Source organism: Scleropages formosus, chromosome 15 (assembly GCF_900964775.1).
Source record: "Scleropages formosus chromosome 15, fSclFor1.1, whole genome shotgun sequence".
Classification (NCBI taxonomy): Eukaryota; Metazoa; Chordata; class Actinopteri; order Osteoglossiformes; family Osteoglossidae; genus Scleropages; species Scleropages formosus.
In genome coordinates this window covers 8,086,064-8,230,242 of record NC_041820.1, presented here as the reverse complement: position 1 = coordinate 8,230,242, position 144,179 = coordinate 8,086,064, and the positions used below count along the sequence as shown (strand labels likewise).

Here is a 144,179-nt window from a genome sequence, read left to right as displayed (position 1 = left end):
GGAAAAGGACAGGGAAAAAAAGAGAGGGAAAGAGTAAGAGCGTGTTACACAAAAAGCTTACACTTACCCAATCCTTGAGCAACATTTTGTTTTCTTTCTTAATGTCCTTGTTTCAGACTTTCCTTTTGGGCGCTGCTGAAATTAGTCAGAGGGAATTTCTGAGGCCAATGGTACTGAATCCATTTGGATGGGGACTCAAGAGTCCGGGGACAGCTGGGAGTACAGGGGACAGCCGGTAGTGTAGTGACTAGCGCTGCTGCCTTTGGATTTAAAGGTCGTAGGTTTGATCCCCACCTCTGGCTGTAGTACGCTTGAGCAAGGTCCTTATCCTAAATTGTTCCAGTAGAAAGTTACCCAGCTGTATGAATAGGTAAATAATTGTAAGTTTGTGATGATTATAACCTTAACATTGTAAGTCACTTTGGAGAATAGCATCAGCTAAATCAATTAAAGTAAGAGTTTGGGCATGAGAAATAGCATGGTCTCTGTCAGTTACATGACATATTATAGGTGCAATCAATATATCTTTAAGCCTGAGATGTTTCTCACATAAGCTATCTGAAAGCACATGTACCCCTTGGGTCCTCAGTCCATAAAGCCTGAAATCGGAGACTTCCAGTGAACCAAAATAGAGGAATATAAATTAAGCTATTTTGTCACTTGTGCGTACCCCATATTGTTTTCCTTCGTTATAATATTTTGCGCAATCCGTACATAAGCCATTTTCCCTCCAAGGTCTGCTAACTGAACTTCATATTATGTCACAATTATCTGTAAATCTCAAAGTTTTACGAGAGCATGTACATGAAATTTAGGGGGTCGTGAACCGTAAAATTAATACTGTAAAAACTAATTATGTCACCACAAAATAGCAATTAGTCTCATCCTTCAGGTCTGGATTCTGTTCATTCTGGCAGGCTTGTGAAATGAAGACAATCATGACAGAAGAGATAAAAAAAAAATTAAGTGGCTGAGCCAGGAGGATATTTTTTCCTGGCTAATTATCAGTGTTAATGCATGTATCTGGATGAGTGGGTTCTGGATGGGCAGTGGGAGACACCGAAACATCTAAAGCTTCAGTAGACAAGGGATCGTTGTCAGAGAAGCTCTCGAGGGCAGTATTTTTGTGTTCTGAAACCCTGACTAACGCTTTTTCGGTCTTGAATGGCACATGTCACTTACAGTTAGTGTGTGTTTCAGGGAGCTGCCACATTGACTGAAAAAGATCTGTTCCTGAGAAACTGCAGGTTTTATAACATCTGTGTTGAGCTGTAAAATGGATACGAGAGCTTTGGCTGCTGTGTGTGACCTGGAAGCTGTGTTCTGCTGGATCCTGCCCATTCTGGCCACTGTAATAGTGCTAAACACGCCAAATGTAACTCAGATGGGGCTGACATCCAAATTTTCATTTATCAAGTGCTGTATTAATCACATTATCCTGTCTGTTGGCTTTCAGATGTCTTTCTAAGCAAACATCAGCTTTCAAACTACACGCACACATATACACACATAAGTGTGATGCAACGGAACAAAGAAGCCTGAAATAATATTTCTTCTCCAGATCATTCTAGAGCACTGTAGCAGCACAGGGTCTTGCAGATAAAATAACAGAGTCAATAGCGCAGCTGCACTAACCTCCATCTTGAAGGACATCCATTGTGGGGTTTGATTTGAAGGCTTGCCCATTCTTACAAGATTCTTTTGTCATAGTCAGGTGCTAATTTACATCATGTCAATAATGCACTACTGTGGGCTCACTCATTGTTACCCTATATCTATCTGTGTTGGAAACCTTGAGAAGCTGAAGTGGACACTGAAACACTGCCTTTGTCTGACCTTGAGAGAACGTGTGGTCAAGCCTCATGTCTGTGTGTTTCGCTTTCATCGGTGTTCATTAATATAACGCGTGCCTTAAAGGGGCAGACAGACACTTTGGGTCATGTAAATTTATGAACACTCTCCATGATACAGGATCCTAAAAACCTCAGAGATCTCCAGGGGCATTGAAAAGCAAATGGAATTTGACATGTCTGCCAGACACTCTTGGGGGATTTGCCTTTACAGTGGCATTTGTATTACATGTTATTGAACCTCACAGTTCCTCCAATCAGACTCCAACGTTGCAGAATCCTAATAGCATCCCCCTCCCAATCTCAACATTTGATCGATAGCTTTTTGTTTGTTTGATCAAAGAAAGACTTGGAGAAACTGGATGTTTCAGTCTTGCTGATATGGTCATCACAGTCCTGATTACAGCTTTCTGGCAAGGTGGGGACAATAGCGGAGGCTGTATCCTGAGGTCGCCGTAGCAACAGGAGGGCTTGTTCCTTTAATCACCTTTATGAGTTCCGGGACCTTGGGCTTGAGGAAAGGCAGCCTCATTGGATTTCATATGAAACATCCCAGACTAACACCAAGAGATACGACAGGTGTTATTTATATAGAGAGCTGAGCAATATGTCAGTATAGATTAATTAAGAAAACCACCAACTATGTAGTTCCAGCTGTGCAAATTTCAGCATTATTTCACAATCAGTCACTTTTCTTGTCTAATGCAACTGCAACAGGATTCTTTCAGGCATGTCAGGGATGGAGCATGTTGCACTGCCGTCACAGCCTGTGGTGTGTGGCGATCTACCCCTTCTTGCAGAAATTTACTCCACGATCCTACCAAAGCTTCCCAACATGGTTTGCTGATCTGGCTCTGCTTAAGATGCAATAGGCATCATTGCCATCCTGTTCTACACTTCCTGAAATATTTATTTTTCCCTGGGCTGGGCTGATGGTTCACACTCCTTTCTGCACAAATCCCTCAAGAGAGTCTGACATTATTGAAACTGACAGCAACCCTTTTGGTGACGTCAACCTGGGAAATCAGTTTCCATGTTTAACAACTAATATATGAGATTCCTGTGCAGTGTTTAAAAAGAAAGGATAAGAAACAACTTGTAAAGACTTGGAATCTGAACGATGGGCATGTTAATCATTCGGAATTATTTATGCAATTATCTTTTCTTCTATAACTATGTTTTGCACAAAATCAACTTACCCTGAGAGCAACATTTCTCTGTTCATTAAGAATCCCACTGAACCTGCTCTGTGGCATTTTATAAGGTCACTATAGTTTTTCAGACTGAGCAACCTGCGATGGGCATTGCAGGCACCATTGAAGTCAAGGGATTGCGTGATACCTGACCCGAAAGGTCCCACTTTAGTCAGTTATCCTGAGGTGAGATACCACACAGATATTTACAAGGTCCCTTAAGTAAATTGTGTTCATAACCTCTCTTACCAGGCGTACCTGTGTTCCCCTGCTGCAGGCCTACGAGTTACATATTTATATCTTGCACACAATATGCTATAATGAATAAAGCTGTGAATATACAAAAATTTGTCAGCTGAAACCTAAACTATCTAGCGTAGTAACTTTTTTAGTGCATAAAGGAAAATATTTTGTCTTATGGGAAAAGATGAAAGGGAAAAATATTAAAACACATAACAGACAATATTCCACTTCTTTCAATCCATTCTCTCCATTGAATGTTTGAAAGATTAAAAATAACTTTTATTTTAAAAAATGTAATAATTTTTAAAATAAGGTGGATAAATGCAAGAAAGGATTTAAGAACTGCTAAATTCAAAAAATAATCAGGTATTTGTCTTCAGTGCATCTGGAAGCAGATTCTAGTAGCCTTAAGAAGGCTTTCAGTTTTTTATAACTTCATAGGACAGCTGGTAGCATAGTAGTTAGAACTACTGCCTTTGGATTGAAAGGGTGCAGGTCTGATCCCCACCTCTGGCTGTAATATCCTTAAGTAAGGTATTTACCCTAAATATCACATTATCTGAAACCGCCTGTCCACGGGGGGGGGGTTGCGGGGAGCCAGAGCCTAACCCGGCAACACAGGGCGTAAGGCTGGAGAGGAAAGGGACACACCTAGGACAGGACACCAGTCTGCTGCAAGGCACCCCAAGCGGGACTCAAATCCCAGACCCACTGGAGAGCAGGACCTGGTCAAACCCACTGTGCCACCGCGCCCCCCTTATTTACCCTAAATTGCTTCTGTAAAAAAAAAAAAACAAATTACCCAGCTGCATAAATGGATGAATAACCTTAACACTATAGGGTGCTTTGGAGAAAAGCATCAGGTAAATGTAATAGATTTATTTTAACCCATTACTTATATAACCTGTAAATTAATAAATCTGGAAACAGTGAAGGATCTAAAAGGAGAGGTTCTACGATCAATCCAGTCTAGGTCTTACTGGCATGCTGGATGAGAAGCTGCATGCACAGGAGATGTTTGTGTCTTTGTAACCTGAAGTTAAACACCCCTCCATCAGAAAACCTTGAGCAAGCATCCGGAGTTGTTCTTCTGTCTCCAACAGTAGTGGGATTTCAGAGCGTGGGAACACAATAAATGCACAGCCCATGGTTGCTGCATGATCTTTTGTTTTCAAGGCAGATATCAGTTGAGCACTGACCTACACACTGTATTAACTAGTCCCACTTCAGCTTCACGCAGAATGAATGCTGTCACATGGTCTCAAACCGACAGCAGTTAACGGCTACACTTCCATTGTTCTTCACTCTAATATGATTCACAGCTCGTTTCAATGCGCAAAACGTGGCCCTTTTGACATAACAACTGAATTTAAGTGCAGAGTCAAACACAATAATGTCAGGTAATTAGATTTCGCATAATCTTTCCAGACGAACTGGAAATAAAAAGATCCACTTTACCGAGAAGTATTGAGTCCTGAAACTTCATTTAAAGAGCGGCTTTATGACCCCTACACACTGAAAAGGGGTTAGCAAGTCTCACATTTTCTGCATGTAATGTAAATGGTACCTTTTCTTCCAAACTGTCAAACACCCAACCAGTAGCTTAAAAAAAGAAAAACTAGCTTTTACTGCATATATTAAACAGCTTGATCCCTTAAGGAGTTCAGTAACTGACAAGCGGTATACATGATTTGAGGTTGCATAGGGACCTGTTCTGCTTTAAGTCTGAAAGGAAGAATTTGAAATGTAAAACAATAGATTTTTTTCCTTTTTTTTCTTGGGCCAAGGGAATGGGGTTGTACATCCATGCATTTTTTCCAGTCAGTCAAGCAGCTGAATATGGTCAAAGCTGAACACTTTAGTAGGGTTCATCCAGTGGGATGTTTGCAAATCCAGGTGTCAGTAGACATGTTAAGGTCATTTGGACCTTTCAGACATGCATTTCTGTAGGATTCATGTCTAAGGAAACAGATTCAGCCATACCCCATTCAATGGATTACTAAAACCTATGAAAAACATCTGTGCTGATGAGGACAGGTTTTACAATTGCAGGACTGAAAATATGAAGCAAATCAGACTCGAGGTTACGTTTCTTTAGTGCATATGTGAAAGCACATAGTACACATGCATTTTTCAGATTTGAATGAAGAATTTCTAAGAGCAAGACACAAAGCAAAAAGGCCTTCACAAGGTTGAGAGAGATGAAAGCGCTGTTGGGCAGTCGAGAAATTGCTATTAAATAAATAAATATCTATCATTCCAGCACTGTAGAGTTGACAGGTCAACAGAACAGCATGACCAAGTTCTTGGATATGTCAACAATAACAAGATTCTGATTTTGAACAAGAACCTATTTCATGTGCCAATGTTTTAAATAGAAGGGGAAATCATTTATTGACTGAGGCAATACAATGGGAAAAGAAATGACAACTTGAAACCTCATGACAAGATGTAAAAGCATTAGATGGATAAGGCTGCTTGGATCACAAACTCAGAATAGTGTGAATATGAGAAATGAGTGTATGCATTACTTGAAAGTTTTCAGCTTACCTAACCAATGACCAGGGCTACATTCTGTACCTTGAGATATATAATTTACAAATTCCCTTAAGGGTAATTACATAAATTGCAGAGACTTAGATACTAGGTGGTACCAGAAATACAATTTAATAATGTTCAAATTTCATATACATTAAAACAGTCATCATGAAGTCAAAGTGTATTTCCAGCTGACAAAACAGTTGTTCGGAATACAGCAGCACCCTAAGAACACCAAAGCATGCTCTGGTCCAGTGATCAGAGGGGGAAGATTCTGAATTTTGACAGTAATTGACACATGAAAGGCATTTTTTAATGGAGTCCAGGGCTCGGTTGCAGTTCAGTGTCTGAAAGCTGTCTGAAAATGTTCTGTGCCGACCTGAAACAATATGAAACTGTGCATGGCGATCTCCATCAAAAGCTAATCGTAAGCAATAACACCTGTTTCCAGGCTGTAATCTGTTGTGGTTCCAAAGCAAAGCGCACATGAATCCTAAGCGCTCACACCTGTCTTTGCCTCATAATCATTTGTTACAATAATAACAGAAAATGGGACTGAAGAAAACCTTCACAGATCTCTGCAGTCAAAGGAAAGAGGGTTATAAGGTTTAAAGTCCATCCTGCAACAAAGATGCTATGAGTGCAGTTCAGTACATCACAGAACAAAATGGTTGGGGGTGGAGGAGTTGGAGAGGATATGGGGGAGGGGGAGGGGGTGAAGTTGCGCTTTGGGATCTCCTTGATTATGTTTCATGCAATATGCAGCAACATGATGACACCAAACACAAAACCCAACGAAAGGAGCGATGCCCAATCCATGGGGAGCTACCACTTGTAAAGCAGCCCAGCAGCTGCACCTCCTAACTCTGACACGGACCCCAATTAACCCCTGAAAAACCCAGATGCCCCTCACCACCTTCATCCGACTCTTTCAATCAGGCCATAATGACAGCTGTAGCATTCTTCCATTATTAATTCACAACTAATTGAGCTTCTCCCACTGAGACGCATTGTATCTGCTTTTGTGTGAGTAATGCTTCAGGTTTTCACAGCTTTGTCTATTATAGTTGTATTCCTTGTACTGTTTCCTCCAAAGAAGGAAAAAACATGGTGAAAACGTAAGGTGACAATGAAACAACACTATCTTCAACTCTGTTTTGCTTCTGGAACATATGCACGCATACTGACAGCCAGAAATACTCCAAGGTCTTAGATAAGTAAAATTCATCTCCCATATTAAGCTCCTGAGTGCCATCTAGTGTTTTATATGTTTCATAAACACAGTTTTGAGGCCAACAAAATGATTTGGATTAATTTATATTTTTATGCACAGCTGAGAACAACATGCATGCACCAGAGCAGATATTTGACTACTCCTGATGAACAAATCAGTTTCACAAATGGTTCAAACTAAAACTAACATCCACTGTTAGCTTTACATTTGACAGTGCGGATCTGTTACATTGCTACAGGTTTTTATTACAATTTATACAACAGAGAAGGGAAAAAAAAAAAAAAACTTTCAGTGCAATATCTTCTTTATACAGCAACTGATTAGATGCAAACTACAGTAATCAGTCATTGTGTCTGCTGTCCAAGAAGAATGCATAAATAAAAAGAAACACAGTAATCCATTGCAAAAGAAGGGGAACAAAAGCCAGAGGTGTGTCTCTCTAGTTAAAAAGGCTGATTTCAAGGCAGTTTAATGTGGAAATCCACCTGACAGCTGCATTATCCACCAAAGACTGTGTTCTGAGCACCCCTCAAGATCTTGTACACCCATCAGCTGGTAAGTCTGCAGCTTGTACCCATTTTAATTGCTGGGAAAGATAGTTGGACATACTGTACACATAAAAATAAATTCTTACATAAATGTCTCAAAGTGATACTCTGTGCACTGAAAATAGCAATCTTCCAGTAACCTGTAAAATAGAAAAAGGCATATAACTGAATTATATAGTGGCAAGAGTCTGCCTAAAGGTTTTGGCCTCTATAACTTCGCATGCATGCCATTTGGACTATGCGATGTTCCAGTTACCATTTAACACATGACACAAGGGAATCAAATGGTTGCTCATTGTCTTACTTCTACAGTTAACATGTAGAAGTAAGATATAGTGTATGAAAAATTGCTGACTATAAACTCAGCACAATTGCCTGTGTAGCTTTTCACATCCCCCAGTGCATAATATCAAAGAAATTGAAACATGCCAAAAACAATCATCTTAATGCCACTTTACTTATAAAGGAAGTATTGCATTAGTCCTGGAAAGTGCTGATTTAAAAATGGTATACTATATAATCTCTAAGACTAATAACAGTATTACCTAAAATACTGGAGTACTAATAAAACTACAATTTGTATGGCAATCAGTTTGTTCCCATTGTTCAAACATGCACAAAATACATCATAAGCAGTATTTATGGAATAGCAAGGACCTAGAATCACATGTGATGCATTGTTTTGAAGTTATAAAACATTTACGTATATGAGAATAGCGATGATGCCATATACCAAATAGAAGTCCATATTTCACAAACATACAGTACCAGTCAAAATTCTGAACACATATCTACTTGTTGAGTTTTTTTTATTTTCTACATTTCAGAAAAATAGTGAGGGTGTCAAAACTATAAAATAATTACTGTATGCAGTGATCAAAAAAATCTTGAGGAAGTTCCCATATACAATGAGTACTATCCTGAGCACTATCGTCACTCTAAGTCCAACTGATCCCAAACCATCTAAAATGGATTTAGGTCAGGTGGCATGAATACTACTTGTTGATGGAGGGGTTGCCTTTTTCAATTAAAATTTTTGTCTGGGGAAGAAACACATACATAGGTACCAACTTCACTGCTTGAAACGTTTACATAATTATATTTAGTAAACACTTTTCTCCAAAGCATCTTCCAATGAACTCTATGCAGTATTACCAGCTCACACACCTCATTCACCAAGGTGAAATTACACTGCTAGATACACTACTTACAGTGGGTCACTCATTCATACATCAGTGGAACACACTCTCTCTATCATTCACACACACTATGGGGGAACCTGAACAGCATGTCTTTGGACTTTGAAAGGAAACTCAAACAGACATGGGGAGAACATGCAAACTCCACAGAGACTTAGCAGGGATTGAACCCATTTCCCTTCACACCACCCAAGCAGTGTGAGACAGCAGCACTACTTGCTGTGCCACCATAGCAAGCACTTAAGCATCACTCTTTAAACAAAAATGTCTTTAAGATTCTGAAAAACACGTTAAATCAAGTGTGTCCAAACTTTTGACTGGCACTGAATATATTGTTGAATTACATTTTTAGTCATAGGAATTATTTGACAAACACTTATCTGCAGTATGTGTATGGCACACTTATTTTTATTTGACACAAATGTTGCCTTACACCCTGTTCATTTTTCACCCTTTTTAGCATAATTTTTGCTTTTGTAAACAACTTTGCACAACACAAAAGTTCTTCTTAACCCTGCCTCAGAGATCACAGTCAGTGTGGTCCTTTACTGCTCCAGGGTGACAGTACAAAGAGAGGGTCTGTACCCTGCGTGATGCTGGCATTAGGAGTAGATGGACCAATAAATGATGTTGAAGAGGGTGTAGGCACCAGGAAAGATGACTCTTGAGTACTTGTCAATGGCATGGGTATCAATCCACATGCTCATATAACCCCAAGAGGTTTTCATAGGTCCACGGCCCTGACCATCCCCAAACACCAGCTGTGCCAAGGTCCTCTCCTGTTTGTTTCGAGTCTCTGGCATGCTGTAGTTCCCGGTGGCATTGACATCTATGTCGCTGTAGCTTGCATTCATTATCATGGGATCGGGGTGGGAAATGCCACATGTGCACGGGAGCTGAAGTGAGATAAACAGAATCAAAGGAAGGTTTATTGTAGACAAAGTATTAAAAAAAAAAAAAACTTACAGACTTATTTTGAAATGACACTTAAAGTTTCCAAGTTCCACTAAAGCCAAAGATGACAGGTGAAATTTCATTGTATGTTTATCTTACAACTGTCTTTAGTTAGTTGACCAGTAATACTATCCAAACAACAGATATGAAAATTGCAAGAAAGGGTGCGATGTGACATGTGTCTTTCTCTTAAACATCTTACCTGATCTCGCAGCTTCCTCTCTTTGCGTTCCTGCACCGTGGTCAGATAGTTGACCGCGGCGTACTCTATCACAGAGAGGAAGACAAATACAAAACTAACCCAGAGGTACACATCCACAGCTTTAATGTAGGAGACCCTGGGCATGGAGGCATTCACCCCAGTGATGATGGTGGACATGGTAAGCACCGTGGTGATACCTGGGCACAATAAACATACATTACTTTTCAGTAGGTAGTCCCTGAGGAAACAAGTAAAATTTCAGTTTTCTACAGTCAAGATGTTGAAATGATGCTGAAATGATGGTAATGTGCTTTTGTAAAAGTAATATTCTAAATCAGAATTTCAATAGCAAAGAAACCGGACGGCATGGCGGCACAGCGACCTCGGTGGTGCAAGAGGATGTGCGTTTGATCCCTGCTCAGTCTGTGTGGAATTTGCATGTTCTCCCTGTGTGGGTTTCCTCCAGGTGCTCTGTTTCCTCCCACAGTCCAAAGACATGCTGTTCAGGTTCACCCATAGTGTGTGAGTGACACAGAGAGTGTGTGTTCCACTGATGTATGGATGAGTGACCCAGTGTAAGTAGTGTATCTAGCAGTGTAAGTCACCTTGGTGACTAAGGTGTGTCAGCTGTTAACATAACATAGAGTTCATTGGAAGCTGCTTTGGAGAAAACCATCTGCCAAACACACACACACATTTTCTGAACCGCTTGCCCCATACGGGGTCACGGGGAACCGGAGCCTAACCCGGCAACACAGGGCATAAGCTGGAGGGGGAGGGGACACACCCAGGACGGGACATCAGTCCGCCGCAAGGCACCCCAAGCGGGACTCAAACCCCAGACCCACTGGAGAGCAGGACCCAGTCCAATCCACTGCACCACCGCACCCCCCACGTCTGCTAAATAAATAAATGTAAATATAAACTGCTAACCTAGAGGAACCCTAGCAGGAACTGCTCGCCGGTCAATCCAGAAAGATACCCAGGAGAGCATGACCATCAGTGTGGCTGGAAAGTAGGTCTGCAGCAGAAAGAAGAAGATGTGTCGCCGCAGTGTAAAGTGGATATACAGACGATTGTACCAGCCTGGGTGGAAGGAAAAGGCATAAAAACAATTTCAGTACATAACCTTGGGTCTGGTCAACACCGATTGCCTCTAGAATAACATCAACCTCTGCTAGAAGATACCTGTACTGCTATAAAATGCTAGCTTTGTGGTTGTGTGGAACTTCTGGATGAGAAACTGAGACAGCGATATCCTGTCATCAGTCTTCAGGGAGTCATTGCCCTTCTTCCAATAGAGCATGAGGTCATCATCTGTATATGCATCTGTAGAAACAAAGTGGTTAGAACATACTTCATTGGAAATGAATAAAGACAGAGTGAGAAAATATCGGTAATGAGGGGTTACAATGAAAAGAGAGAAGGTGAAGGCCATCAGAGACTCACAGCTCTCGATCTCGAGGGAGCAAGTCTGAGTGTCCAGAGGGAATCGACTCAGATCCATGTTGCACATGGAGGTAACTGTAATCCTTCAAATGCAGTGATAATAATAGTAAAGTTTCAGGCTTAAGTAAAAGAATGCGATGGACATGATTCAACTGTTCCCATTTTCCCTCAATGCATGGTCCTGCTCTTCCATTTCTGAGTAATGTAAACATTTCATATAGTATATTAGATACTTTTCCTGCCTAGTTTCACAAAAGTTCAAGCTTTTCATCTTTGATCACATATGTAGATTTCAAAATCCTTTGGTTATTCAGTGTAATTTACAGTGTAAAGTTAAAAAAACCACACATTTCTGACTAGCAAATTCTCTGAATATTAATACATTACTTATAAGATGGTTTTAATGGAGTTTTATCTAAAGCAATCTTTTACCCGTTTATGTTATAAATTACATTTATTTGGGTCCTTTTAGTACAGAAATTAAATGTAAATTTCTTGATCTTGATTTCTTGATTGAATTAATAACTTTCAGGTTAAAAGTCTGTCATCTGTTGCTGCCTGCTGGACCATAAATAAATGCACTGTTTTATGTTGTGTTAATATTCATTCACATGGAATTATGAATACATATCAACAAGCATTACATATCAAAAATGTTATGTTTGTTTGTTCTCTCATTTACCTTAAACTGTAGAGCACGTTGCCATCAGGATACACGCGCAGCATTACATTGTCCGTCGTGGTGTCATGGATGAAGGACCTTTTTGAATGCACAAAGAACATGTCGGGGACCCAGATCTTTCTCACCAGGCGACTGTCGAAGGTCATGCTCTGGTTGTTCGTGCTGGGGAAAGACAGGCGCTCATCCTTCCAGTAGTGTCTCAGGTACAGGGTCATAGTGAAGTCCTGAAAACACAGTGTTACTGCATAGCTACACTCTGATGGCCACCAAGAGGTTAAACTCTCATTTTGAAAAGTTCATGTAAACATGTCCAGTAGTGTTGAAGGATATTGTAAGACTTGAAGTCATGTGCAACCATTATAAATCTCTTTGGGTCAAAAAAAAAATTTAGAAAGCTGTTTGTATAATTAATTACAACACAATATATGGGTCTAACAATTTATTTTTATCTTGATGTATTCATTAAAAAGCAAATAATCTGAAATACTTATAAAACAGTAACTCTGCTGTTTAGGATTTGTCTATCTGACCTAAGTTTTGCTTATCATTATTGAGTTATCAGTGATAAGCTTATATGTCATACTTAACGCATTTATTGCGAACTGATTCTCTTTGAATAATGAATGAAAACACAATTTATACCACGAAAAGTTCACACTAGTTGAAAGTGCACTAATTAACATTAGTGTAGTACTATAAATTTGATATAAATCTTACACATAAATGAGATAAATGAGATACATACCATATCAACTTCAGAAATTGTGTCAAGGCTTTCGACCTGAACATCCACCCCAACAGGAATCGCAGGCCCTTAAATGGGAGAACAATGTATTCAGAATCATGAAAAAGGGGGAAAATATTGTCATTTTCAAGTAACAGCTAGAATAATTATAATAATCATATAATCAACTATATAATTAAAATAAAGGACAGGTAACAAATGTCCAGTTTTCAGTTTCGCTTTTCTAAATTCGGGTAATCGAATACATATTTTTTCAAAGAGCACTGCAACACAGTATTCCAAAATTAAAATATGGTGTCTGGTTCAACTGAAAGTCAGAGAAAAAAATCATTACATTTAAATAACAGTAAACACCCCACACTGAGCAATTTACTGCCACTTTCCCCAACGCTGCAATATAACCATCCCTCTACTTGAAAAAGCTTGTTATACATTTTGCTTTTTAAGGCCTTGTCAGGGAACATTTAAAAAGTATGGTTCAGTGAGTAGAGTGGATTTTATCTGAATGAGTCTGTTTTTTTCTCTCTCGTTTGCTCTCCATTATCCTCTGTGGAGAACACATGCAACTAGGTCATAATGGATCAAACTTGTCACAGCTGCCAATAGCTGGATAATATCCAGCTTTGTGCTTTTTTTTCCCCCTCACTTTCAGCAGATTTTTAAGCTGAAGAGAGTAGATGTTTTAAAAGACAGACTGATAAAAGCAGTTATAATGGTTGTCTGAGTGCAGTTTCTCAGCAAAAAGTCCAGAATTAAAGGTCCTGCTTGAGTTTTTTTTTTTTTAACTTCAAGCTAGATTTGATGAGAAATTTCTCCTTCAGTTTTGATATTCTTTGTATGACAACTGGTTCTGGTAAAGGAGAAACAGCTCGTCAGAAATTGCCGATTTCCAAATTGTTTCTGCTTTTTGGTCAATGTAATTCACAACACCAAAAAGTCATTCAATTAAACTAAACACTGTGTACCACACGGAAAGTTCAATAAAAACTCAGTTTTATTAAGTCTAATTTAACAGTTAGTAGCCACTTCCTGCACACACAGACTCACAATGAGAAGTATGATTTTTAACATGACCACAGGCAATTTTCTAAAGTCTTAGAAATAAAAGAAATAAATAAAGAATAAGAGGAAGTGCATAAACACATGTGCAGGAAACATGAGACCAGATCACATTTCCTCCTCCCAGACCGATAGCTGCACGAACGAGAGTTTGTTACGAGGAAACAAGTACCAGGTGCGGTCATTAACCTCAATATAGACTCTATTAAATGACACTGGAAATTGATTGGCTGATTGACTGAGTGAGTTTGAGTGGAGATGTTTGCAATGATGCTGCACGGTTTGGGAGTTATTAATTCATGCAGAGTGTGTTTTGGGTGTATTTGCCTGGAATTTTGAGTTTCCAGTTAAATATTTTGCAGTGTTCTGTTTTGCTACTTTTGCTTTTTTCTTCCTTCCATACTTATTCTGGAGCTGACAGGTCATCGTGATCCATATGGCAAGGATTTTGTCTTGGCTTTTTGAATATGAGCCAAAAATAAAACAATAAAAAAAAAAAACCATAAATACAGTTTTCTACCCCATGATTTTCCACTTGCTAGTCCGGAAAGACCTCAGTATGACAAAACCCACACCTCAGCGGGAGCCACACAGCCTCTACAGCTTATCATCAGCTGTGCACCTCTGTTTTATTTTCATCATGATTTTTGTTGGCCAGCAACAGCTTCTCCAAAGAGACCAAATTTCACCCAGGTATACTCTTCTTTTAAATGTCTGTCTTACTCAAGGTTTCTTGCACAGGCGTTTTCTTGCACTTAGACAAATAAATTCCAGGTGACAAGTTTGTCTCCTGACCCACTAGGCAACCTATTGTCTGACAGTAGCTACCACACACACACACACACACACACACACACATCTGTGTGAGCCACACAAAATAAAGCAGTCCAGTTTCCTTCACAAAGTACCTCCCTTGGTGACACAAACATCAACCCTGCAACCCTAACCAGTGCACGAGGAATTTTAATCCCTTCAAAAGAAGCACATGCAGATGGGGTACAAGACTATGGCTTGTTTCTGTTCGAGGTCGCCAGGAAACTACCAGGCCGGACCACTCGTACTCTTACTGGACCATAGGAGATAAGCAATAGCAAAGATGGGTAGCTCCTCTCCACCATCCCATGATGATAGTAGCCAGTAATTAATCACTAAACCATAACACTTTAATCCATTCTTCATTATGTCAGTGTAAAAAATTGAGATATTATACCAGATGTCCCTGTGAATCCAGCAGAGACATTTTTGAATGCAAAGTTCGACTAGAACAGACTTGAAAAATGTATCCAATAGGCTTTCCCAGTAAAGTAAAGGCTATTGCTTTCAACAGATTAAAACCAAGTCACTTCTAAAACTAATAAAAGTGAATCACCAAACAGGGAGCGCTTCCACCTATAATAAAAGTTTAATTTAGTTGAAAACTTACCTCCAAACCCAGGCCTCATTGTAAAGTCATGGTCATCTATTCTTAAGAGCTGCTCGGATTTTGTCACGGGGGACTTTGTCATGTCTGGACTCCTTCGCAGGACAGGACTGCAAGGAAGTGATAAAGCACTCTTCCTTACATGAAGCTCAGCAGTTCATTTTTTTTGCATATGGATGATTATCCGTTGCCTTTTCTGAACTATGTCACACTCCCACAGAAAATGAAGCAACTGCACAAAAATCAGGACATGCAGAACAGACAGTAATTTCACACACAATCTAAACATTTTCCGCTTTCTGGATTTTCCATTCACCAGTTTAGATGTATGTTATTTACAAAGGAAGAACTGTGGTGGTAAAATGTCCCATCTGAGTGGGAGCACTTGGTTATGTGTGGAACCCAATGTCTTCTGCAGAAATGCAGAAATAAATCTTACCGATTTAACTGCATTCAGGCTTCTCAGAAAAAAATGCATTTTGGCAGTTATACAAAAGTGCATAGTATTTTCAAATTGTGCAATTGCTGAATGCATCATGTATGTACTGCATGTTACAGTACACAAAGAACTGATTCCCCAGTTTTTGCAGCGTCTGTCATCTTGACAGAGATCTTACATTTATCTATATAAACCTCATTCACTGAGGAAGAAATGATGCATGTAATCCCAATTTAGCTAGTATACATTCACTTACATCCATCTCAAGCAGATCCCTTCAGAAATCTGGGGAACGTAATCCCATATGTTCACCCCTGTCAAAATGTTTGATTGACCAACCTGCCAGACTTATGACTTCCAGTCTGCACTCTGGATGTTTCTCTCCTTGATCTGCAAAGGAAAGTCAGTATATAAATAATAAATAAAATAATAAATTTAAGCCTAACAAAGCATTTTCCCATTTAAAAAAAAAATGTCTATGTTGTAAAAGTTTTCTCACATACCCAAAAAGCAACAAATAAACTGAGGTTATCCAACAGATATGCCACTTGACAAACTGAAGCACAGACCAGGGCAACAGGTCAGTGGTGTCTTGTTTACAAGCTTATATTTCATATTCACTTCAGAGAAAGCATGTAGGTTATTCAGTTCTCAATGCAATGCAATCTCACATCACACTTGCATTGTAAAACTTATTATTATTATTGTATACTGTAAATATATTTGTGTTGAAACAGCTGTTTGTAACATTTAAATAACTGAATTAATGTTTACATATTTGTAATTTATTCCTAAAACTCTACAGTCTATTCACTGGGTTGTAATTTAGATGTACCTTAATTGATTATTGGGATTGATTGGTACTCAGCATGTGATTGGACTTAAGAAGTGCACCGTTAATTAGTTTTTCATAAACAATTTTTAAGAACTATCCTTCTCCATCCAGTGCTGGTATTAAAAAGAGAGGGATCCAGCCACCACCTTTCCAAACCCTATGTATCCAAAATTAATAATAATGACTGAAAGACTAAATGAAATATGTGTTTGGAATGTCACAAACAATAAACGAGGCTCGAAGGATTCTGCTGACTCTTGCCAGGAAAGCAACCTTATTAAACATTTACATTAATAGCTATAAATGAAAGGAATATTTAAAACGTTGGAACACATTAAATATGCATTCAGAGGGTATATTCATCTTGCCAGGGAAAATAGAAAAGGCTTTTATCCTTCTCTGTTTGGATCCATTTCAGAGCACATTTAGGCCGATTAGCTTTTAGCCCTTATTTTGGTGTTTTGTTTTGTAAACAAACAAGAAAGAACCTTTAAAGGAAAAAAAAAGGCATTTTTTGTCTTTGAAGAACCCACATGTATTAAGGAAAAACACTCCAGAGGCCTAGAAAAAAGAAACTGTCAACGGTATATTTACCAAATTCTTTAGGTATATAATATTTACACTGGCAATTTCCAAATAAACTGTCTTTTTCTGACTACTTTTTATAACAGGTTGGACACTCTCAGATGCAATAACTGACTCCAGTTGATCCTATATATTTTTGCTCCAGAAACCCCTGGAATATGGGACCAGGAAATAAGAAAGACTTTGATGTGGTGGGGTGTTTTGTAATTTTTAGAGCGACAGGTCACAAGAAACATCATGATAAGTGCTGATAAAGAGCGGATGGCGGTAAATTTCACTCTTTCATCAGCCGAAGCAGCTGGCCACTAATCCTCTTGGCAGGAAAGTCTCTTCCGTCATGTCTGTTCCCTGGAAAACAGTCACGCTGTCTGTCCAAATCACAGCTCCTCTATCAACCACTAACTGCATGACTAGGGACAGTGAAATTCCCATCCTGCATATGACAAGGCCCATAAACTGGCTGTGATCACCTTAAAGAAAAAAAAAAAAAAAAAACACTATAAAGCAACAAAACTTCAGCTCTGTTTCTTATACTGATACTAAAAATGCTGCCTGGCCACATTTACTTTAGCTGGGAACTTCTGATTCATGATCTTGAAAAGTTTAACTGATTTTCTTTCATGCAGAACTATAGCAAGAGCAAGGGCATAACAGTAAAACATTAAGGAAAAAGACCACTGAAGTAAACAAAAAGATAAAATGAGGTTTGTTTGCACTACTTTTTATCCTCATATGACCACTGGCATAGAGATGCCTTCCAAATTTAATCTTAATCCTCAGAATAAAACCCTTAAAAATAGCATATAATTATAATTATAATTAATATGGTTGCCTTAGCACATCAGATGGGTCCAAATGAGTGTAGGATGAATAGGTGTGTTAGAAATAATGTTGCTGTGTATGTTTCCTATAGGTACAGCAAGAAAGGCAGTGGCAGAATTTTAAAGAAAAAAAAAAAGATCAAATGTGGGCCAAAACACTCAGAACGGGAAAGAGTGGTTTTAATTTATGATTAATTGCTAACAATATAAATATTTTCGAAAAATTAGTCACGTTAGCAGAATTCCTTTCCATCATGCTAAAAAGTGAAAGTTGTACTGGAGGAACACAGCAGACCAAGCATCTGCCAGCAAGGTGCCTCTCGGTGCCCCCCAAAGCCTCCAGCTCTGAGATATCTGCTAACGGATGAAATTACATACTTGGGTACAATTCCTCAACTGTCATGGTCACATAATAATCTTAAATGTATTATATACATTAATCCAGCATTTTTGCATATGCTCTACATGACTTTGCAGGAAAACAAATGGAAAATGAATAAATTAAATCTGAATATCTGCAAGAGGAATCTGATATTTATGTTGCTCCACTCTAACAGGTTTTAACAGTAAGGAAACACTTTTTTATATTCATTCACAGCCTGTAAGGAAGGTATATAGGGTTGACCAGCAACAGTTCTTCATTTTTATGATCATACTGATTCTACAAACCAACATAGCATGAATATGGGAATAACCTCAGTTCCCAAGATTCCTTTGCTCCTGTTCTGTATCAGACTCAATACAGAAGAAATGCAGGAGCAGTTCACTTTTGGTGAGGGATCCCGCCCTTTAAAAATGAGAAGTTGATGGGTGGAATTAAAGTGCAACATGAATTATATGTCAAATGTCAAGCTCTCCCTGCTGGTGAATAATGGCTTGCAGACCCTTGATGGATTGATTTCTCCCCATAATCTGGCGCGCACGTGCGACGGCGCCGCAAATCTCAGGGTCGGCGTCACGAGAACGTGCAAAAATAAAGGCCATACACGTTTTGCCTTCTTTGGTTGACATGATGCCTTTCTAATATGTCACTATTCCCATATTTAATAATGTACAGCCGCGACGCGTACAGTCGGCCGCCGCACACGCATTTCGCGTTTACGCACAAAACATTTCTCCTCTCCATCAGTTAGGTAATTGGAACAGCACACACAGACAGAACCGACGTAACAAGTTAAACAGGATGGATTATTAAGGAAGCAGTGATAATGGTATAAAAATTTTCATGCAAGTGGGTCATGATCAGGGGTTAAGAGACGCTCGCCAATGCGCCTTTACGCATCTGGGACGAATAACGCAGTGCGTTCCAGATGTTTTCCCGTCCACCTGCTCTGATCATTTCCACTCGTTTTCCAGTGAATTACAGCTCTCCGGTGTGCATTGTCGTAACAGCAGCCCCCGACCGCTCTTACCTTGTCTGTCGGTACGTTTCGAACGGGTGTCCCCGGTGCCGCACGGACCTTCCAGCAGCTGCCACGGAACACAGGCACATCAGGAGTAAGACATCCCTCCACATGGTGCACCCCACTGGATACGATCGGGACCCCCCCTGAGGAACGTTTAGATTTCGGGTTCCTCCTGCTGCTTCCCTGATGCGTGGGGCATTATTGTGCGCGCTCGGGTGGAGGGGACACGCGGGGACGCGCACCACGCACGGAACGCTGCTTAATCTTCAATGTGAGGGGGAGGGAGGGGGAAGCAATTTCCCCCTAAACCCTTAAATCCTTCAGCGTCAGATGGCACAGATTTGATCTCTCCTCTATAGCTGGATGCACCCAGAGCTCTTCTTATGATGACGCACTGCTGGTTCGTGTGGTTACGGGTAAAAACAGACCTGAGAGGCTCTCATTTATAGGTCTAATTATTCATCTATCCACCTCTGCCAGTAGACACATTTCTCCTTGACCAGTGAGGTGACCACTAAGAGTAAGAAGTTATTTGTCTGGAAGATGTATTCAACTGCATATATATTATATTATATTATATTATATATATACACAGAGTATATATTTATAAATGTTGACATTTATGGATGCAGTCAACAATCCCCTCTGTGACTGTGATTTATTTTTGTTTCTTTCATTGTTTAAACTAAGGAAAACAAGGCTTGACAGCAAAGAAACTACCTGGTTTATGCTGTCACACCTAAGATGTCAGCAGCAGCTTACATCAGCTCTGTCTCTGGGGTTATAAGAGACAGTGCCAGATGGGTATTGTTCCATCCAGCAGGCACTAAACAAAACCAAAATAACCAAACCCATATTACTTTCAATGGTGGAGGAAGCAGCAGCCTGATGTGGGTGAGTGGTTAGTGCTGCCTTTGGATCTGAAGTTTGCAGGTGTGAGCTTCACCTCCAGCTGTAGTACCCTTGAGCAAGGTACTTACTCTGAATTGCTCCAGTAAAACTACCCAGCTGCACTTATGCGTAAATAATTGCAAGTCACTTTGGAGAAAAGTGTCAGGTAAATGTACTGTAACCCTGTAATATTCATCTATTGCAGAAAGTGTCAGAATAATGAAACAACCTGATTGAAAAGTGTACCCCCAGTACTTACTCTGCTTCCATGGATATAGGTCTTCAGTATAATACTTGTGGTCTGAATCCATATGGTTATACTACAGATATTCATCCTATGCTTTGGGTATGACTTTTTATACAACTGGTCAAGGATTGCTGTTCAGCTGAGTTTACAAAAATAATTTAATTGTACTCTAATACAGTACTCTTCTCACCAGAATGACACAGAGTGCTGAGCAAAGTTGGTGTAAATAATGCGGAATAACATATTTAAAACATATAATTAACAACAGAGTAAGCAAGCTAGTAACACACACACACACACACACACACACACACACACACATTTTCTGAACCACTTGTCCCATATGGGGTCGCAGGGAACCGGAGCCTAACCCGGCAACTCAGGGAATAAGGCTGGAGGGGGAGGGGACATACCCAGGACAGGACGCCAGTCCACCGCAGGGCACCCCAAGCAGGACTCAAACCCCAGACCCACTGGAGAAGAGGACCTGGTCCAACTCACTGCGCCACTGCACCACCACGCCCCCCAAGCTAGTAACAGTGGTGAGGAAAACAAAACAAGTCCCAATCAAAACTAAAAGGGAGAAAAATAAACTTCTGGGGTCCAAATAGCAGCGGCTGCCCACCTCTTCTGGGCATTTTCATGTATTTAAAGAAACTACACTTTAGATTTTGGTTAAATGGACTGTTTATTTGCAACCATCGCCACCACCAAAAAAAGAAATTGTTTCTGAAAAACACATCTGTCCGACAAGACTGCTAATATGTAGAGGTATGTTCTGAGGTTGGAAAGCATCTGTGATGACTGTTATTGTGTGTGGCCTCTTTTTTCCAGCCACTCCAAACAGTTGGATTATAAGATCACGAATTTGGGTTAGTACCATGAAAGTCAATTTAAAAAATGGTGCAAGCAACATAGGGTATGTTTACATTGGATATTTTTGGCTGATGCATGGGGATTTGTGTTCTTTGTGACCTATTTGAGAAAAGTCTGAGAGTGATAGTTACCTCGGGCACTCAGTCCATTTAAGTGTGGGTACACACACATATGCCTAGGCAGACACACACATATACGTATACAAAGCAGATTCCATTGATACTGCTAGTCAAAGGACCATACAAATAACAACTAGCTGCCCTTTGGCATGTTTGTAAAAGAAGCCTTAGCTTTTTCTTACTGTGATCTGTGGCCATAACAAGTCTACAGGCAATTTAAATTGCGTAAAATAATTGCATAATAACTTCAGATTAAACTAGCATATCTAACCCTGAGAAAATCCCAAAACTTCACATCTTGGATCAATACTGTAATTTAGGATTTTTTAAAGTTCATTGATGAACCTTCTATTTTTACAGCCAGACCAGTATCTTTGCTTACAGTTATTACACAAGTCCTACAAGAGATATAAAAAATTAAATGGACATTAAATTGAGCACCCTATGTACAATTAAATCTCAATTTGATTATGAATGGTAAATGTATTACATTACATAAATGTTTTACTGTTCACCGGTGATTAATATGCATTTTTTAAATACTAGGAATGTTAGAAACGTATGACACACCTGTATTTCATCTCTCATTCTACCATTGGTGCATGTCCATGTTAAAATCATGAGGAAATGGATAAGAATGGACGGCTAATCCCTTTCACAGGGGATTAAGCTCCAGTCGCCTGAGCGCCTGACAATCTTGCTGTTTGAGAGCTGAAATTCCAGGCCTCCACAGGGCTTCCAGAGGGACGAAGCAGGGCCACAGCAGGCGGAAGATGAAAACAAAGTCCCCTGCGCTGATTTACCATCCACAAGCCTGTAACACGTGACAGGAACTCAGTTCAGGCTAAAAATCACAGTTTGGCTTGTAAAACTCAGTTCAACGGTGCTGAGAAGAACTGTCTCCCGGTCACAAAGAACCAGCTGCGGAAGCCATAATTTGAAGGACGTTATGTGGGGTAATTCACTTATGATGACACAAACATTGGAAATATGCATAATTTTTAATTTGCATTTTTAAAAATACTTGTCAAGAGTATTAAATACTGCCCCCCGCCCTCCACCCAAAGTAACTAAAATAAAACGGAAGCCACAGAGGTGCCTGTCTACCAGAATTTGGATGCAAAGCTGACAACATTCAACACGCATCTACATGTGTAACATACAAATGTCCAGTCCTACCTGCAAATGACTTGTTAGAATACAGCACAATAACACCAGTATTTCATAAGCTGTGGAAAACTTCTTGTTCCGGATGACCGTGGGCCAGAAGCATGGAACTGGGGGTGGACCGGCTCAGACTAAATTGCTTCCAGTGTTTCCAGAGTCATGCTGTTGTTTACCAGATGAAAAAGCACAATGTTTTCACAGCCCAAAACCACTGGTAATCAACTACAGAAATTAGTGCGGTCTAACCTGGATGCTCCCAAAGTCCTGTATCACATCCTTTATTACACCTGACATGAATAAATCAAAGAATTCCTCCTTTCTCCGTGTCAGAGGTCCTCCTGTAAATACTTGTTTTCACACAAGTGTTTTGGCACTTGTTTTCACAGGACTTGCCCCTTTTTTTTTTTATCCAGACCAGTCCAAATTTATCTCTTTCCACATAGGGCTCCAAAGACCGCTGTGGAGTTCAGCAGTAAACGGACCAGTAGATGAGGTTGAAGATGATGTAGGAGCCCGGAAAGATCATGCGAGAGTAAGTGTCAATAGCATGCGTGTTTGGGATGATCCGCAAGCCCCGGAGTCCCTTCTTCTTGGCGGTAGTGGTGGAGACGCTGCTCACGGAGAGGGTTCCCGCCATGTGTCCCGGCTTCTCCCGCTCCTCAGGCACCATGGGCGCTGTGGTGTATCCTGCCAGGCTGTCAGTGTCTGCTTCACTATACATCCCATCCAGCATCATGGTGCGGGTGTGGGACATGCCACAAGTACAGGGTAAAGACTGCAGAGAGATAGAGAGAGATGGACAGGTATGGTCAAAGACAAAGAGACAAGTACATGTGCAGACGGTGAAGAAATTAGATGGAGGGATATGGAATATGAAGAATAAATAAAGAAAGACATAGATAGATAGATAGATAGATAGATAGATAGATAGATAGATAGATAGATATGATGACTCTGCTGTTGAGTTTACCCTAAACTGCGTTGCAAAGTACCCATGGGTTTTACCTTACTCCAGGCCACATTTTACATTTTCTGCTTGAATAAATTAGAAACATGTGGGTTGTTGTTCTGTTTTGGAAGAACTCAGCTGTGTCAGGTGTGCTTTTCTTCCAAAAATATGTTTATGTGCGTTATGAAATTGTATTCATTAATTAATAAACAGCGATATAGATTTTTGATGGGTACTTTTGTGGACATGAGCACAATAGATGAGTAAAACAAGCAGTACTTAAATATAACCAGATTAAGAATGAACAGTAACCTGAAGTGCTATGAAATACATTAGAAAAAATGCCTACAGACCCAAGATATGGGAGCCAGTAGTGACTTACTTAATTTTGTTCATGTTTCCATGTCCAGTTTTGAAGTACTCTTGTCCTGAAATGAACAAAGTGAACAAATGTGTGTCTACCTGCTCCCTAAGCCTTTCTCTGACCTTGCGATCTCTGCGCTCCTGCACCGTGGTCAGGTAGTTGACGGCAGCGTACTCCAGCACGGACAGAAAGACAAACACGAAGCTGACCCAGAGGTAGATGTCCACGGCTTTGATGTAGGACACCCTGGGCATGGAGGCGTTCACCCCAGTGATGATGGTGGACATGGTGAGTACCGTGGTGATACCTGGGCAGAATCATCATAAAGTCACCATAAGCCAATAACTGGGATGGAGGGATGTGTGCTGTAGATTTAACACTGAAGGCATAACAAATAACATAAATGTAACCCTTTTTTCTCCATTTCCTTAAACATACAGACATACAGATATTTTAATTTAATTCATAGTGAAACAATTTCTTGTGATCTTTTGTTCACATCAGGTAGAATCTACTGAAAGGCTGATAACCGTGTGTTATGAATCTTGTAATCTGAAGGTTCCCAGTTTGAATCCCACTCCCGCAGGGCACTTACCCTGAATGATACAGTGAGAATACCTTGCTGTATAAATATAGGATACATCAATGGTTGTGTGACACTGTAAGTTACCTTGGCCAAAATATTAACGTTACCTAGGGACACCCTAGCAGGAACTGCCCGCCGGTCAATCCAGAAGGACACCCAGGAGAGCATGACCATGAGCGTGGCTGGGAAGTAGGTCTGCAGCAGGAAGAAGAAGATGTGTCTCCGCAGAGTGAAGTTAATGTAGAGACGATTGTACCACCCTGTGAAAAAGAACAGCAGAATGCGCAAAGATGCTCAATACTGGCAACATCTGCTTCCCAGATCACATGGAGAAAACCTTTTGAGATTTCTTAAACTACTTCCTTCATACCGAAAAAGAACACTTTTATTAACATAAATCTAACAACTAGTTTAATCATAAAAACATATTTTACTAAATCATCGCAATTAGCGATCTTGTAAGCAAGGTAAATGTATATGTATTTTACATTGCATGTTGATGCCTCACTGAGTCCCCGTGTCCCTGGTGGCCTTCAGATGAGCAGATATGTCCCAGCTGTGTGTGGATCCATGTTTTATGTTTTTAGTGTGAGTGTACCTGTGCTGCTATAGAAAGCCAGCCTCGAGGTCGTATGGAACTTCTGGATGAGGAACTGGGACAGGGAGATGCGGTCATCCGTGCTTAGAGACTCATCTCCATTCTTCCAGTACAGCATGAGGTCCTCATCGGTGTAGGCATCTGCAAAGCGTCAGTGGCATGAGGCTGGGTGTGACCATCTCACTGCATAACCATGCTCACCTCATCTCACACCCCAAATGACCTGTAGAGCGGGAACTCACAGCTTTCAAGCTCCAAGGAGCAGGTCTGTGAGTCCAGAGGGAAGCGGCTGAAGTCCATGTTGCAGGCAGCAGTGACTGTGACCCTGGAAATTCAAACAGTAGACACATGGATTAATTACCACTGTCCACATGCATTATTACTGAACCAGAGACAAAACCCGCATTCAAATAAGTCAGAACAACAGTAAATGGGATTATATTCTATATAAGTAGGGTTCGAAGGGTTGTTCTACATTATTTTCCCTGCTGCTTTTTCTACAGAAATGTAGTATGTTATACACTAAGCTACTTACAATTATATACCCATTTATATAACTGTTTAATTTTTATCAGTTCAGGGTAAACACCTTGATCAGGTGCTAGAGAGTGGGGATTTTAAATGACTTCTTCAATTGAAAAATTACAGTTCTGACCACCATACTACCTGCTGCCCCTGTATATACACACCACTGATTGACTTCTAGATTCCAAAATGTTCATTTATAACAGCACAGGTTTTTCTGAACATCAAAATGTTTCTGTTATAATTTAGGAGCAAACGTGAGTAATAATACGACAGCTTTTAACAGAGTTGTTGGAGCTGTTGATTTTGGACCCAAATGTCGCAGGTTCAAATCCCACCTCCTGTACCCTTAAGGCACTTACACTTAATTCTTCTAGTAAAATTACCCAGTTGTAAAAATGGGTAAATAATTTTACATACCTTAACACTGTAAGTCGCTTTGGAGTAAAGCGTCAGTTAAATTAATGAATGTAAATTAAAAAGATCATAGTCCCAAATCAACATTGTGGTTCCTATCCATTTATGCATACACATAAAAAAGGGCTCAAAGGTCAAACTAAAATGAAATATTTTGTCATATCCATTTTTTTTAGATAACCACGAATATGAAACCATTGACACGAAGACTCTATTTGCAACAACTCTCCAGCTTTCAGCTTATCATTCTGACTCTATGAAAAGCTATTGGAGTGGACATATTTTTCATGTAATAGAAAATCTTCCATATTTCGCAGCTAGCGAGCCCTAGAAAACTTTGGCCATAAGTTGCTTTCGCATAGCATTTAAAAATATTGGCTCTCTTCACCTCAGGCTGTAGAGCACATGCCCATCAGGGAACACGCGAAGCATAATGTTGTCTGTCGTGGTGTCGTGGATGAAGGACCTCTTGGAGTGCACAAAGAAAACATCAGGCACCCAGATCTTCTTGACCAGGCGGCCGTCGAAGGTCATGCTCTTGTTGGTGCTGCTGGGAAAGGCCAAGCGTTCGTCCTTCCAGTAGTGTCTCAGGTACAGAGTGACCGTGAAGTCCTGTCACCAAGTGAACAAGTGAAGGTTTTCTTCCCCCTTAAAAATTACTCAGAATGCTAAGATACTTACAATTATTCACCCATTTATACAGCTGAGTAATTCAGAATTAAGTACCGTACAACAGCAGTGTCTACAGTAACTGGGCTCACCTCAAAGTTCACCACCACGTTGGGATTTATATCTGGACCTTATCAATTAATGTTCTAAATGTACTTTTTTCTTTTTTAATTGTTCAACGTATAAAAAATCTATAATAAACTGCATTCTTAGGATAATGAGAAATGTGTTCACTTTTTTGGCATATCTAGTGAAAAATCACAAGCTTTGGGGGTGGTTCTCTCTCTTAAATACAAAAACAAACGTGTTTCCGAAGAGTTTGATAAAACATCCTACAATACTGGTAGCAAACAATAAACAGCTCCAGATTCCATGGGGCCTCCTGGTGGTTAGAACTTTCGCCCCCTAGTGGCTCAAGACAATTGGTCAGATCTGCACGTTTAATAATATGATTTAAAAACACTGTGTTGTATAAAGGCATTGTGTGAAAGCCCTGTCCTGCCCTTAGGAATGCAGCAGCCCACTCACAATGAAGGTCACTATTAAAATTATGTTATTTCTGGACTCGCTGGAATTTGCATTCATTATGAAATGTCTAATGATGTAAAGGTAAGTTATTTTATTTTTTTCCCCTTAGACAGGCCCTACAATATCCATGATCTAATTTAATCGCCAATTACAATAGGCCCTCACTCCACTGCTCTCTGATCAGTTACATAATGTAGATTAATCATCCTTTAATTTTGACACTAACTAGTCTAAAAGAATTATTATGGCTTAATTAGTGCTATTTAAGATTCACAAATCAAGTAAAAACAGCATTTTGGCACGTGCACCGCTCTTCTAGTACATTAATTATAGAAGCTATTCCTCAATACCAGTTCCAGTTAACATAACTAAGAATTACTAACTCCTCCACTAACCATTTACTCTGACTTAAATTATTTTATTTATTAATCAAAAAGCTCATTCAACAGAAATTATCTCAGATGGAACAAAAAAACCACCGTACACCAGGAATTGTCAGGACCAGGGCTAAGAAGCACTGTTCAATACTGGAAATTGCAGAAAGGTAACACCCAAGGCTACTTGTAACCGCAGAAGGAAAATGACCTTTTTTCCCCTTTGTCTGTAAAAACAAATTTTCTATATATATTTTAAATTTTTATTTTTCCTCCTTCTTTTTTTCTCTGACCACCAAGCAGCAAGCAGACTCTCACACTTTTCACTGGTACTGTACAAATAAATGTTTCAAATTAGAAATAGTTTTTCCAAAAAGTCATTTACCTTGGTCATTTTAGTTCCATGAAATCATTTCCCCGTTTCAGAAAAGTAAAGTTGTTATCCTACCATGTCGACTTCAGAAATACTATCCAAGCTTTCCACTTGAACGTCCACGCCAACAGGAATAGCAGGCCCTGGAACACAGAATAGCACCCCAGAGCTTAAATTCCAAACCACCATTATCATACAAAAAGCTCTTTGGGTTTAAAACATTACTGCAGTCTCATGTAATGTCTGTAGCTTGGTGGCCTTCCTGGCTGTGCGGCTGCCTTGACGCAGAGGGAGCAGCCTGCTGAGGGAGATCAGTCGAACCCAACGCGATCCAGCTTTAAAGCAGCCAGTTTCACCCATGGTTGCCACAGCATTCTTGGGCACATGGATGTAACATCTCTGTGAAAAACATCTCTTTTATGTAAAGTAGCTTTGATTCCTAAATCTGGTTGAATCCTGGAGCTTTTAATGTGTTTCAAGTTCGTTAGTAGAGATCCACATTGCTCTGAGCAAATACTACAACAACCACGCTGAACAACCATTTGCTACGGATATTTTGAACGTAGGGGTGGCACAGTGGGTAGGAACATCTCACTCACTCTCATTCGCAGTTTATTCAGACATGAGTTTGAATCCAGCTCAGTGTGTGTGGACTTCGCATATTTGTGATGGGTAGTTCTGGGTGCTCTGGTTTCCTCTCACAGTCCAAAGACATGTGGTTAATTTATTTCAAACATGTATGAACTGGTGTGTGTGTGTGAGAGAGAGAGAAAGAGAGAGAGATTAGAGTGACAGGTTGTACCCTACCAAACACCCTGTGCTTCTAAGATAGGGTCGTGGTGATCCAGAGCCTGTCTTGGACAAGTGGTTATCAATAATTAATGGATGGATAGAATTTGGACTTTTTTTGAATGATGATAGCCTACTTTTACTTATGCCTGTCATTATGCATTCATCGCACGCATATAACGCAAATGTTATATGCAGAACTGGTACACTTTAGCTTATGGAATATGCCTTTGGGTTCCGGATTTCCCACCTGCCGCGTAACCCATCAACCATGAGTTCTTAGAAAGTCACCAGTGACAGATGAGTTTTCTACTGCAATTTCATGTCCCCTGGGCAAATATGAATCCCTGTCGTGCATGTCAGCTATCTAATGCTGTTACCCATGAGTCCCCTTAACTGCCAAAGACCCCTGCAGTGCTAGTTAATTCTGCTGTCACCTGCATTGATGCCTGTTTGAAATCTGATTGAGCATGTTCAATATGAGGACTGCTCTAAGGGTGTAGTCAATGAATGACAATTGATCCTGGAAAACAGGGTCAGTACTATGTTCCACTTCTGGCACGGGCCTGGCAGCTGACCTTGCTGTTATTGTCATTTTTGAGTCTAAGTACAACTTCAGCACCACATCACAAACATTAGGTTTGATTCTGTGTGAAGAAGGAAAGAAGTTGTGAACAATTTGTCAAATTCTGCCAAAATATTTCCTGCAGCGTCATCCTGTGGTCAATAGAGAGAGCAGAATCTGCCAGGATGGAATACTTTAATCCTCTGATGATGCAGTGCTATTCTCACTTTATGCTCCGGATTGATGTTCTGTTTTATGGTAATCTCACATTTTAAATATTAGATGCTCTATCAATCATACTGATCTCATATACATTCATTTCTCAGCTCATGGACACTACCGGGACTGAGCTCGTAACTCAGTTGGAACTTCAAAGTTATTATTACCACAAAGTTAAGCTCCACTGAGTAAAAGGTTAAAAAAAAAAAGATGTTTCTTGACTTATTCACAAGCTATAGCTGCTGTAAACACAGAAGCAGTGAGGTGTATTGGAATCTTTCTCTCATATTCTGTTTGGGTGCATTTTACTGCCAACTAATGGCTGTACATGGAAATGCAGGTAACTTTCACTCTGCAAAAACTTTGACAGTAAAATGATGAAGAAAATACAATTACATTTACACGTATTCATTTAGTAGATGTTTTTCTGCAAAGGAATGCACACCTCATAGAAAATGCAATGTGTGCATGAAAAATAAACAAACTAGAAAATGTTTGCACCTTTGCAAACTCATAACTTAAACATTTGTAACACAAGGAGCCAGTGTACTGAAAATACTGTTCTTACCGATATGATTTTTATAAATGGTACGGACACTAAATATTGTCTTTTTTTATGAGTTCAAGGAGAAGAGAAAAGAGTTAGACCTGCTATAAATTTCTTCGTAGAGAGTTCATTACACCGAACAAATCCTTTGCAGCTCATTGCAAATCTTCATATTTATGCTTTGATAGAGCAGAAATCAAATATTAAAATAATGCCCGACACATTACACATAAAAAGTGTCAAAAAATGGTGAAAATGGCATTCTCATATGCGTTGTGAATTCATAAGCACTGACCAGCAGCTTAATTTCTGTTGGAAGCTATCAGTTAATCACCATCAATCATTTAATGGAGCCTTAACCACTGCTTCCAGTTCGCATGTGTTGTCATCCCTTGCCAAACATCTGCGGAGGTGAACATCTCGAGGTTTTGCAGTGTATGCGTGTTCACATAAAAAGCAGGAACCGTTGTTAGCTTAATCTCCTTATCACAGAGTCGCGTCACAGACAGCCCCAGCAACCCTCCAGATGGTTACAATCAAACTGCTCAGCAGTCATGGTTCAGACCTTACGAAGAAAACCTAACTTAAAATGATCTTTTTCTACAACAGGCCCATAGGGTTCCCACCTGTGGCGTTGAGAGCGCTTCAGATAATGTACGTGAAATTCTTTGCAGCTCTGCGGGAGATGGCTTTAATTATCGGAATAAGAATTTTAGTGGTTGCCTACACCAGTTTTCAGGAATAATTCATCTTCATGTAAAGAAAGTAAAGTGCTGTTACTCAATTTAAAAGAGCCAAAATAAAACCGAGGTAAAAGAAAAAACACAGCTTTTAGTCCATTTAGAAACTTTCAGATTCCACCTGGATGTCTTTTGCAATAGACTTTAGTCCTTGAAAATTAATGCTAAATTCTTAGCATCATTAGTTTGGGCAAGAATACATTATTTTGGTAACCTTAAAGCAAGGTATAAGGCCTTACAGCTTGGCTTTCTATAACATCAAATATCATGATACATGGCATTCTCGTATTAAATTATATGCTGTTTCAATAGGCCAGCATTACTGGATTTGACCTAAGATCTTCAAAGCCTTTCTTCCGACATTGTTTCATATGTTTTGGGGATGATGTAACTTGTGAGCATATGGTGACCACACACAGTTAACAAATGGCAAAATCAGCATAACGATGTATGCAAAATGCAAATTTATCCTAAAAATGTCTGTGCTTTTCTAATCTGTATTGGAATAGATACTGATTTTTTTTTTTAATAAAATACTTGCATAGCTAAGTTCAAACACTCGTTGCCTTGCTTATATTATGTAAATTTACAAATTCAACTTACATAAATATCAGCATGCCTTGTCAATTCCTAAAGATGAGTGGATGTATGGGAGACACTTATGCAGAAGGAATTTTTTTTTTTTTCAAATATGGATATAACTCCACTTTGAAGTGGAACTAATCCATCATGTGTCCGTAAAGTACGTTCACATAGCATTCGTAGGGCAACTCAACGGTGCCTATGGCTCGTGCATTATACTAAACCCACAGTTTCTACGTATGCGGATTAGCAATGGAGTAAACCCACCACCGGTTATCTCTGAGATTAAGGCTATACCCTTGCATCAGACATTGCTGCTCATTCCTAAAAGAAATCCTATTGATGGGCCTGGCTTTGCAAGATATTCTTGGAAATCAAGAGTAATATGGCAGCTTTTGTAGAAACGCATGTGATTAAGTCAAGATGCAGTCATAATTTAGGCTAAACTTGGCTGATTTTGGAAGGACAGTTTGGGTAGAAATTTATGTTATGAATAGAGGAAAACATAATACTTCCAACATTTTGTGCAATAAACTATGTCTGTATATTTTCATCAAAAACAATAGCTCTTTCAAAAAAGTAATTAAGCTTGGGAAACCAAATGTGACTATGCCAGCAAATTCTTGTATACCAGTAGCCCCCAGACAATGTACCACAGCTCACAGCATTTTTCTGGAGGAATTAATTATGTAGGAAGACGTGCCCCATGTTTTATGACTGTAATGAGGTTACTGTACTGAAAAAATAAGTGCCTTATGGCCAGATTCAATCAAAAAGCCACAGTATTTGTCTTTCATGTTCCTTAATTCGTTCACTTTCTAACTCACCCAGCATTTGTCAATCATCTTAGTTTCCGGCAAAATTCTTTCTTTGTGACCAAAACAAAAATTTGTGAAATTTATGAGGTCTAGATGAAAGAAAAGGTCAGCCAAGCCCAGAAAACATTGTCTGCTGTTTTGAAAAATATTTACTGTATCACCATTTAATTAACTTTCTCAGTAGAGTCACAAATGTTATTTATATTATTATTTTTATTTTTTGTGGTAAGGAAGATAAGTTGCAAAGTACTTGCAGACAGATATGAACTATGTATAACTCATCTGGTGGGATTTACATGATTGCATTCAGGCTATTTTCCATCCTATTATCAAGGCCCCCTGGTGAACATAGTACTATTATCTACTGGAACATTTTTTTTATTGCAGGCAAAGAATGTCAAAATAAATAGCTTTAATCAGTTATGCTACATGTCCACTTCACAGAGAAAACAATTCCAGAAAATAACATCAAAAAAATCTGCGTTGTTTTTTCTTACCAATAATTAATTCATACTTTTTTCAAAAAACACATTGTATGTATAGAAACAAGCCTTTGAAAATGTAAGAATCATGCATACTAATGACATTTCAACAGTTTTCTATTCCCAGATACAATCCCATTCTCCCACATATGATTCAAGTACAAAGGAGATACCCTGAGGAAGTCCTCATTTGATATTTTAAATAGCATCGCAATCCACCCACACCTCGACCTGCATCCAAATGTCTCTATAAATACACGTTAGGGTTGTTTCAGCGCAAACACCCATGTGATTCACGAGGGATGTCATCCTCTGGACTGCTGAGCTTATCCACGCCACTGACTCCAGCAGATAGGTAGGACAACAGGGTCTGATCCCTGGAACGTGCCAGCAAGTTTTAATCTTACAGTGGGCGCCTTCATTTCACGGCTACCGTACGTCTTATGGACTCATTTGAGGATGGAAGGGCTCACAGAATGCAGTCACATGGAGCAGCAGCGGTGCCAGGTGCTATGAAATTTCACAAGTGTTTCCTTTGGGTGAGCTATTCTTCGCGCTCCATGCTGCAATGTGTAATACCACCACCTACGTTGCATCATGTTTATCTACATCCAGTGTGGAAATAACAGAATCTTATACTTATGTGTAGTGAAATTATGACAATTAAATACAAACAAATACATTATCATATACTGTTTCCAGTGATATAAGCCTAGCTTTAGTAGCTGCAGAAAAGGTTTTCCTTGTAAGAGGGTCATTATGTGTGGGACACATGAGCAAAGAAAGCTGAGGCAAACTCTAGATGGAGTTACTGATACCTTTTCAAACACCAGTAAAGACCTGGAACATTTTACCATGAAGTTGTGATGCTTCTGAATCCAAAATGGTGAGAGGAAATCTCTCCATCACCTGTGCCACCATAAACTATGTTCATCATAAATTCCAAAGTGTAATACTATTTTATTGTCAGAAATGTATTTGGAGCTTGGTTTTCAGACAACAAAATTAAAAATGGCTGAGATGTACGTCACTTTGGAGAAAAGTGTCTGCTAAATGAATAAATATAACTGTAAATGTAAAAAAGGACTATCACCAAGTAAGTCAATAACTAATGTCAAATCTTTTTTTTTTGCACAAGTGATCATTTTCCCAGTTTTCATTTTGCCATTACGTTATTTACATTTTCGCAGAAAGTCTCAGAAAATTACACTGTCTGGAGCCATTCTCCGTCACTCAGTTAAAGTAAATTCATTAAAATGCAAAGAACTTGCTCATTTTTACCCTGACTTGAACGTTTGCTGTGTCACCTTGGGGTTCTTCCCCTTTGTATGACCCTTATACAACCATGATACTTCTGGAAAGTTGTTCACCTGTCAAAGCATGACCCGTACAATTTTGTGGTTGATATACCAATTTAAAGTCTATATAATGTACCTATATATGGTCTTTTGCCCTGAAAAGATATTGAAGGATGAAAGAAACTAATAAAATGCAGGGGAAAAGTTCTATTTAACTCCGTACGATTTCACTCCCTTTTTCGATCATGGTGCTTGAAGAGCGCCTCACCTCCAAAAGACGGTCTCATGGTAAAATCATGATCGTCAACCTGCAGCAGATGTTCCGTCTTCAGCTTCCGTGACTTTGTTACGTCTTGTGCCTTTGCTGACAGAGAACTGTAAGAGAAGACAACACCTTTTGTGATCAGATGAGCATCAATCCTCCATAGCAGACTTGATGCAATCAGCTGGCAGAATATGAAAAACACACACACAAAGAACTGTGATTTTAAATTTATCATTAAACTTGGCTGCATTCTTTGAATGAGGTATATAATGGCTATCAAGAGAGCCATAACTCTTGAGTGCTGTCAAAACACTTCATTTTAATAGAAGCTGGTTTCTCCTTTCTTTCTTCTTGTTGATGACACGTGTTGAAAGACTTGGTAGTCCATCAATGTTAAAACATCATTTTCAACAGCAGCATATTTTGTTCTGGATGGATTCTCAAATGAATAGGGAATCGATGATGAACATCTCCACTGGTGACAAGAAATAAAGTATAATGGCAAATCAACTGCAGTCACCCTTTACTATCACTATCACTTGTCGTGAGAAGGGAAGAACATAGTGGAAATACATTTTAAAATTTTTTATAAAAGTGATAATTTAAGTGATAGTGTAGTGGTTAGAGCTGTTGCCTTGGGATCTAAAGGTTGCAGGCTCAGTCAGTTTCTCCTTTGGCTGTAGTAGCCTTGAGCAAGGTACATACTCTAAATTGCTCCAGTAAAAAAAAAAAAAATCCCCAGTTGTATAAATGGGTAAATAATCATAACCTTAACATTGTAAGTTGCTTTGGAGAAAAGTGTCAGGAAAATGAAAAAATGTGAGTCTCTTCAGATGCACAATTAATTTGTATGTCTTCTGACTGTCATCCAAACATAATATCAAGTATACAGGGCAGCAAAAAACAAACCACTTTCAACGGGATTATTTAAAAATCTGAATACCTGATAAGTATGTGCAGCACATTCTTATTTTATTCATCCATATGGCCAAAAATAATAATAAATTATAATTGTAATGATTACAATTACTGTATAACAAATTATCCTGACTTAATTTTATAACAATTCAAAACGTTGAGAGGCCCACACTTTAAGGCACCTGGCTGATGGGTGACATTAGCGATCCGCACGTGGAACACGAGCGTTGTGGGGGTGACGTGCTCCCGGACAGGTGACGTGCACGTGACACGGTGAATCTTTCTTTGTCGTGATCAAACAAACAGCACTAAAAAGAGCAATAAACTATAAAGCGGACCAATAAGACTATGTATGTGCTGTGGGCTATGCGGAAAAAGAAGGCTGAAGGGTCATATATAATAGAATAATATATGAAATAAAATACTAGTACTGTGCAGTTCCTGACTCGTGAGGGAATGTGTTACATGAGCGGAGTTAAGGCTCCACACGTGGTCTAAACACAAACAGAGCTTCTTATGTACATATAGCCGAGAAGTGCGTCCTGCCTCTGGTGGTTAGGGCTCTCATTGTGAAGGTTATTCGTTCGAATCGTCAGACGGTTAGGTTCAAATCCCACCCCCACTGTATTATCCTTGATGAAGCCACGTAGTGACTGTTACACCAATACTGGTGTATTATATATAATAGAAAGTCGCATTAATAAAGCTCATTTACCTGTCGTTGTGGAATGCGGCGTCAGAATAAAGTGGTGTTGTTCATATTGTCCGAAAGGTGTTAACTAATTCATTGTAACTGAATGATATTAAATGATAATGACTGAAAAGATGCGTATTCATGTCTCGTCATACTTAACACGTTTTGACTCAGAGAGCAACTTGGTGAATGAATTTAGTGCTGGGTGGTTCACTGGAAAACAACCTGCATGGTCCTTGTTTTTTATATGAAATCATGTCACGCACAAAAAAAGAGCAAATTAGTGCATTTCCGCGCCTAAATCCTACATCTCGGCAATAACTGAAAAAAGAAAGAGAAAACGCGGCGCACAGCCAAAGTGCCTCATTCGGGAACTGGGCACGTTCTGCGCTCGCGGACAGATTCGGCGCCCGCTGGGAACGGGAATATTATACAGCGATAAGGAAAAGGGCGCGCGCGGGCTGACACTCACGTGCCGTGCTTCTGCGTCTCCACGGCTCCCGTCCATCTCCGTCTTCGGATGCGGCTCCTGCGCGACTCCGCAAGAAGCACGAGGCACAGGAGGAGCAGCAGCGTCGAGAAGCGGAGCATCATTATGCGCCAGAAGTGAGGAGCCCCTGAACGAAGCTGTCCATCGCGCGGTCCGGTTGGGCTCGGGTTCGAGTTCAGGCACGGAGGCGGTTCCGGGTCTACAGCAGCAGTGGCATGGCACGCAGGATCACTCACTGGAGCTTCACTGGAGCGTCTGCGGGCTCCGCTCTCCTCTCCATCGCATATCAGCTGTCTGAGAAGTTTCGATTCGAAGCGCGATCTCTGCTGTTTGCCATCCTATTGGCTGGAATTTAACAGATAGAGGTCGTGCTGTTCCCTTAACCACTTTTTTGGGTCGACGGGAAAGGGAAGTCCTGACGTAATGGACATGGGTTTTACCACGATCTGTTCCAGCATGTGATTGTTAAGAACTGGAGACAGCCTGTCGCATCTGAAAGGGCTTCTCATGGTCCCTGCGTATCATTATTTCATTAAGGTTATTGCTTTTAACCTTTGTTTATTACATGTCTTTGTCCAAGGTGACTCACGGTGTTGATCAACTTTGCAATGATTTACCCATTCATGCAGCAGGATATTCTTACTGGAGTAATTCAATGTAAACTTCTTGATCAAGAGTACAGCTGCCAGCAGGAGATGGGATTTAAACCAGGACCCATCAGATGACAAGGTTCAAATGAACACTATCTACAGCTTCTGATAATACTACTACTACTACTACTACTACTAATAATAATAATGTCATCATCATAATTTCTACTCTTTAGACTTACACACTGCAAACATGTTCATCACTAAGAAGTTCCCTGTCACTGAAATTATTCTGTACACAGATGAAACAATGCTGGTGAAACCCATTTCGGCGCTTCCATGTTACATGTGTTAAACACATAAAGAATGTTTTTATGAGCATTTGAAAAATATGGAAGTATTTAGTCTGCTCTCAGTTACTACAGTATAAACTTGGTGGAATTTGATTTTCTTCTGTGTTGAATCTGAATATGACAGGGAAAACATGGGCGATTATGGGTAATTGTTTCCTTTGTATGCTGGGCCCTCATGTCAATAAAAAGTATGTGTATAATGTGAAGAGCCGTCTCTCTGTCTGTCGGTCTGTCTGTCTGTCTTCCTGTGGGGCGGGAAGAGTGAAGGAAACACAGCATCTGGATGCAGACAATGTGAGATTAAGGAATAATCCGTTAAGTGTGCTCTAATTGCGGACTGTCTGCTAACATCTGGGAGTTTCTGTGAACCGGAGCACTGAGGTTAGTGGGGCTGACTTTTTACCATGGGATTTACCTTCCTTGAAACTAGCGATTAGTAACATGGGGTTTGACTGTCACTGATGGAAAGAAATTATTCAGTTGGTGCAGCAGTCTTTGCATTTTTAAATTTAAACTCAAATTTATTTTCTGCTAAATGAATTTAAGGGATAATGACATTCATATTCTCTGTAAAACAGCAACACCGGCATATTTTTTTTAAAATTTAAATGTGCAACTGAGCGGAGATTAAACATGTAGGTGCCGACAATACTGAGCTCAGGGTAAAAACTGAACCCTGAGCCTGAACCCTGAACGAACCCTGTAATATAAACATTATATATACGTACTGTATATATAATGTTAATATTAATATGAATGACTATATATATATATATTATATATAGAGTATATATAAATTATAGAGTATGTGAATGACAATATAAGCTTTGTAACCTAATAAACCATATATTTCTTCCTTCTGCAGGCTCCCTGTATTTTTCTCCCTATACTTTGTAAAAGAAAAATGGCACAGTAGGCATTTCACCGTGTGCCGATGTCAGCATTGTTCAGTTGTTCTTTGGTCTCTATGATTGATGGGTATTTTACACTACAGTAAAGTATATAATCATTTGTCTGTTTACTCCAAGCCAGCTGTGACATACTTGAGATGTGCTCAGGAGTCTGCTTGGTCCTGTTTCAGAGCACACCCTCCCTCCCTCCTCCATGGGGTGCTTTGCCCTAAGCACACACTTAAGTGTTGGGTTGCAAATTTTTTGAGGATTTCTATTCTGACTCAACACCCCTGAGAGCAAGGTGCCAACTCTCCTGCAGCACTGCGACTCTTATTTAGTCATGAATTTGCCTTTACATTTTGTCTGCCCAGAAACATTGAGCATTGCACTCAAAGCCTGGGAGGGGGGTGGGGGGTGTGGTGAGGGAGGCAGCAGCAGATGGTGCAATGCTGTTTTTGGCAATTCTCCTGCAGCTCTCATCGTCCCACACCTGTACACATTGCGGGCTCACACGGGACTTACCCGCGATGTGTCGTTCCAGAGCTATGTGATTGTCAGAGGCCGGCGAAGGATCCGTGGCTCCATCAGCATCCTTGAAAGATTGCTTAAAAGTCGAACAGCCGTTGCGCTATTTAAAGGATAAATCCAACAGTTTACTTAGAAGTCTTTCATTCCTTTAGGCTAGCGAGGAGAAAACTTTAAATAGTATACCTTTGAATTGTCTGAAGCAACATAGCATGTATTTCATAAGAGGTTTATTCAGTAGAGTGCATGTGTAGTACGTTGACCTCCCTTATCAACGAGGTTGTGTGAACTATACAAGCACAAGAACCCACGGGCCAAGCGTGACCAAAAGTTGTATTCAAACATTAATATTTTATAAATGGTAGAGAAGATTGGGCTCGGGTTCTTGATTCACATGTTCAGGTGTTCGCCGAGCTTTAAGCTTTAAGCATTAAGCACTGATGATGTCACCTCGACTGGTGATGAAACGTTTGCAGTCTGAATGTTAAGCTCGGCAAACACCTGAACATCTGAATTTATATATATATATATTTTTTTTTTCTCTTTTTGCAGCACACGAAAGGTGTTATTAGTTAACAAACATCTCAAGCTTTGAACACGGTAACACGGCTGGCTGGATGCTTCCGCGGTTGAACAACTAAGAACATTTTTAAATCCCAAGCATATACACGGCAATGCCAGAGTAACATTACGTAAAGCACTACTTCTAAAGGGTGCTTTAAGGATAACAACAGTTCCATATGATCCCCTTTGACCTTCCCTCCTGTAGGGATGTCCCATTGTTGAGTTCACTTTCTCTCCCAGGAAAGAAGTTTCTATTTTGACGGGACCATAAGAGCATTAGCAGAACAGCAGACCTCTGGGTGTTGAGTTGGAAAGAGCGGATCCACACGGGCACATTTGCCACGGCAACTGACAGACACACAACTTTGTTTACATCTGCGGAGCACGATGTGCGTAGTGAATGGGTGCACAACTGGGAGCTCAGAGTCTGGATCAGATGAAACAGACACGGAGGGGCCCGGAGATGCGGAGGCGGGGTGCGTTTGTGCAGACAGGTTTCTCGGCGGACAACTGGCAGCGTCGTTCTCTCCGCTCCAACGTTTCACTCCTCCATGTCATCGCCCTTCGTCAAAGTGACAGAAAAAGGAACCTTATCTCCACGCATGTGCTGCAGATGCTGAAAGTTGTCTCCTGTGTTCCCCTGGAGTTGCCGAGTGTCAAAGAGCTGGTGTTTTAGACACTGGATTGAAGTTAAACAAAAAAAGTAGGCTACACATTATACCCAATACAAATTGGTGGTGATGGTATCATCAAAGCTTCATCTCCAACTAAAGCTGACCCATTTTTTTTTTTTTTTTAAATGTTGATGATGTAACAGAAAATGGAAAAACCAATGTAATTATATCAAAAGCTATGAGGAGTGATTATTAGTTTGGCCACTTTCCATTTTGCATCGTGTTATCAAGACAAATTCACCTGCTTTACTGCTACTGTTGTTTTTTTTTTTTTTTTTTTTAATGTGATACATTAATTGTTTTGATCCACAATAACTCGGTGCTTCAGTAATAGTGAAGCCACAGCTGAGTGCGTTTGATAAGCAGAGAAGAACGTTCACGGGGATGAAAGATGACAAAATGTTTCTTACACTGTACACAAGCTCTACAAACCTGTATTTTTAGACATAAAATCTGCATTTATTATGAATGAATCATCCAGCTGCACATAGATTTTTGACATGCATATGTGATGTCCTCAACTATGGTATAAAAAGAATTACCCCTAAACTAAGGGCATGGTTAAGGTGATTGTAAAGTGACGAGTCATAAATGCAAGCATCTGTCCATGCATCCATATTCCACTTTTCTTATACATTCTTCTACAGTAGAAATTAACACGATTATCAAAAATATAATTATTCTGTCTGTAGCAAACTGTCAGAAATATCATGTAACCACTTCACTCAATATAGTATTAATGAGGCAGTGCTCATTTAGTCAACTTTGAGCACATTTGATACTTGTTAAGCTATTAGGTTTTCCTCCATTTATGAAAGAAGATCAAGTATGTTTTGGATCTTTTAGTCATCATCATTGCCCCAACCACAACTTGTAGCGTAGTTCTTTATTTTTTTTTTTTTAACATTAAACATCAAACATTTCCACTCTCAAAGCACTTCTCCTTTCAAAGTATTCCCATGTCTCGGCTTACTGAACAAACAGTAAATGTGCTAAAGCACAAGAAGCCCTGAAGGGGTTTCATCACATTAATTTTGTTTTGGCAAGTGTTTTCTCTTGCCTTGGGGTGCAGTCAAAGCCTCTGTCTCATCATTGCTTCTCTTTTTGGATGGCTTCAATTTAACTACAGCTCTCACAGGGGTCCTAATGAGACAAAAAATAATAATAAATCAACCAGTTATGCGGCATTAAATCAAATGAATGTACAAATCACATGAAAGACAGCAATCTGTCAAGTTAAACTCCCACATTATGTAATCAGGGGTAACGTTTTTTTGCTGTCTTTTTTCCCTATAAGCCTGGATTTACTGATTCTCTGCAGGGAGTAGCTCACGTTGTTATTCCATTTCAAAACCGTTTCTGACACAAGACACCACTGTTGTCTTCCACATGTTCCAGCTCCTCCTCCCAATCCCCTTGCAAACTGCAAAACAATATAGATGCTTAAAATAGTACAATAATAACAAATAATACAAAGAAACAATTGCACTGTTATATATACCTTAAGATCAGTGATCTGGACCACAGTTATATATTATTTATGGAAATGAACTGCTCCAATCATGCAAAATGAGCCTTGTGGGTTCACAATTTACATTAAACTCTCATGCTATTTCCTACATTCACATGCTTGCCCAGATAACTAAAAAGTGACAAACTGTATTAACTGTCATCTTACAGGGTACTTTTTTCATCCACCATTAGACTAAATTTCAGCTGGTGCAGTGTCACTTAAAACAATTCTTCAGCTCATTTTTCCCCACTGCTCGACCAGAGAAAAATTATTTGTTTTGAACTTTTTTTTTTTTCATTTATTTATTGTTTGATGTTTTTATCTTTCAACTAAAGTGATTTATGGTGTTCAACTAATTGCGTTCATTTACCTAGCCCAGTCAATTTTAACTGGAGTAATTTGGGGTAAATACCTTGCTGAGGGGTATTGTAACAGGAGGCTGGCTTTGAACCTTGGTCCTTAAAGGGGGAAGTGGCAGCTCTAACTACTATGCTACCTGCTGTGCTAAGGTAAGTCCCTCATAACATCCCACCCATCCAGTGTCAAAAACCGCTTGTCCTGAGCAGGGTCGCAGTGATCCAGAACCTATCCCAGAAGCCTTGGGTGCAAGACTTAGCAGGGGATACAGCCTGGACAGGATGCCAGTCCATTGCATGGTAGCACCACACACACACACACACACACACACACACACACACACACACACACACATATAGGGCAAAATAGAATCATCACTTCACCTGAACTGTGGGAGGAAACCCACACAGACACTGGGAGAACATCCAAACACCACACACACTGAGCAAGGGTTGAACACATGTTCTCTCATACCAGCCATGCACTGTGAAGTGGCAGCGCTACTCTTTGCACCACCGTACCACCTCCCCATAGCAATCAAAGTGATGTACAAGGCTTCTGGTCTGAGAAAGAGAAGTGGGAACACTTTACGTGTGACTCTAACTCATGGGCCTTCCCGGGGCTGTGTGCTCAGTCCATTGCTGTTCACTCTGCCGACTCACGACTGTGTAGCAATGCACAGCTCGACCCACGCTATCAAGTTCACCGATGACATGACTGTGGTGAGCCTCATCAGCAAGAATGATGAGTCAGCTTACAGAGAGGAGGTGCAGCAGCTAACGAACTGGTACAGAGCCAACAACCTGTCCCTGAACGTGAACAAAACAAAAGAGATGGTTATTGACTTCAGTAGGGCACGGAGTGACCACTCTTTGCTGAACATCGACGGCTCCTCTATGGAGATCGTCAAGAGCACTAAATTCCTTGGTGTTCACCTGGTTGAGAACCTCGTCTTGTCCCTCAACACCAGCTCCATAGCCAAGAAAACACAGTAGTGTCTCTACTTTCTGCGAAGGTTGAGAAAGGCCCATCTCTCATTCCCCATCCTCACCACATTCTACAGAGGGACTATAATAGCATCCTATGCAGCTACATCACTGCCTGGCCTTTGGCAAGACCTTGCAGCAGACAGTGAGGACAGCTGAGAAGATCATCGGGGTCTCCCTTCCCTCCATCATGGACGTTTACACCACACACTGCACCTGAAAAGCCACCAGCACTGCGGACGACCCCACGCACCCCTCACACAAACTCTTCGCCCTCCTACCATCTGGCAAAAGGTACCGAAGCATTCGGGCCCTCACCACCAGACTGTGTAACAGTTTCTTCCCCCAAGTCATCAGACTCCTCAATACTCAGGGACTGGACTGACACTGGAACTATTGTCCATTTTTAGTAATTGTTGTAATGTCTAGCACTGTTTGCGCAAGTCTTGCACACGTACACTTTATGTGATCTGTGTCAGTACCACTGTGTTCTTTTACGTAGCACCATGGTCCTGGAGGAATGTTGTTTAGTTTGACTGTGACCTGTACCAGTTATATATGGTTGAAATGACAATAAAGTCTCTCTTGACTCTTGACTTGATATGCAATACATTTTCTATGGTTATTTTGTGGTTAATTTGGCACTGTTGATTCCCTCAAAGCGGTCCACCCCAAGCTTGAGTTATTTTGTAGTGGGTTTGTACAAACCCTAGCTGTATGTTAGAACCCTTCTCTCCTGCACATTTATCCTATCTATGTGATGTACTCTGCCATACACACAGACAATAATACATCATGTGGTAAGACTGTGTCAGTGTTTGAGCCTGCAGGGCCAGTGACTCATAGTACATAGTTCAGATACACAAGGTACACACGCTGATGCAGAGGGAACAGTGTAGCTCATGTGCAAAGGTGTTTTGCAGCAGCTTTGATAGCTACAGAACCACAGATGAGACCAACCCAAAGAGATCTCAATGCAAAGTCATTACACCTAACGTAAGTTATACCATGCAGCCATATGCAACACCAGTATTCTTCTTCGCGAGGGATTGCACTGGGTCTCAGGTCATACAGGAGGACCACATGCAATCTTTGCTCAAGAAGCAATGGGGCTCGTATATTGCAATGGGATATCTTACACACAAAGGCTGCAAATAATTCTGGATGAGCATATTGACCAGAACAGCAGGTCAATTTTACAAAGAAGGGCAGGGGAAATCATTTTCTAATTTCTGCATTTCTTGACATTTATTGATTTGGTTGCTCTATTCGCTTAGCATGTAAAATCAAAAACTAAAAGCACTGAAGAGTAAGCAATAATGTAATTTCAATATGTGAGAGGTAGGGTGGCACATTGGCTCAGTGAGTAGAGCTGCCACCTTACAGCACCTGGGTGGGTTCAGTCCCCACTCACTGTGTGTGGAGTTTGTACAATCTCTGTGCGTCTCTGTGGGTTTTTTCCGAGTGCTCTTGTTTCCTCACACAGACCAAAGACATACAGTTCAGGTGGACTAGTGATGCTAAATTGTCTGCAGTGTGCGAATGGGTGAGTGAGTATGTACATATGTAGCTACCCTGCAATGATCTGGCATCCCATCCAGGACTACACCACCTCTCAGCATTGTGCCCAATGATTCTGGGATAGGCTTTACATCGCCGTGACCCTGCTCAGGCCAAAACAGTTATTGAAACTGGATGGGTGAAAGGTACAGAGAACTTTACCACATCCCTAAAGACATCATGCAGCCAAAACGGAGGTGGCAAGAAGTCTGGTCAGCGCTTACATTGCATGTATTGCTAGATTAGTAAAAGGTCTGCAGTTTGGCTTGTCCATCAAAGTGACATTTAACATATCGAGCGACATTGTGACATGAAGAAGCTTGGATTGCATCTGTGTGGTGGTGGATATTTGAGTAGCTGCATGACTGAAGACTACAACAGAGCCTTGCATCATTTACTGTAAAGTATGCCACACTTTTCACCCCTATAAAAAGTCATAATTAATACACCTTTAACTATACAAACTGTAGAAGAACTAACATGTGGAGAATGTCTGGCGAAATGTTGTTTTAAACCTAACAGCATAAAATGGTGCCAAAAAGCTGATCTAATGTCTCTTTGCATTCAAACATTTAATAGATCAATTTTACCCATATATGGGTAAGAAATGCGATACAGCACAGAAAATAGCACAAGCATTAGTTCTGGGCTGCAGCTGGACCTGAAAGTTGTTGCTATGGTTTCTGACACAGCATGGTAGCTAAAATCCTTCCCCTCGTTTCCCAGACCCAGGACCCCCAGCATCCAGATCAGTCTCTGTTCCTTGCAGTGTCGATAGGAAGTAGATGACACATCTTACAGAAAAAACCTGGGATCATTCTTCTTAGTGAGAGGATCTTGTCCAAATTGGTCGAAGACCTCATGTGACCTTGTTCCGTGTAAAATCAGTTCCCAGGGACTATATAAATGGTCTCAGAACTGGTTCAAGAGAGCTAATTTTTACTCTGCAGATGCATAAATGGAGCTGAGGTAGAGTGTTACATCAGCGATACCTAGAGACATGTAACACCCGTGCCGCCAAGGCGTTCTAATCTCATTGGAACACTCTGGCACTCCATAAGGGTGGGTCTGCTGTGTACGATGGTGCGCTGTGGGTGGCCTGTCGCTCTGGCAGCTGTCTGCTGCCCAGAGCTTTACAGCAAATTGAGGCACACTGTGTGCAGTAAGCAGGTCTGCGGCACAGATTTTACACCATGCAGAACATTTAACTGGAGCTCTACTTTTCCTGAACCTTGAGATTTTGGGGTGTAACAGACCAAGAGTGTAAGAACCTATGACCACTATGACCACTCAAAATGCAGTGGGCCGATGGACAGGTTAGGTTATCTCACCATCATGAGATGGTCTGCAAACATCAGCAAATGCACCTCAGTTACAAATGAGCTGGTAGAATAGTGGTTAAGGGCACAGTGTGGAAAACTCAGAAAGCTTCTCCATGGAAAATTACTCTGTGGTGAGCTCTGTGTGTGTGTGTGTGTGTGTGTGTGTGTGTGTGTGTGTGTGTGTCCATATTTTTCTTCTTTGATGGCTCAGACCTTGGACCTCATCTCTGTTTGGGCTAGAACAGCACCTTGTTTATGCCTGTGCCAGAACACATTAACCTTGTTTATCTCTTGCTGTTTACACCTTTGTTTCAGCTCTTGGGTTGTATTTGGGTAGAACGGTACCTTATCATAGAGTTTTTCTTCATTCATTTAAGGTATTGACTGACTTCAGAGGAAAAAAGATGTGCTTTTTCTTACATGGATAAATTACTGGGTTATTTGCTTTCTGTTTCTGTAGATTTGTGAAAAAGTATCGATCATGATTTGGACTCTTTGGAGTGATTACTTGACTTAAAGTGACTTTGTGACGTCCTACAGTTGGTGATATTCTGTGTTGGCTGAATCAATAATATATTTAGATTATTGAGATAGAGGGATTATTGCTTTCTTCCATTTTTTAACTTGTAACATGAAATTTCCAGAGAAAGTTCTAGGAGACATCCTAATGTAGAGTATCATTCAAAAGCGAGTCCACCTGGGACTTGTATGGGACAAGGAGAACATAAGAGTGAAAGCAGAGCAAATGTACTCAAAGTTATGACCAGTATTGTAGTACCCTGGAGTGGGGAATTTCACCTGAATTGCTCCAGCCATTCAAACTCATCAAATTGTGAGTTTGTCATTTTGTCCAATGTGTTGGCTAAACGGAACAACAACAACAACAACAAAAACAACAACAACAACAACAATAATAATAATAGTAATAATAATAATAATAATAATAAGAAGAAGAAGAAGAAGAAGAAGAAGAAGAGGAAGAAGAAGAAGAAGATTGTTTGTCTATGAAAGACATTGCAAGCACTGAAAAAAGGACATATTCTGGGAAGTAATGGCTCCTAAATCTTTGGGACGTCTTGTTTACATTAATACTGTGTTATTTCAAGCTGCCCTCACTTGTTTCTGCACCAAGGTTGCAATGACATGATTTCGTGTCCCAAGTCACCAGCAAAGGATTCTTTCCACGTCATTGCCAACATGTAGAAAAACAAAGCCGACCAAAAGAGCAAGAACAATCTTCCGTGAATGCAATAATGGCAAATAACAAGCACAGGTAAATACTGCTAGACAATGAAACGTGAGGGGCCTTCACTCACGTGGACAGAAGTCAGGTGTACCACACCTGCTTTTCAGGTAAAAATACATAAAGAGGTTTAAACTAGAATTTCACAACATCCCACACCAGTCTTTTATGTCATGCTACCTGTTCTGTGGAGATAAGCTCTACTTAGGGAGCCAAAATAAAAGTACCAGACTGTTGGTCTTATTGACTGATGTACAGTACAGATTATTAATGAAACGGTATAATTTGGGTAAGACTAATACTCCAGTCAGGGTATGAAATCGGTTTAGTCTGTCTGGAGTTTGCATGTTCTCCCTGTGTTCACATGTGTTTCCTCTGGGTGCAAAGAAGTGTTTCTCATGAATTGGTGACTAAATTGTGTTTAGTGTGTGAATGTGTGTGTGATTGCCCTGTGATGGACTGGCATTCTGAATGGGATCTGCTCTGCCTCACATCCTATGCTTCTGGGATAGGCTGTAGACCACCATGACCCTTGACTGAACAAGTGATTATTGATAGCTGATGGATGGATGGATGGATGGATGGATGGATGATCTCACTTCCTCATAGTCTTGAACGATTTGCTCATGTAAGATCCGTTTGGAACTTGAAAATTCACAGCAGATAGTGAGGCGCATAAGGAATAAATCTAATTAAGCCAGGAGGCTACAGGTGTTTCTTGGTCTACCATGCTCCCCAACCTTTGTTGAGGGCCTTTTGGGGGGCTCATCCCTCCCCCAAATAGCAATGTGTGCCAGTGGAGAGAAAAGCCTCGGCTCACAGATGGGTGCTGTGGCGAGAAGGGTTTCACTCCTCATCCCTGTGCGAGGGATTATAATCCCAAAACATGAAATTGTTTTACATAACATGTTTTACTGCTCCCCAGGGACTACTGCAGGCCACTCCACGGTGGAGACAGAGTTATGTAACACACCACAACCTCACAAGACACACTGGCTTCCAAGGCAATGTGAAGGTAGCCTATCACACAGGAGGGTGCAGGAGTGAGGGCTGTTTAGGGGTTGTTCATTTTAATGGTTTTCAAAAAAATATATACAAACTGCCAAAAATATCAAAACATTTTATTAGTCTGTTCTACCAGATTTTTTCATCTAAGAAAAGACGGTGGCTCTAGACACCACTTTTTGTTGCATTTTTGGACAAGTGAAGCCATTGCACAAAGTGACAATAATGTAAAGCTCCCGTCAGAAAAGGCATAACAAAGATGAATTTATTTAAGTACATAATAAACAAACAAATATGCAGGGATTTAAATTACACATACAAAAAATATGATTTTAAATACAACAAACCAGAAAAAAATGGCATGCAAGAAAGTTACATTTTGCACAAAAATATTGATATTTATCACAACATAAAAGCTACGTCCTTCCTAAAGTGAAGAAAAAATTGAAAATACTACATTAAATATACCTTTAGTTGTAAATAATAACTGAGCAATGCAAATTAGCTTCAAAATAAAAAAAAAATAAAATGTGCTGACAAAGTGAATTATACTGAGCAACTGCCCCTGATGCTGAATATTTAAGAAAAAAAAAAAGAAACTGCAATACAAATGTGAGCTGCAGAAAATGTTCCTGTCTATGAAATCTATAACATGGTTTTTTAAAATTCGTGAAATTAGAGCCAAAAATAGTGCTGACCTCTGGTGACCACCACTCAACCACTAGTATCCTTTGAGGTCACATGACTACATGTGCTTATTATAGTGCTGCAGAGGTCAGCTTTCATATCAGTGTGGCATATTATTATTATTATTATTCAATTAGCTGACATTTTTCTCCAAAGCAATTTGCTGTTAGGTTTTGTATACCAAGCTCCCTATAATACTTTGCCCATTTATGCAGCTGGGTAATACTTCATGTATCAGTTCAGGGTAAGTATACTGATCAAGGGTACTACAGCAGGAGCTGGGACTCAAACCACTATGCCCCCTGGAGCACTATAAATTTGTTAAAGAGGGCCCTTCCAGGTGTTAACCTCACTGTACGCAAAACCTGTGCCTCAAATGAATTACTGCCACCCAAAACACTATAAAAGAATATCAAATATAGCTATTTTTAAAGCAAGAATGCTTTAGCTTACCTTGCTAATGTTCAACATTCCAAAAAATGTATTATATCAATAGTAACTTTATGTTGTTAAAATTTCCAGAAAATGGCATTTTTTTTGGGTTTGGATCCAAGCTGACTGTGAGGTGCAGAAGCAAGTTTGATGCCTCCTCATTCGTGGTCTCTGTCCTTAGCAGGCTTCCGGTGGGAGGCAGCGCTCGTCTGTGATTGGCCGGCTTAGCACGGCAGGCTGGGCGTCCCATTGGCTGCGGCCTGCTTGCTCCACCTCCGCTGACTCAACAACTTTCGAGATTTCTGCACTTTCAGGCGCACATCGAATACCTCCTGAATGGCCTTCCGGAAGCAGTGGAAGTTGTAGTCGATCAGTCCTGAGAAATTCAAGGGCCCACGAGTTTTCGTCAGAATCCGAATGAACGTGGTAATGCTAGTGTCCTGCTAATTAGTTGGTAATTTACTCGTGAGGCAAAGCTCCCTATCCACAAGTCATCTCTGCTCCACAAAAAAGAACGGCAATAATCTTTTTAACATAGTAACCGCACGCAGTAACGGCATCGACTCAAATAGCTACGTGAGTGGACCAATGTCATGGAAAAAAATCCAAATAGTTTAATAATTCTGTTACCACCGACGTTTATGACATCAGTATGTATTAAATTAGCTGATTACCAGAGGTAATTTACAGTTAAGTTTGTATATTAACCTACTTACAAAAACTTGCCCACTTATACATGATTTTTACTATATCAGTTCAGGGTAAGTATTATTACTGGTAATTCATTCAGGTGACATTTTTCTCCATAGCAACTTACAATGTTAAAGTACTTACAATTTGTTACTCATTTATACAGCTGGTTAATTTTTAGTGGAGCAACTCAGGTAAGTACCTTGACTAAGGGTGCTACAGAAGCAGGTGGGATTCAAACCTGGGTCCTTTTGAGAGCAAGAGAGCAGCTCTAACCACTTTGCCACCTGCTGCCCGTGAACACTTCATGGATTAGGTGTTATGAGATCTAAAGCATGTCACCAACAAGCAGCATGGAGATACTTTGACTATTTCCAGTTGTTGTCTCTGTGATACCCCGGTGAGGTAAGGTCTTGACGACTTTGGCACAAAACAACAGCACTGATGACCAGTAGCACTTTATACAGCTCCCTCACCTTTCCTCTCAAAGCTTTCTTCTCTGAGGAAGCAGACCAGGGCCAGGAACTTGGTGACCTCTTTGAGGTACATCACCGTGGTGTTGTTCAGGTGGATAATGGCCATGGACTCCTTGTCGTAAGGTATTCCTGCTTCCTCGCTGGTCAGGCTGAGACGGAAAAATAGGTTACAGAGCGTTGCCCAATAATGTTTAGTTCAGACGTGTTCCACTTTCCATGATAAGCTCTTACGGCAGCCAGTATATGATTACATCGCAATATTATGTCATCTAGATAATCTTTACATAATCAAGAAGAACACTGGTTTTTGTGTGCTTTGGTCTGAGATGGGATGAGCCACTGAGGAATGAAGTCATGTAATTTAACCTTGTCTCACGACCAACATTGTTCTCGCCATTGCCAGTTGCTGTCAACAGATGCTGAATTTCACAATAAGCGTACATCACAAGCTCATGTGTTTCCGGCAAATTATCAGCATGTCCTTTTACACGGTCATTCTCGACGGATCGATGTTGCCAGAGCTCACGTGCAGTTTTCAGCTTGGTTCTCACCTCAGATATGTTTTGCTTGCTACTTCATAGCTCACCAAAACTGGGGCCGCATTTACTGGAGTGACATTAACTACTTAAAACCCCTTTAGTATGAAGCGGCATTTTACCATCTCTCTCCATATTATCAGCTGATTAAGACGTATTTTACTGTCGCGTTTAAACAAAAAATACTAAATGTATGGGATAACTGGAATAAACATGTGAACATTAATTCAGGTTTTAATTGTATCTTCCTAGATAGGGCTGTATGACTGCCCTTGGCAACTGATGTAACCCTTTACCCTTGAGATGTTGTATGCACCTGTATATATTTGCATTTTTCTAGTACATTATGTTTCTGTACAATTATGACCTAGTTCTGCTCTGCTGCTAGAATTAAAAAAAAAAAAAAAAAAAAAAAGAAAACTGTTAATGCTCACAACAGTACATTCAAGGACAAATGTAAAAATTTCAGGGTATCTGTTATTTTAATTGGATGAGACCTCTGTTTTGCTTGTTAGAATACATTTTTCCTAAGCAGTAAAGCAAACGTTCCCAAATCTAGGTTACTGTGCTACAACTCTAACCCACATTCTACCTTCTTTTAAATATTCAAGCTTCTAGTCAATAACCAAGAGCACAGCCAGAAGGGTGAAATGTGCAGTACTCTCCTCTAACAGCCAAACGTGACCAAACAAGGCAGTTGTACTCCAGGGACACCCACAACCAGATGTAGGCCACCCCCCACCCTTTCCAAAGTCCTTGGTTTCTGTGACCTCCTGTCATGGTTTGGGCCCTGTAATCATGACAAGCCTCCAAAGGTCCACACGAACCAGGGGTTGCCACAGATCCACATGTCCTCAACGTGCGCTCAGCCTGCAGAGAAGTGCTCTGCTAACCTCCTTTGGATTTTATAATGAAAAAAACAAACAAGAGAATGCCTGAAGATAAATCCTAATTAACATAATCCTGGAAATTATTTCCAAAGAGAAATGTGTATTTTTGCAAAGCTTTCTGGCTTGCATTGCCAAATCCTTCATACCCTGTAGGAGTTTAGGGGGAAAAGAAGGTGTCGGCGCTCATCAGAAAACTCCCCACCGGGCTGTTTGTGCCCTTGAGCAAGGCACAAAAGTGCTTTAGTAACATGAAAATGTTTAATAATATCTGCAACTTTTCAGACTCACCCATAAATGCAGGAGATGTCAATGACCACATCAATCATATCGCAGCACAGCTCATACGTCTGCATGTCCACTGGGCTGCTGTCCGTGGCGATGTATATTTTACTGACTACATCGAAGAGAAAGGCCTTCTCGATACCTGAATTCTGTCAAAAAAGGCAAAACTTAGACAGAACTCAGTGCATTTGTCATGACAAATATCACACTGCAACAGGAAAAATCACATTTCAAGATATGAGTTTTATTTTAGGTAGCGCAACACCTTCTGGAAACGGGGCCTATTAAGACCCTCCATCATTTTCGACTTTTTCAACCACTTAACGGACACAAATTGAAATGTACATTAAATAAATTGGTATTAAACAAATAAGGCTGAGTGGTTCTTTGCGGCAGTGACTTCTCCAGCTGTACCACCGACATCTGTTCTTTGCTGGCCTCTAATGGCTGAAATATTCACACGCTCTCTAAGGTCAATTTGTGAGTGACGGTCGCCACAATGAGAGCAAGGGTTCATAACCTGGGGCTCATGGGACCCCGTAGGAGTCTGCTGATGGCCTTCAGGGGGTCCATGAATCGCAACTTGCCTTGACAATAACATTTTCAAACTCCTTTAAAGCAAAACAAAAATATGACTACACTATTACCAACTATGGCATAAACTCAGTGCAATAAATTGAGTACAATATTTATTATGAATTTGTTTATGCACATTCTTCAGGGACAGGTCCTTAGCTTTTATAACATTGTTAAAGGGCCCAGAAAAGGTTAAGAACTGTTAATCTAGTGTCCATATCTATTACATACTCTAATTTCCTCTATGTGGTCCTGTACTGTCCTATGCCACAATCAGAGCATAAGTACACTCTTCCCCCATAAGGCATCAGTTAACAGTTTGGATCATGAAATAAGACCACATTTCTTGCCAGCTCTTTGGCAGTAATTCCCAGATATGTAGGACACCTGTGGGTTTCTTTGCTTTCACTCTTCTTTCCAGTTTGCCCCGTACAGGTGTTGAACAGGCTGCTCAGGTGTGCTCACACTTTTGAATGGGACTGTATGCGGCAAGAAAGTCTGAGTAGCACCACTCACAGATATGAAGATGTTGAGGAGATTCTCAAGTGTAGGAAGCTGAGGAATGAGCTTCTGCACCACCTTGCTGAAGGCCTCAAAGATGGAGTGGTCGTAGATGCTGGTAAGATAGAAGCTGGGGACAAAAGGGAAAGGACATCACAAATCAGGTGTTAACTCGTCAGCGCTTACTGTAAACTGTGAAAACAATCTGAAGCAACAAATAACCAGGATTTACTGCAATCATGAGTACAGTTATAGTGAGTACCATTTTAAGAAATAGTATTTCAAGAAATTATGATACTATAATAAAAGGTGTAATCAAAAAGACCTTACGTTCGAGAACAGGAAAACTGACATGGGACGAGATCGTGTGAATATGGAGGGTGTGGTTTTACAGGGATGCTTTTTAATCCACAAGCTGTGAGAAAATGGTTAAAGGTTTCTGCACAACAACATGCCTTCACATACTGCTCTCCGCTGTAGAACGTTTGGCAAAAAAAAGTGTAATTAAAAAAATCAGAATGAAGGCAAAGGGGACGTCTCATGAAATTCTAAGAATCCATAATACTGAGATTCCACAACTTTGCATTTACTTTAACATTTTGATGTTTCTTATGGCTGCTTAGACAGTCTAAATACGAATCAAAGGAGTATGAAAGATACCTTAAATGTATCCTCTCCAAAGCTGCATCAACCAGGTCATCGTTGGCCCGCTTATGAATGTCCCTCTGCTTCTCGATCTTGTGGTCGTCCGAGAGCCCGTCCACCTTGTGGATGAACACCTCAAAATTGATGTTGGGGTTCACTTTGTAGGCCCTGGTCACAGTGAGGTGCAGTCTGCTGAGAGCTTCTACATAGTCGTCCTGAAAGGGGGAAGATCGTCTGGAGTCAGTGAGTGATAAAGGGGACCACATAAGCAACATTTCCAGGCATATTTCCCCATGTATAATTATAATTAGTATTTTCAATGTACAAATAAATACTGTAGACATATTGCTCAGGCAGACAGTGTTAATACATTTCCAACCAACATTGCACAACCTGAACTTTTACAAAATAACGTAATTATTATTTTTTTTACATTTCCAAAATAAGCTCTGTTGTATTGATTTTTTAACAATAAAAATATTGTAACAATACAGTTAAATACAACTGTGACATTGTTTTACAATAAACAGCAACAATAAATTTAAGCCATAAGTCAAAGGACTACTTATCCTCTTTTTTTGGATTTATTTCTAGGATTTGTAGGAAACTGTCCATGCCTCTGAGCCAAAATATGCGGCAGTACTTAAAAAGCACACAGCGTGCTCCACAACGTGCATTATGACTCAACCGTGTAGCCTCTACAGTTTGAGAAAGGCACTTAAAAATATTTGTCCTCTAGAGTGGACAAAAATCAATGGATGAGTTTCAGGAGGGTAAAAGAGCAAAGTGTAAATTGCATTGGTGTTAAAGTCAGTTATGAACAATACAGTAACTAGTGATGTTGGACTCATGTATTTGAAGCATGTTGAAGGTCCCTGTTTATGACGGTCAGGTTTGGTCAAGGACACACCTGAGAGTCGATGACAAATATAAGCGCCCCAGTGCCACGGAAGATCATCTCATAGTCAAAAGTTGGGTCAAAGAAATCAATCTGGCCAGGAAAGTCCCAGATCTGGAAGCTGACGAAGGAGCTGTTGGAGACGTCCTCTCGACAGATCTTGTTGGTGCTCTCCAGGAAAAGGGTCTCATTGGGAGACATCTTGTGGAAGACTACTTTCTGGATGGAGGACTTTCCACTGCGACGGAGACCCATCAGCAGGATGCGTGGCTTCACCTCGCTGCTGAATGGGTCACTCAGACCTAGAATTGAGTGCACACACACACACACACACACACACACACACACACGCACACCCAAACAAAAGACACAGTTAAACTAATGGACAGTCACAGAATGCACATGGCTAAACTAAAAAAACTCACAAAGTGCAGCAAACATAAAGGTAAACATCAATTTATTAGAAACAGTTTTAATACCCAAACTGCCTTTATATACATAAGGTAAAGAAACACCAAATTTCCTGCAATAGAAAAAATAGAAAACGCAAAAACAAATCAGTATTTTTTAATTTACTGGAGTGGGTCAGCTCAGAAAACAATACAAAGGTATAAAATGTACATCTAAGTTCCTAAAGTTCCATAAGTTCTTACATACTGCCAGAGTTTGTGAACTTTAAAGATGGAAACTCAAGTGTAAAAGTATCTGGACATATAAAATGAGGAGCTCATCAGTGAAACACAATGCTCAGGTGTTAACCTTGCACTTCCGGTCAACGCATTCTGTTGACTTCCAATGGTTTACACCACTTTTGCAGCAAAACACAGACCTACATGTACTTTGTGCATACCTAAACAAAATTAAAAATATTATATTTTCAGTGGATTTGCTTTTGTAATAACTGAGAAAAGGTTGCATGTTACTGACATCATGGTATTTTGGAGACTAAATGCTATGCCACTGACAGGAAATGTCTGTAAGCCATTCGACTTCAGGAGTTTAGTAAAGTCTTACAGTTAGCGGTAAAGGTAACGGTAAGAACTGATGTATAAGAACCAGACAGCGGTATTTTCACGGTCACCAGGCTGGACAGACCACCTGGTGGGTAACTTGTAACACAAGGTATATATAAATACTGCTGAATGACACCGCAGGCCTCCGTGCTCAGGTCTCCTCCCCATCGCAGGTTCTCAGCGGGGTTTGAAAGCTGTGACCTTGATCATTCTGGCATGGACAGGAACAGAGAGGCAACTCCGTCCTTGGAACAATCTCACTCAGGTGTTTCACCCTCTGCACGCGTCTCATTGTTTGTCTTCTCTGTTATTGTCAGGCATGCAGAAAACTCCGATGAAGCCCTTTAACCATGATGTGACCTCATGTCACGATCAGAACAGGTCTGAGATAATCTATGTATAAAAGTGAAAGGGAATTTGAGATCATGTAGAAACAGACTTCTGTAATATCAACATTTTTATCATCTATGTAACGAAGTAAAAATACTGTCCACATCACAGCTGACAGCCTCATCGAAGAAAGGCCATTCCTGGGGTGTATTAAAAAATGGTTAAAAATGTCAAGTATGCTGTAAACCCCATTCCTGATTTGTGTTATGATCCAGCTGAAAAATTCTGCATTAAGGTGAAAAAGGCGAAATTTGACACCATCTGCCTTAACAGGTACCTTTAAAGGTCTCTAAACTGGGGCGGGGTTGCTGACTACACTGTGACAAATTCAACAATGTTATTATTTAATATTTCCATGTATAAATATGTGGTAATGAGGTTTCTAGTGGCTGGTACTAGCTACTTGAGGGACAAGGTCATCATCAGAAATACACAGAAGAATTTGGCAGGGTGGTAACAAAGTTAGGAACAGTGGCTTTCCAGGGGGTGCACGGCACCTAGACTAGAGTATTGCTATAATTCGGACAAATGCAAAACAGAAATTAAAAAAAAGAGAAAAAACAGGCCATTTTAGTGACAATGCCATTAATTCTGTCTGCAATCTCTGCACTGAAAACTGTTGCTGCCAGGCAGAGCCGAGGTCATTTCACACTAGCAGGAGTCATGGCCAGAAAAACTCCTTTTTTGGTCGCAATCCTACGACGGAGAGTCTGCGCTCGTGTCTCCTACAAAAGCACGTCGAACTTTTACTCTGTACTCTGTGCCGCGCGCGAGTCGAGCGTCGCCCGCGCTGAACGATCTCCATGGAGACGCGCGCGCGCTAAAGTGTCATTTCGGCGTGTTTGACCTTCCAGCGCGCGCCGCGGCCGCGGTACCTCCTTCCTCACAGCTGTAGTCCAGGTCCCCGTCGGCGAACGTGTCCAGCTCGTCGTCCTCGTCCTCGCCCTCGTAGTATTCATCCATCTGCTCGTCCTCGCCATCCCCGTCCCCGTCGCCGCCGTAGCGGGAGCGCGCTTCGCTCGTGCTCATCATCCGCGTTCGCAGAACTTGGACGCCGGCGGAGGCGACAAACGCCAACCGCCCCCCCTCCCAACACCACCACCGTGTCACCCGATCTGCCCGAGCCATCATCGTGATTCGTGAACTTTCACCCCCCGGCGGCGCTCGTGGGTCCAGAAGGAGCTGCCGCGGGACCGAGCAATCCACCGGGGGAACCGATCCCCTCAGCCCACGTCAAAGCAGGTCTCGAACACACAGTCATGGTGCGAGACGCGGGCCCGAATCACTGTATTTTACTGCACCGTGACCTCAACATGGCTGCTGGCAGCGCGCGGCTCCTGTGCGCCCTGGGACGTGTAGTCACGGCTCGCGGGGTCACTGTCGCACAAACTGCAGCAGGGTATAGTACAGTACTACGGTACTGACCGTGCAGTGTGCGCGCGACACTCCTGCTGCTGGAGCACGTGCGATCACTTTTGGAAAGTCACAGCAGAAGGGAAACTAATATAGCCGAACGTGCAAATGCTTCCACGATGTTTAAATAACACCGCGTTACGGGACGCGTCATTACAAAGAATGATATATGTGGGCAAAACGATACCATGTGACCGTAGCATAGTATGATACGCGATCTCAAGGTACTACGTGAAGTTCAAATAATAGCGTGACGTTAAATTATTGCTTTGTCAAATTAAAAATGATAGAATATAATGTTAAGACGACATTCGATGTTGAAATGATACTACGGCGGAAACAAAGAAGGACGCGAAAACAGCGTTTATAACAAACGATTTATTAGAACACCGAACCCAGAGAAATAATCCTCTCGGTCGTGCCCCGTTTCCTCCAGGACCTGTACTTACAGCCACTTCCCCAGCCTGCCTAACATCGTTGACTCTTTCCCGAAACACCCACAGGTACAGCCACCCCATTATTTTCTCCGTAAGTTCCCCCAGTGGTTACACACATATTTAACATTATTTCCCATAATGCAACAATTTACATTAAGCACACACTCCCTCCTAAAACAGTAGCGCGAGGTCGTTACAATACTATGTGACGTTTATATGCTAGTCTGTCACAGTGAAAATAACACTATATACCGTTGAAATGGTCCGTGACACTAAAATGACGCTATAAGATATTTAAATAACATTACGTAATGTTAAAATGTTGGTTTGTTACGTTAAAAATAATAGTACCGCCTTACGTTTACTTAAAATGTTACAGTGTGACGTTCAGATACTGGTTTGTCACATTAAGCACACTGTGATAAATGAGAAATATCATTGAAAATATATATTTAAAACTTATCACTTCTGAGGTTGATATACTTTAATATTAAAATTGTGTTAGTGTGTGTTTTTACATTTAAAATAGTACTATACAATGTTAAAGTGATAATATGCGACTTTTAAATAGTACTATTTAGCGTTAAAATCATGCTTTATTATACAAAAAAGTCACCTAAAACGATTCTGTCATACTTCGAGGCCTTATGTTTAAAGGCAAAATTAATTATGAGACGTGAAAGCATGTAAAATGTAGTACATTTTCAGTCATTCTGAGAGAGATATTTAAAAGTTTTGATGTTTAAATGTGAGAAACAGAGAGTGTGTGTGTGTTCCACTGATGTACGGATGAGCGACCCAGTGTAAGTGATGTATCTAGCAGTGTAAGTTACCTTGGTGAATAAGGTGTGTGGGCTGATAACACTACATAGAGTTCAGTGGAAGTCGCTTTGGAGAAAAGCATCTGCTAAATAAATAAATGTAAATGTAAAAGAATTGTGTTTCAGGACCAGGGACAGGGCAACAATCACAATGTTACCTCAAAAGAGAAATATTGCCCAAAAGTGGCGAGTGTCAAAACAAGGAGACGCTACAATAGTAACGGTGAGAGTTCATTAATGAGCGCTGTGCGAAAAGGTGTGTAAAGATCAGATCGCTATGTGCGGACGGACACACACACACACACACACACACACACACGCGCGCGCGCGCACACACACCAATTCGCGCGGTAACACACACCAAAACGACAATCCTCACGTCATCGACGACACTACGGACAAGCTGTGTTACACACAGCCAAACGTGTCCTTCGCTCAGTTAAAAGAAAAAAAATTAACTCAGACTCGCAACGCAAAAAAACTAAATAGACATACAAGTATAGTACTGAGTAGGATCTGTAGATGCTGTTCCTTTGTTGACCGCGCGGTGGCGCTCTGTCATCAGTAACGGGGAGGGCGCGAGCGTCCTCGCGGCGAACCGAGGAAGTGCCGCGTGTCACAAACACTTTGTTCTCATTCACCGACTGGACCGATTGGCCCGCAGCGCTTTACTGCACTTGACAAATAATATAAATAATACTTTCTTAGACTGGAATTCATTTTAATTATTTGTGGTACTTCTCAATTGCGGTTCCCAGGTACGTATCGCTATATTATTATTATTATTATTATTATTATTATTGTTGTTGTTGTCGTTATTGATTTTGAATTAATCGCACAGGTACGGTGTTCTGTACAAGTGCCTTTATAAGTTATATATAAGTATCATATGAAGTATAAATACTATATGTATTATGATGTCTAATACAAATAAGTACTTTTCTAGAAGCGCAGTACCTACCAAGACTTAATTTTTCCCAATATTTGTACCAACAGCCGTAATTTAAAATTATTAGATAACATTATTAGTCCAAATATTGTTGTAACTGAATTGAGAAACTGTTGCTGCAAGGTGTAATAAAATTGTGTGTGTGTGTGTGTGTGTGTGTGTGTCCGACAATTTCACTTTCCCCTCATTACTGCTTCCCTCTAGGTTCCATTATTCATTCACTGGAGGTTATTTGGTATGTAGTTGGAGGCTGTGTGTTTCCCCCCTAAGGAACTGGACAGCAGAACCGGCCCTGACCGGACCTTGCATTCCACCATAGAGTCCCATGGTTGTGTTGTGTGCGGTCCCGGGTTCGACTGAGGGTCTCCCCGATATGGAATCCAGTTAGGGCAGCTGACCTCAGTGCAGTTACCCTGTGGAGTGTTTCAACACAGGTACGAACAGCAGATGGAGGGAACCAAGACTTTTGAAGGAATTATTTACAATAAACCTGTCCGTGTTGACTCTTACCTCTACTTATTATGTTGTAAAATTTTGCTCAGCTGACACTTTTCAGCGTTCTCTTCGTTCCAGTGAGAAGCGCACTCAGTAAAAATAAACTGAACTGAATTTATTTAAACTTTTATCCAAATTAATTTGCAAAATTTGAGCAATTTTTACTGGAGTAGTTCTGAGTAAGAACTTTAGCCTGTGGTACTAATAACAGTCGTAGGGCCTGAACCGACAACCCACAACATACAAGTTTTAACCACTGCGCCATCTGTTGGCACTCTGCTGTACTTTTAAGGCGTTGATGCTTTATTGTGCAATAAGTGAATTGTTACAGGGTGTCTGGACTGATCCAGGCTGGAGTCCCTTCTCACTCCCTCTTTGACTTGAGCGATCAAAACAGCCTAAAGCTAAATTGTTACGTGGCTTTCAGATTAAGTGTGCTGGGGATTTTTTATGGAGCAACATGCTTTTCAAATTATAGCCCGCAAGTGTCAATTTCTGCCAAAACCGCAACGCTTTCTTAAACACTTAACTTGTCTTTTTTTTGCGCTTCTTGAAGGAAACTGTGAGAAGGCGCCAGTTGTAGGGAACGGTGGGTCCAGACGCAACAACCTTATCGTAGGATTACGCAGGCATAGACTGGCTGGTGCACCATGGGAATGCTGAATTCCTGCAGCTTTAAATTCCATCGTTCCTTATTGCTCCCTTAAGGTCAATTCACAAAAAATCCTTTTCACGAAACCTTTGTATTCCTAAAAACAGTTTTCACTGTACCATAAGCTTCACAAAAGAATAAACAAGGGCTGTTAGTATAAATGTATCCATCCATTGTCAATAACCACTGGTACAGTGCAGGGACCTGGTGGTCCAGAGCCTATCCCTGAAACAGCAGGTGTTTTAATGAACGTTTTTTTTTTTTTAATAATGTAAATATTTAATGTAACATATTGGTAATGTGTATTATATAAAGAGAGAGATTTTATATTATATATATATATATATATATATATATATATATATAATATATATGCATGTCCCATCCCCCTCCAGCCCTGCGCCCTGTGCTACTGGGCTAGGTTCCAGTTAGCTGCGACCCCTGTTTGGGACAAGCGGTTTCAGAGCGGATATACATAGAGAGAGAGGGGTTAAACACAAATATATTTGCTTCTGCTCTCACTACAGTACATTCTGTAGTACAAATTGTTTACTTCCTGGATTAAAATGTCAAGTATGAACCTTGTGAAATCTCAGATTTCATCAGGAATCCAGATGTATATCCAAGAACAACTGGCATTGATCTTAATCCTCAGACACCACAAAGTTAAACCTAATAAAAACAGAATTAACAGGGATTTCCTATGACTTGAAAGGTTGCTTATGTTGGGAGACTGTGGTGTTCGTGACTGTTGCCCTGTAGTCTGAGGGTTCTTAGTTTGAACCGCAGTCCCACTGTAGTACCCTTGATCAAGGTACTTAGTCAGGGTAGACACAGTAAAAATATCCTGCAGTATACACACACACACACAGTCTAAAACCGCTTGTCCCATGTGAGGTCGCAGCTAACTGGAGCCTAGCCCAGCAGCACAGGGTGCAAGGGACACACCCCTGGGCAGGACGCTAGTCCATCCCAAGGCACCCCAAACAGGACTCGAACCCCAGACCCACCGGAGAGCAGGACTGTGGTCCAACCCACTGCGCCACCGCACCCCCTATGTTGCTGTATTAATGGATAAATAATTGTAGAAAAAAATTGCTTTATAAAAATAGCAGGTAGTGTCATGGGTTTGTCTGTTTCCTTCTAAAGGTTGTTGGGTTAACTCCCACTCCTACTGTTTTACCACTGAATAAATTATTTAATCTAAAACTGCTCCAGCATTTATACAGGTGGAGCTTTACCTAACTGTATAAATGGCTAAATCTCTGTAAGTAACTTACCACTGTAAGTTTACCACTCTGAGCTTTGGAGAAAAGCATCAGCTAAGTGAATAAATGTACAAAGATTTAAGTCAATACGATAAGAGTATCCTACCATATAAGTATGTAAATCGTTGTGACGCTGATTATCGAAAATAGTAAGTCACCTTTCTACAAAAATTCCAGCTGAATAAATAATTGTAAAAACAATAATGTAAAGTTGCACATTTTACACTTGTTGACTTCATAAATAAATAATAATGTTTAGGTTTTTATTCTTTGTCACAATATGAAAAGGCGACACAGGATACAGTTGAAACATCACTATAACAAAAATTTAGCTGAGTTCAAGGTTTAATGTTTTCATTTTGGTTATGAATTGTCTTTTGTTTGGGGGACCACTGGCTGGGTGAGGTTGAATCAGGGAAGTCGATCTCTTGAGTCATGTTGAAAGATACGCCAGCTTTCCCATGAGGCCAAGCAGAGCCTGTGATGGACATCTGGAGACGGGAGCTCATTACGCATGTCCAGAGTGTCCCAGGAAGCAGATGGCCTCTCATGAACAAAAGACATTACCATTGATTTTGTGTGTGTGTGTGTGTGTGTGTGTGTGTGTGTGTGTGTTGTCAAACAATGCTTTCTGGAAAATGGTGTGTGTGTTTTTTTGCTCTCACTGCTTTCAGACTAACTTTAAACTCAGACCTATGATATTTTTTCCTTCAAAACCAGCAGTTCATAAATATTTATGAAAAGTTGTGACATCTGGGGGTGTTACTGTTTAATAATACTCACTCAGTCACTGTCGTCCTAGCAGTCCGGAGCCTAAACCAAAAGTACACGGAGCCGGGCTAAGTAGGGTATACCAGGACACTAGGATATCTCAGAAATCTAATAATATTTATTTATTTATTTATTTATTTTTTTATTGCTTGTGCTGTAAGGGGGGGGGGGGGGGGGGGCGCAGTGGCGCAGCAGGTTTGACTTGTGCCTGCTCTCTGGTGGGTCTGGGGTTCGAGTCCTGATTGGGGTGCCTTGTGACGGACTTGTGTCTCGTCCTGGGTGTGCCCCCACCCCAAATTGCCAGGGTAGGCTTCAGCTTGCCGCGACCCAGCTCAGGACAAGCAGTTTCAGCCAGAATGTGTGTGTCTTTTTTCTATTAGTGGAAGTTATTCTTACAGCCTCAAAGTTAAAAAATGAGTAAAAATTGCAGTATCAAATGAATTTTCTTTGCTTTTTGATGTTGTAAAACCTGTAAAAATGTGTTTGACTGAAATGATCAATGATTTGCACCTCCAATTTTATTACTCTTAACCACAGTTCCTGGAGGTTTACCAGGATTATAAGAAAAAGTGTCACAATAAATCAGTTATGGAAACATTTGCTCAACCCTTAGATCAGAGGCTCTTCACGTGGGGTCTGTGGACCCCTCGGCGCTCTGCGGATAGGTCTCTAGGGGTCTGTGAAGGACAGGCTTGCCTTAAAAGTAACACTTTAATAGAGTAAGAACATAACTTCTATTGCTATCTCTGGCATAATTCTGTATGAAAGTAGTAAAGTTCCAGAGCAATAAACTGAGCGTAATTCAGTTTAATAAATTGCTCTGAATTTATTTCTGGATGTTTTTCTGGGAGGGGACCTTCAGAATCCGTCAGATTCTCACGGGGGGCCGGGGCCTAGGAAAGGTTAAGAAGCTGCGTCTTAGGAAGAGAAGGGGCGCTAAAAGAATCATCATCAATCACAGAGACCCATTCTGATGGTGGTGGGGTGGGGGCCGAGGGGGGATGTGGAGCACACAGATGGTGTCATGTGACCCGGCTCGAGCTCGGGCCCTGGGGTGTGTCCAGCGGGCCGCAGATCCAACAAAGAGCTCTCTTCTCGCTCAGATGCGGCGTGACAGGCAGACCCAGAAGAGGCGGCAGAGACCCGAGGAAGCGCCGGCGTCCCACAGTGGAGAGCGCGGGTTCCGGCCTTCTCCCTGCTCCAGTCCCTCTAGGTACAGCTCGCCTCTTTATTCTGTTGGACGTGCTACCTTCCGAGGAACTTCCACGGAAATTAACGTGAAGAAAGTAGTTTTTTTTTTCTCTCTTCCAAAACTTTTTTTTTTTTTAATTAAATCAAGATCTTCAAATATTATTAAATCTATTAAGGCATTGATTAGAAGTAAAATACTTTCATGTAGGATAACAGAATGTTTTAAACCATGGACTAATACGAAATGGTTTAACTGAGCAATTTTTCTCAGAATTTCAGGAATTTTCAGCTAACATCTGTCGCGCTCCGAAATAACTTCAATTTGTCGTCAGTGTGGTCTTTATGGTATTTGCAGCCTTTTCCAAATTCTTAGATCATTCCTTACATTGTTTGGAAAGTTGCAAATATCTTATATTGAGAGAAGTGTAAATATGATGTAATAGCGCACTGGGGAGCACAGTTTACATACTTATGCTGTGATAGATATAGGAGTGTCTTGTACTTTGGGCTGGAATTGTAATTGAAAATCCCAAATGTCTCGAGTCGCCTAAAAGACATGAAGAGAACATCAAGACAGTCAGGAGGTGGGGTTTGGAATTATTACTTTGTGGGCTTGGAGCCTCTTTGTGAAAAAGGGGAAAATGTTCAAAAATAAGAAATGGATCACGGAGCTCCGCACGTAAAAATTCAAATTAAAGTGCCGTGTCCTTTGGACCTGTCTTGTCTTGGCATGATTGTCTACCTGGTCAGGTATGTCCCCGCCACCTCAATAGGGGAATGAAGCGTATGATGACTTGGCATCCATTTCCAGTGGGCTAAATGGTCTCTTTGTACGTGCTCCAGATGTCCTGTTTGACACCCAGTGGGATCACACCGGGGAGCTCGAGGAGATCTGGGGATTAGCCTCGGGTCAGAGTCTCAGAGTCTCTATATAATTGGGGGCAGGTCTTTCCCCAGCGTGGGATGAGGTGCGGAAAAGCAGATGGCCTGCTGTCATTAGTCCTGCAGCGCTTGTGATTCTGTGGCTGCCATTGGTCAGCCCCCTCGCAGGTTCGCCAAAGGGACGCTGTGCGTGTCCAGAAAAGTGGGGGAAGCCCTTCTCCCCGACGCAGAACGACAGGCAAATACCAGTCTATTTCAGCCGTGGGTGCTACATCAACATGCTTCATTACATGGCATAAACGGAATTTGCTGAAGAAATTCAGCAAACATCACCTCGCTGATTCATACACAAAGTCCCCAGTCTCTGAAACCAAAACTCGTAAAATTTTAACAAAAACAAACATACTCTGAAACCCAGGAAGAAAGCTGGAAAAAAAAGTGGCTAAACTGATAATTTCGTCAAAGTTTAATGAAAAGTGACCTTAGAAAAAAATGGTGAGAAAAAATTTGCAAGATTTATTTGACATATTCTTAGTGAAATGTAGTTATTAAAATCAAGCAAACCAGCATACTTTTGATTTTTGGGTGATTTTTTTTTCCATTACCTGTTTTGTATGAACAAAACAGCAAATGAACAGCAGGTAGCACTGGTGCCTCACATCTCTTGGGCTCTGAAATGTGGAGTACGTTTGAGTCCAGCTCAGCCTGTGTGGCGTTTCATCCAGGTGCCCTGGTTTCCTCCCACAGTCCAAAGATATATGTTTCAGATGAGCTGGTGACTCCAGATAGCCTTTGTGTGTGTGTCTGTGTATATGTGTGCGTGTGAATGTACTAAACTGCTCTGGTGCACGGATGGACAAATGATTGTAAGGTGTTCCATGTCGTAAATGTAGCAAAACATCTGCTAAATGTATAAATGTAAAAAGGCTGGTATAGGTTTTATGAAGTGAAGCCCTAGAATGAGTTTTTATATAAAGATAGGACATAAGTGGCCCTCCTGAGATTTGAACCTGTCATGATTTGATCCAGCACCTGGACAGAGGTTTCTCTGTGCCCCCCCCCCCCCCCCCCCGACCCCGTGGATTTGCGGACTTACATATGAGCATGGCGCAATTTTTGAGACATTTAGGTGGAGCAGAACTTCGGAGCCTCCATTCAAGCAGCCCTGAGGGTTTTCAGCCATTGCGGCCGAATTCTTGAAAAGGTGGGACAAAGGACCGGTTGCCTAGCTGTGCTAGAAAAGCCTCTTTCCTCTTTCTGTGTCTGTGTGCGTAACCAAACAGGGGACGCACAAACATGTCAACACAACAAATGACATCCAGCCACTATAATAACATCCACACGCACATAAAATATACCATAGGAAACGGGGGATAAATCTTCAATGAGACCACATAATGAGCAAATTGAAAGATTTTCTGCACAAATAATATCTGGAAAAACGTTCTACTGATTATTGACCGTTTCAGTTGTTTTGCTGCATGGGGTGTTTTGGTTGGATAGAAGCCTATTTTTGAACCACGTAAACTGGTGAGTCGGGTACAACCTAATCGCGTCTTTAAGGCTTTTGGTGGAGCAGACAGCCCAAAGATTAGAGACTCCCCTTTGAACCCGTGCTTTAATCTGCCAGCTGCATTATATGGGAACAATATGCTGTCTTTATCCCCACAACTCAGATTCCATCCTTGGTAGAAAGTGTTTGAGAAAGTTCATAATGACACACAACAATAGAAATTCTCACGATATGCGTAATGTTGGAGATGCACAAGAACCCTGGACTCCTTCTTCCACTGTCTAAACCCCATCGACAGCAACCCTCACAAATCCTTCAGTTCTCTTAAATTTAAGTAAATGAGAAATAAATCCCTTTAAAAAAACTCCAATCCAGTGCACTAATTTTACTGTTTGTAGAGTGCATTGGGTATTACAGAGGCTTTTTAAGTATAGATTAGTGTTTAACCCTGACGTGTTGCCAGCAAAACTAAACAATTGCATGTTGTGTGATATTATCTGGATTTCTGTTTCATATTGTTTTTAAATCTCCGCACGAAACGTCAGCGATGCATTAAGTTCATCTCTGCACATAGAGTTCAGGACGCCAGTGGTCTTTTGCTGTTTGGGTGACTGCAGATTTACAGTATGTGGTGTAACAAGTTCTTTATTCCTTATCAAGTTGGCCACCTTCAATACCAAAACACAGATATTTCCCATCCTAAGAGAGGATTTCATGTTTAATGTTAAGGCGATGTAATTATCCTAAATTGCATGAGTAAATCCAGCCTTAAGAATATTTAAAATTCTCAGCTATTTGAGTCACTTTGGGATTATACCTTTATGGTAAAAACATAATCATCTGTTCATTTGTAATTCCAACATGCACATAAAGTTATGTGATAAAAAAAGATTTCTGATATTTATTTGTTTCACTTTTAATGTATGAGAATCCTACTGCCCTGACATTCCAAAATGAAGCATTTCAGTTAGGACTTTGGCCTTGTTCCTGGCAGAAGAGAAAGGAACCATTAAAATGGCCCAACAAAAGAAAATTTAAAAAAAATTTTTTTTCTCAGATATCTAGGAAGTTGGCAAATCCGCACTCTGACCATATGTCATTAAAAGCATCAAAAATCAATTGAAAAACACATGTCCTCTAATGTGGATAAAGGACAAATTCCTGGGTCTCAGGAGGGTAACACCTTTCTGTAAGCTATCATGAGTTTTTACTGGAAAGAATCACACACACACACACACACACACACACACACACACACACATTTTCGGAACCGCTTGTCCCATACGGGGTCACGGGGAACCGGAGCCTACCCGGCAACAGAGGGCGTAAGGCCGGAGGGGGAGGGGACGCACCCAGGACGGGACGCCAGTCCGTCGCAAGGCACCCCAAGCGGGACTCGAACCCCAGACCCACTAGAGAGCAGGACTGTGGTCCAACCCACTGCACCACCGCACCCCCTGGAAAGAATCAAAAAGTAAGAATGATGTTGAAAGTTATAAATGCCCCTTTTGGCATTTTGTCTAAAGAAAAGGACAATTTCGGCTTTAAAGAATATTAAACAATATGTCTGTTTTATATGCTTTGTTTTATATGTACTGTAAATCTGAGCTGTAGCCTTCAGTTAATTAACAATGCTAGTGTTACATAAATAATGTATTATCAGGTGTGTATATTGTGAGACCTTAAACCATCAAACTGGGCTCGGTATATTGAATGGCGATGCTCAGCTGATGTTTTCAAATGATTATTGATGGACATGGTTATTCTACTACATCACTGAAGAGTTTATCTTCATAGTAGGTAACCTGTTGCACTCTTTTTACAAAGTGTTTCTCCAGCTATTACAACAAACCCCCTGTGATCTATTTTTTTCATGCCTGGAGCCTTCAGTTCTTCTTTTGTTGGCTATGATGGCAGCTGTTAGGTATACTTGAATTCTGGGAGGTCTGTGAGATGTCCTGAAGAAATGGTCAAGTGGTCAGCTGCACATTTCGCCCCGAGACTGACCAGCTTCACCGGACTGCTGCCCTTTTGCTCCTAGGTGGCGCCACAGAGACCTGCCTCCCTTCTGATTCATGAGCCAGCAGGATGCAGCAACCCGCGCACTCTCGGAGCAGCTCATCGTAGCGTCCTACAAGGGCCAGGCAGAGAATGTTGTGCAGCTCATCAACAGGGGCGCACAAGTAGCCGTCACCAAGGTAACGCAATTCCTTCTGAAAGGCGGGACCCCCATGTTGCAGCTCATTGAGGGTTCCACAATAGTGGTTCCGACCATGCAGGGAAGGCAATGAAGGGCCGACTGGGAAAAAGACATGGCTAATGATGCAGGTGTCTCTGTGGTGCACACTATCTTGATCCCTGATACACAAAACCCCACACACACACACACACACACACACACACACACACACACACACACACACACACACACACACACACATTTTCAGAACCGCTTGTCCCATACGGGGTCGCGGGGAACCAGAGCCTACCCGGTGACACAGGGCGTAAGGCCGGAGGGGGAGGGGACATACCCAGGACAGGACGCCAGTCCATCGCAAGACACCCCAAGCGGGGCTCAAACCCCAGACCCACCGGAAAGCAGGACTGTGGTCCAACCCACTGCACCACTGCACCCCCTTCTACACAGAACCAGTGAATTCTAAAAGATCTGCAACGCTTGGACAAAATCACGGAAACACCACACGAGAAAGGAGTGTAACTCAGAAGTAACGCAATCGAAATCACAAACGCAGCTGCAAAGCTGAGTCATGTCAGGTTGAACGCCAGTTGGTACTATGCGTCAACTACAAAAGAGGTATGACAGTTATTACTTTGATATATTAGCTTTCAAAGCAACACGACGCAGCCAAGCGCATTAGTCAGAGGCCAGAATAGTAAGGGAGCAGTCTCAAAAGCGATGACATCATATGCCAAACATGGATAAAAAGCATCGGCAAAGAGGAGCAGTGATTCCAAGTCGAAGCTCATCAATAAGGAGAGACAGGCACTTCACAGGATAGTTGCTAAGTGCCCCAAAAGTTCAGCCTCAGAAATTACCACAGTCTCAACAAACACTGTACATCGTGAGATTCACAAAGCTGGAATTTACGGCAGGGCTGCTATTCAGAAACCACTTGTATCCAAGGTGTAAGGAGCAGGAGACCTGGACCTGTGAACAATGGGAAGAAGAAATATGGTCTTATGAGTTATCTTTCACGTGGGGGTGCGGTGGCGCAGTGGGTTGGACCGCAGTCCTGCTCTTTGGTGGGTCTGGGGTTCAAGTCCCGCTTGGGGTGCCTTGCGGCAGACTGGCGTCCTGTCCTGGGTGTGTCCCCTTCCCCCTCCGGCCTTACGCCCTATGTTGCCGGGTAGGCTCCGGTTCCCCGTGACCCCGTAAGGGACGAGCGGTTCTGAAAATGTGTGTGTGTGTGTGTGTGTGTGTGTGTGTGTGTGTGTGTGTGTGTGTGTGTGTGTGTGTGTGTGTGTGTGTGTGTGTGTGTGTGTGAGTTATCTTTCACCCTAATTCATACCTCCAGTAAGGTTTGCATGTGGAGAAAGCTATAGGATGCCTTCAACCCACAGTCTGTTGCCACCTGTTTAACATGGTGGAGGATCAGTAATGGCATGGACAACAATCTCGGGGAGTCATTCGGTCTGATGATTGCTCTGCGTGGTGGTATAATGGTCAAGGAATATGAGGTCATCTTACAGGACCAGGAGCACCGTATAGTGCAAACACTCTCCCTAATGATGTTCCCATATTCCAGGATAATAATGTCTCTATACGCACTTATAAACAAATTCAAGAGTGGTTTCATGAACACCAGGATGAAGTGAAGCACCTTCCGTGCCCTGCCCCCCAGTCACCAAATCTAACAGCCCTGAACCTTTAGAAAACTCCAGAGTGCAGAGTGTGAAACAGATTTACCCCTCCTTCATTCCACCAAGAACTAGAGGCTTTTCTGCTTGACGAATGATGCAATATCCCTTCACCGCTGGGACAACACACATTTCAAGACTTGTACAAGAACATTCCCAGAAGTACAGAAGCTGTTCTGAAGGCAAAGAGTGGCTGTATACCTGTTTATGACCTTGATAGTAATATATTATGTTGTTATTTTGACCAAAAGGTGAGATATGACAGGAAGGGGAGTGACACATGCTCTACTGCTGTCAAGCAGGTTGCATTGTCCTCATGCTGTCCTGTATGTCCTCAGTACGGCCGCACCCCACTGCACTTGGCCGCCCACAAAGGTCACACGGAGGTCGCACGAATTCTCCTGCAGGCCGGGTGTGATCTGGACATCGAGGACGATGTAAGTCAACGTTGTTCCGTTTCCCTGGTACTTATTTCTATTGAAACCCTCAAAAGCTGACTTTCTAATGATTTTTTTGTCATCACTGTGACACATGCACTAATTAACTGTTAATTCTACCACTGGAGAATTCATTGGTTTATTTTTAGGAACATCTTGTCCAACATATAAGGTTGCGCAGGACATGAAGTAGGATGCACCCTGGGTTATAGTGTACTTTGCTGTGCAACCTGATAATCAACACAAAATTATACTTTATAAAATTTAGAACACTTTGGACGTTATATGTAATTACTGTATATTCCTACAAAAGTTTTCATTGCCTCAATTTGTGGCACAACAGTGACCTCCAGCGGCCCAGTTTGGAACAGCTTTATTGACGGACCACCACTACACAGTATGTGCGTAAGAACCGCTGAAAGAATTAGAACTCTGATTGGTTGAAGGGCAGTAACTCCGTTTTCTGATAGGTTAAACGACTTAATTATGGTTCTTGAATTTTTTCAGTTCTCTCCTATAGCGGTTAGAGCTGTTGCTTTGGCTTGTGCGGGTTGCAGGGGTCTGTGGTCAAATCCCACCTCCTCGTAGCCTTGATTATTTACATTTACATTCCATTTACATTCATTTATTTAGCAGACACTTTTAGCATTCATTTAGCAACGTACATGTCATAGAAAATACATTTTGTGCATTGCATTAGGAGAAAGAGAGACATAGTATCAAGAACTTGATCTTAATCTTAACGTAGAACTTAATTGATCAAAGAATTTAAACAGAATTGCTCCATTGAACATTATCCTACTGTATACATGGATTAATAATTATTAGCAGCTTAGATTACAAGTTGGTTCAGCAAAAGGTGTCAGTCATGGTTAGAGGTGTAGTGTTCTGGTCAAAGCACCCAAGTTCACATGCTGCTCCTATCCAAGGTACTTACCCTGAATAGTTAAAGTAAAAGAAATACCCTTCTGTACAAATGTGTAAATAATTATAAATAGCTTACATGTAACATTTTACCCCTTTGAAGAAAAGTGCCAGCTGAATGAATAAATAATAATCTTACACATGAAGCTGTAGAATAAAGTTCTCCACTTCTGCACTGTCGCAGGGGGGTCAGACAGCCTTGCATCGCGCAGCTGTGGTGGGCAACACTGCTATCATCAGAGCTCTCGTCCATGAAGGCTGCAACCTGGACAGGCAGGATCAGGTAAACACACTGCGAATCAACCCCATTTGCAGAGAACCTGGTAGGTGGACAAGAGGACCTTGCAGTGGCTCTGGGGGACAGAGTGATAGAACCCAATGAATCCATCAATCAGGGAACACAGTAAGAAAAAGTCATCCTCTGAAGAGTCCTAAGTAATAGTCATCAGCTGTGGTGATGAGTTCACCGTCTTTTGTAGGACGGCAACACGGCTTTGCATGAGGCTTCGTGGCATGGGTTCAGCCAGTGTGTCAGAGTGCTGGTCAGGGCTCGAGCTAACATCCATGCCAGGAACAAGGTAAAGGACACTTGTACTTACAGTACATCTATTTAACCCTCACATTGTGTTCCAGTCAAATTGGGCCCATTAATAAATGTTGTCTATTATAAATATGGTTTTGTTCATCTGATTGCCATGAGGCTTATAGACATCCTTTATCATGGACATCTGAGCACATAGTATTAATCATCACCAGTTTAATTGAATTTAACATGTTTTATTCACATTTTGCATACCTGTGGACTGCGTGGTCAGATTTGGCTGTTATACGAAATTAATGGATGAGACTAATAAAGGGCAAAGAGTAGATGGCAAATTTAGTTCAAACACACTCAAGTGGTACCATTTCAGGAATATGGGCTTGTAGACCACAAATTCCAAAAGAATTGTAGAACTTGGGATAATGGCTGGGGCTCAAGTTGTTTCAAAGGTGTAACACGAGGCAGGTGATCATCCGTTTTTAAAATGCATTATAAACAATCAAAATGCACTGCCCAATTTGGGCAGGAACACCAAAAACTGAAAATTGTCTGGAAAACGACCCAAGGGTTAACATGACAAGAGTCACTAAAAATCAATCAAACTATAAATGCAAAAATTAGTGTAATTTATACCTTTAGCCTAGGTGGCCTAGTTGGTCCTGTTTGTTAGAAAGGGGGCAACAGAGGATCCATTGGTTCAAAGTGTCACGTTGTACTCGCTTTGCACTTTTGGCTCTGGTTCACATCACACCGCCTGCTGTAGTACCCTTGATCAAGGTACTTACCCTGAACTGATACAGTAAAAATAACCCGGCTGAAAGAATTAATGTGGATATAAACATCGGGCTCTGTTAGATGAGTCCCTATTAGGGCACCACTGTATCCCCAGCTACCCTACTCTACCATGCCCTTCCTCAGGCTGGGAACATAGCCCTTCACCTGGCCTGCCAGAACGGCCACGTGCAGACGGTTCGAGTGCTGCTGATGGGGGGCTCGAACCCAGAGCAGAAAAACAGTGTAAGTCTCCTTGTCACTCTGTGCTGTAATGACTTCTTATTCTTGTACAGGACAACTAATGGGCCATAAAGGGTCAAGACCCAGTTAACTAATCTCAGCCAGTAATTCAATAGTAGGTTCGGTGTCCAGTGCTTACGATCAACGCTGCTTGTTATTTCAGATTGGAGACACATGTTTGCATGTGGCAGTCCGCTACAACCACGTGAGGGTGGTTAAGGTACTCCTAGGTGCCTTCTGCTCTGTAACTGAGAAGAATAAGGTTAGTGGATGGACTAGTCGCTTCATGTTCTGTGTTCACAGCCTGTAAGGAAGCACACATGTGGCAGAATGTTGGATGTAGGACACGAGTTGCTTTGCTTTGACTCTTCTGTCTAGTTCCTTACATACATGTATGGCCCAGGCTGCCCAGATGGACTCACGTTTTTCATTGCTTTAGTATGAAATAGAGGTCAGTGACTTACATAATAATGCTCTGTTAACACAGAACGGAAATGTCAGATCACGGTACACACGGACCAGTAACCTGTTAATGAAGTGTGTATAATAGGTGTGTTTGAACAGGCAGGAGATACTGCTCTCCATATCGCTGCCGCTCTGAATCACAAGAAGTCGGCGCGACTCCTCCTGCACGCTGGAGGTGATGCCTGCATCCAGAATGATGTGAGTGGTGGCCCTCTACCATCCAAATTCACATAAACACTGCAGCACTTTCTGTATATGTCTGTGTTAGTGAGTACATCCCCAATAATCTCTTTAGATCCAGACCTTGTATTATTTAACTTATTTAAAGAAAGAATTTTTTAAATAAAATATAATACTTATTTTAAGGGGGGCGCGGTGGCGCAGCAGGTTTGGCCAGGGCCTGCTCTCTGGTGGGTCTGGGGTTCGAGTCCTGCTTGGGGTGTCTTGTGACGGACTGGTGTCCCATCCTGGGTGTGTTCCCTCCCCCTCTGGCCTTATGCCCTGTGTTGCCGGTTAGGCTCCTGCTTGGGACAAGTGGTTTCAGACAATGTGTGTGTGTCATAATACTTATTTCTTAGTCCAAAAATTGCAGGTGTTGCAAATGTCTTTTTTATTTTATTGCAGTGTGTATCAGTCAGAGAGTGTGACTTGTGTGTGTGTTCTGTTCACAGACCAGTCAGACCGCACTGGACCTAGCCAGGGAAAACAACAGCCCTGATGTGGCCTTGCTCCTGGTGAAAGCCTCACAGGTCAGTGTGTGTGTGTGTTAGTGTGTGAATGTGTGTGCTCAATTCAGAGAAGCCCTTCTGGAAGGAAAATCGTAAAGCTTAGCATTGTTGTAACAGGAGAATCTTTATTATCTGAAAACCTTTTCTACAACGCACAGGTTCGGCTGCTCAGCCGCAGCAGGTATGTGAGGAAACGAAGACCGGAACTGAAGGTGGAGCACCAGGCTCAACTTGTTCCCAGGCCTAAGAAACTACCAAGCAAGGTAACATAATAGATCACCACTGAATCCACCGTGACATCCGGGTAGAGTTAGACGATATTTAATCGCAGTGTGGCCACATGTATGGTTGAGGAATCCGGCGGGTGGGAATTTGTGTTATTGGAATTACAAAGGTGTCTATGGCCCTGCAGCAGGAGAGTAGGTCTGGAGAACACAGCATCTGCTGCTGTGGACAAGTGCTTTGCAAAGGTGGCGGGTGCAAAAGCGAGCCTGCGAAGAACACAGCCAAATCCGGAACGACAAACAGGAAGAAATCGTCAAAAGAAAAGGTTTGTGATGGCTGTGAAACTGAATATCTCCGCTGTGCAATTTAAGACTAACTTTGACATTCTACATCAAGGGTTCTTGACCTGGGGTCTACAGACCATGTTGAGGTCTCTATATGGGCTCCGGGGGACCCATGAGGCTCAGGCTACCTTTGAAAATAACTCACAAAATAAAAAATACAAATAAAACCAAAATATTGCAACGTTTATTACCTATCTGTGACATCACTCTTAGCAAAGGTAATCAATTTTGAGAGCAATGAATTGAATGCAATATCCATCTATCCATTTTTTTGTCCTGGTATCCCATGGGGTCCAGATCTGATCCCCGAATCACCTGGCCCAACGCAGAGGGGGTATTTCACCCTGGAATCCAGCCCTTCATGGAGTAGTTTCTAACTGTAATTCTAGTTTCAAATACAGTATATTTATGCACATTTTTCTACAAAGGGCCCTTAGTTTTCATGAAATCTGAAAGGGCTCTGTGGCCTAGAGAAGGCTGAAAAACTCTCATCTAATAGCTCTAACAGACATTTAGAAAACTTTTTAAAATTTATTTCAGCTGTTGCTAAGCCTTGTGAGCTGAAGGTCCACATTTTGTCACTTATTATATTTGAGTGTACCTGCATCCTTGACAGGAGCGGCAGGGAGTTTTGTTGTTATACCCCTCACCTTGCAGTGAAAGGTCTCGGGATTGAATGCCTGCTTCACCTGCAATACATTTGATCAAACTGCTTATTGTGAATTGATACAGGAAACATTACCAAGCTGTATAAATGGGTAAATCACTGTTTAGTGCCATCATATTGTAGGTTCCCTTAAACAAAGAATAAGCTAGTGCATAAATAATAATAGTGAACAAACTCCAGGCAGGACATTTTCCTGTTTGAACAGGTTTTAGGCACAGCTCACTCCTATTTCAATTGGAACAGAGAAGCTTTAATAGATGTTTTTGGTTTCTGCTTGCTTTCCTTCTTGTAGGGTTCCATCTGCAGAAGGGAGAACAGGCCACCAGAAACAGTCCATAGGAGGATCAAACTGCGTGTGTCCTCTCCACTGGCCACACAGCCTCCTCACAGATTCACCAGCTATCATCTGTACACTCTTTATCGTGGTAAGGATGGGAGGATCATGCAGGTGAGCACACAGGTAATGCCCCAACTCAGATACCATCAGCAAACAAAGATCGGAACTTCAAAGCCATCTGTTTTAAAGGTTCCAGTAAAAGGCTGTCGCTGTGAGCCCCTCATCAAAAAACTGGAAAACCAGCTGGAAGCCACCAAGGAGAAGATGAAGTTGGAGATTCACAGTATGCAGGAGCAGATGAACTCCAGACTACAGGAGACTGACCGCCAGAACAAGCTCCAGGTACCATACCAGTCAAACCTTTGGATGCTTCTGCTTGAGGTCAGACTTGCCTTTGCCAAAAAACACAGAAAATATACACCTGAGTAGTAGAAGTCAGTTTTATAGTCTAGTGAGTGAAAAAAATGAAATACTTGTGTCCAACCACTGAATATTTGCAAAATGGAGAGAGGGTGAGTGCTTGAGTCATGTTTGTGGGATTCTTACGATTCAGCACGGTGGCGGCAGCATCATGTTGCGGGGATACTTTGATAGTCATACAGTTGGTGATTTTTACCAAATTTATGGTGATTTCAACCAGCTTACTTCAGAGGCATGCCATTTCATCAGGGTTCCAGCAAGTTATGCAGACCTTCATTTTTCAGCATAATGACAACTAGAAACATACCTCAGACTTGTGCAAAGGCAATGTGACACAAAAGGAAAGTGAAGAACATAGACAAGTGATCTGGAGATAAAATGTCAATTATAAAGAAAAATTTCCAGCAAGTCTTCAATGATGTTACAGTGTACAGTGGTTATGTCTTTTAGTATTAATTGTCTGTTGAGTTCAAACCGCATGCCTTTGAAAGCTCAAGATAAAGACCACAGCTAGCAAATAAATTTCTTGTTCTGGTCAATTCATCTCAATGTGGTCAGAGCAAGCTTTTGGAGAAGATGGCCCAAGAGAGAGTGGCACTGGAGAGAGCAGAGTGTCATCGTCGAATTGATGAGAGAGCCACCCTGCTGTGTATAGAGCAGGAGAAGAGACAGGTAACCACATAATAGAAGTGCAGCTACTTTCAAAAAAGTCAGAGTTACAAAAAAGGATTTTATTTATTGTAGCAGGGAGAGAGAGAGGTGTTTAGTAGGAGTTACAGTAGAAAACTAATTAATTTACTCACCTGGTCTTCATGAAAATATTGCTGAGGGATATTCACTTTGCAAAGGTATTATTTTGACAATGATTTTTTGTTAGTTACCCACACCTAAGACCAATACTTCTCACTTTAAGACCTCATGTACTTTTTGTCCCTCAAACAGGCTTCTGTCATCCATGAGCTGAAGAACTGGTGCCTGACCAGGATTGAAGAGACAGAAGAGCGCTTGTCCAAAGACCCCCCAAAAACTGAACTGTATCTTGCTGATTTGGGGGTTCTTCCAAGGCCAGGCACAATAGGCCATGCCAGGAGAGGGGTTGATGAAGGATCCTCCAGAAACATTGCAGGCAACTCCCCAGGTACATCAACTTTTTTTGGATCTTGATAGACATTATCTCTGGCAGGATATCCATCCATCCATCCATCTTCCTCCGCTTTTATCCGGGGCCGGGTCGCGGGGGCAGCAGTCCGAGCAGAGTACTCCAGACCTCCCTCTCCCCGCACACCTCCTCCAGTTCCTCTGGGGGAACCCCAAGGCGTTCCCAGGCCAGCCGGGAGACATAGTCTCTCCAACGTGTCCTGGGTCTGCCCCGAGGCCTCCTCCCAGTGGGACAAGCCCGGAGCACCTCCCCAGGGAGGCGTCCAGGAGGCATCCGGAACAGATGCCCGAGCCACCTCAACTGGCTCCTCTCGATGCGGAGGAGCAGCGGCTCTACTCCGAGCTCCTCCCGGGTGACTGAGCTCCTCACCCTATCCCTAAGGGTGCGCCCAGCCACTCTGCGGAGGAAACTCATTTCTGCCGCTTGTATCCGCGATCTCATTCTTTCGGTCATGATCCAGAGTTCATGACCATAGGTGAGGGTAGGAACGTAGATCGACCGGTAAATTGAGAGCTTCGCCTTACGACTCAGCTCCCTCTTCACCACAACAGACCGGTACAATGACCGCATTACTGCAGACGCCGCACCGATCCGTCTGTCGACCTGCCGCTCCATTTTTCCCTCACTCGTGAACAAGACCCCAAGATACTTAAACTCCTCCACTTGAGGGAGCAACTCCCCCCTAACCCGGAGGGAGCAATCCACCTTTTTCCGACTGAGAACCATGGCCTCGGATTTGGAGGTGCTGATTCTCATCCCCGCCGCTTCGCACTCGGCTGCAAACCTCCCCAGTGCACGCTGCAAGTCTTGACTTGATGAAGCCAACAGGAACACATCGTCCGCAAAAAGCAGAGACGAGATCTCGCGGCCACCAAAACAGACACCCTCCGTTCCCTGACTGCGCCTAGAAATTCTGTCCATAAAAATAATGAACAGAATCGGTGACAAAGGGCAGCCCTGGCGGAGTCCAACATGCACCGGGAACAGGTCTGACTTACTGCCGGCAATGCGAACCAAGCTCCTGCTTCGGTCATACAGGGAACGAACAGCCCGTAGCAACGAGCCCCGAACCCCATAATCCCGAAGCACCCCCCGCAGGATGCCACGAGGGACACGGTCGAATGCCTTCTCCAGGTCCACAAAACACATATGGACTGGTTGGGCAAACTCCCACGAACCCTCCAACACCCTAGTGAGGGTATAGAGCTGGTCCAGTGTTCCACGGCCAGGGCGAAAACCGCATTGCTCCTCCTGAATCCGAGGTTCGACTATCGGTCGGATTCTCCTTTCCAGTACCCTGGCATAGACTTTCCCAGGGAGGCTAAGGAGTGTGATCCCCCTGTAGTTGGAACACAAGGCATTATCTGGCAGGATAATACAAGCTTTTCATGCATTATCCTATAATAATAATTTCTTATTATTTGTATTGTTTATTATTTGTTTTAAAATAACTTTATTTATTTAACTGATGCATTTCTCCTCAGCAGCTCAAAGTGATCATCCATTTATACCACTGGAGAAATTTAGAGTAGATACCTTGCTCAAGCGTACTGCAGTAGGGGGTGGGCACAGCTTTGAACACAGCACAGCATAGTGTGCATTGAGAGCTCTAAAAGATATAGCACCTGTCACAAGTACACCTGAACACTTAATGGAAATTTTTTAAAATTTATTCACATTTACTTCCTGCTGGATCCTTTGAGTTCACAGGCAACAGGTCAAACCACTCCACTACCTGCTGTTACCACAAATGGTGCTGATTTCATAACTTCATTTTTGAAACCATTTTGCTTCTTTGGACATTCATTTAGCTTTCTTTTGCTCTTTTCAGGTAATGGAAGCATCCCGCTGGTGGAAAGCAGGCCCCAGCCAGTGTCTCCTCAGGTTGTCCGGCCAAAAGAACGGCTGCACCCCTCCATCCAGCCCATCAGACTGCATCAGGACCAGGAGAACGTGGGTGTCACATATGGGCGGTACAGCAAAGGCTGCTTTGATCAGGCTGAATACCCATCTTCAGTCACAGGCCGGTATTCCAGAGAGCACCCCCTGCATGACGGCCGAAGATGGGACACTGGGCAGCAGACAGGGGGCATCCCAGGTGCTCCCGGCGAGTGGCCGCCATCCACCCCACCTGGTCGACAAAGGAACTGTGCTCGTGCAGAGGAGGTCACCCGTCACTTTTTCCAGGTCGTCTCGACGCAGATGGAGCACTGGTGCGAGAGGAAAGTGGAGGAGGCCCGCAGGCAGGCGAAGAAGGAGGCTCTGCGGGAACGGGCTGCCCTTCTGGAGCGCATTGACTGTCTGGAGGAGGAGCTCCGACAGCTGCGAAAGACGACCACGGTCAGTGGAGCAGTGATGCAACAGGACATGATGAGTGGCGAGCAAAATACTGGACAGTCACAACCCACATATAAGTCAGCTGTTGTAAAGTTCTCTAATGCAAAACACGTGTAAAAAGTTGAAAAACTGTAAGAAGACTGACTGCAATGGAAATAATATATTAAAACAGTGTCAGCTACTTTCATTTTCACTCAAATGGTGCCTCATTCCAGGCTGAGAAAAATCACTTCTGTTAAACAATCAGTTTCCTGTTTATTCTGTTCACCTGCAGGGAGCCCATTACTCCACAACAACTTGCTTGTGCAGCGCAGAACGGCACTCATTCACAGCTGTTTTAGTATATTATTATTATTATTATTATTATTATTATTATTACTACTAGTATTTAGCTGAAGGTCCAAGGTGACTCATCCATTTATAGAGTAGTGCAATGTAACACTCACTAATACATAAAGGGCTGTTTAGAATGAACTCCGCCACGGACAGTCCCAAGTCTGGCTGAGAATAGAGGAGGGTTTGAGGTGGGGCTACCTACCCCACACCGTAAAAACCTTGCCAGCTACAGAAACGCCGACAAGGAAACTTCAGGCTGGAGAGCCCTTGTTGGTAGCCTTTGCCCCAACGGGTAGAAGGTGTAAGTAAGTAAGTGTTTAGAATCACCAATTCACCTGAAACACCATTATTTGTTAAATTATATTTACGTGATGACAATATCTATTATGTCCAAAGATCATTTTGCAGTTGCTGGAATTTCATATGGCCCCAGTACACCCCAGCAAAAAAGCTATACCAGAGGGAATAGTGGAACAATAAGAGAAGGAATAATGGTAACGGCACACAGACAAGCCGAGCGATCTGCAGGTAGGAGAAATGGTCTCGTGTCCAAACACAGCTACCCTGTGTGACATCTGGTGTACACAGCTCTGGTCTCCTCCGCAGGAAAATCAATGCAATCTGCCATCGACTGAAACATCGTCCAGTGGAAAGCTAATTAAAGGCCTCGGGGAGGGCTGGTAATTTGATGGGTTCTGCAACGCGAACTTATTACACAACCGCTGGCACGGACAGCCGGGGTAAGAGGGGCTTAATCTGGTCTTATTTCGGCGCACAGCTATGAGGGAACATTTGTTGGTGTCAGTTAAACTGACTTTTATTAGCCCCGTTAGCTCATAGTGGCAGAATGCAGCACCTTCATACATTTACTGTTGCATTTATGCATTTGGCAGAAGCTTTAGTCCAAAGCAATTTGGAGCTCAGAGTAAACAAAAGTGCATCGCACAACAGAGGGCTTGGATACGTAAATATTGATCTTTTAACTTTCTAAGTTGTGGAGAGAAGTAGGGGTTTGGTTATTATAAGGTTTGCTCAAAAAGTTCCAAGACTTATGATTTATTTCGAAAACGTGCACGTACATCGTTTTTACATGTTGTCACCTCCTAAGCAACCCCCTCAAATGCTGTCCGTTTGTCCCAGTGATCCTGCCACTTCCAGAAGCAATTCTGGAATTCTGGAGCTCTTCTGGGCTAAATTCTGCTTCTGCGTTATTATGGGTTCTTGGAATGATGTTTCCATTCTTTCCTTTCAGCTTTATTTCGATTTTTTAATTTGAATTTTTCATTTTTTTCTTGCCAAATATTCTTGCATAGAAAGAGCAGTGCATGAATGAGTCTTGTCGTGGTTCAGAAGCAACTGAGCATTTTTCTGCAGCTTGCGGTGAAGAAAACATCCCTGCGGTACCTCACACTCTAAATATAATTTTGCCCTGTGTGATTTTTTTTCTATTTCCAAAATTCAAAACCAGTTAATCCCTTACATGGGAGAAATAAAATTTCTCCCTTTTGACATAATAATGACTCCTCCACAATGCAAGCATTTTACCATGGGACCTGCCAATATTTTATCAGTCTTTCAGCATGCGTTTTTCTCCAGTGGCAGTTTGCATACGTTTTCCATGCAGAAATCAAGGCCGGTTTCTCAGAAATGAATGGCGTGAGTGGCGAACACCAATATTCCAGCCTATGAAAAAGATCTGAACAGCCAAGGAGGTGTGAAATGAATGTTAACTGTATGCGTGATGCCCTCCGGGAGCTCCTAATATGATCCTGATTACAGGCTTTTGTGGTGTTGGGAGCCCTACCATTTGGCGATGAAACTTGGCATAAATGTACCAAAATTGTGACAGACTACACATAGCAACATCCCGCTATATCTGAATTTCATTAAATTTATATTGAGCATTGTAAGTGTATTTAGCGTATGTGGATCCTGAAATAACAAAACAAGAGGTTTAACTGACAACTAAGCCCCCCAACATGTGGATCAGGAATAAATCAATATCTCAGAAAGTCATTAAATCAAGAGAAAACCACACAACTCTGAACTCTGATTTTACTTGACTGTTTTGTCATAAATAGACGAGAATGTTCACATCACAGGAATTAATAAGCAAGCAGTGTGTGGCGTAGTGGTTTGTCTCTTTACTTTGCAATTGAAGACTCTTGGTGTGAATCCCTGCTGCTGTTACATTTTTCACCAAGGAATTTACTCAGGACTGATACAGTAAAAATCACAAAACACTATAGATGGGTTAAATGAATTAACAGTATGCAAAATCTAACATGGTTAATTTTTGTACAAAGATGTAAGATAAGAAACGGTTCATACTTTTACATTTATTGATTTAGAAGACGATTTTCTGCAAAGTGATATATAGGAAGGAGGAAGAAGGAGAAGGAAGAGGAGGGCAGAGGAGGGAGGAAAAAGTGGTAAGTAATTTATGTGGACAACTCTGGGAATTGTGCCTTGAATGGAAGGGAGGTCAGTACAGTGGAGACACAGCAAGGCTTAAGTAGCTTAATGATAAGGAAAAAGTATCTGGGCTCAGATACTGATACTGCCATATCCACTGATCAATACTTCACTGAAATCAATAGAAAAGCACAGTGAACACAAGATCCACAGTGTTATTTACAAATGACTAAACTGACCAACTTTCCTGTTTATTTGAATGCTGTGCATGACATTTTTGAAGACTTCCAACAGGCCACATAAGAAGGTCAAGTCAAAGAGTTTTCTGTCCCTAAGCAGGTACTAGAAGTGAGAACTTGGGTTCCACTTGACATTAAACTCCCCATCCTGCTTTTTGCATTCATTTGTTTCTCAGCAGCACTTTCTGCCCAAAACTGTGACATTTTCTTTGCGGGTGGTATCTGTAGAGTTCTTACATTCTTGCTGCAGTACCCTTGATCAAGGTATTCATGCTAAACGGATAGGGTGAAAATTACCCAGCTGCATAAACAGGTAAATCATTGTAAACAATGTAATATACAAACCTGGCATTGTTAGCTGTGTTGGACACAGGCATCATCTGAGTGATGAAGAATGATAGCAGTACCATTAATCAAACACAACTCCAGTCTTTCTGGTTTGCACAGTACTTGGTTGGGGTGCAACACCTCTCAGTTACAAGGTATTCAAAACTTGTGCACAGTAGGGTTTATAATATCACACAGTCAAAAACTGTTCAATAGTTTGAAGTGTAGTTTGATGTCCTTAAATGAGGCTTCTCATTCAATAGTGATTTAGTTGCTTATTGACCGCTGGGTGGAATCACAGTTTTGTGTTCATTCCACTCTTAACATAAACATATACTCCACCCCATGGGGTAACAGCCACACCTGAGCAGAGCTCATAAAGGGCAAATGAGCACCAGGTGTGGCCAAGGTGAGCTAAAAATAAAAAGACTCCTCTATTAAGAAAGGGAAGGAAGAGTTCCAAATGGTGGGGAGTGTGGTGGCGTGCTGGGTCTGACCAGGTCCTGCTCTCTGTTAGGTCTGGGGTTCGAGTCTTGCTTGGGGTGCCTTGTGATGGACTGCCATCCCGTCCTTGTCCCTTGCGCTCTGTGTTGTTGGGTTAGGCTCCGGTTTGCTGCAACCCCGCTTGGGACAAGAGGTTTCAGAGTGTGTGTGTGGTTGACTTGTTTTTTTTCATAGTGCCCTCCACAATGTGACCCTTTTATACAATTCATAGCTTTTTTCTTGAGACAATGAGTGTAAGTACATTGTTCAAGGGTAAGACAGCAATACAGGGCTTGAACCAGTAACCTTCAGACTGTAAATTCATGAGTCAAAGTGTTATGCTGTGTTCCACCCTTAAGAATGCTGGTAGCAGTATCATAGGAACTTGTGCCAATAAAACAGAAATGATTTGTGACCAGAAATGATCGGAAATTAATAACCAGTTGAACTAAGTAAATTGTGAGATTACCAGCAGCTGCCTTATCATTTACTGAAATCCATCTGCATAAAGCAACATTTAATTTAGTAAAAAACTGCAGTACAAAATATGGGATCAAATTAAAATCAGTCCACCAATAATACTGTAGATGCAGGATGTTATTTACAAAATCATTTGGCTGCCAATTACTTATGGATGGTGTGCTACCTGGAAATGATATTCTATTAAAAAAATATAATTTCTGTTGTCAACATCCTGAGGCTTCATACCAGCTTGTGTATGTTTGTAGTACATGACTACACACCGCATCCAGTGGCATCCCATCAAATCATCAAGCTGAACTGGTCCAAGGCCTTTCCAGCGCTCTCGTTTGATGGATCTGACGCTCTCAAAATAGCACCTCACGCAGCTGACTATGAAATCGGACATGACTTATTGATTATTTCAACTAGAATTATTGGTTACACATTAGATTAATCAAATATCAACAGAGTGTTCATAAACATTAGCAATGCACACATTTGGTTTTATAATGAGCAAAGCTCAAGTTTTACCGTGGAAGTGAAAAGGATTTACGAGAAGGAATGATAACACACCACAGTCATGTGTAGCATGGTCCTGTGTTGTATATTGACAGTTTGCAGCGATGCTCTGTGTGGCCTGCAGGTTGATAACTTGTGTGCGGCGCACTGTTTTTCAACCATTGCCTGACGCATCCTGGTATCGGCCGTTATGTAATCCGTTTTCGATCGATCGCTGCATCCTACCCGTCCTGCATGCAAGGGTCTGGGGACACATTCGGGGCAGCTATGTCTGGGACACATTGGCAACAGGGGTGCGCTTCAAACTCGGCATGTAAAGAGAGCAGAATGTTCACCACGGTCACTTGTCCAACATGTGCTCACTGGATATGACTATTCACATGTTGAGGCGGGACAACCACATATCCTTTTGAAATGTAAGCTTCTGAAATACTTTCTTCACTCACATATTAATTCAATTAATTGTTTATACAATTTATTGTGTTACCTAATCCTAAGTTTAGCTTTAGTTTTCGTGTAGTCCTTTGCATGAAGAAAGTCCACATCATGATATTTTAAAAGAGAAATAATACAGTGAATATTTTATGATCTTTGCTGTGCTTTATTTGAAATTGCAAACATTCATCTTTGCCTTGTTCCTAAAATCACTGTTTCAGCACAAGGATATGTGTCACTGAGCATGGGGGATTGGAAGTTGTTGGGCAGTATCTTGGAGGAAGTTTACATGCACTCAACCATAGTGGGCAAAATCTGGCTGTCCATCCTTTTCATATTTCGGATGCTTGTTCTTGGTGTTGCAGCGGAAGATGTCTGGGATGATGAGCAAAGGGCATTCATTTGCAACACTGAGCAGCCCGGCTGCCGGAACGTCTGCTACGACCAGGCTTTTCCGATATCCCTAATTCGCTACTGGGTGCTGCAGATCATTTTTGTTTCCTCGCCCTCACTGGTGTACATGGGTCATGCGCTGTACCGGCTGAGAGTTCTCGAAAAGGAAAGGAGGAGGAAGAAAGCCCAGCTGATAGCCGAGCTGGGGGAGATTCAGCTGATCCTGGAGGACCACAAGCGGATTGAGAGGGAGCTGAAGAAGCTGGAGGAGCAGAGGAGGCTTACCAAAGCTCCACTCAGGGGATCACTGCTGCGAACATACGTTTTTCATATCTTAATGAGGTCTGTGGTGGAAGTGGGCTTCATCGTGGGACAATATATCTTGTACGGTGTCGGACTGGAGCCTTTGTACAAGTGCGAGAGGATACCGTGCCCAAACAGCGTGGATTGTTTTGTATCAAGGCCAACGGAAAAGACCATCTTCATGGTCTTTATGATAGTCATTGCCGGCGTCTCCTTGTTCCTGAATCTCTTTGAGATCTCTCATCTGGGAGTGAAAACAATCAAGCAGAGCTTTTACAGGAAGGACGCAGCAGATTATGTCAATGCTTCCGAGTACAAAAAGAACTCAATGGGTCAGCAGGCATTCGTGACGATGGCCTCGTCGGCATGTGAAACGGCACCTCTGATTCAGAAAACTGCCACGCGTGCTCCGGCTGAACGGCTGAACCACGTCACTGTTTACATGCCGCCGGCGGCCAACCTTCAGCATGGTGAAGGGGCCTTGAGGTGCAACAACATATTGCGGGGCGCCGTCCAGACCAAAAGCCTGGAGCAGGACTCGAACAAGCCTCGTCACGCCAGCGAGGGCCACGTCCACAGCCTGCTTCTCCATACAGCGAAGCAGCATCTGTCCACCTTGGAGAGCTGCAACCGCTCGTGCAGCAGCGAGGACTCAAACCACGCCCCGCGGCTCATAGGTCCCGAGCGGCTGAGACACGTTTGGCAGCACGCCAAAGGGCCGTTGCAGATGGGCCACTCGGAAATGCCGCTTCACGTGCGCAACCTGCTGCGCAAGCAAAACCGGGTGCGGCGCAGCAGGGATGCTGTTGGGGCTCCTGGAGTCCAAGGACGTGTCAGGATGTCCAGGTGTTTGGTGCCGCGACGACCTGACAGTCCCCACTCGAGGAGCAGCTCAGGATCCGAATTCAAGCAACTGTCGAAACGAGACAGCCCACCCATAACTCCAAGCGGTTTGGGACTGCCGCCGGGAAGCAGAGCCAAGCGGCAGGCAGCCTCCGATCTCGTCATATAGGAGTCACGTGACATTTCCGACTTGACATGGAAAAATCAGTTCTGTAAAAGGTGAAGAAAGCAATTCTAACTGATGGTTAAAAACAGTTCCAAAAAGTCTAAACACTACAATTCAAAAAAATGTGAATTTGAATGTAGATTTACACCTATGGGTTTTGTAGCTGTATCAGTTTTTACTAAATCATAAATACTTTCATACACTGTTATATACTTAACGGCATTATACAACAGTCTGTTTTCTACAGAGAGAAACAGAATTCAACAACTTTTCAGGGGTTTGTAACGTATGAGGCATTTTTGAAGGCATGTGATATATATTATAATGCTGCGAGACTAAGTAGTTGGATAGAAGATACTTTTAGTCAGTTCTGCCAGATTGTGAAACTTCTCTTATTGTTGAAATCAGCATTAAACTACTGGATTACATAATTACTGTTAATTTATGCAAAAATTAAGTGTTCTACTCTATAAAAAGGTACAATGAGTTATGCTGTGCTGGAACTGCAGATAAATTCTAAAGTCATAATAGCAAGCAAATGAAAAATACAGTGTAATTAGCTGACTTCTTCATAATGAATGTGATGAACAAATAACCATTCAAGGAGTCTTCTTTAAATAAATGTTACCGTAAATGTCATTTTGTAAAAAATGAGAACAGTTTTCATTCTGTATTTGAAATAAATATTTCTTTCCTCCCTGTTGATGCATTATCTGAAAAGTCATCACAGAAGCCTGTAGTGATGGCCGGGACACTGGGATCATGGAGCAACTGTTCTCTGCTCCTCAGCTGGACATAAAACACTTTAGTTTACAATTCTTAAGCGTCAGTTCTCAGAGTTAAACTTGGATTCAGCAATGCAGTGATCAGAAAGCACAACAAAATGAACATCTTAGTCTGTACAATGAGTCGAGGAAAGGAATTAAGTTCTTTGCAAAGTTACAAAGAATATATTACGACCAGGAAATGAATTGTGACGGTTTACATTAAAATGAAGCACTGTGTTAAGGGCAAGCAAAGATTTAAGAAACCCTTTTTCAAATAAAATACAAACCACATTATGTATGATATGTTTTTTTAATTCATTAACAGAAATGTTATCTAGACAAACTATTCTTTTTAAACAATTGCAGCTCAAATGAACGAATGTTTTTTTTTTTTCTCCACAATACTGTATTTACATAGATTATATGAAGTCAGAGTCATTAGGGTCATGAAGTATTTCAAGGTAAAAGGGTAAAAACTAGGAAACATAATATGCAAATATCATCTACAGTATATGAAATAGACTAACACAATATACTGTACAGTCAAACAGAAAAAAAAAAAAAAAAACACCTACAAGCTTAAGAGCAATTACAAAAAATGACGCAGCAAACTCTACCGATACAGTAATTCTATAGAACGTGTAAAAAGCATGTAGAAAAAAAACACCTGCAGTTCTGTTGATACAGTCATTGACCAGTTATGAGAGGTATGAAGGATTTTACAGGTAGATAGGTGTGAGAGTGTTTACTATCAGCTTGGTAATGGGGGCCTTGACCCTTGCATACTCTCTTTTCACTCAAACGTGAATATGGCCTCTGCAAGTCCTAAGGCAAAAATTTGAGGTGCACTTACATCCGTGTAATTCTGAAACAAAGGAAATGTCTTGTAGAAACACATTTTGAAAACGCATAGTAAGTTGCGGGATTTTTCTTTTTTCATTTAAACATATATCAAAATGCTACCCTACCAAACTGATGTAGTAATTTCTATTTACATGGCAAACTGTTCTAACACTTGGTTTTGTAAACATGTTTGTCTCTTGAACAATGTCAGACTTTTTGCTCAGTAAGGATACCTGTAAAAATGATGTTTAGAAAATGAGAAGGCAAGTGTACTAATATCTATGAGCAGAACACCTGGGCAGCACTAGAAAGTCAGTGTTAGCTTTCTCCTAAAGCGGATTAAAAAAAATAAATAAATAAAAATTTTTAAAAATTAAAAATGGAAAGATATATTCTGAAATTTTTCCCATTCTGAAATAAAATTTAAGAAAAAAAAAGAAAAAAGAGAACTGGGTTATGCTCTAAAGCAACTCAATTTATGGTTGAATAGACTGCACTTTGGGAATACAAGTTTGGTTTGCAGAAGTTATATTTTTTGTCTCCTTTCAGAAAGCATAATTTTTATTGATTGCAAAGAGTTTCACATGTGAAAACAAAAAAGTTTTAGCCCTTTTCTACCCTTTGCAAATCTAATTTTGTGGTTTATAAAGGTGAATATCAGTTTAGAGAACACAGAGAACATCAACTGCCACGTTACAAAAAAACCCAAAACAATTAACTAGAAAATCTGTTACATAATCAAAAACTGTTTAAAAGAGAAAAAAAAAAAAAAAAAAAACATTGGCACCCTGAGAAGATTTATGAGAGCATCCGATAGTTATCTTAACAGGAGATCCAGATAGGTCACTATGGTTATGGTTACATAGCTTCTTTGGAACAATGATACCGACAATCAAGAATGGAAGGGATCGGACATGTTTGTTTACTTCCAGTCACCAAGGTAACAGAGCTGTACTGAAGCCCAGGAAGTGGCAAGGGATTAAAGCTGTCACGGTCTGCGCTCTGCGCAATAAAATGGGAGACAGGACTCCGATCTCAGCTACATCACTCCTCTTCAACGAAAGTGATGGGCAGCCGTGTTCATCACCGCTGGACTCCATCCCCCACATTGCACTTCAACATACACAAGTCCCCACATGTGTGTCTAGATACCATCTCCAGGGGAGTGCAGCGGTGCTGTGCACGCTCTGCTTTCCCATCATCGTTCAAAATAACACGGCTAATAGTGGTAGTGGTAATAAACACAAGAGAACATTGGTGCAGGAGAACGTTAGGTTATGCTGAAAATCACAGGCTTCCACTCGGATGACAGGAGGTATCTCTTGACTTTGACCGAAGCCGCCCTACTCTGGTAGAAGTTCACAAGCAGCAATCCATCACCCAGAAGCAAGAAAGAAACATAACTGGCACAGCCTGCTTGTCTGCGTACAAACACTGGGACTAAAATTCTGTCCGTGGTCTCCCTTTAATGTGGCGGTACTTTTCAAATTTGTATTACATCTTGCTAAAGCTCTATTATGACCTTCACATCAACAGGGTAAAATAAACAAGCAAACAAGAAAACTGTTACCTCACTCTATTATGTTACATGTAGCCGGTTAAGTGGACCTGGAAGCCAAGAAAGTGTGAACCGCGGTAGAGTATGTTCCTTCTTTTCGTGTCCTGATGTACAGATGGTCCCTGCTATGTTTTTCCGCTGATATGTTGCTCCTCATTTGACATCTTACCCCTGCAGATCCATTATTAGAGCCACAGATGCGTTTCAGTTTGAAATCGAATGTTACAAAAAATTCTTTTTAATTCATTTTTTCTTTTTTTTTAAATTTTCATTTATGGTTATGAAAGATCTTATTGAAATACAAACTGTACCAGGACTATTACAGTACAGTACTTTGTTCTCTACAGCAATTGGAAGGCGTGTTGTTGCCTCCTGCTATGGAGATTGATACACTGTGCTACCATCATGTACAGCACCCTATAAAATTACCCAAATACAGTAACTGTTACTTATTGTTGCCTCGGTAAAATAATTAAAGTAAGGATAATGAGGGAACATTATCAAAGGCAGTAATGTGTTTCTATGGGACATACATGCTACTAGGGTCTTGTTTCATTAGTCACATTTCATGTACTTTTTTAAATTTTATTCCTTCTACGGATCTTTAAAAGATAACCATAAGAAAATCTAAGGCACCTCCAGCAAAAAGATGAAAATCCGAATAAGTCTGGATGTCTGTCAGTCATTTAAGTGTTACATCTGTCCATGTTAACATTGTCCATTATTTCTTAGGGGCAAAGTAGTCCTGCTGAATTTTATTTCACCTTTTCGGTCCGAAATAGCGTTGTACAGCGCGAACCATCTTCATGTTCGTATTTGTACTGAAAGTGATCGCAATGATCACCAGTCCATCGGGGAAAATGTATCACCTTGGTAACATCTAGATAAAAATACACACGCTATAAATGCAGTTGAAAAAGCCCGGGTTCGAATCAAGCCACTACCTTTCTCACAATCAGGCCTGAATATTCATTCACAGCTGTATCTAAATATTCTCCATTGTCATCAACATCAGAGTAACATTAATAAATACTATCGCCGCATAACCACAATAAGGTCGGACTCAAAATACCACAATCCACTCATATAACAACTTAACTAAAACTAGATTCCTATAACTATAATTAAAACTCATGGCTCCTGACACTGACTGGGTCACCAGCTTATTGTTAATGCTTATTGTTTTTAATGTGCAACATATTTTCCACATCTAATATTTTCAGTTTCAGTTAAATTTTAAACACAGAAAGCAGGAAAATCAAACTTCCAAATGAAACAAAAAAGCTAAACCAGATGAAAGCTAAACTTGATACAGCATTACTGTTCTACATAGAATGCTATAAACAGAAGCAGAAACTTGGGACGACTGCTATAAATGTTGTACGGGCAAGAGGGATCTACTATAAAAATTTTAACATTTTATGAAATTATAGAACAGTCCATTATGTGTCCCTATCATCCATTGTCTTGTTTGCAACACTGAACTGACCAATTATAATGTCAAGTGTTCGGTATTGGGTGATTTTTTCCGATTTGTCAGAAATTGCAAATCTTATTATGAATGAACGCATCTGAAAAAAATACATTTAGTTTATGGTGAGTAAAGATACTAGGTTACGTATATCTTTTTCTAAATCACGTGTAAAATTACTTTTTTCCAAAAATCCATTCACTTGAACAACATTAGAAGATAACAGAACTATAATGCAATTTTAAGTCACTTGAAATGTTGACAATGTCATAGCCATTACAATTTTCCATTACGGCAATGCTGTGATGTATATATCCAGCAAAATCTTGTTCTGTTTTAAGAGCAGTGTGGTCACAAATGATGCACTTTTCTCATTAGCATCTAATTAATATCCAAGGGAGTCCAATCATCTGTGTGTGTGTGTGTGTGTGTACAAATTAAAAGCCTGTCATCCTGAGTTTAGAAATATCAGATCTTGTACAGAAGCTCAGTGTAGATGGTTAAACAAATACAATCATATTTTCCCAACTGTTGTCCCAAGCAAGGGGGGGGGGGGGGGGGGGGGGGGAGCAAGAAAACAAAAACTGAACTTATTCTGACAAAACATTTCCATGCACAAGTGACACTCCATAGTTCCTTATTATTTACATTTCAAAGCGACATCTGCAAAGGAAGTGCTTACAGAGTATAAAAACACTACCAGTGGTGTACTGGCGATACTGATATTGCTGACGTGGGGGGATGGGGGGGGGGGGTCCTAGCTCAGTACGTGTTATCGCACCTCTTTCTGTCTTTCTTTCTTTCTTTCTTTCTTTTTCTTTTTTCTTTCTTTCCAGGCTGTAAAAGGCAAAAGAGGAATGTTCAAATACAAATGTCTGTACAACACAGCTCTCTTAACCAAAAGAGGTTTAGAAATGAATTTATGCAGAAAGGTCTTTTCATGCATGTCTCAAATCTGTGTAGTATAAAACTTTAAAAGTACAGAATTTGTATTTTTGTTTTTTTGTTGTGAACAACGCTGCACATTCAAAAAAGGTTTCCTGAGAGTAAACGTCAATGAGCAGGGCCTCTGGGAGAAAGTCAGTTATACGGAGAGAATGGGCGAGAGAGAGAGAGAGAGAGACAGAGAGATGGAAGGGAGGGAGGAGGGGTGACGGAGGGGGTGATATGAGAACAGCTTGGTTGCCAGGTCCAGATAAACACTGCGATCCCTGCGCTAACCAGGCGTAGCACCTTAGTGAGGACTTCGCTTCCTCCTCTGTCACGGTTAGGAAAGAATACCTGGAGAACAGTATTGCTGCTGTTAAGACAACCGTAGTGTCGACCCTTTAAACGACACAAAGGAAAAACAAACACCGACAACAAAAAGGAAAATCTACCAAATATTAAAATGAGATTCCCACCGTTAGGTGCAATCCTTTCGGGGTTGTTCGTCAGTTGTACATTTATCAGTCATTTCCTGGCAAAAGTCGACCGTTACGGTCTGGCTGCAGCGTTCAAACGAAGACCCGGCCTCGTCGGAGGGGCCTGAGTGATGCCCCTCCCATGCCATAACACCCCTCAGAGCATTAGCATCATTGACCGCCTCCCAGGGGGCGGAGCCAGGCTCCCTTTCAGAAGGGCAAGGGGATGCGGGGAAGCCCGGCTCGGGGATGGGAGAGTCCGAATTGACGGTGAGGTCGATGCTGGTGGTGGCGTTGGCTGTGACGGTGAAGGGGGCGGAGCAGGCGGTGCCAGATTCCACGGTCCGCGGCACCGTTGAGCAGTAGCGGTGGAGAGACTGGACCTGTTCCGGGCTCAGCTGCACGTCGCGGCACACCTCCTGGGACAGGCAGGAGAAGTTCTCCCACAGCTCGCCCATGCAGGCCTTCAGCTGGTTCCGCTCAGTCAGCAGCTTCTCCTTTTCACACACCTGAGCGAGAGGAACACACACGCTTTCACTGGCTGTGCTCGGCACCACAGCGAAACACCATCGCCAGCAGTGCGCTCAGAACTTCACATCCCTTGGATTACACTCTGAATTAAACTGTTGTGCTCATAGGTAAAACATGGTATTTTGAGTCGCTGCCTGCAACAGAGAAGGTGGCGAAGTGGTAGGAGTTGTTGCCTCCAACCGAAAGACTCAGAAAGCCCCTTTCCAGCTGCAGTAGCCTTGATCAAGGAATTTTCCCTGAACTAATACAGTAAATATTACCACGCTGTACAAATGGGTGAATAAGAGTGAAATGATAAAGTTCACTAGTATACAATCTTAACACTAAATTGCACTGAAGAAAGCAAAAATCAGCTCAAAGAATCAATGCAAACTATCAAGGCAAGTTATTTCTGATTTTATGTTGTGTAGACACTATTCATAGCTAAGAGTAGAGGCTTATTCAATTAAATTTCAATTTAGTTTTGTTGATGTGATTTTAATGGCTGGTCGCATCATGCAAATATATTTTCATATTTATAACATCTTTATCATCGTTTATTTCTTTAGCAGACGTGTCCGGACTTCACACAGCTGTGTATTTAGGGACGACCGTGCAGATGAGAACATTCCGTCTAGGAGGGCGTTACGTCAGCGGGTTGTTCCGCAATCAGAACCCACAAAAGCTGCGTCTCGTAATTTGACTGACCACCCGCAGCTCACGCTGGACAGTCCAGCGGACCGCTCACCACCCTGAGCTGGAGGCCTGAGGGGCTTGTGGAGGCACTTTGAAGATGACACCTAAGAGGTTTCAGCTTCTGCTCTCCCGCTCCTGGGGAGAGCGACTGACCTCTCCGTACAGTGACGGCTGAGAGAGACAGCAACGGTCAGAGTGTCTGTCTTTCACATCTGGACCAGAATGTCCTTATCGTGTCAGTTTGAGAAGAAAACTCAGCGCTCATAACATGTGAGACAAATGTCAAAAGGGTGAAAGAAAAAAAGGACGTGGTGTAGAAAAAGACACTGACCTGTATACAGAACAGCCATCTATCCTTTGTGTGAAAACACTGATGGGTGACAGTGTAACAGTGTGTGTACGCACGTGTGTGTGTGTGTGTGTGTGTGTGTATGTGCGCATGCATACACCACAATTTTATAGTCTTCTGGGCACAACAACCCTCACGAGGAAAAAAGCCTGGAAAATTGCCATCAATAAAATAAAATGCCTTTTTTTTTTTTTTTTTTTTTTTTACTGTTTGTCAGCTCTGATACAGAAATTCCTGGGGAAAGTCAGCGTGAAAGTGCCCACAATGACATGTACACAAACATGCATCTGAGCGCGTCGTTGCGAGTGAGTGTGTGTGCGTGAAACATACCAGTTTGCGGATCTCGCTCTCCAGGTTCTGGATGCAGTCCAGTTTGCGTTTGCGACAGCGCTGCGCTGCGATGCGGTTCTTGCTCCGGCGCCGCACGTCATGGATGAACTCCAGCTGCTCCGAGGTCAACTTGTGCATTTTTACCATCATTTGGAAGTCGTTGCGTGGAAGATCTGTGATTTGATCGACTGGGAAAGGAAGTTTGACCTGCAAGGAAATGCTGGTAGTTAGTCAACTCACAGCAAACACTTGATAATAGCCTAAACCTTGCAATAATAATAATAATAAAAATCTAGTATTTATGTTGTAACTTAGCTTGTGTGAGATCTAAAGTTTGCTGTGACTGCTTAGTTTCGACATTGCAAGGAGAACGCAAGAAATATATAGTGTTTCGTTTTATAGCGTGGTTTTTCCAAAAGCGCTGGTCCGAAACGGTCTGTCTTCATCCAGTGGCAGCATTAGAAGAATCCAACCTCCACCTTGCTGATCCCCACTTTTACATTGGTGGCAGAAGTGGGATTTGAGCCCTTGCCTCCAAAGGGACAATCGCCGTTCGCAATGCAAGTTCTCCGCATGTTCGGAGCTAGCAGGAGATGTCTGTGCCACCAGGTGGCATCATTACAACATTAATGCAGAAGGACCTTTGGCATGGAGCGTTAAACAAAAGGTATGACTTGTACAAGTGTTTCGAGAGACAGAGAGAGACAGAGATGGAGGGAGATGCAAGAAAGCAGGTGATGCAGTACATTCCAGTCGAGGCCACACTGACAGAACCGCCACAAGCACCTGCACTCACAGCTTTTCCACGTCTGCCTGACATTTTTACTTCAGATCATGCTCATGTGCCTTCGCAACGACTGACTGCCAGATGCCAGAAGCTTTGTGAGCCAAAAAAACATATTTCATAAGAAGGACATGACATCATTCACTTTGCTTAGTGAAGGGGGAGCTAACATCTTCAGGAAGGGTTAATAGATGGATTTTCTGAAGACGTTTTTACTTTTGTTGTTTTGTTGTTTTACAACCACGTTTTGTCATAAATTAACTGTCAATTTTAGAACAGTTTAAATGATGTCAGTTCATTAAGCTTTAGTGGACTTGACTGTTTTTGACACAAGAAATGTTTTCTAATGGCTCAATAATTAGATTCACTTTGGAAAAATGTCTAGCTCTAAAGTCCAACTACAGAATGACCCAGGCATCCTAAGATCCTAACCCCACGGTCCTGGTAAGATGCCCCACACATGAAGGATCAGTGGTTTTCAGGGACATGTGGAGACCAGCTATGCAGGTCTTACAGGAACAAGAGGAGGGACAGTCTGGGAGCTGAAGGAGACGCACAGAGACGGCCGGCACATCTGCAGTGCAGAGTGAAAGGAGATCTGCGAAGGAATAAATATCTTCTGGTTGCCATGGATTCAGTCCCTCAACAGACCTGCCGGGTCCTAATAAGGAAGCATTTATATATAAAAAAAAAATGGCAAAAAATGAGCAATTTCAACATCTTTAACGCAGCATGCCAAGGCTCTGCACAGATGCAACTCAAAGAAGACGCTGAGTCGACAAAAAGTGAAAATGTCAAGAATAACAATTACATACCAACGAAAGGTTTGCATTAGGAACCATGAAACATGCGGATGCAGTACATATTTGTACTGACAGTGCAATGCGTGAACCTTAGACAATTTAGGCTTCATGCATCTTCGACTTCCAGCAAAACTGACAACTGGATCAGTGCACTACGGCCTTTTTCATCACCAAGTAAACCGTTTAACGCCGCTGCGGGATCCATATGTATGAGTTGTTAACACTTACGAAAATACTCCTTGAGCGCTGTGTGAAATCTAGCTTACTGGAAATTGCCCACAATGCACCGAGCATCTGCGCCTGAACGCAATGCAACGCAATGGTTCACAAATGCCAGGATGACCGTCCAACACAAAGCAGTCACACACACACACTCATATACAGCTACGGGCAATTTAGAATCTCCAGATCCCCTGAAACACATATCCATGGAGTGTGGGAGGAAACCAAGGCATCAGAAGGAAACCCACGTGAGCAAACTCGACACAGACATAGTTGGGTTTGAACCTATATCCAGGTGCTATGTGCTGCACCATTGTGCCACCCGCATTCTTTGGTTTTTTCTAATTATATTGGAATAATCAATAACATTTAGTATTATTATACTGGTTCATATGGTGGAATGTGACAAATTTACTTTAGAATCATGTGTCTGCATCTAAGTCTCTCCTGTTGATGTAATGCACTCGTATTTTACTCTGAGATGTACGTCGCTTTGGAGAAAAGTGTCTGCTAAGTGAATAAACACAAATACAAATGTAATATATAGTCATTTCTCCATCAAAGGCATTCTGCACGCTTTCTGTGCTGCGCCCCCCATTCAGTGTGTGAGATGGTCAAACCCACACAATTCGGGCCTTTATCCAGCAAGATTCTCAGAGACAATGCAGGGGACTGGCATTCTCTTCACTGTGACCTTGAGAATTTTCTTCAGTGCACAAGATGAGTCTATATTTAGGTCTTCTACCAGGAGAACTAGTCCAGTAATAAGGCTAGGATGACAAAGTGAGCTTCAGCAGCCGTCAGAAACTCACGAGCCACTGTTCCCATTTCGCTCCCGCTCTTCTCGTTCTCTCCTCTGTGTTGCTGGTCATTACTCTGGAAATGGGTCTGGACCAAAAAGTAGGGCTCATCTGTTACACGCAGATGTAAAGCGTGTCTCCGTCCTACTTTCCGGAGGGCCAGGGAGCTGGGAGTCTACCAGCATGCTCTGGTTTGGACCGGAGCTGGGGAGGAGCGGGGGGCAGATGACGGATGAAGGTCGTTCCGCACACCTCTGTGAAACATTGTGGGCAATATGCAGATGAACCCACAGGAAACTCACTGAACTCATTTTTCAGGCTGGTTCGGGTTGCTGGCTCCCGTCCTTCTAACGGCACAGTTTTTAATGGGTCACGCAAAAATCATTCATATTCAAATAATTTCAACTGTGCACTTGTCATGCATTTTCATAGACAAAATGTACAGCAGGGACTCCAGCGTGCGATGCCAAGTGCCACAAATACCTCTCGATGTTGCATCTAGATGACGTCCATTGAGTCGTGTAAGAAATCCCGCTAATTAAAAGTAATTCTCAACGCAAAGACGATCTGCATCTGAAAAAGTACTTGGTGGGAAAAGAACCACGAAGCAACACTTATGAGAAATTATCGATTTAATAATGTTCTTTAGATGCCGTGACAGATGTTTCTGTCCAGAAACTGTGCCGCTGCTCAGACTTGCAAAATGGGTTAGACATAATAACTGGGGACCCAACAGAGTGAAGATAAAAGATTAGACTATATCATGGCTTAGTGACTCTGCTGGGTCTTCTGCGAACCGATATATCAGGTCTGCGCCGATTAGCATCGCTGATATTAATCACGACTGAGTCGAACCTCAGAGCTTCGATGCTGTTGGGTTGAAACTCACCCGGCGTGTCACCGCGGTCTGACAAACAGCACTTGCGGATTTCCAGTGGGCTTGACATTAATTTCGATAACAAAACGTTTCCTCTTGAGGACCTCTGGGAAATCCGGACAGCAGCTTTCCTCTGTTATGCGCACCAACGAGAATCTAGCAAAGATGCTGAGCTACAGCTCTTACTGTGGTATCTATCAGCTGTGACAAATCATCGATATTGTTAATTTAAATGTAACTTTTCAATATGGAAAAATGGGGGGGTGTGGCGGCGCAGCGGGTTTGGCTGTGTCCTGCTCTCTGATGGGTCTGGGGTTCGAGTCCTGCTTGGGGTGCCTTGTGATGGACTGGCGTCCCATCCTGGGCGTGTCCCCTCCCCCTCCGGCCTTGGCCCTATGTTGCTGGGTTGGGCTCCGGTTGCTGCAACCCCGTTGGGACAAGCGGTTGTAGCCATTGCACGTGTGTGTGTGTGTGTGTGAGTATGCTTCAATTAAGCGGAAATCAAAACTTGCAGCTGAAAAATACACTCCTGTGTTGCCATACTGCAAGGTGTAAGGGCAAGGACAGGGATGTGCACACAAATGATTTAGCAGCACCTGCTTATTTTCACACTTGCTCTTGATGGTGCCCCGGTCAGGCCGGGTTCGAGAAACCTTGCTTCACTTTCAGAACCTTGAATGCCTCTTGCCTTTGTGGGATCAGGGTAGAGTTTAAAAGCTTCCTTCCTCACCAGACTCCGTCGCTTCCACTCTCAGCGCTGGCTATTTTTATCCGGGAGGGGAACCATGCAAGTTCGACGCTTGCTCGGCGTGCATATGCACACTCGAGCGCGTTCCCACACACACACACACACACACACACACACACACACACACACACACACACACAGAGACACTGTAAACTCTGATTCCTATTCCAGTTTTCCCCCTCAGTCGCCTCCTGTGAAGAAGCAGTGCACGGTAGGCCTCGCAAGACAGTATGTGGTGCTAATTAAACACACTCAGCTCGAAACAACAGAATCACCAGGCACCGATTATCACGTGTGTGACCTGACTTTTTAGGCAAATCCACACATTAAGTTTGCAGTGTCTCGTCTCCTTTCTAGTGCACCGCAGAGCTGCGTCACAGATACAGGTAGGCTGGTCAAAGTGGTCCAATAGCTCACAAGATCTCAGTATGACCTCAACCATCTGACTCCCGTTATTCCGCCACTGGAGAAAAATTTAATTTTTTACACGGGCCGCAGATTCTGTTCAGAAAAACTCTGAGTCATTCTGCATTCCGATTTTAGTTTTCATTGCCAAAAAAACAAAATCAAGTGACAGACGCCACTGCCACAGTGACCACGCATTACGGCTGGTGCTGTATTTCTTTCAACTCTATGAAAAATTGATTGGTTATTTCGGAAGGCATAGTTTTGTCATGTTTTCTTGAACTGGTGAAACGAGATATGGTGGGTGCTGTGGATTGCCATGGCAACAGACAAGTACTGCAAACAGTACCAGGAGTTCTTATCCTAAGAAGCAAAAGGCCTTCCCACACTGGTTAAATCATGTAAGGCATTTTCTTTTATGTGTTTAAATGCTTTTGTGGTTTAACAGGCTGTTTTCTAAACAACATAAAGCAAAAGATAAATAGTTTAGTGGAACTAATCACAGCGCAAGTATAGCATTTCCATCATTTACAGATGTTGTGAAAAGACTGGGGGAACGGGGGCGTGGCAGGGTGGCGTGGCAGGGTGGCGGGTTTGGCCGGGTTCTGCTCTCTGGCAGGTCTGGGGTTCAAGTCCTGCTTCGGGTGCCTTGTGACAGACTGGCGTCCTGTCCTGGGTGCGTCCCCTCCCCCTCCAGCCTTGCGCCCTGTGTTGCCGGGTTAGGCTCCGGTTCGCCGCGACCCCGCTCGGGACGAGCGGCTTCAGGCAATGTGTGCGTGCGAAAAGACTCCCAGAAAAATTATACAACATTTCCTGACTTGTTCACATAATAACTTCAATAAACTTAGATTGTTGCAAGACAATCTTACATATACAAATATACCTGGGATGTTCCTACATAAACTGAGATTATCAATTTATGTGATGCGTTTTTACAATTTACCCAGTTATCTAGCGGGGTAATTTTCACTGTATCAATTCTGGGAAACTTCTTCGATGGGGATTCGAACTCGGCACCTTATATCGCAGGACAACAGCACTAACCTACACACTCCTAATGCCTACCTGTTGATGCCACTAAAATACACCTCCGATGGGGCTCTCACACCTGCCAAAATAACAACCCCACATCCCCGACCAACCCTCCGGTGCAGAAGAAAAAAGTGTTTTGTATCCTGTACTGCAAAGCATAAATGTGCAACACCTACTGTAATCCTCAATGTGCCCTGCATTTTTAGGATACACTCGTGGTATACACAGAATGGCCATAACAACATCACAATAATGTTGAAACAAGCCCTGTTGTGTCTTAAAGGTCTACTGGTCAAAAATATTTGGACTCACCTCTGAGCGTCGTTCCCGCGCGTGACATGGCTCGCTGTCCCCCTCCGAGAAAGACCCCGAATCGTCACTGGAGTTGGTGCCGTACGAGCGCTCGCACTTGATCTCGGGACGCCCCTGACCGAAAACCGTATCCCCGGCCACACCCTGGTCTTGGTGTTCACCAGCCAGGCAGCGCGTCATGCCGGAGCAAGGCGAGGAGGAGAACTCGAACTGAGGCAGGCTGCAGGGTGAGCCGCCGCTCCCGTCCTCGGCGTAAGAGTAGGAGGAGCAGGAGCTGGAGGTGCGGGTCCGGGTCTCCGAGGGTGGAGAGCGAGGACATACCTTGATCGGAACAGGGCAGCTTGACTTAGGACGTGAGCGGCAGTGTGTCACGGGCTCCCCCGCACCCACGCTCGAAGGGTAGGTCTGTGAACATGGCAAGGATTGGCTGGCGCCAGCCCACAGGCCCTTGGGCACCATCTCCGTGAGTTCCCTGTCCAGAGTGTTTCCGCCAGGGTACGAATGTGCTGGGGTTCCCAGTCGCTCACAAGCCCCTGAGGAAAATATAACGCTCTTACGGTCCAGCTCCGCTTCCTGCTTGCAGACCCCATCGCAAGACGCTGACTTGAGCGAGAGTCCAACGGGGAAAGTATCAATCTCCTTGAGGGACGTCAGAGGCAAGCCCAGTTCCCCAGAAAAAGGACCGTAATCATTGTTGTGGTCACCCTGAGAGGCTCTTTTGTCTTGGGGGCAAGAAAGTCTCTCGGCAAGCAGCTGCTGTGAAGAGCTGGGCAGGCTGACCAAGTTCATGTTCTTCTTGAAGAAGGAGCGGAGGCAGTTGGGTGACTTGTGGTTCCTGGGTCGCTCTGCAGAAATGGGGCTTTGCTGCATGAAGTCCATGTCCATTTCCATCTCCGAAATCCCATCCTTTTCCCGGGGGTCCCGCTCGTCTCCGGACAGACACAGCGGCAGAGTTTCCTCCCCCATCCGCGGCTCATCCTTGATCTGTGTGACGGGCAGCCTGGCTGGGCCATCCGTGGCGGTCTCCGTAAGCGTGCTTGGGAAACCTGAGGTACTGGTGTGTGAGGAGGTGCTGTTGTTGTGCTTGGTGCAGGCCCACTGATATTTCCGGTATTTGGGGCAGCGAGGCAGCTCGGAATTCGCCCCGCCGCTCTGGCCATCGGCGACACTGCCGGTGACCTCCGCCGGCACATCGGGCCGCGCCTCAGGCCGAGTTTGCTCATCCTCAGAGATGTCCTCCTCGGCCTTTGGGCAGCGCAGGAGCCCACGCTCCTTGCTCAGCAGCTGCGCCTCGAGGAAGCGGAAGCAGGAGTCCTCCAGGTTGTGCACGCGCAGGAACTCGGCACAGCGGACCACTTCCCGGATGTTGTCGCGGCTGAGCAGCAGCTTGGCGGTGTAGGCAAACTGCAGCAGCGGGGCAAAGCCCCTGGCCGTGACCTGCAGCGGACAGGTGGCGTAAGTGTTACGAGCAGCACAACTTTCGTTCCCAGCTCCCGGTGTGTGAAAGGACAACTCAGCAGCTAAGCAGGCCATAAACAACCACTGTAAAGAAGCGTCTACTTTGGAAGGGTCAACTCTCAACATCCCGCTTCTGCAGCAGCGGTCAAATGCTCACAGGGTAAACCACTACACTCAGTCTGATGCATCTGTCATGTCCTACACTACAGGTGGTGCTCCACTTATGGCAGGGTTTCGCTCCAATGACCATATCATAAGGTGATTTCATCATCAGATGAAAATGGCCTTATACCATAAACCTTAAGAATATGTAAAGTTATAATGCATAAATGCTTCATTGTGTAATAGGGCTTTGTTATATTTTCCTCATTAATTTCACACATAATACAAAGTATACTAATAAAAAAATAACGATAATATAAAGACAATACAGTACTTATAAAATGAAACAATACAGGTAATTATTTATAAATACTATAGTTAATACTGTACAGTATTCATTAATGAATTAATGTTACAATCAAACGTCAGGACTCGAAAACGATATGATAAAACTAACGGAATGGTCATAAGTCGCATATGTAGTAACTCCAGGACCACGTGCACATTTCACTGCCCTGGCTCCTCAGCCCAGTGTTAAATATCACAGCGTGTCAGACGGGTGAGGTGGGGGCAGTCAATGGGTTGTGTCAGGGTTTGGGAGTTGAGAGGATGGGAATAGTTTGCTCATCAGTACAACAGAACTGACTCACTTGAGATTTGGACTTCATCCAAAGAGCCTGGCAGCTCTTTCAGAGCACTGCAATTGTGGCTTGATGGAAATACATAACACCATCATGGTCCCATGACACAGCATTCGGTGAATTTTCACAACTCCAATTTTCTCCGAAGTGACTTCCAATGAACTCTACGAAGTGTTACCAGCCCACACACCTTATTCACCAAGGCGACTCACACTGCTAGATACACTACTTACACTGGGTCACTCATCCATACATCAGTGGAACACACACACACACACACACTCTCTCTGTCACTTACACACTATTGGGTGAACAGCATGTCTTTGGACTGTGGTAGGAAACCAGAGCACCTGGAGAAAACCCACACAGACATGGCGAGAACATGCAAACTCCACACAGACTGAGCAGAGACCAAAGCGACATCCTCTCACACCACCCTGGCACTGTGAGACAACAGCGCTCCTTGCTGTGCCACCGTGCTGCTCAGCTCACTACTGTTCACAACAGCGCCCAAACACACTGGCCCAAGTAAGAGTTGTATCGTAACTTGGCTTCTCCAAACTGTAAATGAACGGCTCCCCATAATACAAGAAGATTTCTCTACCATTTCAAACCCTTTCTTGGAATCTGCAAAATTCCAAAACACTCCTTAAAAGTATTTGCTCCTGCACGTGCAATTAAATAGAACAAATACATTCAAATATGAATTACAAAGCTACATATAGGGGGACGCAGTGGGTTTGGCTGGGTCCTTCTCTCTGGTGGGCCGGGGGTTCAAGTCCCACTTGGGGCGTCCTGTCCTGCGTGTGTCCCCTCCCCCTCCAGCCCTGCACCCTGTGCTGCCGGATTAGGCTCCAACTTGCCGTGACCTTGCTCAGGACAAGCAGCTTCAGACAATGTGTGTGTGTGTATAATATGAAGGGTTGAGGTCAGATCACGTTTTGTGCGCCTACAAGGGTATCAGATGCAATCCACCAGATCAGTTAAAGGAATCTCTGCGGACAGCTTCATTCTGGTGCATGTCATGTCAAGCAGGATTAGTGTGTGAGGCTATTCTTCAGTGCATTACCATGAATTACCATGACTTGGAGCAAGTGTGCTTTCGAAATCTTCTATAATGCAGACTTGAATGGAGTACGAGGTTTCTCTTTCGCACTGAAGTCTAGAATCCACCAAGCAACGGTATTACATTCTTAGCAGAGTCACGCTGGTTTAACATTTATAAAATGCAGTCTGCACACATGCATTGTGTCAGTTCAATGTCTGCAACTTGTCCCAGTCTTCGGTAGGAAAAGAAAAACAAAATTAACTCAATGAATTCGCTCCCTGTAATGTCTCGGAGTAAATTCCAGACGTCATTCTGGGAAAACAAGGATCTTGTTTCTCACCGAAAATGAAAAATTAAAACCACTAGAATTTGCTTTGTAGACTTTCCCAACGTAAAAAAACAAAACGGCTCAAGGAAATGCAGTGAGAAAGAAAAACAAGCTGTAAATATTATATAAAACATCAGTCCTGCAAGCTATATAAAAAAATGTCCTGCTTGCCTGAAATATGAACAGAAGAAACAACTTTAGATGAGATTTAAGGCATTATGCATGTAAAAATACATATTATACATGACTGAAAGCATTCTGCAGGATTCCGTTGTGAAGTTTCATAACTTTCCTTATTATTGTTGGTTCAATATTTGGAAATAAGAACTAGCGGTCCTTAACACAGAATAGCGTTGGTCTTTCCCTTTACGTAGAAATAATGGCGATTTCAGGCAAGCACCGAGAACATGCATGAAGCATGATGCATTGTCACCAGAATGGTTTAATATTAACTGGAAGGCGACCACATACACAGAACATGACCACAACGTCTCTGTCTTTGCACTGACGGCCACAGGCAGTGACAATTTGCCAGTCTGAGCAGTGAGGCACGTGCGACACATGCATGATATACAGTATGGATGAAGAGTCGTTGTCGGTGACTTTGAATGCTCACCCATGCACCCTGCACCCTGTACCCTGTTTTCCTTTCCCAAACACCTCGTTCCTCTTACGGTGTCACGGACCTGTAAGGAATACCTACATCCTAATAGACAAGCCTTTGCTTGTGAAGCGCCGCTCGGGAACACGAGATGGAAACCGAGGTAAACCTTCGCCAGGTCACGTTTCAATAGTCTGCAACACGTGTGAGCAAAGAGCTGCAGGGCAGTGATGGCGTTCTGCCCAGGGTCGTACCCAAGTGCATGCGCAAGCAGCATGACTAGGGGTGCGGTCCAGGGCATCTTTCCCACCGATTTCTGGCCCGTAACAGCAACCTGAGATACGGGAAGCTGATTACGTTACCACAGGGGAATGCCGTGTGTGTGTGTGTGTGTGTGTGTGTGTGTGTGTGTGTGCGTGCGTGCGTGTGTGCGCACACGAACGCGTGCAGAAGGGAGACCTGGCTAACCCCTCAGCGGTATCCAATGCACAACTCCAAGTCTACAGAAGTAACAGGCACTGAGCTCACAGATGACGTCCCTAGGGGAGTGAAACATGGAGAAAGTACCACAAAATCAAGCCACTTGGTATATTCTGAGGAAATGTTTTATTTTTTATGGGAATTATGAGAACATTCAGTGTTGTATTACAGCACTTTATTTGCTTCTCAGTTCAGGCTCAAATGTGGAGTAATGAGCTCCCTCTCTCCCTCAGAACGGCTGAATCCCTTTCAGTATTCAAGAGCTGTCTTAAAACCCATCTCTGATATTTATTCATTTAGCAGATGCTTTTCTCCAAAGTGACTTACAATGACTATTCACTCGTATTGAGCTCACACCTTTATCCAAGGTAAGAGACAATGCTAGATATGCTGCATTTCTTACTCCTTAAAATCTTTCAGAACACTATCCAGCAGAGCAATGCAACACACATTTGCACAAACATATACTGCAGGCAACTTAGAGTTACCAGCTCCCCAGAAACATATCTTTGGATCACTGGGGGAACCCATATGAACATGGGAAGAACATGCAAACTCCACACAGACTAAGTGGAGATTAAACCCATATCCATTTCAAACACCAGTGTTTTCCACTGTGCCACCATGCCGCCCCCATTCTGGACCCACTTCTCTCCTGCTAAGCTAAGCACAACCACCACTGTATACACACACACACTTTCTGAACCACCTGTCCCATACAGGATTGCGGAGAGCCAGAGCCTAACCCAGGAGCTCAGGGTGCAGGGCTGGAGGGGGAGGGGACACACCCAGGGCAGGACGCCAATCCGTCGCAAGGCACCCCAAGCAGGACTTGAACCCCAGACCCACAGGAGAGCAGGACCCAGTCCAACCCGCTGCACCACCGTGCCCCCCTACCGCCACTGCATCTCCAACCAATTCTAAACGCAGCCACTTGTGTAATGTACAAAGACAAAAACGGTATCGGAAAAACAGCTTCAACAACCATGTGCCTGCGCCTAAAACGCTGTCATTAAATGCAGTTTTGTTTACTCTGAGTTAGACACCACTTGGGAGAAAAGCTAATTATGTCAGGTTTGAACCTGACTAGCGCTGCAGAGCGGTCCAAATGAAAAGGCACATGAAGCGGATCCCACCTCAGCGACTGGAACCGTAACGGTATCGAAGACCAGGACAGCACCCGTGAGGATGAATCGGCTTTGTTCGTCCAGCCGTCCTCCGTCACCCTACATCCAGGGTGACGCACCTGCCACGTGGCAGAAACCGCGGATGCCGTGTTGCTGCGGAAGGTGAAAGTCACCTCGCGTGAATCGGGCCCCCGGCTCGCCTAACAAAAGGCAGGCCGGGGGGGGACGGGGACGTGGGGGTCCGAGCATTTGCTGGATCTATTTTCAGCTTGCGTAAGCAGCTGCCGCCTGCAGAAGCGTGTCTTTGTGAGCGCCCTGCACCGCATGCGGCTCCTCCGCCGTTACAACCGGTGGCCTAAGAACGGCACGTACCTACAGGGCAGCACGCAACGCAAGGCCTGGCAGAGGAAAGGCAAATGGAAGAAGAAATTCTTTTCCTGGGAAAATTAAACGTGGCCTTTTTCAGTCATCTTAGGTACTTCGAAATAAGTCATGTTTGAGCCTTAAACAGTATATTGTTTGGCGCAAAGTCAAAGTGACAGATTAATCAAAGTGACATTTCTGGGACATGTGGTGGCGGCGTGAGGCTGCTGGGCTCGGGGGCTCGCGCCGCGTACCATTACGGAGCAGGAAATCGCGCGAATAACAAGTCAGAGTCCCTGCAAATTCATGCCCCTTTTTCAGGAATCCTGGGAGCGCCGCCAAAGCCTCCTTGCAGACAGCCCGCGGAATGCCGCTCTGCACCCCTCCCCCAAGCCAGGAATTCTCTGCCTCCTTGCGGAAAAACTCCTAATTTATGCAAAGGCTCTCCGGCGAAATCCCGCACGCCGAGCATTCTGACACGGAGTAAAAGCGTGCGAACCGGGCGGTTGCGCGGACGCGGAAAAAACCTTCACACATCAAGCGCGGTCGATGGACGTGAGCGACTCTGCGTTGACTAATGTTACGACTCCGGAATTCAAATTCAAAAAAAACTACAAGGCAGCGTAATGTAACAACTGAAAATACTCTGCCGTCCCACAACGTGAAGTCCGGCAAACACGTCCAGCTCGATCCTTCCAAACAACGAACGCGTTCAAATGCGCATGGCTCAGCTTTGTGTGCATTTTATTTGGGTTCATTAAAGTCATTTGTGTAAAGGTGCGAATGAGAACCGTAGTGCCAATGTGTCCCAGGAATCGCATGCAAACAGGGTACGGGCGGGTGAACTGGTAAGTCTACATTGCAGTTTGTTTACGTGTATGATTGCTCTGTGACAGACTGGCATCCTGTCCAGGATGTGTCCTGCCTCATGTCCTACGCTTCCAGGATAGGCTCTGGACCACAGTGACCCTGCAGTGGAAAAGCAGTTAATGACAATGGATGGATGAACGAATCATGGCCTAGCGGTTAAAAAACAGGGCTTGTCCTGTATAGGTGTGCACTTCTGGCCCTAGGAACAGAGCTGCTCTTGTACCCTCTAGCCATTCAGCCATGGATAAACATTTGGCAAAAAGCAGGGGGGCTTCAGCTGCTGCTACAGAAAATACTGCCTTGTTCAGCAGCACTACTAACACTCGGGACATCATGAGACTGTCTTCAGTAGAAGAAAAGAAACTGAACGAACAGATTAAAGTTCTACACATGTCCATATAGTGTGTGAGTGATTGAGAGAGTGTGTTCCACTGATGTACGGATGAGTGACCCATTGTAAGTAGGGTATCTAGCAGTGTAAGTCACCACGGTGAATAAGGTGTGTGGGCTGGTAACGCTACATAGAGTTCATTGGAAGTCGCTTTGGAGAAAGTGTCTGCTAAATAAATACATGTAAATGTCCATGTGCTAGAGATTATTTGTAGTAACAGATACACACTAAGAGAGAAAATCTGCTTTTGCTATCCAGCCTTTACAAAACAGAGTGTAATTTGCCTTTATTGAAGTCCTTGAGTTGAAAAACAACTAAGCAAAGCGGACTGAAGCCACAGTATATGCTTGCTGGATATTACTCCTGATTCATGGGCTCACTCTCCTGAAAGACCGTGTCAAAACTGCTTTTGGCCCTTGGAACCAGAGATGATCATTGCAGGGATTGCCGGCTGCTCGTGTCTGGCAGCGATCAAAGCGGCCGCTCGCAGCTCTTAGCTCGTAGGTGACCCCGCTGGCGTAATGCGCCGCAAAGCGTTGGGCTGCGAGCCAGGCACGGCTGACAGTCATGAGGAGCGCGAAGGCGACCTCCTCCTTTTGCGGACTCCTCCCGTCCCTGCGGACGAACCCTCACGCAGAGAATGCATTGAAGGTTCGTTCAATTTGTGCGCCTCTTCAATAATTCTTATAATAATCAAGAAGCGCAAGAATTCTCGCTCTTCGTAACAGCAAGGATTTGACATTAAAAAGGAGCAGTGCAGACTAACAAAGTTTTGTTGAACAAAGCAATATTCAATAAGGGAGAATTTTACTTTTTTTACAGAAGAGCATATTATTAAATTATCATTTGCCTTTATTTAGCCAGTGCTTTTGCCCAAGCCAATTTACGAGATTAGTTTATATATGCAAAAAAAAAAAAAAAAGATATGTCTACATCACACAAAACACACACGTATATGTAGTCAAACCCAAGTTCTTTGAATAGAAGGCAACGGAGGAAACCCCCTCACCAAGTGCTGCTCCCATACAATGGATATTCATCTTTATTTCTTCAGAAAATTTATTTAGTTTATAGTGACTTTAGTTTGATGAACCCGGGTTTATGCTTAGAGTCGGCATAAATTCACGAATCCCCTGTGCTTTATTTAACGTGTTCGATCTTATGTCTTTGTCTTCCTGGTAGATAAGAACACTGCTGTGGGTTAAAGACGTCAAACCTGGTCAAGAAACAGGTAGCCGTGTACTGTAAAGGTGTCTGAGGTGTACGGCAGAGACACCAAGCACGAGACACCACGGTGACCACTGCGGGAAGCCGCCCCCCCTCCGTGCACAATGGTCAAAGTACGTTCTCTTGAAAAGAGGAAGCCATATGGAATTGATGAATAATGCAGCCCTCATAGTGCCACATTCCACTGGTACACACATTTCTTCCTCCATCGATGACCTACAGAAATTCACATCTTACATGACATTGAACCCGAATCACAAGGAAAAACTCTCTCCCCATGTTTAACCTGCCGCTGGTAAACATAACAAGAGTCCAGATCCTTTGAAGGGATTTTCCTGCCGTTCTCCTAACAAAGAGTCGATTAAAGCCAAGTCCTCTAATTGCCTTTTCTTAGGGGGGTCTATAAATATTTAATGTTTCTGAAGTCATATACTTTAGATGGTGGAATCAATTCGCTGATTACTGAGATGATCAAGCGATACCTGCCGTCTTGATTATAGGCCAATATGCCACATCTGCATTGACGCAGCGGCAAGAAATCTTTGCATTTCTTTGAAAATTAACACCTTACATCACTAAGGCAGATGGCTCCCGAGTGAAAGGCTGCGGTAATGATTATTGGCGCTGCGGAAGGGTGGTAATGAGACCTTTTGGAATAGCCCTTCCCCAATATGCACACTAGAACACGTCAGTATTCTGACATATTAATAAAATATGTGAAATGAGAGTGGTGATAAAAAGTACGATGGGAAATAAGATCGGACGATGGCGGCACCTACCTCCTCGGGCAAGCCGATGACCGGGTCATGTTCCGCCTGGCCCGCAAGCACCTGCAGGAAGTACTCGCTGCAGGCGGCCAGCACGGCGCGGTGCGCGCGGAACTCCTTTCCCTCCGCCAGCACTGTCACGTCGCACAGGAGGTCCTGCTTGCGCTGGTCATTCAGGCACAGGAGCACGTTGGCGCAGTGGACCGTCGACTCATACACGTACATGGGGGCCTCCGGCTGCTCATCCACGGACATTCCGCTCTCGCCCTGTCGAGAACGGGGAGCGAGGGGTGGGGACGGTCAGCGGCGGGTGCTGAAGTCACGGCGCTCGCACACACCCGCTCGCGCACCGCCTCTCGTGTCTGGCCAAACACAGGGCCACGATTCAACGCTGTCATTGTGACCTCTGCTAGAGCTCTTGTCCTCAGCCTCTCCGCGAGAGGCAGCAGAACGACATAAAACAGGCGACGAGACAGCAAACAGTAAGTAATTTTCTTTTGCCGCAATTATGCCTCCGATACTTCATTTAACATCAGCGCGACTCATGTACTTTCTTCTGTCGCTTTCCAGCAATGCGCTGCCAGACCTTAAAGAGCACTTTATTTTGGCACTTGTTCCCAGAACAAGACACAGAAAAAGCACAACGTTCACTTGACCCTATGAGATGATCTACAGCCGGAAGCACGTCGATTTAACATAACTGCCACTGTCAATACGCTCTCAGCTCAGTTACAGAACCATTTGCTGCGAGTTTAATTCTTGTTTGGGTTCTTACAGAAACATGGAAACACTAGAAGTGTAAAGTAATGACAGCTGCAACGCAAAGTTATATGAAATAACTGTCAGGAACACGTCACATTTATTCATTTTTTCGACACCTTTCTCTAGAGTCACAGTGTTAGGTTTGTAGTGACGTACAGTGATTTAATCATTTATAGAGCAGGCTCTTTCTTACTGGTGCAATTCAAGGTAAGTACCTTGCTCAAGTGCATGACAGCGGGAGGGAGTTCTGACTGTGGTTTTAACCACCATGCCACCTGCTGTCCCGGAGGCAGATGTGAACAATAGACAGTGGAGCGTGATTTTGCTTCAGCAGTTGATGCTCAGCCTTCTGAGGAACTACAGCCGGACATGGCTCCGTGTCGATCAAGACGGAACCTCTGGACGACTGGAAAAGGTCAGACAGAAATGCTGGCGCTACTAAAATTATGACCACTGAAGGAGGCGGAGCAGTTCAAACCAGCGGGGTAACTCTGTGCTCACGCCAGTGCGTTTGTGACATATAATGAAGAATGATTCACAGCCTCCCCTGGTGCGTGCAGGGATCTGAAGTGTGTTGATGTGAGGAACATCATCTGCTTAGTAGTAGCAAGCAGCTCCAAGCAGCACCCCGGAACCCAGGTCCGTCCGTTCCTCAGGCACCGCTCCCGGAGACGGGATCCTGCGGATTCCTTTTGCGGCGCGCCACATGCTGACACGCAGATGCATCCAAACAGGTCTTCATTCGGGCCCATTGTTTACAGCACAGCCCAGGACGGATGTTTGAACACAGACCTAGCGGAGTGTAGCTGTGATTCTACCAAAACAGTTCCATCTGTTTTTTCATTTAACTCCAGAGAGAGATCAGCCTCACAGACCACAACTCACACAAGCCCTTATTATAGAGCTTAGAGAACATATAACCACTACATACAGTAATTATACATCTATATTTATTTATTGAGCTGCCACTTATTCAAAGCAACTTACTATATTAGGTTTTTATACTAAGCCACTCAGCAATGATTTTTTTTTTCCATTTATGAAGCTGGATATATAAATGTATATATTTCAACTGGATTAAGTGGGGCAAACGGTAATGCTGGTGCCTCAAAGCTCTTGGGCTGTGGATTCAGACACTGGTTTGAATCCAGTTGAGTCTGTGTGGTGCTTCCATGTTTGCCCTGTGTTCATGTGGGTTCCCTCTGGGTACTCTGGTTTCCTCCCACAGCGCAAAGACATGTATATCAGGTGAACTGGTGACACTAAATTGCCGTTACTGTGTGGGTGTGTGAGTGAGTGAATGAGTGTGTGTGATTGCTCTGTGTTGAACTAGTATCCTGTCCAGGGTGTGCCCTGTCTCACGCCCCATGCTTCCAGGATTGGCTCCAGACCACCGAGACCCTACACTACACTACGCTGCTACATCTCTATAGCCCACAGCAAATTGAACTACAAGCAATACACCACAACACACTTACATAAATCCTGTGATTTAATTGATTAAATAAAATTATGCAGTTAATAGGGAGCGTGGTGGCACAGCAGGTTTGGCCTGTGCCTGCTCTCTGGTGGGTCTGGGGTATGAGTCCCGCTTGGGGTGCCTTGCGACGCACTGCCGTCCCGTGCTGGGTGTCCCCCCCCAGCCTTGCGCCCTGTGCTGGCGGGTTAGGCTCTGGCTTGCCGTGACCCCGTTCGGGACAAGCCGTTTCAGACAGGGTGTGTATGTAATGAATAATTTAAATTAATTATTATCGCAAAGCGAAAGGTTTCACACAGGCGAAGGTCGGGGTCCTGTTCAAGAACAACAAGGCGGCAGTCAAGTGCATAGCAAATTCTTCATTTGGAGATTCTGTTCCATCCCAGAGTTCAAAACCAGTGCAAAATAATTTCTTAACCCACACACTTAAAAATGTGGATCTGCTGTGGTTCCTGGGGCCACTCCCTTTTCCTATTTTTTTATTGCTTGCTACGAAACTCTCGATGGTGTCAGTTGCAGCCTTGTAGTGGGTCTTCTCCCAATGTCTGGAAGACTCTGTACAACCACCAGTACAAAAGAATACCCCACTATTTTCCTTTATTCTCAGGTATTCCACAGAAGTTTTTTGTTTGACTTTCCCAGCCATGATGTGAACAAAAAGATATTTCCAGTCCCACAGGATTGAGGAGAAAAACGTTTTCTACAAACTGACAAACAGCACCTAAATTACATATCTGCTGCTAATTATTTCACAGACACAGTCATATTCAAAACTGACCATTTTTGGATATCACAACTGGTAGTGTACTGGTCAGAGCTGCTGCCTTTGGAAACAAAGGTCATGTGTTTGATCCCCACATCTTGCTTAACTAATAACGTAACATTCACTTTGGAGAAAGGCATTGGCTAAATACACACACACACACTTTCAGAACCGCTTGTCCCTTACGGGGTCACGGGGAACCGGAGCCTACCCAGCAACACAGGGCGTAAGGCCAGAGGGGGAAGGGGACACACCCAGGACGGGACGCCAGTCCGCCGCAAGGCACCCCAAGCGGGACTTGAACCCCAGACCCACCGGAGAGCAGGACTGCGGTCCAACCCACTGCGCCACCGCACCCCCTGTGGCATTGGCTAAATAAATTAATGTAAATAATCTCATCTTTATAAGAACAACTATTAATAAATGAATAAATTCAGCACCTTCCACATCAGACTTGCTCCCCACGTGCTCTGTTTTTCTTCAGTTGTGAAACCATGCTTATAGTTTCTTTAAAGAGAAAAGAAAAGGTGTCTTTGAGAAAAAAAGTCCCATTGATGCTACAGGGGAATTTTACACAAAGCACTTGGCTTGAAGTTCATCTTTTCCACCTTTGAAAATTCTGGCAAACTCTTAATATACTACTTTAGATGAAAAAAGTGGAAGTCTTACTGAATTGTATGTGAAGATCTACAAAGTTCAGAGTGAATTTGCAATTTATTACTGCTCTTCACATAATATCTGTGGCTAGTGGAATAATTCTGAATTTCAGCCTTATTATAGGACAAGATTGTGCCTGGAACATAAAAGTTATATCAGTGAAACTGTCATAACGCCAACAAGATTTAGGTTCTCTGATGATCGATGACTGCTTCCGTACATGAACATGACATTAACGCTATGCTAGGTAGCGCGCATTTATCTTTTTCTTCTTCACACATCTTCAAAACAGCAGAACGAAACACAGTAAATTACGGCTTTACATTTTAAATGTGTTGTAGAGACCACTGTAGGCAACTGACATTAATTATTACTGTTGCTAATTAATTTTGTTGAAACTTGTCTCCAAAGCAATACACGACGTGAGATTTGCAAATTAAGTTACATGCGTTTACTGATTTGCATTACTGGGTAATTTTTTTTTTACAGTATCAATACAGCAGAAGATCCTTGTTAATGGATTCTACAGCAGGAGGTGGGAATGGAACCCGGATCTTTCCGGTGCAAGGTCTAACATCTTGAACCACTACGCCATCTTCGGCATGCGAGCTTCAGGTCATTTTTAGTATTATTTGCACAGTTCAACAACATATTCGGTCAACAGTGCAAAAAATAAATAAATAAAACACGGAAACTGCAGAAGACAAAAGGTTAACGTGAGATATCGGCAGCAAACTGGCTCTGCAACTGTTCAACTCTGCTTTTCTTACAAGTTATTTACAGCACTCTGCAGAAACCAGAGTTAACACGCCGCATGTCTCTGCTGTTTCCACCGATAGAAAGACGGAAATTACATTATAACAACAGTCATTTGGGCCATTTTCCTGGGGAAACTTAAAAAAGTGGGGATTTCAGCAAAGAGGTCTTCTAGACACAGTACGTATTAGACGGTGCGTTCCCTTAATTAAAAAAGGCTGAGATGGGACATGTCTTTGGGGGCACCTGCAGGAAAGCCAGGGGTTTCATATCCTGCAGGGTATCAGGCCTCCGCTGCGGTTCATCCTCCTTTAAAGACAATCCATGCAGGTCGGGCACAGAGAGGTTATTTGGCTGCCTGGGGAGAGGAGGGAATCTGCTGCTACCTGTCGGGGTTTGCCTGATTCACTGCCACACTGACGCAGGTCCCGCATTGCCCTCGACGTGCCCCCGATTACTCAGAGGAACGGGATATCCCCCGCTCGGACGCCCTTGTGTCTGGGCCTCCTGTCTATCCAGCCAATATCCAAATGATGTCACAAGTGGCGAAGAAATGCCTAGCAGGGTACCCATGCAGGGAAAACAAACACACACCGAACACAGTCAAAAAAGTGGCACACAAACACTGGGGATTTCACACCAAGGTGCTCTTTAAAGAAATACATAATTCCAGTCCAGCAAAACTCAAAGACGCTTGGAATTTGATAGCAATACTAACCCTAACCCTAACCCAAACCTTAACCCAAAGCAGGGAATAAGAAAATGACATCATGAATGACAACCAAAGCCCCAGTATACACCCACACAGACATGACACACACATGCAGAGACACAAAAACTGGACATTTCACACTTACTCTGGCTTTAACGGCACAAATAATTCCTCAATCCAGCCCAGCAAAACTCAGAAACATATGGAATTTGAAAACAGCACTGTTATTTCCAGGAAAAAAAAGGCATGATTTACAGGGATATCCCGACAAGGTCTGTATTGTAGGGTTTACTACATTTAAGGAATCTCCCTCCACGCATACACAGGCACTTGCGCATGTCTGCAGATTCATAATGGCCACAATTAACTAATGAGAACTTGACGCAACGAGAGGACACCTGGGATCTCACATTGCATAATGGCTCTTGCTGGAGAAAGTGGAGATGAGAGACACAGGGGCAATGGGAGCTAAGGCAAACAAGGCCAAGGACACAGAGAGGGAAGAACATTTAATTGCATTTCAAACTGCGCTATATACATGCAAATGAGCTGAACAGGCATTTACGCAACAACAACTAAGCAATAATTCACGAAAGCTTTGACACGAGTGAGGAGATCGCAGTGAAAATAACTGCACGTGACACAAGCAAAGCGATGAGCACAAATAAGGTGAAACAATTAAAATTAGATGCATTAAATTATGGCAAGCAATGCTGGCGAACCCTAAATAAAACACAAAATCTAGGCAGCATTCTTATTCAGACTGCAGTCTACTACCTATATTTTGTTGATTGCTTTTTATCAAAATTGCCATCAGAGACATTTATAGAACTGGGGATATTACTAGAACACACAAGGTTAAACACCTTCCTCAAAGGTACCACAGCAGGGACCCTAGGAGAACTACTTGAACTTGCAGCTTAGGGGCTCCTGCTTTGTAGCCATAACAACCACATCACCTGCTGGCCTCCACTGAAGGTCTTCGCACACACACACACACACATTTTCAGAACCGCTTGTCCCTTACGGGGTCACGGGGAACCGGAGCCTACCCGGCAACACAGGGCGTAAGGCCAGAGGGGGAAGGGGACACACCCAGGACGGGACGCCAGTCCGCCGCAAGGCACCCCAAGCAGGACTTGAACCCCAGACCCACTGGAGAGCAGGACTGCGGTCCAACCCACTGCGCCACCGCACCCCAAGGTCTTCGCAAACTCTTTTTTTTTGCTGTGGACTCCATGACTGACTCAGTGTTTATTGGAGGGTTTTTTCAGTAAATTTTCCCCAGGGGGCAGCCAGTAGCCTAGTGGTAAGGGACCATATCTTTAGACCGAGTGTTTATAGGTTCAAATCCCCCCTCAAGCTGTAAAACTCCCTAAGCGAGGTGTTTACTCTCAATTGCTTCAGTGATGTGACACAGCTCTATATATTGGTAAATGACTGCAGGTAACTTAATGTTGTACATTGCTTTGGAGAAAATTGTCAGCTGAAGGAATAAATGAGAATTTCTTCATTCATTGAGGGCAAATCCACCCCACCAAAAACACGTGTGTTATGCCGGTGGATGTTCAATTGGGTGCTGAGCTTAGAATGACGCTCGAGTCATCGGTTTACTCAATAGGAGTAAAACCTTCTTCCTCTTCTACAAGTCGCACAATATAACGTGGCACAGCTCCAGAGAAGCAGCAGCGCAGCTCGGAAAACAAAAGTGCGCAATCACGAAAGTAGACCACAGCCGCGTGTTTGCGCCAAGTTGTGTAATTTCTCTTGAATTTCGTCAGTTCGGCCTGAGTCAGAATGCAAGAATTCTCAAAAATACAGGTCAGCATCCACAATATATGCACACTACTCAAGTGCTGACAAACAATAAATTACGCACAACAGCCTCAGGTAACAAGTCAAAATGAGAGAGAGAGAGGAAAAAGCAAGCAATGCAGCAGGGAACTTCAGCCCGCTTCCTTAAATGCGCAGCCCGCGTCTCGAAGGCGCAGGCGCTGCGGAGGGAGCGTTACCTCAGCCCGACGATTTTACGGAACGGTCATCAGTCACGGCACTCGTGCACCTCAAGGCCATGCCGGTGGCGCTCCTGTCGCGGGGCGAGACGGGTGTGCGCGCGCCGAAGGGCAGCGCTGCTATTCCACCAGAAACGCAGCGCTGGCGAGAAACGGAAAGGAAGGTTTTCTCATGTTCGACGGGTGAAAAAGTGTGAAAGACGGCGTGCCAGAATATTTTGGGCCCTGGGTGATTAAATGCAGCCTGCATGAATCATGACTTCCCACAGTGTTGGTCAGAAACCAGGGTGAGTCACAGCAGCGCTTAATATGGTAACTGACAGACATGTGACAGAAATACCAAGTTATTTTTAACGTTATCCTTTACATTTAGCAGGGTGACACGAAAATAAAGTTAACTCATTATGCACCAAGCGTAGAGTTAAGTCGCATCAATATTCTCACATTAAGACGTCTGCGACCGCAGTCTGAAATTTTCTGCTGGTTTTTTTCCTGATCCAGTTTCCAGGTCTCACCTAAAAAATCAATTTTTTTTTCCATTTAAAATACCTATACACTCATTATCATGCTATAAGGGCTTGTGAGCGTGAAAAATTTTGCGTAATTTCAAAGTTTAAAGCGTTTTTGGAACGAAGCCGTATGGAAGGAAACTCAAAGGCAGCCTGACTTGCAGGTAAGTACGTTTGTATCAGTTTCAAACACAATATAAAGGAGACAGAAAAAAAACTTTTTTTTTTTTTTCCAAGTAAATGCACACATGAAAACCATACATTTCAGATCTGCAAATGAGATTATTTTTTCCACATCCTACATATTCCATTCCACAATGATTAACTCATTACAGAAGTCTGATGGCTGGGCCAGATTAATCATATACCCAATTATTTTATCATATTAAGCAGCATACATTTATAGACCGAGGCATGATTTCTTCTGCAGAAATTCTCCTTTAGTGTGGCTGTCAAAGGCACAGAGTCAGCAAGTCACAGAACATGGGCTTAAACCTGTACTGAACAGGGGTTACTCTGCTCATGTACCACGGTGCCCCTCACTGCGCTGCCTTGTGTTACTGGTGGTGGGTTAGTTGAGGGGTCGGTAGGTGGAGTCGTGGGTTTCCGTCACACCCTCTGCAGTACAGACACTCATCTGCCCCAACAGGGGGCAACAAAAAGACAGGGCGATCAAAGGGAGGCGAAGCATGCACGCAGAAATAAAACGTCTATAAATAAAAAAATTGAAGGCCGACAACAATCGTAAGGAAGATGTGACACAGGCCCGCCTACTTCCTAATCATCCCGCTAATCTATGCGTGAGTGTTTGTGTAGGAGTGCTGCTGTTTATACGAAAGTACATGTAAACACCACATTTAACTCCGTGTTTGGCAGGAGGTATAAAAATCCTTTCCACAAAAAAAAAATTGCGTAAAGGTGTGAATGCAAGCATTTAATTCATATCTGCATTTCTATAATATGCTCGGGCAATCAGACACTCCTGGAAATTAATTAATGATTTTTTTTTTTTAATTTCATGTGCAGTGTTTAATATTACATTAAGTGAGTTGGGAGAAAAAACAAGAAGGGATGATTAGATTACAAAACACTGCGCAAGCTACAGCATGCCAGACAGATTACCCAGAAACATTACATCACGCGTGCTGTTCCCATCCACTGCTGACACCAGTGCATCAAGCTCAGCTGCAATATCTCTCTTCGAGGTAATAAGACTGGACTTGACAGGCATGCTGGGTCAAACCAATATTCCTATTCCATAAGAAATAAAAATGGGTCTTATCTTCAAACTGGAATTGCAAAAAAAAAAAAAAAAAACACTGCTTTACTGTGTAAGCGTTAAAAATATCATTATCATAACATCGCCATCCATTTAACAGCACTGGTGAGATGAAAGCTGGAAAATACTGTAATACGGCACTGCATCGGAGTGAGACTTCAGGTATGACTTTACCGCTAATGTGCACATGGAGCGACGCAGACACCAAACTTAGAAATGGCAGCACATGCTGGAGGATTAGTTCAGAGCAGCATCACATTTACACATACATTTTAGGGAACGTCTGTCACCCTGGACTCTGACACACAGCACCGGGCTCATATTGCTCTGCCGCGGGGTCACCGTTTGACCCAGGACATGTGACCCTTGCGAAGAACAGCTGGTCACCAAATCCAAAGTCCAAGGAGAGAGAGTGACATGACCGAACTGGGGCGAGAGCTTGACACAGAAACGCAGCTACACACTGAGAAGGTGGGCGATCTTAAATATACATTATTAAAGGCAAAGGGGGTAATCTGACGTAGCAGTGCAATTTCATTCCCTCCCTCTCATCGCATCTGACCACATCTCTCCCTAAGGTGGTTGAGAAGGTGGTCAATAAGGCTATGCATCAAGATGCAATCTGTCGAGATGGTTTTGAAAAAGAGGTCAAGGGGCATTAAGAAGCAAAATCTCCATGCTGGAATAAGCATATTGATAAGAATTCATCTTAAAACACAAACTGTTTTATGGTTGATTCATTTGACAAAAGCACTCTTCACATTATCTACAAACGACTCAGCACAAGAGGGTGACATTCAAACCTTCCTCTTTCTGTGGACAAAGAGGAACCTCATCTTCTGCATCAAGATAAATGAAGGAACCTGGAACAAAAAAAAAAGCAAGTCTCTCGATCAGCAAAGGCGAAGTGTTCAACGGAGCTGCGTTCATTAAAAGGAACAATAAGTCTCATGTTCAGATCACTCTGCGGTCGCACACAGAGGTCTACGGTGGAAATACCACGGCTGCACAGGCAAAGGGAATCCTGATGCGTCAACACAAATGTGGGCCAGGAAGTGACAAAAGATGACTGCAAACAGCGCTATCTGACGTCCAGGGGAAGTGTCAATGAGACAACCAGGCGGCGTCTTTTGAACTTCTCTCTGACACTTGCACGGGACTGTACGATGCGTGACATTTGACCTTCACTGCATTTGGTGTGCTTTTAGAAAGCATGTCTCATTTTTAAAGAATGTTTCTTCAAATCCTAACGAGAATTTCCTGACATTTCCATTGCGATGCTCAAAAATACACCTGGGCTGCTAATACAGTCGTCTCATTTCCAAAATTATACATTCATACATCTTACCCTTTCAAACTCTCAATGGTCATCTCAAAATAAATACAGCCAAATGGTTTTTTAAAACAACATGTTACTATCATGTATTATAATTTGGAAACCTGTAAAACCTCTTGTCTACTTTTTATATGTTGACATAAATAACCCCTAATAGTATGATGTCCAGTAAAATAGCAGAAAAGAAACAGATTCCAGTATCACACATTCTTAACAATAAGAAAAAATATATACCTACATTTTCCCTTTAAAGATTCAAGTTTTACAATTTCAAAAGACAGACAATAAATTGCAAGCATATGCAGAATGTTTCATGTGTATAAATGGGTATGTACCTGAAATCCTGGGTGTTTGCAAAGCAACTAAATAGCCTTAACATATCCGAATTCCAGCAAAGTACACTTCTATAAATTCTGGATAATAGAAAATAGGTTGGGATATGTCTAGAAAACAGCCTGGAACATGAAAAGAACTGTGAAAAAAAGGCATGAACGCAAAGCCTTCAAATTAATTACAGTCTGTGTTGTGAATGACTCAGTATTTCACAGAATTCAGATCAGATTGGATCTGAGAATAAACCTGTTACTAAAATTACTCTCTCCTTCTGCAGTATGAACACAATCTAATGCCTAAAAATCTGCAAAATGGGTCTGCCATTGCATGATCTCAGTTGCTTACCGATGTAGGTGGGAGAAACTGAAAACACTTTTTTACTTATACATTTATAACAAGGAACTCACAGGTACTTTTACAGAAATGCAAGACGTAAGAGGAAAACTGTCACCCCACTATTCAAAACTAAAAGTGGTTCCAGTATTTGTCCCCACAAAGCATCGTACTAAAAGGAGACAGAAAAGACGGAAGCATAGAGTCGTCTGACGCTTCTCTACACAGCACCTTACTAAGCTACTTACAGTGATTTACCCATTTACATAGCAGGGTAATTGATTCACTGTTTCAATTCAGGGTGAGTACCTTGATCAAGGGTACGTCAGCAGGAGTGGAATTGAAACCCAGATCCTTTCATCGCAAGGAGATAGCTCTAACTGCTATGCCACCTGTTGCCCCTTCTCAAGATGTTGTAATCCAGATTCTGAAAACAGGACATTGCGTTTCATGATGTTAACAATGCTCACCATCCATTTTTAAAAGCAATTAACCGTAACAATACAAATTCCTACAGATCCTGAGAGCTGGAGTGCGAATCTATAATTAACATAAAATGGGCAGCCAGTGATGAACAGCGCTACGGTAATAGCAAAATATTTTGTTCGCTATTATTCTTCATTGTACATCAGACATTGTAAATCCAGGTCAAGTTACAATGAAACACTGAACCGAATAATAACCCTTTTCGAACATTACTGTAGGGTGCACGTGCAAAATGCAATGACGCACTAATCAAAACGCCTCTTTGTATGTAATTCGCCCAATAAATCACACAGGAACAATGTGCAGGGAGTCCCACGGAATGCGCTTCACAAGAGGGCGGCAGTGCCAAGGGGTGGGGTGGGATTTTCTTGGTGTCAGCGATCCGTCGCGCTTGCTGAGAGACGTCTGAAGCGATGGTGCTTGAATCCTGTCTTATTAATGGCCCTCAAGAACACGCTGCGTCAGTGTGCCAAGGCCTGAAACACATCGTCTTTGTTCTGTAACGGCTGTTTCCCTCCCCGTTGCCTCAAAAACAGTAGTGCCAAAGTACACCGACCCCACGGCACAGCTGCCTAAATTTAGGGATCCAGCCTTGGTGAACATCAAGGTAGCCAAGAGTGGAAAGATATAGGAGTAATTCAGTTGGAGCTACACTCGATCCAGACTGCCATGCTCCTCCACCTCCAGCCACTTGGTCCCACAAATTAAGAGGTCCAAAACGACAAGCCTGAGGTTGCTTGGTTCTGACTGCAATGTGGTGGAATAATCTCTCCCTGTTCATCAGAACCGTCAAAATTCAAAAAGGGCCTCAACCTCATCTCCCATCTGCTCCATGATATGTTGCTTCATTATCTGTTAAAGAAAAATCTCCAATAAGATCAATTCTATATACAGCTATTTATAAAGTAGGTTGACAAAGTCGGTGAAACTGGACTAACTGATTGTTCTTTGTGAATCGCGTGTCTGCATCCTTTGTCTGTTAGTTACACTCACTTTTGTTTAGTGTGAGTTGTGACCGAGGAGAAAAGCTACGGCTAAATGAATGCGTGTAAATGTATATGTAATAGGAGAGGGAAACGTGCTTTAAGGTCTGGCCATTTGGTGCACAAAACGGGAGAAACCAGGGTCCCTTTAAGGTCAGGCAAGGCGCACTTGCGGTCAGACAGCAGGTTGTTTCAAGACCAGATTGCAAGTGGGCAGCATTGTGGGATGCCTGTAGGACGTTCTATTTGCAGCACAAAGAGAGCACCGGCTGAAATGACAGGTTAGGTGTTGCCCAGCCAGGCCCCTGTTAGATCTGGTTCCGTTCTTGGAAAAACATGATTGATGCTCACTGCTGGAGAGGCATGCTTTGGTGTCACAGCCGCATCATCATGCCCCCCCTTTCACGCACCCTCCCGCTCGCCATGGGGCTGGAGCGACTCACCATCGCGCCTTCAGTGATGGACACCCCCAAGTGACTCACTCTTTCTGCACATTATGCATCAATAAAATACAGCCCTTTGGTGTCGGGATGCACTGAAATGCAGCTGATGACGGACCGATGACTACAGAGGGTAATTAAATTACCCATGAACATGGGACAAAATGCATCCTAGGCACACACATGTCCACAACCTCAAAAGAAATCTTGCATTTGACCCATGAGTGCCTCAAAAAATTACATGATCTCTCTTCTCCACTTCCCCTGGCCTTTTTTGGCCAACAACTCTAGAAAACCACATGTTAATCCTCCAGAAAATTGTGAATCAGCTGAATAATTTCTGGTGATTTACAGCTGGGGAAGCAAAGTCAATCACATAAGTTACTGTTCAAGACGCTTCTTCCATAAATGGATTTATAATTAACGAGACTTGGCAAAAATGTCTGCGTAAATCCTCTCAGTGGGATTTTTGTCTCGTTATTTTATCCTAAATATCCCATCATGCAATGTCATGCAAATCTGTTTTGAGCGTCAGTTCAAACACACTGGTGAATATAAAATTGTGGTTTATTGTTGACACCTTGTTGTACATCTGGGCCATCCAAAGATCAAACAGCTTCAAAAATATTCAAAAACATTGTGAAATACAACTTGGAGAAGTTGATCATATTGTCATATTCACATGCTATCTAAATAAATTTTCTAATGTGATCATGTACATTTACATTTATTTGGAGTTTTTCTCCAAAGCAACGTACATCTCAGCAAAAATACAAATGTGTGCATTACATCAGGAGAAAGAGACATAGCTGCAGACGTGATTCTTAAGTAAACCTAGTTTGTTACCTTCCACTTGATGCACCGATGTTCATCGCACGAGTAGGTGCATAATACGCAGGATAGATGAATCCTGATAACCGTGCTACAAGTTTTTTTTTTTTATAAGGTACACAAACATTTACATACAATACAGGAGTTGCAGCTGTGTAAAGGCTTATCTGGGTATGATCATAAAGTTACGGTGCATGAATATTTACAGGGGTCTGATGGCAGTAGCGGGAAGGCCAAAGAGGAGAGAGTTGCAGTCGTCCAGATGGGATGTCACCATGGCCTGGACAAGTGGTTGGGCAGAGTCAGTTGTGAGGTAGGGACAGATCCTACGAATATTATGCAGGATGTATCTGCAGGACCGGGTTGTGGCTTCAATGTGCCGAGAGAAAGACAGACTCTTAGCCGAGGAGGTAGGCAAAATGAGTGAGTTCTCCAGTTTGATCGATGGATCGTGACAGGAGGACAGGCCAGCTGGGAGGTGCAGGATCTCTGTTTCGGAAAGGTTGAGTTGGAGGTTGTGATCAGATATCCATGCAGAGACGTCCGACAGGTAGGCAGCAATGAGTGCGGAAATGTCTGATGCTCCAGGTGGAAAAGAGAGGAACAGCTGGGTATCATCAGCATAGCAGTGGTATTTGAATCCATGGGAGGCTATGACTGGGCTGAGGGAGGAGGTGTAGATCAAGAAGAGAAGAGGACCCAATACCGAGCCCTGCGGCACACCGGCTGAGAGAGGCAGAGGAGAAGAAGAGGAGTCCTGCCAGACTACTTGATAGGTTCTGTCAGATAGGTAGGACTCAAACCATCTTAGTGCTGCTCCTTTGATCCCAAGCTGACTAAGAGAGGAGAGTAGAATCCAGTGGTTGACAGTGTCGAATGCTGCAGACAGATCGAGGAGGATGAGGACCGAGGAGAGGGAAGCAGCTCTAGCCATGTAGACGTGCACATAAAGTCCAACCATCCATTATCAATAATCGTTGGTGCAATGTAGAAGGGCTGTGGTCCAGAGCCTATCCCAGAGGCAAAGGGCATGAATGACAGTAAACCCTTTACAGAATGTCAGTCCACTACAGGGCAATCACACACACCCACTTACTCAGACAAACATACAGTACACACACTATAAGCAATTTAGAGTCATGAGTTCATCTAAAACAGGAACACTTGGAGGAAACCCATGTGAACAAAAGAACATGAAAACTCCCCACAGACGAAACTGGATTCAAATTCAAAACTAAACCCACAGCTCAGGAGCTCTGAGGCACCAGTGCTACCCATTGTGCCGTCATAACACCCTGGTCAGAAAAAGTCGGTATACATGTACTGTATGTCTACCTGAGACCACCTCCATTCCATGTGGGTTTCTGTGTTTTGTTCAAGACACCGACCCTTTGTATTTTGTGGAACCCAGGCAATTACTTTGGAGTGTACTACTGCAGAAAAAATTTTATTGCACCATGCACCTAAATGGAAAGTGCAAACACAGAAACGTGCTGGCAAGTTCAGCTGGCCTCTTCGTGACTTCTGAAAATCTGGAGCAAAACGGCTGTCGGCTCATCTCCCATCATCTCACCCAGTCCTTTTTTTTTTTTTTTTTTTAAATCTGCAAAGCCATTTCTCCATTAATTCTCATAACTGTAATTTTTACAACGGCTCTCTCCTTAAGCCTGCAAGTGTAGAGTGACAAAACATCCCTTGCAGCGCATCAGTGTAATTTAGTCACACTGTGCAAATTACATTATCCCGGGGTAGCCACTAATTATTACAATTAATTATGTGTCTTCTGGTTTGATAATATGTTCCACACAAATTACTGCTGTGACCCAATTAGAAACACTTAAATCTAGTCGTGTCCTCTTACATATTATTTACTGCAGTGCACACCTGTGACTGATGAAAAAATATCAAACCAACAAGCCCACTGCCAAAGATATAACCATTCACAATGTCTGTTTTCAATGGCAGTATGAATGCAAGTCAGCGTATTCATTATAGGAATTCAGTACGAATAACTGAATGTCTCTGCTTATTGATGACTGACATTTAGTCATCAACAGAGACAGAGAGGTGGTATTCCTTCTCCATGACATACATTTGTTTCATATACAAACTTTTTTTTTTCACTGAAACAGAATAAAATCTACATTCACTTCATTCCCCCAGCTTCTACAAACTTCAGCGGAGATCAGGTCGTGAAACACCCACAGCTCGCCGCTGATGACTATCAAAGGAGTCTCACTGGAGCTGATTACGGGGCCGAGGCTCGGCGAGGCTCTCAGAGGCTCTACAAGGAAGCCTAGTTTTACACCCAGAATTCCCTAGATACAGTCTGGAAAGTCAGGCGCTGGATGGGTGAGCTGGGCTGGAGGAATAATGAGTTCACAAATGGAGCCCAGCCACTGGCCCCCAGCCTACTGCCCCAGCCTCCAGACTCCAAACTGAGCAAAAAAAAGAAAAAAAAAAAAGGACTGGGTGAGATGATGCTGATACAAAGAAAACGCAGAAAATGTGTGTCATACAAGAAATTAATTTTCTGTTATTTGCTCCTTGTATCTTTTTTCATTTTCTTAAATTTTCTTATTCAGACAATTACCTTAACACCTTTTAAAAAAAAAAAAAAAAAAAAAGAAGAAAAAAAGAACTGTCGATACCAGTTCTCAAGTTCATAGCCAAGTCAGCATGCTATTGCATTAGCACTCATTAAATGCCACTGCCACAGAATTTTTTTTCTTCAAAAATTTCACACGGTACAAGTCAATACTGAAAATCAGCAGTCATTCAAAATAACAATAGCATCAAATGTTCAGCACGATAAAATATATTGTATATATTATTTCAGGACAATACATGACTTTATTATTAAACTCAGTGTAGCTGAATACCATTGTTTAATTTGAATCAACCAATGCTTTCTTTGTCTAATGCATTTATAATGCTCCTTCTTCTGAACTTTTGCACCAGCTTCCAAACTGAACATCTGGATAGGATCAATGATTCAAACGTTCAAAAATGTTTCATATGTGAAAAATATGATCCCGTATTCTATCCCCTGCAAAACCCTACATATGAAAGAAAAGAAAAAAAATCATATACAAATGATTATCCACTCAAAGTTTTTGACAAACTGTGCATGGCTTTAAAGAAGTTCCAGGTGACAACTGGGGAAGTCGATGTCGTGCATCACATTTTCTCTCACAGTTGCAGAGTTACAGAGCTGCTCCCCAGAAATGTAGAGAAAAATCACCTTAAAACTACAGCCTCAAAGCAGGAACATCTAGTAGGCGAGTGGTTAATGCTACCACCTTCAGATCCAAAGGTTGCAGGTTTGATTTCCCCCACCCCTGCAGATACAGCACTCTTTAGCAAAGTATATGCCCTGAATTTCTCCAGTAAAAATTACCCAGCTATATAAATTGGTAAATAATTGTAACTTTAACATTTGGAAAAAAGTGTCAGCTAAATGAAAAAATGTAAAGCAATTCATCAAATTAAAATAGGTAAGAAGGCTGAGAATAGTCAAGCAGTAATGCCTGACATTACCAGAACGCTCATGAGAAGACCTCAGACGCATTACATTACAAAATGTAGAAAAATATTAAAGAGATCATAGAAGCCATGCTTGGAAGAGGTCATGTTTTCAGGATCACTGCCTTTGACGTTGGGAGAATGGGGATCAATCCTCATTGCAGACAGTCTCAAAAGGATAAGCTACAGTGCCAAGGTGTAATATGACAATCTGAACACTGGCTGATTGAAAATTCATAAATGCTGCCTTTGTAGAGATCAAGTCTGAAACCAGAAGGTGGGGTGGAATGAGTGAACCATCTTCTGACTGCAACCTGAAACAGCTGCCATGATTCCATCTGCAGATCACAACCCTGTTTTGGATGCTGTTTTCATGATGAAAATTCCAAGTAGTTCAGTTGGGCAGCTGGTGTTCAGTGAGCTTGGAACGAGAGCTACATCTCAGAATATCGTGCTATAAAATGCACATCTCCATTTAGACACACTGAAGATTGTGTCAATAGACCTTGACTATTTAAAAATATTTGATTACATATAAAAATTAAATAGTTAAGAGAACTTGTTTGCTTGTGGCAGGGAACCCACACACACACACACACACACGCACACACTGCACACACATGCACACAGTGCTGAAGCTGATGCCACTTGTCCCAAACGGGGTCGCGGCGAGCTGGAGCCTATCCTAGACATGAAATATCAAGAGAGATATGAGATTCTTCTGAAAATGGTGAAATTCTTCTGATGGCTTTTACAAGTTGTTCATTATATTCAAAAATACTTTCCCAAGTAGATGTGGGAATTTCCTTATCCGTCATCTTTTGTTTGACTCAACCTATCGCCTGTCTCCAAATGTCATTATTCAGAAATTAATCTGACACCATTTATTAACCGAGGCAAGTTGCTGTGTGTCTCCTTCTCTCTTTCCTTCCCATCGCAGCTCCTTGTGCTCTCAAGGAAACAACCGATCTTGTCAGTGCTGGTGTGTCACACTGATGTTACTTACACAGTGAGGATTGCCAAATAATTAAATACCCATAAACTGAACTGGAATGGAGCATCAGTTAATTCAACAGGAAAGGTGACATTATCTGACTGCGTCATTATTTTCTTAATATGTCACTTCAAGGGCCAGTCTGCACAGAAGGAGTTGAAACGTAAATCGCCGCATGGAGTGGGCGGTCACGCATTTTTGTTGCTAGGTGACCAAATTCTGCATTTCTGCAAAAGCTTGCAATTTGAAAAGAACAGTAACTATCCCGCTGGTAGTGATGACAACAACAAGCTAAAATGAAAGGGTAAAGACCATCCACAAAGTTCATGTCTAAATAATACTGGAGACAAAATTAGCAAGCTACCAGGCAAAAGAGAATGCTAACAAGATAGTCACACCACTGCCCTTATGTTATACTTTCCAGGCTACGCTCTGATTATCCAATGAAATGTCTGAATGCTTAGACAAAATATTGTTCTCTCCTTAGTCTTGGAAATAAATTTCAAAGCTTTTGTGGTCCTTCCTCTGGCTCTGTGATCAGACTGTCAACATAAAGCGGCTGTGATTAGCGGTGTGGCTAAAACGAAACTGATGGAACTCTTGTCAAAAACCTGTAAGGTGTGTTTGGGAGCAAATCATGACATGAGGTGTGTTGTTAGGTGTCAAAAGATGTGTCGCGGCATGTGTTGCAGCAGCTCGAGACTGAGGTTTGTCATGGGGGGGTGTCGCAAAGAATGTTGCAGCAGTTATCTAGCATGCCAGGCCTAGGCCTATCCTCTGCGTTGAGGTGCTTTTAATACCATGTTTGGTGGAAACGGCTTGTAATGCAATTCTAAAGCGGGTCTGAAAGTCCTCTGAAGAATTCGTGTGACGTGAAAACAGCTGACTGCAAAAGGCAGAGAAATGATGAAAACAAAATTAGAAAGAGGATGTGTGAGTTGACAAGTGTTTTTCCCCTTGCTCAAACACCACCACTTTACAGTCTGGCTATTACGCTGTTGTGAATGCATTCATTTATGTATTTTTCTGAATGAAACAGCCAATTTACTGAAGCCGGTAATGTAATACTTCAATGTTATTTCCAGCAATGTATCAGTAATCTAAGCTTCCAATCAAACCTTTTGCTATCTTTATGACATGTACAAATTTGTTTCTTCCTGTTTACTCTGTTATGTTACTCAAATTAAACAATGCATTCAAATCTACACTGAATAGTAACAAAGATGTTAAAAAAAAAATCAATAAATCTGTTCCTTTCACTGAAATTCTATGCATGTATTCAAACATAATACATTATGTTTGTCAGTGAGAAGACAGATCATTTCAACTCAGCAAAAAACAGTCACGAAACAGGAACTCTGTGTTTACAGTCTTCATGACAACAGGTCTCCAGGAAATTGTTTCAGCAGCTGAGCTGCTGGTCTGCCTGAAAACTGCTGCATCATCCTTTACCCAGGTCAGATTTCGGCCTAGTTTTACAGTCAAAACCAAAAAACTTCACTTACGATTCAGACTGCAAATTCACATCATTTGGATGCCATCCATTGACATGGTATCTAAACTGAGTATTTTTTTAAGCACTTAAATCGAATACAATCCATCAAAGGATTGCTCTTTAAACAGCACCACAATCAATCTTTAGCAAAACTTACAGCAAAAAAACCCCTGAAAAAACCCCCTACATATTGCTGCTCAATTACTAAAAATGGGGGGAAAAAAAAGCTATTTCATTAACATTTCATAGTATTAAAAATTTGTATCTGTAGATGTTAATTTTATCTTCAGATTTATTTAAAATTCAATTTCATCTTTATCTTGCACAAAAGGCAGCCATTGGTTAACTAGTCAGAAATGTAATATTGAAACAGTGCGGGGCAAATACTTTGCCTTGAAAATAGTGGTAAGGCCAATGGAAAAACCCACCTGACTACCACAGACACAGAAGGAGTTGCTGGAGACCAAAGGGTAGATCCTGTGTTTGAAAACGGGGTGGTATGCAACATAAAATGTGCCCTTTAAATTACTGAAGCAGTAAACTGTACTCAGGCAGCCATGCGTGCTGAAAGCCCAGGCATGCTATTATTATTATTTCAGTGTCAACAACTAGATTCAACAAAGAGAGCGAGTATCAGGAACTAATGAATAACTGTACGACCCAGGATCTGCGGAAAGAGACTCATTATTAACTGCATTATGACAGACACATTTTTCTTTTGGTTTTAAAAACTTATTTTCGTGCTGTCATTTAACTGTGGAAGCGGCGGTGCTGTTTTACACTCATGTTGACAATACGGTGTCTGCGTTGAACGTATGATGATCTTGACCTTGAGGGTAAGTTTGGGGGCAGAGGGGATGTCTAGGCAGGCGGTGATGGCGGCCAGCGAGATCGATGGGAGAGAGGGAGAGACGGCCGGGGGACCGAGGGAGGCGGGGGGTGGAGAGGTTGAGCCCCGAGACAAAGAGGTTGACTGGCGTTACATTAGCCGGGGCCGGCGCAGAGTCACCCAGTCACCAGGCCAGGTTCAACAAGTTCACCCAGTTAATTAGCGGCAGCTTTGACCGCATTCCAAGAATCCACCGTGTCCTCCTGGCGCACACTTTCACGCAAAATTTAACTTAAAATCTGACAGGCTACCACAGAACAGAGGGAACGCGACGTGTGAATTTTAGCGCGCTGCCGTCCATGTAACAGTTAGCAATATATTATGCAAATCAACTGCCTGAGCCAAACAGGCTTAGCTATAGTGTATGCAGATTAGCACACCCCCAGCACAAGAAAGAATCTGATCATGGGACCATCTGCCTGGTCTTGGGCTAATAACCCACGCCAGATGGGTCAGCAGATCTTTCGCAAGGTTGTTGTGAGGCCAGGAAATGTGCGCTGCACAAGCACGGCGATATCTATTGTTTTCCTGTTAATTATCTTTGTTTCGACTGTGACACATAGGAAGTTTCTGAGAACGCTTTTGCGTGTGGCATGCGCAGGGCCTAAAGTATGACGCAACCGCCCGCTTCACGGCCAGGGTTCGAGGAGAGTGGCTGAAGCAAGATCTAAAGCTTGAGACTGCCGACAACTCATTATCGCAGCGGACAGATGCTCTTAAGCACGAGGGAAAAACTGATGATGTCTAGCTGTGAAAACGAATTTCCACTTGTTCATGTGTTTCAGAGGAACACGCAGGCAATGTCGCACAGTAGACAGACCCGTACCGTTACTACGAGCGCTAAAACCGTATGAAAATATGTATAAATGGAAATATCTCTACCTGTGCTTCACCGATGGAGATTGGCAAATTCAAAAATCTGCTTTGCATGCAAAAACATACTTTTTTCCCCTCATTATGAGAATGACGAACCCAGATGGAACCAAGCGGAGTGAATAACGCATGGAAAATCGAACACAACAGCCAAAGATGATGGAGCAAAGAACTACTGGCATATCAATATGTATATGAACACCTCACGGTTCAGAAACCGAGGCGATGCTCACTGCCAGCCGCGTTCCCACATCACACACCATGATGTACCTTACATTTTGAGATCCGCTGAAAGCAAAACAGCACCGATCAAACTGGCAAACTAAATATCATAAAACATTCAAGAAATTGGAAGAACAATTTCCTTTACGCTGCGTTTGTTCAACTAGGCCCATGTTCCTTCCTAAACCCATTTAGCGACCAAAGTTTCCGTTGATGTACAGCTTGAGAGTTTATGGTATAAAGGGAAAAAGACTTCTATATTTATTACATACAAAGACAACTGATTTATTATTTAGCTGGAAACACTACCAATCAGCATTTTCTCTTCTTTTAAATGTGAATTGAACAAGTTTGTTAAATCTGCTATAAGAAACATGATTTTTTTTGTACTAACCACCAGGGATCTCAAAATATGTCAGGGATGATAATTCAGTTTTTCTACAAGTACAGAAATTCCACCTCATCCATTCCAAATTTCAAACTCAATTTCCTTTTTGGCACCAACATCACTAGTTGCAGACCTTTCAGACTTGGCGCAATTAGCATAAAAATACTGAAGAAAGCAAAACAATCAAAACAGAGGCTATGAGGATTAACTAATCATTTCATTCATAGGCACACGACACAAATAACCTTTAATATTTGAACAGTTAGTGTTATCAGCGGGGGTGCGGTGGCGCAGTGGGTTGGACCACAGTCCTGCTGTCAGGTGGGTCTGGGGTTCAAGTCCCGCTTGGGGTGCCTTGTGATGGACTGGCGTCCCGTCCTGGGTGTGTCCCCTCCCCCTCCGGCCTTACGCCCCTGTGTTCCCGGGTAGGCTCCGGTTCCCCGTGACCCCGTATGGGACAAGCGGTTCTGAAAGTGTGTGTGTGTGTGTGTGTGTGTGTGTGTTATCAGCACGCAGTTGTTACATATGTTGTTATCATGTCATGTTTTTCTATTCAATAGCGCATCAATAGATAATGATGCGCTTAATAATGTGGAAGAGAAGCATGAATTAAAACACAAGGGAACAGCTGCAGTGTGATTTGCTCAACATATAAGCAAAAAAAAATCTCATTAAGTTAATTTTCAGCAGCAGGAACTAAAATAACCTTCCGCAGGGGGAGCACACGGGCTTTAAGACCTCTCTCTCCTCGGTCTCCCTTTACCGTTAAGACATTAGGAATAAATCCGTGCAGATGTCCACAGGGCTCTCAAGTGCACACGAGCACATTCCTTTGTCTCAAGGCCTGTGAGCAGATTTCCACTGTTCCCTGCGCACCCCCACAACCCCATCCCCCACCCACCTCCACCCTCCCCCATCGCCGGGCCACCCTTTTCCCAGCTACACTCCCTTTCTGTGCAAGGTACGCTATCCCACATGACTCAACAAATCCGATCACCGGGAACATGCTTTTCCAGGAGGCAGGGAGAGAGCAACGACTCTGTGGAAGGGCGGGACCTCAGGAGTCGCCCTGGCTCTCGGAAGATCACATTACCCCCTTCGGACCCAAGGAGTTGATCCAAAACACAAAATAAAACCACAAAATAAATGCACAGTATTGTCCATTCACACAAAGCCGTAAACAATAAATAATATTATAGTACTGGAAACGACATACAAACAAATGCTTTAAATATAGGGCATTTATTATATTATTACTGTTGCTATTGTTATTTCTATTACTATTTTGCCCACTCAGCACAATATTACAGTCAGGTCCTTCAAAAAAGATGCAATGAAACCAAAAGTAGCCCAATGAATAGTGCTCAAACACTAGGTTAAGGGAAACCTGTTTTGCATGAAGTACACACCAGTTGCGGTTCACGCTTACAGATGGCAATGGATCGCTTTGCATCGACTAAAGTTTAAAAAAAAAAAAAAATTGCAGATTCCCATACAGGGTGTCTTTAGCTGCTGTGTAAACTTCATACTCAGAGTCCTATGTAGTTCATATGAACAGGACAGCAGCTGACTTGGCAGTTAGCAGCGTTGCCTTAAAACTGGAAAGTCCTGGGTTCGAATTCCTGCTCCTACTTTAGCATCCTCGAGCAAGGTAACTGGCCTGAAAAAATACAGTAAAACTACCCTGCTGAACTGAATGGTATAAACTTGGTATACAGACCTAACGTTGTCAGTTGTCTCCGGCAAAGGTGTCACCCAAGTAAATTCGAAAAGGCAGCCGGTAAGTGGTGTTCACATGGAGTTACTGCAGAGGTTTACAGCTGTGGGTTACGTACAACGTCGGTTCCAGTCTAAGTGCTCCAGAACTATACAAGTATTTTTTTCCCCCCATCGAAATTATTTACACCTCTCTCAGAAGCAAGGTAGCTGGTTTGAAGAGCACTAGAAAAGCTCACATACTCAACCCCTGCTTATCACTGGGGACTCCTGAACTACTGGAATCCCGCAGAGAAAAGACCACCTGTAGTCATCAGACACAGGGCGTCTCACAGACAGGGCGTGGACACACTTTCAGGTCTGAAACGCAGCCGACAGGCGGGGCCACGCATCCACTTGCTGCCGTTGTGGAAACTCGGCTCACAGAGTACTGGTGATTTGCATGTATACTGTACACAGGATAGGAGGAATACCTGGAAAAGATTTCTGGAATTCCTACACCAAACATGTGGTGGCAGCCACATATTACACCAAGCGAAACACTCCAACACGGGCCAGTTCCTGCGTTCAATGTTTTGTCCATTATGTGTATAAAGGCTACTTTTATTTGATCCCTAACAATCCTTAGCTTTTCTCTAAATGTTTAATAGGGAGAATTCTCCTACTCACTTAAATAGAAGTGTATGTGGCATTCCATGGAGTGACAGAAAACAAAGGCCTTTTTCACCCACCGCCACATGTCTGGGAAGCTGCTCGCACAGTGGATAAGGTCACGACTGTCCTCCAAGACACTCGCTGACATGAAAAGTCTCTTTTACTCGAATGGATCTCATTTCCAAGTGTCAGACTATATTCTTTCTCTTTCTGTTTTGATGCTAAACGAAATGTACCATTTAATGTACAACAGGACATAAAATTTTTTTTGCGGATTTGTGCCTTGAGCTTGTTTCTGATGCTGCTACATGAGAAAGCAGTTTTTTGTTCCAGAAGCACAGCTTCTTGGTGGAGGATGATAATAACCACGGTATTAACCACAAACCACAACATAAATGCAGAGATGTGAATTAGCTTACATTTAAATAGTGGGCACAGGTTTTGACTTTATTTGGATGAACTTATCACATTCAAGTTGGTCTTTATATTAATATGTAGTCTTTCAATGTCCAGTCCAAAGCGTGATAGAAAAATTGTTTAAAATTAAATGCTACAAGATCAATGCGAAGAAAGTTTTATATCAATTCAGCAAACTGAACATGCACTTTTCCTATAGGATTCTGAATTACAGCAGGCAAGTTAATGAAGCACTGGTTGGAAAGAAATATGTTACTCTTAACATATGAGCTCTGAACTTAGGAATACAAAAAATTGCACTCTACTGGCATGTTTTGGCATGTTGCGCTGTTTTTTATCTGACGTTCAACGCAGCGAAAAGGTGTTGCAAGAAAATACACTGGTAAGGGGTCATAGGCGGTGTGCAACACAGGAAGTGGGTGGCGTTTTGCCGCTTTGCTCCTTTCCTCCCCACCACCTGTGGCCCACGCCTCCTGCTCACGCCCCCGCCTGCCGCAGTCACACACAACCACTCCGGGGTGGGCTGCCTCACAAAAAACAAACACAATGGGCTTCAAACATGGATCCGCCTGTCTTCTTGAGATGACGTTTTTGGGCTTCACCGATACTGAGATTTAACAGCGAATGTATTTTCAGTTGGACTTTCATATTAGGCGGTGCGTCGTAATTTCCACTGCACAAAAATTACTAGCGTGTCGTGACAGATGTCATAACAATTTCTTTTCAAAATACTCAAGAACCAAGTGGAGAAACTCCAAAACCAAACTGTGCCACAAGAACATTTAAAGGGGGAGAATTATATGTGTTGTTTTAATCTAGTCATGAAAACGTCCTAAGACCTGGAATAAATTGGGAATGTTTTGTTCGGTGCAAATTTTTCTGCTGTGCGTTAAAAATGTGTTGGTCCCAGGTTGTTTTTTTTTTTTTTTTTACTGCTTGCAAATCTTTTGCAGTATTAGAAGCACTATCAAAGACCTTAGGGGTCTGCTGTGTTTTCCGAGTAGCCCTGGCAGGTCCACAACAACAACTCTGCCTTGGGTTCATCTTAGTGACTGCCCCTACCCCCTTCCCCCTCCCCACTCGGCATTCACATCAAAATGATGATCTCACTGCTCTCACCAGGAATCTGCTGATTGTTTTAAATTTCCTCCAATCTCTCAGGTTCCAGAGTGAGCGCTGCTGCTTGGCCCCAGCATAAATTAATCCTTCCACACAGATGGAAAACAGTGAGAAAGGTGAAAGGATGACCTCGTCAGGAAGTGACAATCCAACATGCAGCCTGGAATTTGCACAGGCTTTTCCCTAAATTTTTTTCTGCTGCACTCAGTGACTCTTTAGAACTCTTGTTCAGTAAGTGCCTGAGTGTATGGAAAACTGGCTCGCATATGAGGAAGTTCGTGATGAAACCGACTTCAAAAGCCCAGAGCTGTCCAGGATTTCCATCATTTCCCAGTATCCCAAACTAGCATGAAAACTTGCCACTCAATGGAAACGTCCCTGTCCTTGGTTCCAAATGTACAGGCATCCTGGGAAAAGTCCACTCCCACCCGAGTTTAGAATTCCCTTGGTCTTTGCAGCAGCAGCCGATGAAGTGAATTCTTCAGTTGTCCCCACAGAGGACGCTTGCCTAAACTAAAGTAACAGTTCACATCTTTAGCCTCCTCCTATCAAGAGACTAGAACAGGCTTTGTCTGAAAACAGTGTCAAATTTGAGTAGGGGTATCCCAAGGTTCACTTCTTGGACCCGTGCTTTTCTCTAGCACACATTCAATCACGTGGTTCTCTAATCTCTCTCATGCTTTAGTAGGTCATCAGTTAAGTGCATGCTGAGGAAACGAGGAGCTCGATTGTCTAATCTGCAAACAGTGGTAAGATTTTTGAAACGCATTATTTTTTCTCTTTTTTTGTACAGCTATTTTTGCATTGTGGGGGCACAGTGGCGTAGCAGGGTTGGCTGGGTCCTGCTCTCTGGTGGGTCTGGTGTTTGAGTCCTGCGTGGGGTGCCTTGTGACAGACTGGCGTCCTATTCTGGGTGTGTCCTCTCCCCTTCCGGCCTTGCGCCCTGTGTTGCCGGGTTAGGCTCCGGCTTGCCGCGACCCTGCTCAAGACAAGCGGTTGCAGATTGTGTGTGTATGTGTATTTTTGCATTGTAATAGGAATAATATTCCTTGCTTGAAAGCACAGTAAAACAATTGTGCACCTTTTGCGATGCTGCCTATGTACCAGATATATATGTAGCAACCATTTCGATATTTCACCATGATTTTGCATGATAAACTAATGTAGTAATGTAGTAATGATTGTAATGTATCTAGCAGTGTAAGTCACCTTGGTGAATAAGGTGTGTGGGCTGATAACACTACACAGAGTGCACTGGAAGCCGCTTTTGAGAAAAGTGTCTGCTAAATAAATAAATGTAAACTGTGCAAATTACTGATGATACAGATACAAACCGTACAGTGTATCTGATATATTTTCATTGCTACAGTTTATTTATGGTCAGCTCTGTATTTTGATGCTCTATGTGTAGTAGTCATATCTAGATTTAATTTACATTTATTCATTTAGCAGACACTTTTCTCCAAAGTGACTTACAAAGTTAAGCTACTTACAATTATTTACCCATTTATACAGCATTTATTTACCCATTTGTACATTTCACACTGATCTTGACTGATAAGTAGTGTTGCAATCCGGATTATGGGTTGCCAAATTATGGATGATCCACAGTTCAATGAAGAATTAATCTCTATTAATATTAATCCCTCCAATCTTGAAGAACAAATATAATATCCTTAATGCACTAGCAGTGATGCTTAAGTGGTGGGAGACAGTGTTGTTGGTTCAGAAAAGAGACAGTCTGAAGTTTACCTGGTCTGACTGACAACTCACCTCACAGTATTATGTCTTAACTTGCAACTGTATGGGTAAACCACATTGCTGGAATGTATGTTAGTTCGGACGATGATTTTCTTTTTCATGTTTAATATGTCGTACAACGACTAAACCATCTAATGTCTGAAACTGCAATATGTTTTCTTACCATCAAAGTCTGTCGCAATAATTATGATCTGATTTCTTGTCTACATTTAATGGCAGTCATTAAAAGAAACCTAGCAGCATTTAGGTGTTAAAATTGTCTCTCAGCTCTCATCTTAAACAGAAAGCTCACTCCAAACATGTACAACTATAACTGATATGTTTACAAAATACAGCTGAACTGACACTCAGATTTTAATCAGGAGAAATACACCACAGATCATTTAATTAGTTGTTCCTCCAATTTTATCTCACAGTTAATGGAGCAGATAGAGGCATGCTTTTCAACTGAAAAAGATCTTTTAATAATAAGGTTTGGTGCACAAAACCTTTTCTGCTAAGGCTGTTATAAAGAATGCCTGATCTAAGAAATCAATAAAAGCAGCAGAAACATATGATCAGCATAAATCAGAGCTTGCATGCTCCTTGAATGAATGCAGCAGTAGGTGTCATAAGGAACCTCATCTAAAATTGAAATTAACCAGTTCCTTAGAGCTTTTCATTATTGCTACCTTTCAGAATTTGAGTACAGCCAATCATATTCAGCCAAACCAACATCATAAGGAAGTGTCTGAATGTGGCTCTTTGTGTAAAGTTTCTTTGTTATGAAGGACTACTAACTCCTCCACCAGTATCTGAACCTTCAGTCTAACAGAAGATAGTAACATTTTACTTTCTAGTTGTGATAGATCAATTCACGGTACATGGTTGGTGCTGGAAAAGATGGTTCTGGTTACAATACTTAATGTTAGAGCTGCAACTGGGAAAACTACTTAGGAAGCCCTAAACACCAGGCAGATTCTGGGAAATTGCATCACAGCATTACAATATAATGGATCATTTCACCAGATGCAGATGGAAAAAAAAAAAAAATCACGTCTCCATTAAAACCGCAATTTCTACAAGGCATCGTATTTAGATTCGTCCTTGTGAAACCATGCTTACTGACATTATAAAAACATCTTAATTCTCAGAAATATATATGTGTGTGTGTGTGTCTGTGTGTGTGAGAGAGAGAGAAATAAATGTCCAAGTAACACTATATATGCTATTATAATTATTCCAGCTCCCTCCCAGTAAAGATGAAAAGCTTTAAGTAGAGCACATCACCAGACTTAAAAAAAAATACTATAACAACATATGAATGCTGTATTTTTAATGTAAACCTAACTATTAACAGAAGTTATGACAAACTACAATTAGAATTAAAGATGAGGCATGCAGTTTTAAACCACCATGTGTCACAATGCAATTTGACAGAGTAAGCCTTCACTATTATACTATAATAATGTTTCACTTGCAACAGCAGCCTGCATACGTACAGCAAGATTTTGTCATTTAAACCCATAAGCAATTTACAATTTTTGGTAAATTGCTAAAATCATGTAGACTAGATAAATACAGAACTGTGATTGCTTTAACGGTCATATTTCAGAGCAAGCAAAAGTAGCTTTTTAAATGTACCTGCACCTTTATTTTACATAATTAATGCTTTTATTATTGTCCCGAGCACCACAAAACATCAGGCCCAATTTTGGATATTTCCAAGAAAATATTCTGTATAAATCTTACGGGACAATTGTAATTTATTACACAGTTAAGGACTTCTATTGCTTTTCCAGAACAAGGCATTTGTACCAAACGAATAGTGTGAAATAATGCAGAGCGCTTTTAACTGTGAGATTTGAACTTCATCTTGCATCACTGAATGAGAAATATGGAGGGAAAAAAGCACACCTTTTCAGAAGTGCACCACTGTCCATACTCCTGGACCAGCCCTTGTGACACAGATTTCAGGGCTTCAGTTTCATCTGCAGTTTTTACTGTAAGAGACCCTGTTGTTTGTTAAGGTGTTCAAAGAGCCTGTCCCTATTACTGGCCGTTCTTTCAAATGTTCTTTCAAAAGTGCTTTGTTTTATATTGTTGTCTAAAGAACTCAGGGAGTATAATTTCGTTGTATTGCACAGCAGTACAATCATGACAATAAAGTCTTCGATTCAATTCAAATGACCACCACCATAGCAGCACTATTATTAACACGCACACCTGTGACAACCTCAGCCAATAATGAAACGTTGCTTGGAAAAACACACATAAACAGCCTTCACTCAGATGAAAGTTTAAGAAGAAACTGCAAACCAGCAATATGAAAAAAAAAAAAAAAAGAGAAAATGAATGCTCGCCTCACGTCGTTTGTTCCCGGAAAGACAGCGGGATTCCGAAGATTATATTTCTTACATTTTTGGTGGTTAAGCGCCAATTGCATGTGATGTGGGGGATCTTACTTCTTTCTTCTCGCATACGATCATTTTCTATGTATGTATTTATTTATCATGTTTCTTTTTTTTTTTTTTTTTGCAGATTTTTCCTGTCTAATGCAGCGGCAAGAAATGTTAATTTAAATCTTTTTTTTTTTTTTTTTTAAATCATCCTGCATTACTGTGTGTGTGCTGCAAGCGACGTGCCATGAGGGAGGCGCTGATGTTTCGTGTCACGTTACTCGCTCCGCTCCATGAAGACCAGTCGAGTGGAGGGATGAGCGGTGAGCGATGAGTCAGGGGCTTCGGGACTGACAGCTGCTTCCCTCCAGGCGAAAACAAGGGCCGCGTGGGACCTCCCCCCCCCCCCCCCCGCCCCGACACTCTGCTTCAACTGCGGGATCATCCCGCATCCACGCACCCACGCCACGGTGAAAGGGGGGAACGCGCCGTGGGGCGCCGCGCTGCCAACTCAGCCAACGAAACAAAACAACAAACACCACAACCACAACAACACGGATGTAGCGCTTTTTATTTTCTCTAACATCCACGCGAGTCGGGCCACTTTTTCGGTACCAAATTACCAACAAAAATAACTGCATTAATAATAGTAATATACTCATACTGTACTGTACAGTACGACCGGGTGAGTGCGCGCATTCTTCCCGTTCCTCTCGGCTGCGGGTTCGGGCGATGCTGGGGAGTAGGGGGGTGGGGGGGAGCTCTGAAAGCCCATCCAAAAAAAGGCATTACTTCTGAACGGCGCGAGCTGTCACGTCAAACCGCGAGTGCTACTCTCCACGGCAAGGCGAAACGTCACAAAAGCAAACGCTAACATTAATAAATTAATAAGAAAAATATATAAATAAACAGACACCGGTGGTACTCACCTTCAACTTTCGTTTTTTTTTTTTTTCTTCTTTGCAGTTCAGCCTTATGTACGCGCAGAAAATCACATTTTTTTCTCACATGGTGACTTCCTTCCAGAACGGGTCAGCGCTTTCGCTCCCAGGGTTGCGGAGTAAATTGTGTTTCGGTGTGCAGTTCGGGCTCTTTTGTTGGGTGAAGGGGGGGGGGGGACCTCGGTGGTTAGTAGCCACTGCGTGCGTGTGTGTGTGTGTGAAAGAGAGAGAGTGTGAGTGCGCGCGGAGCCCAGCGGCGGCGCGCCTCCTCCGTCTCCTCCGTTCTGCTACGCTGTACTGGAACGCCTACTCCTCAATCGCTACATTGTTGACATTCGAGCGCTGACGTCACCGAGCCCCCTCATTCACACCGGCGTGGCGCGGCAAGGCGCGAGGGGGTTGGAGTGCGCCTGCGCACGGAAACGGCCGCAGAAGCGATTGGTGAATCGCTGCTACGGCTACGCGAGGCGCGCGGCCTCCGTTTTCCGTTCTTGAGCTCCACACGTGAAAAAAGTGCTTTTTTTATGAATGTGTGCGCGCTCACATTCCAGACACTTTTATTTATCATTATTAATAATAGGGAGAGCTTTTAAGTAGTCTTCATTTTGCATACCATTGCCCATATTTTTCAGCTTACATTATTCCTTTAGTTGACACTTTTCTCCAAGCAACTTAGAGTGTTGGGGTTACAATTATTTACCCATACAGCAGGGTAATTTTACTGGAGCCATTTAGGGTAAGGACCTTGCTCAAGGGTACTACAGCTAGGGGTGAGACTTGAACCCATGACTTCTGAGTCCAAGGGTAGTAGCACTAACCACTACACTACCAGCTGTCTTACCACTTCCTATTGATGCATACTGTACTGGAACAATTCAGAGTTAATTGCTTTCATCAAGCTTGATCTTACAGTGCCTGCAGTAGTAACAGTGTGGAACTTGAACCCACAACCTACCTTCAGTTTTCAAGTCCATGACCATTTTATTCACTTAGCAGATGCTTTTCTCCAAAGCAGCTTACAATGAACTCTATGTAGTGTTATCAGTCCACACACCTTTTTCACCAAGGTGACTTACACTGCTAGATACACTACTTAGAATAGGTCACTCATCCATACATCAGTGGAACACACACACACTCTCTCTGTCACTCACACACTACAGGTGAACCTGAACAGCATGTCTTTGGACTGTGGGAGGAAACCAGAGCACCCAGAGGAAACCCACACAGACACAGCAAGAATATGCAAACCCCACACAGACTGAGCAGGGATCAAACCCATGTCCTCTCACACCACCCAGGTGCTGTGAGACAGCAGCATTATTTGCTATGCCACTCAGTTAAAAACTCATCTGTTTTTTACTAATATTTCAGCTGTTATTACTTCCCAAAGTTATTTAGATTTTTGTTCCCATTTAGGGGGTGCAGTGGTGCAGTGAGTTGGACCACAGTCCTACTCTCTGGGGGGTCTGGGGTTCAAGTCCTGCTGGGGGTGCCTTGTGATGGACTGGCATCCTGTCCTGGGTGTGTCCCCTCCCCCTCTGGCCTTATGCCCTGTGTTACCAGGTAGGCTCTGTGTCCCTGTATGGGACAAGCGGTTCTGAAAATGTGTGTGTGTGTTCCCATTTATATCGCTGCTTTTTTTTACTATGTCCAGTTAAGGTAAGTACTGTGTTCCAGAGTACTGCAGTAGAGTGAGGGTGGGGGTGTACCTCAGTCCAACAACCTCATCAGTCTAAGGCCACATCCCCAGCCACGACACCACACACTGCTGCAGTTATTGTTACTGACATGACTGCGTGAGGGAATGAACAGTACGTAGAGGCTGACCCATAAAACCTTAATGAAATGTCCCAACATGAGTCAAAACCACCATTCATTTGCTTTGTGGTCAAAGAAGTAAGAAAAGGTCTTCAGTGTTGGCCAGCCTTTTAGGATTTAATGTGGCAGTGGTCAGCAGTCATGTGGCATTGAGCCTTTAGGGCAAAAAATGCAAGAAATTATTGTCTTCTCTATTTATTTGAAAGACAAATATTAGAAAAGTAACAAATTTAGACCAAAATTTAGAGTTTTTTTAAAACTCTGGAATGTGGATTTTCCTTTTTACTAACTACAAATTCAGGACAAGTTGCCTATTATTAATTGCAATGTTTACTTCACTTGCTATAAGATTTAATTAATGACAAGAAGAGTTCCTAAGTTACGTAACTCATTCTGAGTGAAAAATAACCTGGCAAACTGACTAATACCACCACAATGTGCTACAACTAGGTAAATAGCATGAAAGCTTTCCTGTCAGTGCTCAACTGTATCTTAGCAAAAAGTTACTTTGCAGTATGTGGGTTTTTAATGTATAGATATCATTTAACAATAATTGTGTATTAGAATTCATAAAAATAATCTTTAAAACCTGTTTTCAGAGGGATCATTAATCATTAGGCTAATAATCAATTATTAACTGTCTATGGCACCTGGTTAATTTTTGTGTGTTTCAGTTCATTTCTTGTAAGTGGGTAAAGGGTGTGTGTTACAGTGTTTTTTTAATTGAATAAAGATATAAAAATGTGACCGGTGAAGACATTAATCCCGTCAAAGCTAATGTATGTACAATATGTTTGAGTGTAATTATATCCCTTTCCGATGCCTGTTTTGTTTGTGCCGATCGCTGGAACGGTGCTTTTAGAGACAGCCGTCCTCTTCCAGCCTTATCTAGCGTGAAAGTTGCTGGAGGGACAAATTTTCCTCTCAATTGCCGCAAAGATTGCAGGTGTTTGCACACACCACCCAGGCAGATGGCAACACACTCTGGATGAGACATGTGGTTGTGATGGCAGATTATCCCCCTGTCAGTCAGCGCAGGAGACATTCATGACTATCGAGACTGCATTTATTAATCAGAGAGATTAAACTGCCAAGATTAACTTCAAATTTCTTTTTTTTTA

The 144,179-nt window shown here is 42.5% G+C and overlaps 6 protein-coding genes across 17 annotated transcripts; 2 read left to right on the top strand and 4 right to left on the bottom strand.

The window, feature by feature from the left end:
- Positions 1–9,407: 9,407 nt before the first annotated feature.
- On the bottom strand, positions 9,408–16,145 carry LOC108921154 (gamma-aminobutyric acid receptor subunit rho-1-like). The gene is made up of 9 exons (XM_018730488.2): positions 16,095–16,145; positions 15,320–15,426; positions 12,838–12,905; positions 12,093–12,316; positions 11,411–11,493; positions 11,150–11,290; positions 10,895–11,047; positions 9,962–10,158; positions 9,408–9,701 (listed from the first exon to the last, which is right to left on the bottom strand). Exons 2-9 carry the CDS (start codon positions 15,399–15,401, stop codon positions 9,408–9,410), a joined length of 1,242 nt encoding a protein of 413 aa, XP_018586004.1. The 5' UTR covers positions 15,402–15,426; positions 16,095–16,145.
- A 5,995-nt stretch (positions 16,146–22,140) lies between these two features.
- LOC108920311 (gamma-aminobutyric acid receptor subunit rho-2-like) lies at positions 22,141–36,719 on the bottom strand. Of its 3 annotated transcripts, XR_001964990.2 has the most exons (10): positions 36,475–36,719; positions 34,394–34,500; positions 28,161–28,228; positions 26,530–26,753; positions 25,442–25,524; positions 25,200–25,340; positions 24,709–24,861; positions 24,138–24,322; positions 22,715–23,477; positions 22,141–22,349 (listed from the first exon to the last, which is right to left on the bottom strand). XR_001964990.2 is itself a non-coding variant. In XM_018728995.2 (9 exons), the coding sequence occupies exons 1-9, from the start codon at positions 36,594–36,596 to the stop codon at positions 23,169–23,171; spliced, it is 1,392 nt and encodes a 463-aa protein (XP_018584511.1). In that variant the 5' UTR covers positions 36,597–36,719; the 3' UTR covers positions 22,569–23,168. The 3 variants fall into 3 exon arrangements, 2 of the variants coding, with proteins under 2 accessions (XP_018584511.1, XP_018584640.1); XM_018728995.2 differs by lacking the exon at positions 22,141–22,349 and having other exon boundaries at positions 22,569–23,477; XM_018729124.2 differs by lacking the exons at positions 22,141–22,349; positions 28,161–28,228; positions 34,394–34,500; positions 36,475–36,719 and adding an exon at positions 28,098–28,158 and having other exon boundaries at positions 22,569–23,477.
- An 11,810-nt stretch (positions 36,720–48,529) lies between these two features.
- On the bottom strand, positions 48,530–57,275 carry rragd (ras-related GTP binding D). Of its 2 annotated transcripts, none has more exons than XM_018730745.2 (7): positions 56,969–57,275; positions 54,703–54,992; positions 53,808–54,007; positions 53,163–53,277; positions 52,077–52,219; positions 50,363–50,511; positions 48,530–49,572 (listed from the first exon to the last, which is right to left on the bottom strand). In XM_018730745.2, exons 1-7 carry the CDS (start codon positions 57,222–57,224, stop codon positions 49,421–49,423), a joined length of 1,305 nt encoding a protein of 434 aa, XP_018586261.1. In that variant the 5' UTR covers positions 57,225–57,275; the 3' UTR covers positions 48,530–49,420. The 2 variants fall into 2 exon arrangements, with proteins under 2 accessions (XP_018586261.1, XP_018586266.1); XM_018730750.2 differs by having other exon boundaries at positions 56,941–57,139.
- Positions 57,276–59,149: 1,874 nt separating this feature from the next.
- On the top strand, positions 59,150–80,103 carry LOC108921258 (ankyrin repeat domain-containing protein 6-like). 7 transcript variants are annotated; one of them, XM_018730661.2, is made up of 18 exons: positions 59,150–59,522; positions 59,918–59,948; positions 60,033–60,147; positions 64,003–64,112; positions 68,527–68,683; positions 70,703–70,801; positions 71,910–72,008; positions 72,205–72,303; positions 73,185–73,283; positions 73,444–73,542; positions 73,845–73,943; positions 74,417–74,494; positions 74,632–74,736; positions 74,886–75,023; positions 76,002–76,388; positions 77,025–77,138; positions 77,409–77,604; positions 79,457–80,103. In XM_018730661.2, exons 5-18 carry the CDS (start codon positions 68,561–68,563, stop codon positions 80,077–80,079), a joined length of 2,358 nt encoding a protein of 785 aa, XP_018586177.2. In that variant the 5' UTR covers positions 59,150–59,522; positions 59,918–59,948; positions 60,033–60,147; positions 64,003–64,112; positions 68,527–68,560; the 3' UTR covers positions 80,080–80,103. The 7 variants fall into 7 exon arrangements, with proteins under 7 accessions (XP_018586177.2, XP_018586167.2, XP_018586158.2 ...); XM_018730651.2 differs by lacking the exon at positions 59,918–59,948 and having other exon boundaries at positions 59,984–60,147; XM_018730642.2 differs by having other exon boundaries at positions 59,918–60,147.
- A 5,319-nt stretch (positions 80,104–85,422) lies between these two features.
- Positions 85,423–86,886, top strand: LOC108942151 (gap junction alpha-10 protein-like). Its single transcript, XM_018765329.2, has one exon. It carries the CDS (start codon positions 85,423–85,425, stop codon positions 86,884–86,886), a length of 1,464 nt encoding a protein of 487 aa, XP_018620845.1.
- A 5,199-nt stretch (positions 86,887–92,085) lies between these two features.
- On the bottom strand, positions 92,086–141,600 carry LOC108923553 (transcription regulator protein BACH2-like). 3 transcript variants are annotated; one of them, XM_029258716.1, is made up of 7 exons: positions 141,226–141,600; positions 119,927–119,986; positions 110,209–110,463; positions 100,794–102,230; positions 94,811–95,017; positions 92,926–93,434; positions 92,086–92,359 (listed from the first exon to the last, which is right to left on the bottom strand). In XM_029258716.1, the coding sequence occupies exons 2-6, from the start codon at positions 119,966–119,968 to the stop codon at positions 92,928–92,930; spliced, it is 2,448 nt and encodes an 815-aa protein (XP_029114549.1). In that variant the 5' UTR covers positions 119,969–119,986; positions 141,226–141,600; the 3' UTR covers positions 92,086–92,359; positions 92,926–92,927. The 3 variants fall into 3 exon arrangements, with proteins under 3 accessions (XP_029114549.1, XP_029114551.1, XP_029114550.1); XM_029258718.1 differs by lacking the exon at positions 119,927–119,986; XM_029258717.1 differs by lacking the exons at positions 119,927–119,986; positions 141,226–141,600 and adding an exon at positions 117,336–117,624.
- Between the last annotated feature and the right edge of the window lie 2,579 nt (positions 141,601–144,179).

Bases quoted from the DNA above. Each gene is read 5' to 3' on its own strand.
- LOC108923553 (XM_029258716.1), bottom strand. From the start codon at position 119,968: ATGCAGAAGATGAGGTTCCTCTTTGTCCACAGAAAGAGGAAG. The intron at 102,231-110,208 runs GTAGGTGCCGCC...TGTCCGCTGCAG, and splicing joins TCATCGGCTTGCCCGAGGAG to GTCACGGCCAGGGGCTTTGC. The intron at 95,018-100,793 runs GTGAGTCCAAAT...ATTTCCTTGCAG, and splicing joins CGCGGGAACGACGCTCAGAG to GTCAAACTTCCTTTCCCAGT.
- LOC108921154 (XM_018730488.2), bottom strand. From the start codon at position 15,401: ATGACAAAGTCCCCCGTGACAAAATCCGAGCAGCTCTTAAGAATAGAT. The intron at 10,159-10,894 runs GTTAGCAGTTTA...TATTGTGCCCAG, and splicing joins TCCTGCTAGGGTTCCTCTAG to GTATCACCACGGTGCTTACC. The intron at 9,702-9,961 runs GTAAGATGTTTA...ATCTCACTTCAG, and splicing joins AGAGGAAGCTGCGAGATCAG to CTCCCGTGCACATGTGGCAT.
- LOC108942151 (XM_018765329.2), top strand. From the start codon at position 85,423: ATGGGGGATTGGAAGTTGTTGGGCAGTATCTTGGAGGAAGTTTACATG.
- rragd (XM_018730745.2), bottom strand. From the start codon at position 57,224: ATGATGGCTCGGGCAGATCGGGTGACACGGTGGTGGTGTTGGGAGGGG. The intron at 53,278-53,807 runs GTATCTTTCATA...TTTTGTCCCCAG, and splicing joins TTGGAGAGGATACATTTAAG to CTTCTATCTTACCAGCATCT. The intron at 52,220-53,162 runs GTGAGTGGTGCT...CTTTTTTGACAG, and splicing joins TCCTCAACATCTTCATATCT to AATTCAGGTATCGAGAAGGC.
- LOC108920311 (XM_018728995.2), bottom strand. From the start codon at position 36,596: ATGATGCTCCGCTTCTCGACGCTGCTGCTCCTCCTGTGCCTCGTGCTT. The intron at 34,501-36,474 runs GTGAGTGTCAGC...CTTCTCTTACAG, and splicing joins GAGACGCAGAAGCACGGCAC to TTCTCTGTCAGCAAAGGCAC. The intron at 23,478-24,137 runs GTCAGAGAAAGG...ATCTCTCTGCAG, and splicing joins AGGAGCGCAGAGATCGCAAG to TCTTTACCCTGTACTTGTGG.
- LOC108921258 (XM_018730671.2), top strand. From the start codon at position 68,561: ATGAGCCAGCAGGATGCAGCAACCCGCGCACTCTCGGAGCAGCTCATC. The intron at 68,684-70,702 runs GTAACGCAATTC...GTATGTCCTCAG, and splicing joins CACAAGTAGCCGTCACCAAG to TACGGCCGCACCCCACTGCA. The intron at 77,139-77,408 runs GTAACCACATAA...TCCCTCAAACAG, and splicing joins TAGAGCAGGAGAAGAGACAG to GCTTCTGTCATCCATGAGCT.